Source organism: Erythrolamprus reginae, chromosome 9 (assembly GCF_031021105.1).
Source record: "Erythrolamprus reginae isolate rEryReg1 chromosome 9, rEryReg1.hap1, whole genome shotgun sequence".
Classification (NCBI taxonomy): domain Eukaryota; kingdom Metazoa; phylum Chordata; class Lepidosauria; order Squamata; family Dipsadidae; genus Erythrolamprus; species Erythrolamprus reginae.
The window spans coordinates 51,788,417-51,932,595 of record NC_091958.1 but is presented as its reverse complement, the minus strand read 5'-3'; the positions used below and the strand labels follow the sequence as shown (position 1 = coordinate 51,932,595).

The following is a 144,179-nucleotide window of genomic DNA, read 5'->3' as shown; positions in this document are numbered from 1 at the left end:
GCAAGCAGAACAATGGAAAAAACCCTGTTTGGAAAACATTCTTCGCAGAGAGTAACAATGAAAGAGCCTGCAAGGTAAGAGCTAGGAAGATCATTAGCAGATAGGTAGGACTGAAAAAAAAGGGGGGGGGAAGCTACACTCAGAGTATAAGACTCATCCAAATTATCAGCCTCTTTTAGGGAGGAAAAAAAGTGCATCTTATACAGTGGTACCTCGTGATACGAACCCCTCGTGGTACGAATATTTCGAGATACGAACCCAGGGTTCAGAAATTTTTTGCATCTTCTTACGAACTTTTTTCGACTTACGAACCCACCGCAGATCGCAAAAGGGTGCTTCCCTGGGCGCCGCTGCCTGGCTGACACCTTTTGAAACAGCCAGGGGGCTTCTCGGCGTTCTCCCGAACCCGAACTTTTGCCGAACTTTTTGGGTTCGGTTTTGGGTGGCCGCCGAGAAGCGCCGCCACCCGTCTGTCACCTTCTGAAACAGTCGCAGGGGCTTCTCGGCATTCTCCTGAACGCCGAACCCGGACGTTCGGCAAAAGTTCAGGTTCGGGTTCCGGAGGCCGCCGAGAAGCGCCCGGCTGTTTCAGAAGGTTACAGCTGGGCGGTGGCAGCCGGTGGAGTGCTGTTTTTGTGATCGGCGTCGTCGTTTTCGGCTGATCTGGAGGCTGAAACGGAGGTGGGGAATCCCAATAGGGAATTCCATGGGCGGAGCTTTGACGTCACGAAGATGTCCTTCCTGGTCGGAGACATTGTTTCATCTTACGAACTTTTTGCCTTACGAACCTCCTTCCGGAACCAATTATGTTCGTAAGACGAGGTATTACTGTACTGTGAAAAATACGGTGCAATAAAATACAAAAAAAATGCAAATAAAAGAACAGCAGGAGGGAAAGGAAAAGCAAAAACAAAAGTGAGGAAGGGTAGGAAGAGAAAAAGGAAAAGGAAACATTGATTTCTGATGCTCCCTACGACAGTAAGATTATGGGGCGGTGTAAAAAATAATAATAACAACTTTCCGTTTTACCCAAATTGTATGAACCAGTCATCTGTACGACAGTCCATCCGTCAAAATATCTTGCTGATTTTGCAGATTTTTGACCCACTCTGATATTCTCGTCCTCCCCCAAAAAAACCCGTCGTCGTGTCTGCCTTCACACATATCTGAGATCCCCGTTCCCACCCCGTTTTAAACTCAACTCCAGGTTTTCCCAGACTGGACAGATGTGGAATGCATCTGGTGGATTTTTCCAGGTCATGGAATTATCCCGTTTGAGATTCCTGGCACTCGGGCTTAAGGACCTTAAGCTCTGCACAGGAGGGACCGTTGCCATGAAGAATTACGATTTGGCAGGCGGGACCCACAGCAGATGCTCGGCTCTTCAATAACAAACCTGTAGCCCTGTCATAAACTATGCTCCCTGCTCTAGGGAGCTTGGCCTTATTAAAAGGTTTTATTTCCTCAAATTTGGTGGCGGAGTGTGTGTCTGTGTGTGTGTGTGAAGGCACTTGTTTTTTTAGAATAGAATAGAATTCTTTATTGGCCAAGTGTGATTGGAGACACAAGGAATTTGTCTTCGGTGCAGATGCTCTCAGTGTACATAAAAGAAAATATACATTTGTCAAGAATCAGGACGTACAACACTTAATGATTGTCATAGGGGTCGAATAAGCAGTGAAGAAACAATCAATCAATAAAAATCTTAGGATACAAGCAACAAGTTACAGTCATACAGTCCTAAGTGGGAGGAAAAGGGGGATAGGAATGATGAGAAAAAACTAGTAGAAATAGAAGTGCAGATTTAGTAGAAAGTTGACAGTGTTGAGGGAATTATTTGTTTAGCAGAGTGATGGGGAAAAACTGTTCTTGTGTCAAGTTGACTTGGTGTGCAGTGCTCTGTAGCGACGTTTTGAGGGTAGGAGTTGAAACAGTTTGTGTCCAGGGTGCAAGGGGTCAGTAAATATTTTCCCCACCCTCTTTTTGACTCGTGCAGTATGCAGGTCCTCAATGGAAGGCAGGTTGGCGGCCATTGTTTTGTTCTGCGGTTCTGATTCTCCTCTGACGTCTGTGTCGGTCTTGTTGGGTTGCAGAACCAAACCAGACAGTTATAGAGGTGCAGATGACAGACTCAGTGATTCCTCTTGTCTGTGAAGAACCAGGCTGGGTGTTTCTCTCTTTTTCCAATCCAGCTTAAAATAAGCTTATTGGTCAAATGTTTAGACCCGTGGCGGTGAATCTATGGCACGCATGTCACAGGTGGCGAATGGAGCCACATCTATCAGCAGGTGAGCCTAGCTCAGCTCCAGTGCGCATGTGTGTGCTCGCCAGCTGATTTTTGGCTCGCGTAGAGGCTCTGAGAGGGCATTTTCGGCCTTCGGAGGGTCTCCAGGAGAGGGCATGGGGAGGGCATTTTCGCCCTTCACAGGCTCCATGAAAGCCTCTGGGATTTGCACTGGGTGAAAAACAGGCCTACTGGGCCCACAGGAAGTTGGGAAATGGGCCATTTCCGGCCTCTGGAGAGCCTCCAGGCCAATTTTGGTTTCCCCAGGCAGTATCTGTAAGCGCACGAGCCGTTGCCCTAGCTCAGCTCCAGTGCACGTGCATGCTGGCTAGCTGATTTTCAGCTCATGCAGAGGCTCTGAGAAAGCATTTTCGGCCTCCAGAGGACCTTCAGGGGGCAGGGGAGGGCCTCTGGAGCCTGGGACGGGCAAAAATGGGCCTACCAGTGTTGTGGATATGGGGGAAAATAGGGAGTACTATGTACCTGCGCTGTCTTGAGTGACTTATAAAAGTAATAAAGCCAGGATTAAAAAAAAAGTCAAAGGAAGGAAAGAAAAAGAAAGGAAAGAAAGAAAAAAGAAAGGAAAAAAGAGAAAGAACAAAGCAAAGGAGGAAGGGAAGAAAGAAAGGAGAGAGGGAAGGAAAGAAAGAGAAAGAAAGAAAGAGAAAGAATTGAAGAAAGAAAGAAAGAAAGAGAAAGAAAGAAAGAGAAAGAAAGAAAGAGAGAAAGAGAAAGAAAGAAAGAGAGAAAGGAAGAAAGAAAGAAAGAGAGAAAGAAAGAGAGAAAGGAAGAAAGAAAGAAAGAGAGAAAGAAAGAAAGAAAGAAAACCTCTTTCTTTTACCCCATCTGAAAACTATAGGAGGGAGATTTATCTATGACGTAAAAAAATATGCAGCCAAATAGCTATAAGGTACAAGGGAAACCATGTGGCTGGGCCTTTCTCCCTTTGCCAGGCCTTGCTGTTGCCTCTGTGGCTTGAGACCCCTTCTGTGCCGTGCCTCATGGCCGGGAGCCCTCTGAGCCCAAAGGAGCCAAAACAGCCTCTCCGTCACCTTTCTCTCCGAGTTCCTTTACAACTGGAGACTGGTTTTCTTTCCTTTCCCTTTTTTTAAAAACAGCAGCCACCGAGTTGGAGGCTCCCTTTGTTTTGAACTTTTGCAAAGCACCTTGAGCTTAGATCACGGGACAAAAGCTGGAAAGAAAGAAAACAAGGAGGGAAGTGGTGGGGAAACGAAAGAGAGGCTCAATCAAACCCAACCCGGTTGGAGGAACCTCTAAGCTCCCGTCTTAAGGTCACTGTGCCTCCTCTCATTTCCCTCCAGCGAGCCTGAAGATGGTTAACCGAATGTGATGCATAAGGTTACTCCCTCTGCACATTTAATTGTCATTCTACCCCCCTCCTTCTGAGTTGCAGAAATAATTTTTTTAAAAAAAGATGCAATCTGGTGGCAAGGTTTGGAGGGCCTTTGGTGGACCTCTGGGTAGGCTAAGACACAAAAAGGATGATTTATATAGTCCAGTGATGGCGAACCGGTGGCATGTGCAGCCATATCTGCTGGCACACGAGCCATTGCCCTAGCTCAGCTCCAATGTGCATGTATGGGTCCCGTCAACTAAATAATGTCGTTTGGCGGGCCCCAGGGGAAGAGCCTTCTCTGTGGCGGCCCCGACTCTCTGGAACCAGCTCCCCCCAGAGATTAGAACTGCCCCCACCCTCCTTGCCTTTCATAAACTCCTCAAAACCCACCTTTGTCGTCAGGCATGGGGGAACTGAGATATCTCCCCCGGGCCTATACAATTTATGTATGGTATGTTTGTACGTATGTCTGCTTAATAATGGGTTTTTTAATATATTTTAAATTTTTTAATTATTAGATTTGTTATTAACTGTTTTATTGTGTTGTGAGCCGCCCCGAGTCTACGGAGAGTGGCGGCATACAAATCAAATAAATAAATGAATGAATGAATGAATGAATGAATGAATGAACCGGCCAGCTGGTTTTTGGCTTGCACAAGGCTCTGGGAGGGTGTTTTCGGCTTCCAGAGAGCCTCCGGGAGAATGGGGAAAGCCATTTTTACCCTCCCCAGCTCCAGGGAAGCCTTTGGAGCCTGGGGAAGGTGAAACACAAACCTACTGGGCCCACCAGAGGTTGGGAAACAGACTGTTTCCAGCCTCCAGCGGGACTCCTCTGGGGCAGGGGAAGCGGCCCGTGAATACATCCTTTGAAAGACCAAGGTGGACCTTCTCCCAAGGTTGCCTTTATACCAAGCAACGGCCTTGGAAGGAAGCTCTCCTGATGGAGAGGTTGGGAATGATTTTGAAGTTCACAGCTGGGCTCAGCCGTCCTCTGGCTTTCTTCTGCTCCCATTCTTCTGTGTCCGATCCTTTGGCTACAGTTAAGAGCAAGTCCCATTTATGGCCGGACATGTTTGGGTGGAAACACTTTCCAGAGTGCGAGGAGAGAGAGAAAGCTTCTCGCGCCTTTCCCTGCCCTCCTACCTACCTTGCAATATCGGTTACACATGGAGAGCTTCATCATGGTGGATTAGCACTTGGGCTCGGTGCCATGAATTTGATGGGAAGCATTCCAAGAGCGATAAATTGCAGATTGGGAAGAGAGAGAGAGAGTGAGACAGAGAGAGACAGAGAAAGAAACATAGAAACATAGAAGACTGACGGCAGAAAAAGACCTCATGGTCCATCTAGTCTGCCCTTACACTATTTCCTGTATTTTATCTTAGGATGGATATATGTTTATCCCAGGCATGTTTCAATTCAGTTACTGTGGATTTATCTAACACGTCTGCTGGAAGTTTGTTCCAAGGATCTACTACTCTTTCAGTAAAATAATATTTTCTCATGTTGCTTTTGATCTTTCCCCCAACTAACTTCAGATTGTGCCCCCTTGTTCTTGTGTTTACTTTCCTATTAAAAACACTTCCCTCCTGGACCTTATTTAACCCTTTAACATATTTAAATGTATCGATCATGTCCCCCCTTTTCCTTCTGTCCTCCAGACTATACAGATTGAGTTCATTAAGTCTTTCCTGATACGTTTTATGCTTAAGACCTTCCGCCATTCTTGTAGCCCGTCTTTGGACCCATTCAATTTTGAGAAAGAAGAAAAAGAGAGAGAGAGAAAGAAAGAGAGAGAGAGAGAACGAGAGGTACAGAGTGAGTGACACACAAAGAGAAAGAGACAAAGGAAGAGATACAGAGAGAGGCAGAGAGAAAGAAAAAAGAGAGAAAGAAGAGAGAGACAGAGAAAGAAAGAGAAAAGGAGAGAGAGAGAAAAAATAGATACAGAGTGAGTCACACACAAAGAGAAAGAGAGAAAGAGACAGACAGAGAGAGAGAGAGAAAGAAAAAGAGACAGATACAGAGGGAGAGACAGAGTGATACAGAGATACAGAGGTACAGAGTGAGTCAAACACAAAGAGAAAGAGAGAAAGAGACAGACAGAGAGAGTGAGAGAGAGAGAGAGAGAAAAGAGAGATAGAGATACAGAGAAAGAGAAACACACACAGAGAGAAAGAGATGGAGATAGATACAGAGAGAGAGAGAGAGAGAAAGAAAGAGGCAGATACACACAGAGAGAAAGAAACAGAGAGACAGAGAGAGGGGGAGAGAGAAAGAGAGAGACAGAAAGAGAGAAAAAGAAAAAGAGAGAGAGAGGGAGAGCAGGATGTAGGGAATTATTTATTTATTTATTTGTTTGTTTGTTTGTTTATTCCTTTTAAAAAAAAATGCCGCCCTTCTCCTTAGACTCAGGGCGGCTTACAACATTAACATTAAATTAAAATTAAAAAGGAAAGAGATAGGACAATGCCAAATCAGTCTACCCAGTCTAGAGAAAAAAAGGACCAGGGATGACATGATGGCAGCATTCCAGTATTTGAGGGTCTGCAAAAAGAAAAGGAGGTCAACTTGTTTCACAAAGCACCAGAAGGCAAGGCAAGAAGCAATGCATGGAAACTAATCCAAGAGAGAAGCAACCTGGAATTCAGGAGAAACTTCCTAATAGTGAACACAATTGACCAGTGGAACAGTTTGCCACCAGAAGTTGTGGATGTTCCATCACTGGAGGTTTTTAAGAAGGGACTAGACAGACACTTGTCTGAAATGGCATAAGATCTCCTGCCGATCAGTTTCCGGTCACAATTCCAAGTGTTGGCTATGACCTTTAAAGCCCTGCATGGCATTGGACCAGAGTACCTCCGGAACCGCCTGCTACTGCACGAATCCCAGCGACCGATAAGGTCCCACAGAGTTGGCCTTCTCCGGGTCCCGTCGACCAAACAATGCCGTTTGGCGGGCCCCAGGGGAAGAGCCTTCTCTGTGGCGGCCCCGGCCCTCTGGAATCAACTCAACTGCCCCCACACTCCTTGTCTTTCGTAAATTACTCAAGACCCATCTATACCGCCAGGCATGGGGGAGTTGAGACACGTTTCCCCCAGGCTTTTTTATATTTATGTTTGGGTATGTATATGTTGTTTGCTTTTTTAAATATGATAGGGTTTTATGTGCTTTTTAATATTAGATTTGTTTTCGATGGAATATTGTTTTTATTATTGTTGTGAGCCGCCCCGAGTCGTCAGAGAGGGGCAGCATACAAATCTAATAAATTGAATTGAATTGAATTGAATTTAGCAGGGGGTTGGATTAGAAGGCCCCCAAGGTCCCTTCCAGCTTTATTCTGAATTTGAAAAACATTTCCACATGTTCTTTGAGCTCTTCTATGTTTTCTGAACCATCTACGCATGGAAGTCCCTAAAGATAACCACTGGCTGCCTTTAAATTTGGGGTGCATCACCTTAGATTCCAAGATTCATAGGTCTCCTCTAACTTAAGTGTGACCTTCAAGAAGTCTCCTAGAATGGCGAACTCATAATGCTGCAGGAGGCAAAACGATTTAATACATGGGGAGCAGGAGTAATTGCCTTCATATTTAATCAGTTTCCATTGAATGTAAATTTAAATTAAATTAAACGAGCTGAACTTTAATCCCCAAACCTGTCATTCCTGGGCATATGCTCGCCCTTAGCCAAGTATTAAAATAGATAAGAATATTAATCTAACATTTATTGGAGAATAAGGGGAATAATACATGCTTTGTACATCACCAGATATAGATATATACAGTATATTTGGGTGTACAAATATACAGTTCTCAGGTACTCCAAAGTGATATTTGTGTAGTTTATAGCTATATAATTTGGGGCAGTTCCCTTGAGTAATGCAGGTAATAAATCTGGGTTTTTCTTGTCTCCAGTGAAGTATGAGGTCAGTTGGGTTTGTAAAAATTTACCTGGTGCTAGGTGTGTAGGAGTGATTATATCCTGTTTCAGATGATAAAATAAAGAAGGAAGGGTGGGTGGGTGGGAGGGAGGAATAAAGGGATGGGGGAGGGGAAAAGGAAGGAAAGGGAATAAAAAAGAAGAAATAAATAAAGGGATGAAGAGAAGGAAGGAAGGAAAAGGAAGGAAGGAAGGTCAAGAAGATGGAAAGGAAGGAAGGAAGGAAAGAAGGAAGTAATAAGAAAGGGAAGGAAGAAGAAAGAAAATAGAGGGATGGAGAGAGAGAAAGGGAAGGACAGAGGAAGGAAGGGAAGGAAGGAGGGAGAGGAAAGGGAAGAAAAGGAAATAAAAAAGAAGAAAGAAAATAAAGGGATGAAGAAAAGGAAGGAAAATGGAGGAAGGAGGGAAGGTCAAGAAGATGGAGAGAAAAGGAAGAAAGGAAGGAAAGAAGGAAGTAAGGAGAAAGGAAAGGAAGAAAAGAAGGAGAAAGAAAATAGAGGGATGGAGAGAAAAAAGGGAAGGACAGAGGAAGGAAGGGAAGGAGGGAGGGAGAAACGAAGGGAGGAAGGGGAAAGGGAAAGAAAGGAAATAAAAAATAAGAAAGAAAATAAAGCGATGAAGAGAAGGAGGAAAATGGAGGAAGGAGGGAAGGTCAAGAAGATGGAGAGAAAAGGAAAGAAGGAAGGAGAAAGGAAAGGAAGGAAAAGAAAGAAAATAGAGGGATGGAGAGAAGAAAGGGAAGGACAGAAGAAGGAAGGGAAGGACAGAGAAAGGAAGGGGAAAGTGAAGGAAAGGGAATAAAAAAGAAGAAAGAAAATAAAGGGATGAAGAAAAGGAAGGAAAGGGGGAAAAGGTAGGAAGGTCAAGAAGATGGAAAGAAAAGGAAAGAAGGAGGAAAGGAAGGAAAGAAGAAGAAAGAAAATAGAGGGATGGAGAGAAGAAAGGGAATGACAGAGGAAAGAAGGGAAGGAAAGAGGGAGGAAGGAAGGAAGGAAGGAAGGAAGGAAGGAAGGAAGGAAGGAAGGAAGGAAGGAAGGACTTTATCTTTCACGCTCCTCTTAACATTTAACTCAAGCCTGGGCCCATGTCGTGTACCAAGCCAATCTGTAAATCTCAAAACAAACATTGTCTGCGGAGACCAGCCAAGCCAGAGCCCACCTCGCTCGACTCTGTTTGAGGATAAATCTCTTGAAGAAATAAAGCGGGATTAATGATTAAACAGGAGAGATGAACACGATTTTCAAGGGGCTGTAAGCACCAGTCGGAAAACTGTTTCAAGCCACCTTTTATTTTTTTAATGGGGTGAAGAGGGGTGGGGTGGGGGGGCTTCCCAACCTCTCAGGAACCCAGCAGCCTTTGCAAATGATCCTTACATCCTAAGTCAACAAAAGGCCTCCTTAGATCAGATATCTCAGCTGGCCTCTGTTTCCCCCAGTTTCTAGCACTCGTCCCTAGTCAATTATTTCCTGTTGTGCCCTTAGATTTGACTTTTCAGAAGGCCTGGATTTACCCAGCCAGCCAGCCAGCCCCCACCCCTCTTTTTCGGAGGTGGATGTGAGACATTTGGTTTAGGTTTCTTCCCAGGGTCTCCCTAGCCACCTTATTCTGGGTTATTTTGATAACCCATCTGCGATCTGTCCCGGTGCATTTCCTAAAACCTGTTCTGTCACAGCGTCGAGACCCCCCCCCCCTCCAAAATAAGATGAATGAATTGGCTGACTGATTTTTATTATATATGGGGTTTTAGTAGTAATTTTTAATGAATTAGATTTGTTGTGTTGTTTTTGTGAGCTGCCCCAAGTCTTCCAGAGAAGGGTGGCAGGGAAAGGGGGACATGATCGAAACATTTAAATAGGATAAAAATGCTTATAGTAGGATAAAGTTAGATGTGCTATTTACTATATTATATTTTTTGAATAAGTATTTTATAAAGAAATTTAACATAAGAATATAGAGTTAAATTCAAGAAGTATCTAATATATATGTATGTTATTTCTGTATTGATGTGATCACAGTTAGGTTTTTGCTTTTTGTAGTAGTTAGACACCTACGATAAGTGGAGCAATGGCAGCTCCTTGAGTGTTTAATGTTGTATGTCTTTGTTTGTCTTTTTAAAGAAAAACAATTAAAAATATATTTTTTTAAAAAGGGTTAATTAAGGTTCAGGAGGGAAGTGTTTTTAATAGGAAAGTGAACACAAGAACAAGGGGGCACAATCTAAGGTCAGTTGGGGGAAAGATCAGAAGCAACGTGAGAAATATGATTTGACTGAAAGAGTAGCAAATGCTTGGAACAAACTTCCAGCAGACGTGGTTGGTAAATCCACAGTGAGTGAATTTAAACATGCCTGGGATAAACATATATCCATTGTAAGATAAAATACAGGAAATAGCATAAGGGCAGACTAGATGGACCATGAGGTCTTTTTCTGCCGTCAGTCTTCTATGTTTCTGTTCTGTCTGGGTTCCCCCAGACGCCAACACCAACTAAAAAGAGTAGCCAGACACGCTGGTAAAAAGCAAAGTCATTTTATATCTTTGAAAACAAACACAGATAACAAAAACTGTTCTTACAAACTGGAAGGCTGTGAAGCTTCACAGAAGAGTCACGACGGCCAGACAATACAACAGGCTTCTTGCTGGCACACACACCACTGTAGATAATAAAAACCCACGCCTCCCCCAAGTTTTCAGCCTTCGAGGCCACAAGCCAGAATCAGAGACGCCAAGGATCGAAGCAAGGTCACAGGACTCCCAAAAGATAACTCTCCACAATACAGGAAGGGCGGGCCTGCCTTTTCAACCTTTCTGAGGAGAACCACACCCAAACCCAGCTGTTGCCTATTAGGGATGGAAATACCTGGCTAATTGTCCCCTTCGTTGTGCTGCCCTTCTCTGCCTCATATCTATGATGGCTTGTGCGTTCTCATCTAATGACTCCAGGCTACTCGCTGGGGAGAGCTCCCCCCCGGGGGTCTCAGGCTGTTCTCCCTCCTCCTCGTCCTGACATTCCTCTTCCCCGTCTGCCTGGTCCTCGTCCTCCTCCTGTTCCTCGTCCTCCCCCTCTGAGCATGGAGCCGGCAGAGTTCCAGCCGTTCCCTGAGGAGCCTCAGACTGAATCACAACAGTTTCTATGTCTACGCTGCAGATCCAGTCCTGAGAGGTATTTTGGAGCGTCCGAATCCCCCAAACGGCTATCTTCAACATGTGTCCAGATACAGATTTTCCTTTTTTCCATGCCAAGCCGGTGGCCCCGAGCCAGGAAAACCTCCCTCCTTCACACATGCCAGCAAACAAAGGCCATAAAACCAAGGAGGAGGGGGAGCGAAGGGCTTCAGGGATGGCAGGGTGGAAATGTTGCATTTTAAAGATGTTTTGCAAAAGACAAAGCCACCCATTCTCTGGGTTTTCTCTGAAGTCAGGAAACGTCCACTGAGTCAACACTGAAAAAAGTGGGAGGGGAAGGGAAAAATTGCCCGCAAGAATAGCGTATTCACCATCGCCTCTTCGGAGTTGGAACTGACCTTCATAGTTACCATGTTCGGAGTTGTAGACGCCGCAACAAAGCTGCCAGCCCCCCCCCCCCAAACACCAAGGGAGCAAAGCTGAATGTGAATTAAGTTTGAATTAAGATGGGCATAACATAGAGCAGTGTTTCCCAACCTTGGCCACTTGAAGATATTTGGACTTCAACTCCCAGAATTCCCCAGCCAGCATTTGCGCAGTGATGGAAAAACGAGGATATACCTCCGAAAGACGCAATAATTAAAAAAATTAAATACTGTGTAGAGATGACGAAACTCACTATTCTAGTTAGAAATGAAACAATGTCCTCATTTAATAACTGTTGGGATCCTTTTTACAGTTGGTTAGGAAAAAAAAGAGAATACTACGCTACATGATTGAAATGATGATTTCAAACTCGACCAGATACAAATCCAGTATATAGCTTTCCCGTATTTTTTCTATAGTAATAAGAGACCTTAGATATCTACAGACAGAACACTTACTACTACTTTCTATAATCTCTATAATTAGATTAATTCAACGCTTGCATTTACCTATCTAGATGACTATCCTGAACCATGATAATAGAAACATAGAAACATAGAAACATAGAAACACAGAAGTCTGACGGCAGAAAAAGACCTCCTGGTCCATCTAGTCTGCCCTTATACTATTTTCTGTATTTTATCTTAGGATGGATATATGTTTATCCCAGGCATGTTTAAATTCAGTTACTGTGGATTTATCTACAACGTCTGCTGGAAGTTTGTTCCAAGGATCTACTACTCTTTCAGTAAAATAATATTTTCTCATGTTGCTTTTGATCTTTCCCCCAACTAACTTCAGATTGTGTCCCCTTGTTCTTGTGTTCACTTTCCTGAGCTAATAATTTAGGAATTGGTTCCCGTTTTCAATACAGCTCCCCCGGACATCCGCCAACCCCTTTATTTCATTTCATTCATTCATTTCATTTATTGGATTTATATGCCGCCCCTCTCTGAAAACTCGGGGCGGCTAACAACAGTCATGAACAATATACAGTAAAAATCCAATACTAAAAACTAACTTAAAACCCCTTAATATATAAAACCAGCATACGTACAAACATACCATACATACAGTTGTATGTTTATTCTTTCTATCTCTTCTATTTCCTCTATCCTTTCTACCTTTATCCCTTTTCTTTTCTATTCCCTTCTTTCTCTCTCTTCCTCCATTTCCTCTATCAGTTTTTATGTTCATAAACTGTTATATCATGCCAGGACTTAATTGTTTCCTGTTTTGATTAATCTTTTATATTTGTTAATAAAAAATAAATAAATAAATAAATAAATAAAAACAAATATCTTCAAGTGGCCAAGGTTGGGAAACACTGACATAGAGTTTGATATTGTTTATACTGATGTAATTTTTTAATGTAAAGTGGGAAAGAGATTGTTGGGGTTTTTTTTTTTTTTGAGGTTTTCTTCCTTTTGATAATTCGGTGGTCCCTCTACTTAAGAACTTAATTCGCTCTGTGACCAGGTTCTTAGGTAGAATAGATTGTACGTAGAAGCAATTTCTCCCATAGGAATCAATGCAAAAGCAAATAATGTGTGCAAACCCATTAGGGAAGAAATAAAAGCTCGAAATTTGGGTGGGAGGAGGAGGAGGAGGAAGAAGAGGAGGAGGACAGTCGCTGCCCAGAGCGAAGGGGTCACTACACTCTAGCTTCCGGACGATGAGTGTGATGTATGCTTGTTGTTGAATGTGAATGAATGATTTTTTTTTAATGTTCCAGGGTTTTTAGAGTAGTTAATTGTATTAATTGGATTTATTTATTTATAGCAACATAAAAGATTGGTGGCAGAAAAAGACCTCATGTTCCATCTAGTCTGGCCTTATACTATTTCCTGTATTTTATCTTAGGATGGATCTATGTTTATCCCAGGAATGTTTAAATTCAGTTACTGTGGATTTACCAACCACGTCTGCTGGAAGTTTGTTCCAAGGATCTACTGCTCTTTCAGTGAAATAATATTTTCTCACATTGCTTTTGATATTTCCCCCAACTAACTTCAGGTTGTGTCCCCTTGTTCTTGTGTTCACTTTCCCATTAGAAACACTTCCCTCCTGAACCTTATTTAACCCTTTAACATATTTAAATGTTTATATCATGTCCCCCCTTTCCCTTTTGTCCTCCCGAAGTTGGTGATAAATAACGTCTTTCCATGCTGTCTATAGAAGGCCTGATGTTGACCTACTTCAGTTACTGTTGGCCATAGGGAAATGGCTGTGGCTAGTTGACCATGGTGGGTTGGCTATGGTGAGTTGGCTGTGGGGAATTAACCATGGCTAGTTGACCATAGTGAGTTGGCCATGGATAATTTGCTGTGGCTAGTTTACCACGGTGGGTTGGCCATGGGAAATTGGCTGTGGGGAATTGGCCATGGCTAATTGACCATGTGGAGTTGGTCATGAAGAAACAGCTGTGGCTAGTTGACCATGGTGGTTTGGCTATGGTGAGTTGGCTGTGGGGAATGAATCATGGCTAGTTGACCATAGTGACTTGGCCATGGAGAATTGGCTGTGGGGAATTGGCCATGGCTAATTGACCATGTGGAGTTGGTCATGAGGAAATAGCTGTGGCTAGTTGACTATGGTGGGTTGGCTATGGTGAGTTGGCTGTTGGGAATTAACCATGGCTAGTTGACCCTAGTGAGTTGGCCATGGAGAATTGCCTGTGGCTAGTTGACAGCGGGGGGTTGGCCACGGAAAATTGGCTGTGGGGAATTGGCCATGGCTAATTGACTGGTCATGAGGAAATAGCTGTGGCTAGTTGACCATGGTGAGTTGGCTATGTTGAGTTGGCTGTGGGGAATTAACCGTGGCTAGTTTACCATAGTGAGTTGGCCATGGAGAATTGGTTGTGGCTAGTTGACCCCGGTGGGTTGGCCATGGGGAATTGGCTGTGGGGAATTGGCCATGGCTAGTTGACCATGGTAGGTTGGCTGTGGTGAGTTGGCTGTGGGGAATTAACCATGGCTAGTTGACCATAGTGAGTTGGCCATGGAGAATTGGCTGTGGCTAGTTGACCACGGTGGGTTGGCCATGGGGAATGGGCTCTGGAGAATTGGCCATGGTTAATTGACTATGGGGAGTTGGCTGTTGGGAATTGGCCGTGGCTAGTTGACCACGGTAGGTTGGCTGAGGTGAGTTGGCTGTTGGGAATTGGCCATGGCTAGTTGACCATGGGGAATTGGCTATGGCAAGTTGTCCCATTCAGCCCCCATTACAATAGCAGGCCAGCTTCCTCCCCCTTCCTTGATTTGTAGTTGGAGAAAGGGTTGAGGAGAAGGCATTTCCTGGTGATTTAATAGCCCACGGGGTGGAGTTGCCCCAGAGCGGTAACCCTGCCCTTTCACAGCCATTTCGGAAATGCCCAGCGGCTGAGCTGTTTTCGCTACACTCCGGTCTTGATGTCATCCCGAGAGGAATTCCTCCCTTTTCTTCTCTGGCTGTTCTGGTGGCTATTTCTGCTGCCTCCCCAAATAGAGCAAGTGAGCCAGCTCTCTTGCTTTGTTCTCCTTCCTCCCAAGGGAGTTGGCCTTCTCACAAGGAGTCCTGCCGACAAAGGTTGGAGAGGATGCAAAAAAGAGCGTTTGGGCCAGGCTGACCTCCTGGTTGGACAAGAAGGGGCCGAGTTGCAGATAGACTTCACAAACTACCTTCTGCTGAGTCAGAAGGTCTCGTAGGGTTGAGGGAAGGTCACTTGACTAAATCTGGTGAAACAGAGCTACTGTGGGCTTCTTAGGAAGCCTCTGGAAGAAAGAAACTCCAGGTGTCTTGACTTTTCAAGATCTGAGCTGGTATTTGAGGAAGGAACATGTGGTTTTCCAGAACTGCATCATTTATATTTCAGCGAAGAAATCACCCATCCTTCCCGTTGCTCGAACAGTAGGGCCTCTCCGAGCCGAACCAAGTTTCTTTCATCCCACAATTGTCCAACGGATTGTCGCCAACCAAGAATGGCATGAATGGCTTTGATGGACATCGCTCCAAGAAGGGGCTTTACTTTTGAAACCCAAATCCTGAGGCCCATTCAGGCGACTCTATTCAACGGGGGTAATGAATATCGCAGGCCAAAAACCAGGAGTGTGTTTTGCGAGCGGAGATCGAACTGAATGGGCTCCAAATTACGCTGGTGTAGAGTTTAAATGAAAACCAGCTGCTCTGTCTTTCAAAAACGCTTTTTTTTTTTTTAAAAAAAAGGGGTTTTCAAAACACCACATTGAGGTCGGGTTGATTCCTGGAGCATCTGCTGGAGTGATTAGAGTGTCGTGGTTCCCAAACTTGTAATTTCGATGGCTTGAGCTCCCGCCGCTGGTAGGAATCAAGCTAATAGTGGACTATGAGGAATAATGTCGGTCTCGTTCATTTCTGGTACATTATCCAGCACGTGAGCGAAAGGACTGAACATTTGCAAACTGAACGCAGTAGGGGTTTTTGTTGTTGTTCTTCATCTTCTTGGATTCGGTCCCGCCGCTGCAGCCAACAGCAATTTCCATTGGATTTGATGTGACTTGAAATTTGCTCCTGCTTGGCTCAAGCGTAGATAGAATTGGGCATTAAAAACACACACACACACAACTTATTTTCCATGGTAGGTTTAGTCAATTGTGCAGTAATAGAGAGAGAGAGAGACATGTGGTTTGGTGTTGAAAGCATTAGACCAGAACTGGAGAGAGACGCCGATTCAAGTCCACTCTTCACCACACAGAAGCTCCTTGGATGACCTTAGGAGGCACATATTCAAGTCTGCCCTCAATCCTACAGAAGCTTCTTGGATGATCTTAGGAGACACAGGTCCAAGTCCACCATCAGTCCTCCTTCAATGACTTGGAAGATGCAAATTCAAGTCCCATAGAAACTCCTTGGATGACCTTGGGAGGCACAGGTCCAAGTCCATCAGTTCTACTGATGCTCCTAGAATGGCTTTGGGAGATACAGGTCCAAGTCCACCCTCAGTCCCATAGAAACTCCTTGGATGGCATTGGGAGGCACAGGTTCAAGTCTCCCCTTAGTTCTACAGATGCTCCTTGAAAGACCTTGGAAGACACAGGTCCAAATCCACCCTCAGTTCCATAGATGCTCCTTGAATGACTTTGGGAGATACAGGTCCAAGTCCACTCTTAGTCCTACGGAAACTCCTTAGATGACCTGGGAGATGCAAATTCAAGTCCACCCACAGTCCTACAAAATCTCCTTGAATGACCTTGGGAGACACAGGTCCAAGCCCACTCTCAATCCTACAGAAGGTCTTGGAAGACCTTTGGAGATGCAGGGCCATGTCCTCCTTCAGCCACACTGAACCTTCTTGGACGTTGGATCAGAATGTCTTGCTCAGCCTAACCTACTTCAGAGGGTTGCATGGCGGTGGCCGGGGATGATGGCAGCAGGAACGATTATATCTCCCTTAAACTCCTGGAGTTATCTCTCCTAATCTCTTAGGAATAACTCCTTAGTTGGTTGAAAGGAGAAGTAAATAGCAGAAATATGCCCACATTCACTAATTATATCCATCTAAAAAAAAAAGGTTTCCTAGGGTAGAGAGCCTATTGTCACTCAGCTCCTCCATTACTCACTAGGTTTTTCTGGGGAAAAACAAACCCCGTTCCTCCTTCACTGATTTAAAACACTAATGACATATTTCAGTTGACTTCAGATTCTGGAAATGCTTTCTCAAGGCCAAACGCTAGCAAGCAGCCTGATCTTCAGAGAAGTTGACTTTGCATTATTCAGATTCCTGATGCCTTACAAATTTCAGAAGGAGATTTGACCTCGCAACAGCTCTTGGGCCAGAGGGGGGCTGGGAATCACTCCTCGGGGCTAATAAACGTTTGGTAGTCAAAGCAATAAATCTTCCCTGATCCCAGGAATTTCTAAAAACAGTTCTTCGGGAACTGTTGTTATTTCCACCGCTGGACTGAGCCAACCAGAGCTCCAGGAGCTGACCTAGAAAAAAACACTCTGCCTTAGCCACCGATTTGGGATTCGTAATCTTTCTCTGGCCCAATCTTCCTTTTTTTTAAAAAAAAAATCTTTTTATTAATTTTTCATAAAATGGACACACAGACATACGTACATTTAACATAAAAAGGTGGGGATGTATATTCCCCGCTTATCCGAAAGTATAAATTTAAATACAGAAAAAAGAGTATATAATTGAATATTAGAAAAAATGATTTGTTAAACTTTTCATTTAAAAAAGAATTCTTCTCATAATAATTATTAATATATAACCTAATTTCACTATATTTCTAAACCAAACTTAGTTTATCTAACACTACTATAACCAAAAGAAATCTTATCCTTACCAAAACAATTGCACATTTGTATCTTAATTTTCTATTATTTTTCTTATTTATCCATATATAAACTTTGTTCCACGTTTCATAAAATTTCGTGTCTTCTTGATCATTTAAGCGTCTTGTCATCATATCCATCTCAGCGCAATCTAATATTTTTGTGATGACTTCTTCTTCTTTGGGGATATTTTCCCCTTTCCAATTTTGCGCATATATAATCCTAGCCGCAGTTAAAATATGTATAATTAAATATAAAATTTCTTTCTTATAACTCTGGTTTGTAATTCCTAATAAATAGAATTCCGGGGTAATTTCTACATCTTGCTTTACTATTTCTTTTATTATTTTCTCTATCATCTTCCAATACATTCTAGCTTTACTACATGTCCACCATTGGTGATAGTAAGATCCTATCTCTTTTTTACATTTCCAACACATCGGGGAGGTTTGGGAAACATTTTTGCTATCCTATTTGGTGGAAGGTTCTCTGGCCCAATCTTTCAAGGTCATACTTTCATAACCAGACAGCAATCTCACAAGATCCCTAATGATTTGCAGGTGATACTGTGTGCATATAACAATATTGTCATAAGAATAGAATGGAAGGGAAGGGAAGGGAAGAGAAAATACAGTGTGTCCCTCTATTTCCGCGGGGGATGCGTTCCGAGACCGCCCGCGAAAGTCGAATTCCCGCAAAGTAGAGATGCGGAAGTAAAAACACCATTTTTGGCTATGGACAGTATCACAAGCCTTCCCTTAACACTTTAAACCCCTAAATTACCATTTCCCATTCCCTTAGCAACCATTTACTCACCATTATTACTGGTACTCACCATTGGATAAGACACTTAGTGATCCTGATATTTATAAACATAATCACTTATTAACAATAATAATTTTTTTGGTTATTTATTTGCAAAAATTATTAGTTTGGCGATGACGTATGACGCCATTGGGCGGGAAAAAACGTGGTGTAGAAAAAAAAACCGTGAAGTATTTTTTAATTAATATTTTTTGAAAAACTGTGGTATAGGCCAGTGGTCCCCAACGTTTTTTCCACCAGGGACCAGTTTCAGCAAGACAATTTTTCTATGGCCCAGTGGGGGCGGAAAGGGGCGTGGCTGGGGGCGGGATTAAGCATGGGGGTGCTGGTCCTCCCCGCCCCTCTTTCCCGCCATCGTCCTGTGGCCAGCAGAACCTGCCTGCCAAGCCCTCTTGCCCAGCGGGAGCTAAGCGCTGGAGAGAGGGGGTCAGGCTGGCCCTCCTGCCTCCCCCCAGCCAAAAACGCAAAAGCGCCCCGCTGCAGAAGCCAAAAGAGGCTTGAGCCTCTCGGTCCTTCCCGCCCCTCTGTCCCATCCATCGTCCTGTGGCCGGCAGAACCTGCCTCCCGAGGCCTCTTGCCCGGCGGGAGGCGAAGCGCTGGAGGGAGGGGGTGGCGGCATGAGGGCCGGCAGCTGCTGACTCCACGGACCGGTGCAACATGCCCCGCGGCCCGGTACTGGTCCGCAGCCCGGTGGTTGGGGACCCCTGGTATAGGCCATTCACGAAGTTCGAACCCGCGAAAATTGAGGGAACACTATAGTACAGGGTAGAGGAGAGGAGAAGAGAGGAGAGGAAGAGAGGAGAGGAGAGAGGAGAGGAGAAGAGAGGAGGGGAGAAGAGGAGAGGAGGGGAGAAGAGAAGAGAGGAGAGGAGAAGAGAGAAGAGAGGGGAGGAGAGAAGAGAGGAGAAGGGAGGGAAGGAGAGAGGAGAGGAGGGAAGAGGAGGAGAGGAGAGAGGAGAGGAGAGAAAAGAGGGGAGGAGAGGAGAGAGGAGAGGGGAGGAGAGGAGGGGAGGAGAGGAGGAGAGGAGAGAAGAGAAGGGATGAGGAGAGAAGAGAGGAGAAGAAAGGAGAAGAGAGGAGGGGAGGAGAGGAGAGGAGAAGAGAGGAGAGAAGAGAAGAGAGGGGAGGAGAGGAGAGAGGGAAGGGAAGGAGAGAGGAGGAGAGGAGAGGAGAGAGGAGAGGAGAGAGGAGAGGAGAGAACAGGAGAGAAGAGAGAAGAGAAGATAGTACATGGGAGGGGAGAGGGGGAGAGAGGAGGAAAGGAGAAGAGGCGAAGAGAAATAAGAATAGAGCAGTGCAGAGCAGAACAGAAGAGAAAATAGTACAGGGGAGGGGAGGAGAGGAGAAGAGAAGAAGAAAAATTAGAGCAGAGTAGAACAGAATAGAACATAGTACAGAGGAGGGGAGAAGAGTAGAGAAGATAGTACAGGGGAGAGGAGAGGAGAAGAGAGAATTCTTTATTGGCCAAGTGTGATTGGACACACAAGGAATTTGTCCCTGGGGCAGAAGCACTCAGCGTACATTCAAACAACAGAGTGATAGGTCATGCACCATAAATCCGAGTTACAATCATTAATCATAAGATACAAACGACAAGTGGTAAATCACAAGGTAGCAACAGGAGAAGAAAGTAGGAAAGATGAGAAGATGAGAAGGATAATAGCAACACACAGCCTGCTACACGGGTAGGCCTAAGACATTGCCGTGGAAATTTAGATGTTCAACCGAGTGATGGTACAAGAGCTTTGCGTCATGGTAGTACGAGTGCCTGATGCCACACGTAGGATACTCGAGATGATTTGAAATGCCTCGCTTAGGAATTTACAGCCCCATCTGAAGTCACATGCCACGTATTTTACAAGGCAATAAATATTTCAGATATGGTGTGTGTGCTTGCCTGCTTCTATGTTTCAGAGATTGGCTCACCAGGTAAGTAAGACTAACAATTTCAGTTTTGTCTGCAGCCTATAAATGAAATATGTTTATTAAGGGTGCAGAAGGAACCCAGATTCTTCTTACGAACTTTTCTTCTTAACAACCTGGTCATGGTCACTCCTCCACTCGAAACAGAATATCCTACGAAAATAGACTAACAATCCTGGGCCTAGAACTACGGCGCCTAAAACACGATTTGAGTATTGCCCACAAGATCATATGCTGCAACGTCCTACCGGTCAATGACTACTTCAGCTTCAACTGCAACAACACAAGAGCACGCAACAGATTCAAACTTAATACGAACCGCTCCAAACTTGTCTGTAAAAAATATGATTTCAACAATCGAGTTATCGAACCATAGAACTCATTGCCGGACTCAATTGTGTCAACCCCTAACCCCCAACATTTCTCCCTTAGACTCTCCACGATTGACCTCTCCAGGTTCCTAAGAGGCCAGTAAGGGGCGTACATAAGTGCACTGGTGTTCCTTTCGTCCCCTGTCCAATTGTCTTTCCTTTCTTTCACCTATCTTATATATTCTCTTCCTTTCATATATCCTCTCCTCTAAGTTCACTTTTACCCTCATATATATTACCACATGTCTATTTTTCTTCCTATGTGTTTGTGTATTGGACAAATGAATAAATAAATTAAATAAATAAATAAATAAGTTCGTAAGTAGAGGTATCACTGTACAGTATATCCATCCTAAGATAAAATACAGGAAATAGTATAAGGGCAGACTAGATGGACCAGGAGGCCTTTTTCTGCCATCAATCTTCTATATTTCTATGTTTCTATGTCTGACATAGCTACTCCTCATACGTAAGCAAAAAAACGTGTTTGTTTTGGTGATATGTACTTGATTCTTTTGGCCTTCTTTTCTAGGGCACAGCTTCTGTCCTTCAACGCAGGTCTGACAAAGAAGAATATGTAGAAGTCGGACGCCTGGGGCCATCTGATTATTTTGGTAAGCTCTGTGGAACAGAAGGGTTCAGAAACACCGATTAATATCAGCTTCAGCATTTACAGAAGAATTGGAGTTCTCCATGCTTGGCATTCTTGTAGGGAGGATTCCCAAATGCACTATCGGTGATTGCTGGAACTGTAGAATAGAATATACCTTGTTGGGCAGATCTACGTATGGGTCTTCAGAGCACTGGTTAGATGCAGAGAGCTTTCATCCATGTCATTATGGAGGTTGGAGGATAGAATGGAACGGAATGGAGTGGACTGGACTATACTAGACTAGATTAAAATATTAGAGTCATCTAGTTCAACCCCATAGAATAGAATAGAATAGAATAGAATTCTTTATTGGCCAAGTGTGATTGGACACACAAGGAATTTGTCTTTGGTGCACATGCTCTCAGTGTACATAAAAGAAAAGAGACATTTGTCAAGAATCTTCAGGTACAACACTTGATGATTGTCACAGGGGTCAAATAAGCAATCAAATCAGAATAGAATAGAATAGAATAGAATTCTTTATTGGCTAAGTGTGATTGGACACACAAGGAATTTGTCTTTGGTGCCTATGTTCTCAGTGTACATAAAAGAAAAGAGACATTTGTCAAGAATCATGAGATACAACACTTCATGATTGTTATAGGGTACAAATAACTAATGGATTTATCTATCATATAACCATAGCAGTTGGGAACTATGGAAAATGTTGACTTCCATATCTGCAGAACTCCATATTAGTGTTAGATGCCAAGGGCAAAATATGAGATAAAGGTTTTAGACAGCGTACAAGGTGATAAAGTGTTTTTTCTCCTAGGGGAGCAGTCTATCAGGGCAACCCAACCTGGTCTACCGAATTATGGGATGAGGCCACACTGCTTCCGCTTTTGTCTTTCAGTCCCAATCCAGAGGCCTTTGAAGGCAATCACTTTCGCGAGAAACTAGTTTTTGGGTTGAATTTATGCTTACCCCTTATGTCTTTGTTGGTAAACATAAACTCAGCATGATAGACATTCTTTGATCTCCTATGATGTCTTTTGGTCAGACCAGTGACGGGTTGTTGCCGCTTTGGACCGGTACTTTAGATATTTATCTATCTATCTATCTATCTATCTATCTATCTATCTATCTATCTATCTATCTATCTATCTATCTATCTATCTATCATCTATCTATCTATCTATCTATCTATCTATCTTTATCTATCTATCTATCTATCTATCATCTATCTATCTATCTATCTATCTATCTTATCTATCTATCTATCTATCTATCATCTATCTATCTATCTATCTATCATCTATCTATCTATCTATCATCTATCTATCTATCTATCTATCATCTATCTATCTATCTATCTATCTATCTATCTATCTATCTAAAGTTTCTATCTATCTATCTATCTATCTATCTATCTATCTATCTATCTATCTATCTATCTATCATCTATCATCTATCTATCTATCATCTATCTATCTATCTATCTATCTATCTATCTATCTATCTATCTATCTATCTTCGGGACCGCCTTCTGCCGCACGAATCCCAGCGACCAGTTAGGTCCCACAGAGTCGGCCTTCTTCGGGTCCCGTTGACTAAACAATGTTGTCTGGCGGGACCCAGGGGAAGAGCCTTCTCTGTGGTGGCTCCGACCCTCTGGAACCAGCTCCCTCCTGAGATTAGGATTGCCCCCACCCTCCTTGCCTTTCATAAACTCCTTAAAACCCACCTCTGCCGTCAGGCATGGGGGAAGTAAAACATCTCCCCCTTGCCCATGTTGTTTTGCTGTTTGATTGATTGTGTGCTTGTTTTTTATATATATTGGGATTGTTTTATGAATTTCTTAACTTAAAATTGTAATTGGATTGATGGGCATTGGATTTGTCACTATGTACTGTTTTTTGCTATTGTTGTGAGCCGCCCCCAGTTTGCGGAGAGGGGCGGCATATAAATCCAATAAATCTAATCTAATCTAATCTATTTATTGGATTTGTATGCCGCCCCTCTCCGTAGACTTGGGGCGGCTAACAACAATGATAAAAACAGCATGTGACAATCCAATAATAAAACAACTAAAAACCCTTATTATAAAGGAATATCTCAACTCCCCCATGCCTGGCCGTATAAATGAGTCTTGAGTAGTTTACGAAAGACAGGGAGGGTGGGGGCAATTCTAATCTCCAGGGGGAGTTGGTTCCAGAGGGCCGGGGCCACCACAGAGAAGGCTCTTCCCCTGGGGCCCGCCAAACGACATTGTTTAGTCGACGGGACGCGGAGAAGGCCAACTCTGTGGGACCTTATCGGCCGCTGGGATTCGTGCGGTAGCAGATATGATATGATATGCACCGAGGCCACCTTAGCTATGTTCTCCAGATGTATGATGGTGATGCTGTGTTTTCCTCCACATTTCCAGGGGAGATCGCCTTACTGCTCAACAGGCCCAGGGCCGCTACTGTGGTGGCCCGCGGGCCCTTGAAGTGTGTGAAGCTGGACCGCCCGCGCTTCGAACGAGTCCTTGGCCCTTGCTCCGAAATCCTCAAGAGGAACATCCAGAGATACAACAGTTTCATCTCTCTCACCGTCTGAAGTCTCTCTTGGTCTCGTCTTTCTATCTTTAAATCGATGCACTTAAAAAAGAAAAGAAAGCGATCTATGGTGTTTTCATAGCTTTACGAAAGGAGAGGCGCAATTTATTTCACGCAGATGTTTCTTCGGTGTTGACGTCCCGTGTATTAGATATTCAACCGCTTGTATTGTTAGGCGAGGACGGCAGGTAGCTTGGTTGTCGGTGATTTTACGGAATCTTAGATTTTATCCTTTTGCACTTTGAGTTCCATCCCAGATTTATGCGTCCCGGGTTTCTCGAAATCTCTCATCATGCAATGTAAGATTTCCAGATCTTTAAGTGTGCAACGGAGAACTAGCTTGCTGTGTGCCTCAACTTTTATTTCTGCCGGTTGTGCTGACAAAGCTACGTCCAACTCTCACTTCTCTAGAGCAATGTAGAGTACAGTGATACCTCGTCTTACAAACGCCTCGTCATACAAACTTTTCGAGATACAAACCCTGGGTTTAAGATTTTTTTGCCTCTTCTTACAAACTATTTTCACCTTACAAACCCACTGCTGCCACTGGGATGCCCCGCCACCGGACTTCCTTTGCCAGGGAAGCACCCGTTTTTACGCTGCTCGGATTCCCCTGAGGCTCCCCTCCATGGGAAACCCCACCTCCGGACTTCCATGTTTTTGTGATGCTGCAGGGGAATCCCAGCAGGGGATCTCAGCAGCACAAAAATGGGCGCTTCAGTGGCAACAGAAGTCTGGAGGTGGGATTTCCCAGAGAGGGGAGCCTCAGTGAAATCGCAGCATGGCAAAAACACAGAGGTCCGGAGGTGGGGTTTTGAGGTCTTCAGTGTTTTTGTGATGCTGAGATTCCCCAGCTGGGATTCCCCTGCAGCATCACAAAAACACAGAAGTCCAGAGGTGGGGTTTCCCATGGAGGGGAGCCTCGGGGGAATCCCAGCAGTGCAAAAATGGGCACTTTGGCTGGCAAAAGGGGTGAATTTTGGGCTTGCACGCATTAATCGCTTTTCCATTGATTCCCATGGGAAACATTGTTTCGTTTTACAAACTTTTCACCTTAAGAACCTCGTCCCGGAACCAATTAAGTTTGTAAGACAAGGTATCACTGTATATGCATTTTGAACATCTCATCTAGCGAGACTACATAACCCATATTATGACTGGGGATTGGTGGACACAGGGCCCCATGTAGCATTGCAGAATGAGCCCATTAAGACTTCTGAATGTTTATTTATTTATTTATTGGATTTGTATGCCGCCCTTCTCCGTAGACTCGGGGCGGCTAACAACAATTAAAAAAAAACAGCATGTAAATCCAGTACTAAAACAATTAAAAAACCCTTATTTTAAAACCAATCATACCTACAAACAAACATACCATGCATAAATTGTAAAGGCCTAGGGGGAAAGTAAATAGTCATTTTAAAGGTGACCTAAGATTTTTTTAAAAAATGACAAAATGCCCAAACTGGAAAGAGTAAAATGTCCCTATCAATTCAGTTGAGTTTGAACTCAAGAGAAAGTCCACAGGTTTTCTTGGATTCTTTGTGTCCAGGCATGCTGCTTACAGGCAATTTAATGTCTATTAAAAGCAAATGGTGAGCTTTGACCCGGAAGGAATTGTGACGCCCCATTGAGCATCAAGTCATCCGTCCTCCGTCTGGTTGACGATGAGTTGAACGAGCCATCTTGGCCCTGGAGATACTCAGCTAGCACCAAACCAGTGTGGAATTGGTGGCAAACGGTGTCCTTCCAACTTTTTAAGATGTGTAGGCTTCAATTTCATGCAGGCTGAGGGATTCTGGGAGTTGAAGTCCATGCATCTTAAAATGACCGAATTGAAGAACATTGGCGTACCTCAACCAATCAATCAATCAATCAATCAGTAAAACAATCAATTCACACACAAAATGTAAAGTAATGTTTCCTGTAAAATGTGTCAATATTCTATTCTCTCTGTATTTTTTAAAATAATGTATTTATTTGCTGCGAATGTTTATTTACTCCATTCATTTTGCTTAGCCTATTGTGACTGGAGAAATATGTAGTAAATCTTTGATCATGGCCATATGGTTGAGGGCCATTGGCCTCAGGGTCTACAGCAGAGGTCTCCAAACCTGGCAACTTTAAAACTTGTGGACTTCAACTCCCAGAATTCTCCAGCCAGCATAGAGAGGAATTGAGTGGAAAGCCACTTCCTAATCAAATATTACGAGGATCGCCCAGAAAGTAATGCACCACATTTTTTTTCTTCAACAATTATTTATTGAACGCAATGAAACTTACACACAAGAAAGAACGATGTTTCTTCTACACTCCGTATTTTTCCATGTAATCTCCATCCTGTTCTATAGCCTTCCTCCAGCGAGACACAAGGGCATGTATGCCCCGTGGGTACCATTCCTCATTCTGGTCACAAAGCCCCCCGAACGCTGCAAATCTTGGCCGCTGCCAAACTATGGCCTCAAGTTCTGTGCCCGGTGACTAACCATACTTCTGTCGACTGCAGATTCTCCATAAACTGTACACAAACGTTTGTGAATGTTCCCAACAGTTTCTTTCTCCGCAGTGAGAAATTCAATGACAACACGTTACTTGTAATGTACATCACTTACAGACGCCATTTCGAAACACTGCTGCAGCTACACTGTTGGACTGAAGAAATGCAACATTTACACACGCACTCCTGACAATTCAAATAATGTATATCTATAGTTTTACATTCGTACGATTACTGTAGGCTGAGAAAAAAAGGTGGTGCATTGCTTTTTGGGCGACCCTCGTAGAAGAAACTCCCTTCTAGTTGAAGAAGGCTACCCAGTTAAAGAGAGAAATAATGGGTTCTCCTTTGTTGGGTTTCAAATGGCTCTTTCTGGACCTCTCTGTACAGGTAGGACATTGTCTCTTGAGCATTTGGATGCAGCCTTGATTGGATGGTGCCGTATTATTTATTTCACTGTGTTCTGGGCCTGCCTAATCTTTGTGGGTTGCGTCTAATTTTTTTGTCCCCAATGACTTTGTAATCATCATGATAATTCTTGCAGTGGAGAAGAAGAAGCCATGGAAATGGAACAGCATTCTCTGGTCTTTTTAAGGTGAACTGAAATGGGGACATCAATAAAATCCCTGGAACTTCAAGAAAAGTGCTTGTGAGTTTGTTCAAATCAAGAAATGCCCCTTCAAGGGATTCACCAAGTTGGTGTTTTGTCTCTGCAAGCCAACGGCCCAAATTAAAAGTCTCTCACCCCCCCAAAGAATAATAGAAAAAAGATATATTGATTACAAAATAGAATAGAATAGAATTCTTTATTGGCCAAGTGTGATTGGACACACAAGGAATTTGTCTTGGTGCAGATGCTCTCAGTGTACATAAAAGAAAATATAGATTTGTCACGTTCAGGTGAAAAATGGTTAAAGGTTCCAACTCAAAATCAATCCATTCTGGCAATGTTTATTCTTATTTATTTACTTACTTACTTACTTACTTACTTACTTACTTACTTACTTACTTACTTACTTACTTTACTTACTTATTTATTTAGTAAAATACATGATGAAGGTTATAGGGGAGATACTCATAGTAAAATATATCTAAGAAAGAATAGAAGATATATAAAGTATATGCTCTCAACATATAAAAGCAATACAAAATCGTCCTCCAATTAATTTAAAAACAATTAATCTAAAACCCCAATAATATTAAAATCAGTCACTACCATTTACACAGTGAACCATACATATATTACATGGGGGAGGGTGTTTTTACCTTCCTTTGGCTCCAGGGAAGCCTTTGGAGCCTGGGGAGGGTGAAAAACGAGCCTACTGGGCCCACCAGAAGTTGGGAAACAGGCCGTTTCCAGCCTCCAGAGGGCTTCTGTGGGGCTGGAGAAGCTGTTTTTGCCCTCCCCAGGCATTGAATTATGGGTGTGGGCACTCGTGCAAGCACAATACAATGCACACACAATCTTTCGGCACCCAAGGGAAAAAAGATTCACCATCACTATTGTATTTGTATTGTATTTATTAGATTTGTATGCCGCCCCTCTCCGAAGACTTGGGGCGGCTAACAACAATAAAAAAGACAATGTGAACAAATCTAATATTAAAAACAATCTAAAAAAACCCAATTTAAAGAACCACTCATACATACAAGCATACCATGTATAAATTCTATAAGCCTAGGGGGAAGGGAAATTTCAATTCCCACATGCCTGACGACAGAGGTGGGTTTTAAGGAGCTTGCGAAAGGCAAGGAGGGTGGGGGCAACTCTGATATCTGGGGGGAGCTGGTTCCAGAGGGTCAGGGCCGCCATAGAGAAGGCTCTTCTCCTGGGTCCCGCCAAACGACATTGTTTAGTCGACAGGACCCGGAGAAGGCCAACTCTGTGGGACCTAACCGTTCGCTGGGATTCGTGCAGCAGAAGGCGGTCCCAGAGATATTCTGGTCCGATGCCATGAAGGGCTTTATAGGTCATAACCAACACTTTGAATTGTGACCGGAAATTGATCGGCAACCAATGCAGACTGCGGAGTGTTGGTGTAACATGGGCATACCTTGGGAAGCCCATGATTGCTCTCGCAGCTGCATTCTGCACGATCTGAAGTTTCCGAACACTTTTCAAAGGTAGCCCCATGTAGAGAGCATTACAGTAGTCGAGCCTCGAGGTGATGAGGGCATGAGTGACTGTGAGCAGTGAGTCCCGGTCCAGATAGGGCTGCAACTAGTGCACCAGGCGAACCTGGGCAAACGCCCCCCTCGGCACAGCTGAGTGTTTCTCTAATGTGAGCTGTGGATCGAGGAGGATGCACAAGTTGCAGACCCTCTCTGGGGGGGTCAATAATTCCCCCCCCCCCAGGGTTATGGATGGACAGATGGGATTGTCCTTGGGAGGCAGAACCCACAGCCACTCTGTCTTAGCCGGGTTGAGTTTGAGACTGTTGACACCCATCCAGACCCCAACAGCCTCCAGGCACCGGCACATCACTTCCACTGCTTCGTTGACTGTGCTAGAGAGTCAAGATGAGCTACTGTGGGCTTCTTAGGAAACCCCTGGAAGAAAGAAACTCCAGGTGTCTTGACTTTTCAAGATCTGAGCTGATATTTGAGGAAAGAACATGTGGTTTTCCAGAACCGCATCATTTATATTTTAGTGAAGAAATCACCCATCCTTCCTGTTGCTTGAACAGTGGGGCCTCTCCAAGCCGAACCAAGTTTCTTCCATCCCACAATTGTCCAATGGATTGCCACCAACCAAGAATGGCATGAATGGCTTTGGTGGACATTGCTCCAAGAAAGGGCTTTACTTTTGAAGCCCAAATCCTGAGGTCCATTCAAGAGACTCTACTCAACGGGGGTAATGAATATCACAGGCCGAAAAGTGCACATGTGTGTTCTTTCAGCACCCGAGGAGAAAAAGGTTCGCCATCCCTGACCTATAGAATCCTTCTCAAGGACTTGGAATTGGCAGATGTGGTGGTTTGATGGCTTTAAAATTGTCATCCGCAGGATGTAAGCTATTCCACGCAAAGCTGCCTTTTGCAATTGACTGATGGGGATTTTGTCAATGCCGATGGTTCTGGTTGTTGTTGTTGTTCGTCTTCTTCTTCTTCTTCTTCTTCTTCTTATTATTATTATTATTATTATTATTATTATTATGTCAATACAACAAAGCAAATGAGATCACTATGCTGGATTTTGTATTTCAGCACCAGTCGGGCACTTCCCAAGCACTTATTATTATTGTTGTTGTTGTTGTTATTATTATTATTATTATTATTATTATTATGTCAATGCAACAAAGCAAACGAGATCACTATGCTGGATTTCGTATTTCATCACCAGTCGGGGACTTCCCAAGCACTTATTATTGTTGTTGTTGTTGTTGTTATTATTATTATTATTATTATTATTATTATTATTATTATTATTATTACTACTACTATTATTATGTCAATACAACAAAGCAAACAAGATCACTATGCTGGATTTCGTATTTCATCACCAGTCGGGCGCTTCCCAAGCACCTAGGACTGCGTGATGTAGCGGCGAATTATGTTTGCCAATCCCAGTAAAGCGGCCTTTTGCAATTGACCGATGGAGATTTCGTCAATTCCGATGGTTTTCAAATGTCCCCTGAGATCCTTTGGCACTGCGCTCAGCGTGCCAAGTACCACTGGGATCACTTTCACTGGCTTATGCATTATTATTATTATTATTTTACAAAAAATAGATTGGTGGTTTTCCTCTGTTCTTAGGGAGCCTGGGAAATTTCAGATCAGTTTGGGTTGGCAGGGGTAGGCAAAGTTGGCTCTTCCATGACATGTGGACTTCAATTCCCAGAATCCCTGAGCTAGCAATGATTGGCTTAGGAATTCTGGGAGTTGAAGTCCACGAATCATAGAAGAGTCAACTTTGCCTACCCCTGGGTTGGGGAAACAGCAAATGGAATTCTGGTTGAGTTTGGCAACAGATCCAAGTGGTTTCTTCTCCAGAGCCCCGAGGAGACTGTTCTCTCAGTTGTTCAGCAGAGGGAAAGACAATGTCTTTGTTAGGAACACACTCAAGTTTGTGTTTCCTTATTTGGTTAAGCCTGAAAGAGTTGGTTCCGGGAACGGAGCCATTACATTGGGTGAGCAAAGACCCCTTTGAGAAACGAGGGATGGAGAATTGTGAAAAGGCCAATGTGTTATTTGGAGAAGGCACAAGGCCTGCACCTGCCAGCCTGTGAAATGTGGAATAATTACACTCGTGAGAAGAATGAAACACTACCCACCTTCCAACATTGGTGGCTTGGCTAGACAGCATAGAAACATAGAAGACTGACGGCAGAAAAAGACCTCCTGGTCCATCTAGTCTGCCCTTATACTATTTCCTGTATTTTATCTTAGGATGGATATATGTTTATCCCAGGCATGTTTAAATGCAGTGACTGTGCATTTACCAACCAGGTTGGCTGGGAGTTTGTTCCAAGCATCTACTACTCTTTCAGTAAAATCATATTTTCTCACGTTGCTTCTGATCTCTCCCCCAACTAACCTCAGATTGTGCCCCCTTGTTCTTGGGTTCACTTTCCTATTAAAAACACTTCCCTCCCGAACCTTATTGAACCCTTTAACCTATTTAAATGTTTCGATCGTGTTCCCCCTTTCCCTTCTGTCCTCCAGACTATACAGATTGAAAGATAAGTCTTTCCTGATAAGTTTTATGCTTAAGACCTTCCACCATTCTTGTAGCCCGTCTTTGGGCCCCTTCAATTTTATCCATATCTTTTTGTAGGTGAGGTCTTAGGAAGAAAAGATCCATTCATACACAAACTTTGATTCCTCAAGTGCAGGTGCCTCCAAACTTTGCAACTGTGAAGACTTGAAGACTTCAACTCCCAGGATTCCTCAGCCAGTTATGCTGGTTGGGGAAATACTGGATGTTGAAGTCCATAAGTCTTACGTTGCCAGGTTTGGAGACACCTGCTCAAGGAGAATGATACTTCTCTGGGGCACATCATAACCAGAGGTGGGTTTCAGCAGGTTCTGACCAGTTCTGGAGAAGAAGTAGTGGAAATTTTGACTAGTTTGGAGAACCAGTAAATCTATCTATCTATCTATCTATCTATCTATCTATCTATCTATCTATCTATCTATCTATCTATCTATCTATCTATCTATCTATCTATCTATCTATCTATCTATCTAACCTACCTACCTACCTATATCTCTCTCTCTCTCTCTATCTCTCTCTCTATCTCTCTACCTACCTACCTACCTACCTATCTCTCTATCTCTCTATCTCTCTACCTACCTATCTACCTACCTACCTACTTATTTATTTATTTATTTATTTATTTATTTATTTATTTATTTATTTATTTATTTATTTATTTATTTATTTATTTATTTATTTATTTATTTATTTATTTATTTATTTATTTATTTATTTATTTATTTATTTATTTATTTATTTATTACTTAGATTTGTATGCCGCCCCTCTCCGAAGACTTGGGGCGGCTCACAACACGTGGAAACAAATCATAAATAATCTGACAATTTAAAATATTAAAGATTTAAAAAAGACCCCATATACTAACAGACATGCACACAAGCATACCATACATAAATTAGACATGCCCAGGGGAAGATGTTTCAGTTCCCCCATGCCTGACGGCAAAGGTGGGTTTTAAGGAGTTTACGGAAGGCAGGAAGAGTAGGGGCAGTTCTAATCTCCGGGGGGAGTTGGTTCCAGAGGGCCGGTGCCGCCACAGAGAAGGCTCTTCCCCTGGGGCCCGCCAACCGGCATTGTTTAGTTGACGGGACCCGGAGAAGGCCCACTCTGTGGGACCTAATCGGTCGCTGGGATTCGTGCGACAGGAGGCGGTCTCAGAGATATACCTACCTACCTACCTACCTACCTATCTATCTACCTACATCTACCTACCTACCTACCTACCTACCTATCTATCTATCTATCTATCTATCTACCTGGAAACTTAAGAAGATGCTCCCTGTTTAATTTCTGTAATTTCAACCATAGTTCAAGACAATCCAGGTAGGAATAACCTCTTTGGCAGGTGGGTAACCAGAGTCTGAGAAAAAGATTTTCCTCTAGGGCTGACTGGGAAATAAAAGTGAATTTCAACCCTTCCGACGTCTTTAGGGAAGGAATGGCATGATTAAACAAGAAGTCAGCTCGTAAGCTTGCGGCTTGCCAAGGAGATTTATAATAAGATTAGCTGGATTTTCTGCATCACGAACTTGGTGGTATTGATTTTTTTTTTTGAGCATTAGCAACAGATTCTGCTTTTCTTCCTCTTTTGATATCAATAATTGCCCTCGGCTAAGAAGAAATTAATCCAGAGAACTGAGATTACTGGATATGGCAAAAAGTTTCGAGAAAGCAACTTTAGTTATATAGAAACATAGAAGATTGACGGCAGGAAAAGACCTCCTGGTCCATCTAGTCTGTCCTTATATTATTTCCTGTATTTTATCTAAGGATGGATCTATGTTTATCCCAGGCATGCTTAGATTCACTTGCTGTGGATTTACCAACCACGTCTGCTGGAAGTTTGTTCCAAGGATCTACTACTCTTTCAGTAAAGTAATATTTTCTCACCTTGCTTCTGATCTTTCCCCCAATTAACCTCATATTGTGCCCCCTTGTTCTTGTATTCGCTTTCCTATGAAAATCACTTCCCTTAAATGTTAAATGTTTCGATCATGTTCCCCTTTTCCCTTCTGTCCTCCAGACTAGACAGATGGAGTTCATGAAGTCTTTCCTAATCAGTTTGATGCTTAAGACCTTCCACCATTCTTGTAGCCCGTCTTTGGACCCGTTCAATTTGATCCATATCTTTTTGTAGGTGAGGTCTCCAAAACTGGACACAGTATTCCAAATATGGTCTCACCAGCGCTCTATATAGCGGGATCACAATCTCCCTCTTTCTGCTTGTGATACCTCTAGCTATGCAGTTAAGCATAGTATATACAGTGATACCTTGTCTTACAAACTTAATTGGTTCCGGGACGAGGTTCTTAAGGTGAAAAGTTTGTAAGACGAAACAATGTTTCCCATAGGAATCAATGGAAAAGCGATTAATGCGTGCAAGCCCAAAATTCACCCCTTTTGCCAGCCGAAGTGCCCATTTTGCGCTGCTGGGATTCCCCTGAGGTTCCCCTCCATAGGAAACCCCACCTCCAGACTTCTGTGTTTTTGCGACGCTGCAGGGGAATCCCAGCAGGGGAATCCCAGCATCGCAAAAACAAGTGCTTCGTTGGCAGCGGAAGTCCGGAGGTGGGGTTTCCCATGGAGGGGAGCCTCAGGGGAATCCCAGCAGTGCAAAAACGGGTGCTTCGCTGGCAACGGGATGCCAGAGGCGGGGCATCCCAGCGGCGGCGGTGGGTTTGTAAGGTTAAAAATAGTTTGTAAGAAGAGGCAAAAAAATCTTAAACCCCGGGTTTGTATCTCGGAAAGTTTGTATGACGAGGCGTTTGTAAGACGAGGTATCACTGTATACTGCTCAAAAAAAATAAAATAAAGGCAACACTCAAAGAACACATCATAGACCTTAATGAATGAAATATTGTCATTGAATACTTTGTTCTGTACAAAGTTGAATGCGCACAACAGCATGTGAAATTGATTGTCAATCAATGTTGCTTCCTAAGTGGACAGTTTAATTTCACAGAAGTTTGATTTACTTGGAGTTATATTGTGTTGTTTCAGTGTTCCCTTTATTTTTTTTGAGCCGTGAGTTGAAGTCTATAAGCCATAAAGCTGCCATAAGTTAGCCAGAAGCTCCTCCGACACCATTTCAGGAACCATAAAATGTTGGCCTTAAAAGCCTGGAAATAAATGCTTATCAAAAGAGGGAGTGATAAGGAAATTGTACTACAAGCTTCCACCCTGTTATCCATTTACTCGGGAGGGGCTCCGATTGAACAAGTCTCAGTCACTCTGGAGCAGCACAAATACATTCTCGGAACCCAATAAACCATTAAATTAAATTCCCCTCTGAAGTTTTAAAAAGTGGGGGACAGGCCCCCCCAAATCCTGTGTGATACCATCTGTTGACCTTGAAGTTTATTTTTCCTAAACATTTTCGAGCCTGAAGAGTGAGGGACAGGCCGCCCTCGGAGGAACGTGGTCACATGAGTTGGAAAACTGCTGCTGGAGGCTTTTACAAACCATGCTGTGCTGTTGTATCCTTGCAAATTGTGCCTTAGTGGTGTAGGTAGGTGTGTAGGTAGGTTGGAAGGAAGGAGAAAGAAGAATGAAAAAGAAAAAGAAGAAAAGGAAGGAAGGAAGGAAAGGAAGGAAGGAGAAGGGAGAATGAAGGGGGAGGAAAAAGAAGAAAAGGAAGGAAGAAGAATGAAGAGGAAAGGAAGAAGGAGGGAGGGAGGAAAGAAAGAAGGAAGGAAAGGAAGGAAGGAAGGAGAAAGAATGAAGGGGGGAGGAAAAAGAAGAAAAGGAAGGAAGAAGAATGAAGAGAAAAGGAAGAAGAAGGGAGGGAGGAAAGAAGGAAGGAAGGAAAGGAAGGAAGGAGAATGAAGAGGGAAGGAAACAGAAGGAAAGGGAGGGAGGAAAGAAGGAAGGAAGGAAGGAGAAAGAAGAATGAAAAAGAAAAAGAAGAAAAGGAAGGAAGGAAGGAAAGGAAGGAAGGAGAAGGGAGAATGAAGGGGGAGGAAAAAGAAGAAAAGGAAGGAAGAAGAATGAAGAGGAAAGGAAGAAGGGAGGGAGGAAAGAAAGAAGGAAAGAAAGGAAGGAGAAAGAATGAAGGGGGGAGGAAAAAGAAGAAAAGGAAGGAAAAAGAATGAAGAGGAAAGGAAGAAGAAGGGAGGGAGGAAAGAAGGAAGGAAGGAAAGGAAGGAAGGAGAATGAAGAGGGAAGGAAACAGAAGGAAAGGGAGGGAGGAAAGAAGGAAGGAAGGAAGGAGAAAGAAGAATGAAAAAGAAAAAGAAGAAAAGGAAGGAAGGAAAGGAAGGAAGGAGAAGGGAGAATGAAGGGGGAGGAAAAAGAAGAAAAGGAAGGAAGAAGAATGAAGAGGAAAGGAAGAAGAAGGGAGGGAGGAAAGAAAGAAGGAAAGAAAGGAAGGAGAAAGAATGAAGGGGGGAGGAAAAAGAAGAAAAGGAAGGAAGAAGAATGAAGAGGAAAGGAAGAAGAAGGGAGGGAGGAAAGAAGGAAGGAAAGGAAGGAAGGAGAATGAAGAGGGAAGGAAACAGAAGAAAAGGGAGGGAGGAAAGAAGGAAGGAAGGAAGGAAGGAAGGAAGGAGAAAGGAGAATGAAGAGGGAAGGAAAAGGAAGAAAAGGCAGAAAAGAGGGAAGGGAGGAAAGGAAGGAAGGAAGGAAGGAGAAAGGAGAATGAAGAGGGAAAGAAAAAGAAGAAAAGGAAGGGAGGGAAATGGAAATGAGGATGAGGATGAGGGAGGGAGATAAGAATGAGAAGAGAGAGGGAGGAAGAAAGTAAAAGGGAAAGGGAGGGAGGGAGGAAGAAAGGAAAGAAGGAAGGAGGAATGAAGAAAAGAAGGAAGGAGGGAGATGGGAATGAGAAGAGGGAGGAAGGAAGGGAAAGGGAAAAGAAAGAAAGGAGCTCCCACAACCTCCGCAGAGAGGCCATTCCACTGGTTGATTGCTCTCACCGTCAGGAAGTTCCTCCTTATTTCCAGGTTGAATCTCTCCTTGGTCAGCTTCCATCCATTATTCCTTTGTCTGGCCTTCTGGTGCTTTGGAAAACAGCCTGACCCCCCTCAAGTATTAGAAGACTGCTATCCTGTCTCCCCTGGACCTTCTCTTTGCTAGACTGACCATGCCCAGTTCCTGCAACCACTCTTCGTTCATATGTTGTAGTCTCCAGTCCCCTAATCATCCTGGTTGCTCTCTTCTGACCTTCCTCTAGAGTTTCAATGTCTTTTTTTGTAGTTTGGTGACCAAAACTGGGTGCGGCACCCTAGGTGCAGTGTAATTATTCCATCGTGTTTAAGATGAGGAGACTTCAGTTCCCAAAAGTCTTAAATAGACTAACAATCCTGGGCCTAGAAAGCCTAGAACTACGGCGCCTAAAACACGATTTGAGTATTGCCCACAAGATCATATGCTGCAACGTCCTACCGGTCAATGACTACTTCAGCTTCAACGCAACAACACAAGAGCACGCAACAGATTCAAACTTAATACGAACCGCTCCAAACTTGACTGTAAAAAATATGATTTCAACAATCGAGTTATCGAAGCGTGGAACTCATTGCCGGACTCAATTGTGTCAACCCCTAACCCCGAACATTTCTCCCTTAGACTCTCCACGATTGACCTCTCCAGGTTCCTAAGAGGCAGTAAGGGGCGTTCATAAGTGCACTGGTGTTCCTTTCATTCCCTGTCCAATTGTCTTTCCTTTCTCTCACTTATCATATATATTCTCTTCCTTTCATATATCCTCTCCTCTAAGTTCACTTTCACCCTTATATCTATTACCACATGTCTATTTTTCTTCCTATGTATTTGTGTATTGGACAAATGAATAAATAAATAAAATAAAATAAAAAGTCCCCAGGAAAGCTTGCTCCTTCCCTGACCAAAGGAAGGAGAACTGTTGAGTAAATGCAAAGGAGTCGAGGAGCCTTTCCCCATCATGATAAAACTTTCACAAAGGCGAGATGTGTCATAGAGGCCGGAGGAATCAACCGGAGTTTGCCAAAGGGAAGATAAATCACCTGGTCCAAAGACAAGAGGATGGCAAGAGGATAAGAGAGAAAGTTTTCTGACTTGGAAATCCTGAATCTCGCTGGAGAAGAGATCAAAACTGGGCCATTCTCCAGCCAACATAGGAGGAATGTTGGATTTATCACTCCGGCAAACTCCGAGAGTCAAAGCTGTAATGATTTTGTTTTCTCTTTCCACATCTGGTTCCTTTGAGAACGGGCCCGAAGAACCAACATCGAGTCCAGCATTCTGTGTCCCACAGTGGCCCACCAATTGTCCATGGGGATCTTGAGCAGAAAGAAAAGGCAAGACCCTCCCTTCTCTCGACCCCGAACAAATGGTACTCAAGGGAATCCTGCCTGCCTCAACCAACATAGAGGCGGCACTTGGACATCCGTTTCAATAACCACCAATACCCTTGACATCCATGAGTCCACCTAATCCTGCCTTGAAGCTCTCCAGGCTGACAGCTGTCACGGCTTCTTCTGGAAGGGAATCCCATAAACCAAGGACCCTCTGGGTGAAGAAATATTTCCCTTTATTTGTCCTCACTTTCTTACTTGTGAGCTTTAGGGAAGGCCCCCTCGTCCTAGTATTGTGTGATAGAGAAAATAATTCTTCTCCATCCACCTTTTCTATCCCATGCATGATTTTATACACTTCGATCAAGTCACCCCTTAAATGCCGTCTTTCAAGGCTGAAGAGACCAAGGCCTTGCAACCTGGTTTCATAAGGGAGGGGCTCCATTTCCTTGACCATTCTTGTTGCCCCTTTTTTGCACCTTTCCCAGTTCCATTCTATCCTCCTTGAGTTGCAAGGACCAGAACTGTACACAGGACTCCAAGTGTGGTCTCACCAATTTTTCCTCGGAGGAATAAATGTCTCTAATCACCCAGCGCTTATTCCCCCTCCCCTCTACGATAAGTGGTTTTTCAAATTCAATTTGGGCGCACGACGCGCAAACGTCAGATAAAAACATTCCTCAAATACACACTGGCGGAGGGAAATGCTATCTGGATGACACCTCAACAGAACAGTGTCTGTTCCAGAGCCTGCCTGCCACCCCCAATCTCTCTTTGCACCATGGAAACCCAAAACTGGCACTCCGATTTTACGTTGGGCAAATTTTCAACCCAGGCCTGCTCGGCGTAATTGAGCCAACCGGCCAAGGAGAGAAAGAGACGGAGATGGAGAGAGGAGGGGGGAGAACCTCTAGCTCAGGTTCGGTGAAGTTTGGAGACCCCCCCTCAAATCCTACTCCTGGAGCCCCCCCCCCCATCCTGCCCCTCTCTGGAGTCCCCATGCGGCCTGTTTTGGATGTAGGAATGGATTTATCTATCTATCTATCTATCTATCTATCTATCTATCTATCTATCTATCTATCTATCTATCTCCCTCTATCCATCCATCGATGTAATCTATCTATCTATCTATCTATCTATCTATCTATCTATCTATCTATCTATCTATCTATCTATCTATCTCCCTCTATCCATCCATCGATGTAATCTATCTATCTATCTATCTATCTATCTATCTATCTATCTATCTCCCACTCTCTATCCATCTATCCATCTATGTAATCTATCTATCTATCTATCTATCTATCTATCTATCTATCTATCTATCTATCTATCTATCTATCTATCTATCTCCCTCTCTCTATCCATCCATCTATGTAATCTATGTATCTCCCTCTCTCTATCCATCCATCCATCTATGTAATCTATCTATCTATCTATCTATCTATCTATCTATCTATCTATCTATCTATCTATCTATCTATCTCCCTCTCTCTATCTAACCATCTATGTAATCTATCTATCTGTCTGTCTGTCTGTCTGTCTCCCTCTCTCTATCCATCCATCTATGTAATCTATCTGTCTGTCTGTCTGTCTGTCTGTCTGTCTATCTATCTATCTATCTATCTATCTATCTATCTATCTATCTATCTATCTATCTCCCTCTCTCTATCCATCCATCTATGTAATCTATCTATCTCCCTCTCTATCCATCCATCTATGTTATCTATCTATCTATCTATCTATCTATCTATCTATCTATCTATCTATCTATCTATCTATCTATCTATCTAATTATTTTGTATGCCGCCCCTCTCCGTAGACTCGGGGCGGCTCACAACAGTAATAGAAAAAACAGTGTACAATACAAATCACTTTGTACGGAGAGGGGCGGCATACAAATTTAATAAATAAATAAATCTAATAATTAAAAACGGATGCCAGTTTTGGGTGCCCGTTTTTTAATAGGAAAGTGAACCCAAGAACAAGGGGAGCACAATCTGAAGTTAGTTGGGGGAAAGATCAGAAGCCATGTGAGAAAATATTATTTTACCGAAAGAGTCATAGATGCTTGGAACAAACTTCCAGCAGACGTGGTTGGTAAATGCACAGGAACTGAATGTAAACACGCCTGGGATAAACATAGATCCATCCTAAGATAAAATACAGGAAATAGTATAAGGGCAGACTAGATGGACCAGGAGGTCTTTTTCTGCCGTCAATCTATGTTTCTATGTAGCTAAGGGCAGGGCGTGCGCAGAGACTCAGGAGAAGGGGTGGGCTACTGCCCAGATGTGGGAGAACGCAGTGGGGTAGCGAAAATGGAGCTCCACCCCAGAGCACTCAATTTGCACTGAACAATGTTGAAAGAAAATGCAGGGCGTCCTGCATAAGCCACGCCCACAGTGTGGTAGTAAAAGTTTTGGTAGCCCTTCACTGCTCGGGAGGGTGAAAAATGGGCTTACCGGAAGTTCGGTAAGGCTGGAAACGGGCCTGTTTCTGTCCTCCAGAGGGCGTGAAACATCTGGAGGATCTTCCCCACTCAGCTACTGGAATTACAGGCAGTGGACTCTCCAGAGGACAATCCACATCCATCTCAAACTGGAAACCATGGGATGTTGGGAGATCCCTATCCATATTGTCGATTATTGACCCCCAAAGTCCCACCTAGATTGTGTTGCTGACCACCGACTTTGTTATCTCTAGAAAAGGGGTGGTGGCGAAATCCATTTTTTTTACTACCGGTTCTGTGGGCGTGGCTTGGTGGGCGTGGCCTGGGTTAGGATTCGCTCCCCAGTCTGGGGTTGTTGTGGTTAGCTCTGGCCCTGCTCCTGCCCCAAGGACTGTGGATGTGGGGGAGACATCCACATGCTGCAGGCCTGTTTTGCCCCCAGTGGAATCTGCTGATGAAGGCTCCTCTGACCAAGAAGACATGAGTGACAGGGAGGAGGAGAGTGGGACAGACAGCTCAGAAGGAGATCAATTATCTAGCTCCTCCTTGGATTCAGAACAAGAGTTAATGATACAGCCACGCATGAGGAGAGCGATGCATAGGCAGCAACAACTGAGAGATTATTATCAAAGAAAATGAGTCCACCTGTGGTTGGGTGGGGCTGTGGTCATTAGTGAGGCTGCTATAAAGAGCAGCCTGTGGGTTTGGCCATTGTGGAGGATTATCTGATCGTTGTGTTTCGTGCCTGCTTTGCTGACTTTGACCTTTTGTGTGCTGATTTTCCCCCGCTTTGAAACTAAACCAGAGCAAAGTGTGTTTCACTTTGTGAAAGAAGAAGGACTGTGAATTGCCTCACAGCTGCAAGCGAAGTATCTCAGAACTGATAAGGGACTTGTACAAATTACCGGTTTGTTTGGAGACGAGTGCTCTTGGCTATACCAAAAGAGGGCTTGGTTTAAGTGAATTTTCATTATAAAGAACATTGTTTTGAATTTTCAAATGTGTGTGTGTGTCTGAAATTTGTACCTGTCCATTTTTGGGAGGAGTCTACCAGAGAGCCCGACAGAACAGGGGTGAGCCAGTATTTGCTGGTTCCCCGAACTACTCAAAATTTCCACTACCGGTTCTCAAAATCCTGCTGGATTTCACTCCTGAAAAACAAGGCAGCTAAAATGATCCATCAGGTTGAATTCTGCTCTTGGAATCTCTTGCCCCCCCCCCCCCCCCCGATTTCAAACCATTAGTGAGATATATATATATATATATATATATATATATTTTCAACCCTCGTTTTGTTTCCAGCCAACATTTCCAGATAAGCTCTTGCCAACAGAGTTCACGTGGGAGAAAATAAACATGAGATGGTGATTAAAAGATTTTCGAGGCCTTCGGGGAACGGGGAGGGCTGTTTTTGTTATCACCATGGCAACCACGGAGGGACCCTGGAGAATGAATTTCGATCTGTCCAAAAGGGTTAGCATGATGATGGGTCGTCCGGTCATCCAGATGTTTAGACTGGGTTTGGCAATTTGGGCCACCTATCGCGTCCTTCCCCTGAGATAGGAAGATGTGGTTGTTTGAAGGTGTTAAAGGGAGAGCAATTTTGCAATTGACTGGTGATGATTGTGTCAATGCAGGTAGTGTTGGAGTGGTGCTCCAGGCAATAAAATACTATTATGATGGTTGGTTGCCTCATCAACTAGATGTTCAGACTGGATTTGGCATTTTTGCCCACCTATGAAATCCTTGTTCCTGTTTGATGGTATTAAAGGTAAATCTCCTTTTTGCAATTGACTGCTAGTGGTTGTGTCAATTGCAATGGCATTGAAGTTGTGCTCTGAACAATAAAAATGCTATTGCGATGTTTGGTGGTCTTATCAACCAGATGTGCAGATTGAATTTGACATTTTTGCCACCTATGAAATCCTTATTCCTGTTTGATGGTGTTAAAGCTTAATCTCCTTTTTGCAATTGACTGCTAGTGGTTGTGTCAATTGCAATGGCATTTAAGTTGTGCTCTGAACAATAAAAATGCTATTGCGATGGTTGGTTGTCTTATCAACCAGATGTTCAGACTGGATTTGACATTTTTGCCTACCTATAGACTCCTACATGGGGTAGGCAGATGGGCGTTAAAGATATTGATGTAGCATGTAAGCTGTTCTCAGGAAAGTTGCCTTCTACAATTGACTAGTGGTGATTTTGTCAACACAAATACCATTCAGGTGCTGCTCCAAGTATTTTGGGATTACACTGAGCGCACTGAGTCTGCGGAGAGGGGTGGCATACAAATCTAATAAATTATTATTATTGTGTCAGTACAACAGAGCAAACGAGATCACTATGCTGGATTTCGTATTTCATCACCAGTCGGGCGCTTCCCAAGCACCTAGGACTGTGTGATGTAGCGACAAATTATGTTTGCCGATCCCAGTAAAGCGGCCTTTTGCAATTGACAGATGGAGATTTTGTCAATTCCGATGGTTTTCAAATGTCCGCTGAGATCCTTTGGCCCTGCGCCCAGCGTGCCAAGTACCACTGGGACCACTTTCACTGGCTTATGCCAGAGTCATTGCAGCTCGATTTTTAGATCTTCGTATTTCACTAATTTCTCTAGCTGCTTCTCCTCAATTCTGCTGTCTCCTGGGATTGCGATGTCGATGATCCATACTTTCTTTTTCTCCATGATCACAATGTCTGGTGTGTTATGCTTCAGAATTCGGTCAGTCTGAAGTCGGAAGTCCCACAGTAGTTTTGCTTGCTCATTTTCGACCACTTTTTCGGGCTTATGATCCCACCAGTTCTTTGCCACTGGTAAATGGTAGTTCCGGCACAAGTTCCAGTGGATCATCTGTGCCACAGCATCGTGTCTATGCTTGTAGTCAGTCTGTGCGATCTTTTTGCAGCAGCTGAGTATGTGATCGATTGTTTCATCTGTTTCTTTACAGAGTCTGCACTTTGGATTATTATTATTATTATTATTATTATTATTATTGTTGTTGTTTGTTTGTTTTGTCAAGTGTGTATTAGTGGTATGCAAAGATATAACAATATTTATATACACAATGCTAGTAAAATAGAAACATTAGGACAGTGGACGGTACTTATGCACGCCCCTTATTGACCTCTTAGGGATCAGGAGAGGTCAACGGTGGACAGTCTAAAGGGTAAAGTTTTGGGGGTTTGAGGATGAAACTACAGAGTCTGGCAGTGAGTTCCATGCATCAACTACTCGGTTACTAAAGTCGTATTTCCTGCAGCCGAGTTTAGAGCGGCTTACTTCGAGTTTGTATCTGTTGTGTGCTCGTGTGTCGTTGTGGTTGAAGCTGAAGTAGTCGTTGACAGGAAGGACATTGTAGCAGATGACTTTATGGGCTATGCTTAGGTTGTAGGTGACGTAGTTCTAAGCTTTCTAAACCAAGGATTGTAAGTCTAGTTGCGTAGGGTATTCTGTTGCGAGAGGAAGAGTGGAGTAAAGTAGTAGTAAACTACTAATGCTAGTAGAGTATCTCTTGACATTTTCTAGACTTTTCTGGACTTATTGCGGTCCGTCTCACAAACCAGCCAGATGTTCCAACTGGATTTGGCCTTTTTGTCCCTGGGATAGGCCGAAGAGGGAGGTTTGACTGTATATATATTAATAAGAATTAATATGATTTGGGAAGCCGTATGATGTCATCGCCTAGCTCTGGACGCTGGCCTGGTGGGGAGATAACGAAGTGGTAACTGTTTGTCTGCTTGGCCGCTGTCCATTTCTAACCTCTTCTGTCTGGAGGGATGAGCGATTAAACATTTTAATCAGACAGCCCAAGAATCCCTCCCACGAATCTCCCCCTCCAAAAAGAATGTATTTTATCTCCTTTAGAAAAAAACAACAACCCAACAACAACCAACCACTCGCTATTATCATCATCTAAAAGTGAAGATTCTCTTCTTCTCCAGCTGGCTTAAAAACTGCAGGCAGCCTTGTTTCAACCACCAGCAAAATTTGCAGGCTTATTTTTCTGCTGGAATGGAGACAGACCTCGACTTATGGGTGCACAATTTCTGCCGCAGGAGTCCCAGCGACAGGTCAGGTCCCACAGAGTCGGCCTTCTCCGGGTCCCATCAACTAGACAATGTCGCTTGGCAGGGCCTAGGGGAAGAGCCTTCTCTGTGGTGGCCCCGGCCCTCTGGAATCAGCTCCCCACAGAGATTCGTACTGCCCCCGCCCTCCTCGCCTTTCGTAAGAATCATCTATGCCGCCAGGGTTGGGGCGATTAGATCTTGGCCTCCTGGCTGACAAATGTGTTGAAAGTAAGTCGATTGAATGGGAATGACTGTCTTTTTATGGGTTTTTTATTGGGGGGGGGGTTAGATCATAAATTTAAATTAATTGGATTCGGGACGTTATATCTTTGTTCCGTTATATGTTGTAAGCCGCCCTGAGTCCTCAGAGAGGGAGAGCATAAAACTCAAATAAATTCCTTGTGTGTCCAATCACACTTGGCCAGTAAAGAATTCAATTCTATTCTATTCTATTCTATTCTATTCTACTCTACTCTACTCTATATTCTATTTTAATATTCTATTCTAATATCCTATTCTATTCTATTCCATTCCATTCTATTCTAATATTCTACTCTACTCTACTCTACTGAAATCCACTCCACTCCACTCCTCTATTCTATTCTATTCTATTCTATTCTATATTCTATTTTAATATTCTATTCTAATATTCTATTCTATTCTATTCCATCCCATTCTATTCTAATATTCTACTCTACTCAAATCTACTCCATTCCTCTATTCTATTCTATTCTATTCTAGTCTAGTCTATTCTACTCTATATTCTATTTTAATATCCTATTCTATTGTATTCTGTTCTATTCTATTCCATCCCATTCTATTCTAATATTCTACTCTACTCAAATCTACTCCATTCCTGTATTCTATTCTATTCTATTCTATTCTAGTCTAGTCTATTCTACTCTATATTCTATTTTAATATTCTATTCTAATATTCTATTCTATTCCATTCCATCCCATTCTATTCTAATATTCTACTCTACTCAAATCCACTCCATTCCTCTATTCTATTCTATTCCATTCCATTCCATTCCATTCCATTCTATATTCTACGCCTGTATTTGCAGGCTTTTGCTGGCAGGAGAAAAAAAAAAGCTGTGGTTTCAAACCTAGGTTCACACACACAACTATCCACATCCCTGGGAGCTTGGCACGACCGAAGAATGGGATGGGTACATCGCTGCGAAGGTCCAATTCTAAATTAAGAGGTGTGGAGTTTGTAGCTGCCTGGCCTCACTTACTCTCTGCCCTTTCCACTGTCACTGCTCCAAAGCATTTCTGAGTGTGTACAACCCTTCTCCCTTAATGCCACAGAATTATGCCCATTTTACGGAGGAAAAACAGAGGAAGGAGAGTAACATTCGGAAAGGGATCAGTTTGGGGTTGAGTGGTTAAAGCAGTGGTTCTCAATCTGGGGGTCGGGACCCTTTTGCAGGTGTGTGTGTGTGTCGAATGACTGTTTCACAAAAGTCTCCTAAGACAAATTTCCCAGGGTGTTAGGAACTAAAGCTTCTATTCTGGCGCCTTGGAACATATTTTTACAATCCGACCAATCAGGCATTTACAGTAGGGACCTCCCTCTGACCTTCCTGCCAATCAGCTTCAAGCTCCATTGGGAGAATTGGCGCTAGACTTATGGTTGGGAGTCACCACAACATGAGGAACTGCATTAAGGGGTCACAGCATTAGAAAAGTTGGGAACCACTGGGTTAAACCATCAGACCAGAAACCAGGAAATTGTGAATTCTAGTTCTTTCTTAATCATGGAAGCCAGCTTGGGGGCCAGTCACCAAGAGAAGATGAGTTCTAGTTCCAGTTTAAGCTAGTTAGAGACATAGAAGATTGACAGCAGAAAAAGACCTCCTGGTCCATCTAGTCTGCCTTTCTTTCTTTCTTTCTTTCTTTCTTTCTTTCTTTCTTTCCTTCCTTCCTTCCTTCATTCCTTCATTTATTAGATTTGTATGTCGCCCCTCTCCGTAGACTCGGGGCGGCTCACAACATACAATAGAACAATTCACAACAAATCTAATAAATTTAAAAAGTATTAAGAAACCCCATTATTAAACCAGACATACACACAGACATACCATACATAAATTGTATAGGCTCAGGGGAAGGGGGAATGCCTCAATTCCCCCATGCCTGATGGCAGAGGTGAGTTTTAAGGAGTTTACGGAAGGCAAGGAGGGTGGGGGCAGTTCTAATCTCCGGGAGGGGGAGCTGGTTCCAGGGAGTCAGGGCCGCCACAGAGAAGGCTCTTCCTCTGGGACCCGCCAGACGACATTGTTTAGTCAACGGGACCTGGAGAAGGCCAACTCTGTGGGACCTAACCGGTCGCTGGGATTCATGCGGCAGAAGGCGGTCCCGGAGATAACCTGGCCCGGTGCCATGAAGGGCTTTATAGGTCATAACCAACACTTTGAATTGTGACCGGAACTTGATCAGCAACCAATGCTGGCAACCATTATATTATTTCCTGTATTTTATCTTAGGATGGTGCATCTCATACTCTGAAAAATACAACAAATACACAGTTGTATGCCAGGATTCCATCGCTCACCTGTGCAAAAACCAAAGACAGGTGAAATGCAAACGTAGCCAATCAATTAGCCTTGGGCTCTTTAATCAGGCCTCGAAAGACAAAAGAATCTCATGGGTTACCCGATAAAAATCCATTTAGGTGTACAAGGGAGAAAACCAAAATTAAATAAATAAGAACTGTGTCCTGAAAACCAAGATGCCGTGGATATTGGAGAAAGTATCCAAAGATTAATTTTTAACAAGGACCGCGGTAAGTTTTTGGCTCCTGAGACGGGGAAGGAGAGGCGCGAATCAATAGGAGGTGGGATTAATATGTAACTGAAGAATAAGGCAATTGACTGGATTTCGTTGGCCCAGATCCAATCGCCCCTAAGATAGATCGAAATCCAAGGAGCTCCAGGTGACGTCAGATCCCAAGCGGGAGAGAAATATTTCTCCTTTCCTGTCCTGTAGATGGATCCATTGCACGGATTTGGACCATGACTTATAACAGTTCGTTTAGTGACTTTTCAAAAGTTACGATGGCGCTTAACGTTGCCTCCTTCCTCCACAGAGGGATGGGGAGGAACACCCTTGAAAATGTCCAAAGATACTTCACCAGAAGAGCCCTTCACTCCTCCACTCGAAACAGAATATCCTACGAGACTAGACTTTCAATCCTGGGCCTAGAAAGCCTAGAACTAAGACGCCTTAAACAAGATCTAAGTATTGCCCACAAGATCATATGCTGCAACGTCCTGCCTGTCGGCGACTACTTCAGCTTCAACCACAACAACACAAGAGCACACAACAGATTTAAACTTAATATTAACCGCTCCAAACTTGACTGTAAGAAATATGACTTCAGTAACCGAGTTGTCGAAGCGTGGAACTCATTACCGGACTCCATAGTGTCATCCCCAAACCCCCAACACTTTACCCTTCGATTATCTACGGTTGACCTATCCCGATTCCTAAGAGGTCAGTAAGGGGCGAGTACAAGTACACTAGAGTGCCTTCCGTCCCCTGTCCTATTGCTCTCCTATATCTCCTATACTTTTCTTCTATTCCTATATCTCTTCTTCTATTCTTTCATTGATATGTTCTATGACTATATCTTCTATTCTTTCTTAGATATATTTTACTATGAGTATCTCCTCTATAACCTTCATCATGTATTTTACTATGTGTATATATATATATATATCCACTAAAACCCTCATTGTGTATTGGACTAACTAACTAACTAATTAACTAATTAACTAACTAACTAACTAACTAAATTAATTAATTAATTAATAATAAATTAAAAAAAGGAAGATGGGTGGAGGGAGGGATCCAGTTCAGGCAACCTGGGTTGTTGTTTTTTTTTTAAAGTCAAAACTTTCCGATCTTAGAAACGGACCGTTCCGACCTGTGAAGTTCGAAGATCCGAAGGGGGGGGGGATGGGGGACGTTTCGCTTCGAGATCAAAGCCCGTCGATTCTTCATCGCTGCTGTTCAGGTTTCTTTATTCTTTTTTTAAAGGAGCGAATAAAACAAACAAGTCCCAGAGACTGTTGACCTCCCCAAGACGTGGGGCTGTAGACTGGGGCAACCCCCCCACTGCAGGGCTCCAGAAACAGTTTGTGACACCTCCAGTTCTTTAGCCCAGTGTTACCCAACCTTGGGAACTTGAAGATATTTGGACTTCAACTCCCAGAATTCCGCAGCCAGCATTTACCGGCTGGGGAATTCTGGGAGTTGAAGTCCAAATATCTTCAAGTTGCCAAGGTTGGGAAACACTGCTATAGCCATGTGTTTCTCCTGCCCTTCAACGTTGCAAAGCCTCCTGTCCCTGTCTCTACCTAAAGAAGGCTATGGGGGATTTTAAAGTAGGAGTAGGAGAGGGAGAGGGAGAGGAAGAAAAATGACCTGGGGTGGCGCAGCAGGTAGAGTGCAGTACTGCAGGCCACTGAAGCTGACTGTAGATCTGTGGGTCAGCGGTTCAAATCTCATCATCTGCTCAAGGTTGACTCAGCCTTCCATCCTTTGGAGGTGGGTCAAATGAGGACCCGGATTGTGGGGGCAATAGGCTGGCTCTGTTTTTAAAAAGTGCTATTGCTGACATGTTGTAAGCTGCCCGGAGTCTAAGGAGAAGGGCAGCATAAAAATCGAATAGATGAATAAATGAATAGATGAATAAATGAAAAAGAAGGAGGAGGAGGAGAAGCAGAGGAAGAGGAAGAAGAGGAAGGAGAAGGAGGGGAAGAAAAAGAAGAAGCAGAAGAGGAGAAGGGGAAGAAAGAGGAGAAGAAGGAGAAGAAGAGAAGAAAAAGAAGGAGGAGGAGGAGAGGAAGAAGAAAAAGAGGAAGAGGAGAAGGGGAAGAAGGAGAAGAAGAGAAGAAAAAGGAGAAGGAGGAGAAGGAGAAGAAAAAGAAGAGAAGAAAATGAAAAAGAAGGAGGAGGAAGAAGAGAAGGAGGAGGAGGAGGAGAAGAAAAAGAAGAAGAGAAGAAAAATAAAAAGGAGAAGGAGAAGAAGAGAAGAAAAAGAAAAAGAAGAGAAGAAGAAGAATCTGAAGAAGAAGAAGAAGAAGAAGAGAAGAAAAAGGAGGAGGAGAGGAAGAGGAAGAAGAAGGAGGCGGCAGCGAGGGCGGCAACGGAGGGGGGAACCCAGAGGACATCTCCTCCTCTCCCCCCGCCCCCCCGCATCTTTCCAGCTCGATCCTTCCTCAATCCTGAAACCCGGCTGCCTTTCCTCCGCAGAATAGCTGCGCCCTGCGCCAGGTGTCCTCCGCAGCCCGGCGCGACCCACGCGTGGCCTGGAGAGCGCGGGTGAGAAAGCAGCCCTTCCTCCCACCCTCAACCCCCCCGTGGGAAAATAGAGTTCCTCCCCATTCGCCACCCACCCACCCACCCGAGTCTGCCCGCCAAGTGCCGCCTCCTCCGGGTAACCATGGCGTTTCCCTCCTCCGCCTAGATAAGCAGCAGGTGGGCTCTTTCGAAGGGGGCGCAGCCGGCCCAGCCCAGCCCACCTCCTCCCCCCGCGGAGAGGCGGCTGCTCCCTTTCGCCGCCGGGGCTGCGGAGGAACGCGGGACCAGGAGGAGGAGGAGGAGGAGAGAAATGGGTGGGTGGGTGGAGGAGGAACGCTAAGGGGGGGGGGGCGCCTCTCTCTCTCTCTGTTCCACCCCCGCCCCTTGACGCAGGGCACCCCAAAAGTAGTTCGGTCACTTGGCAAGGCGCGCGCCTTCCTCCCCACTCGCCCGCCCGCCCGCCCTTCCCCGGAGCTCTTCTCTTTTGGGGGGGGGGGGCTTTGCCTGCCACTTGGTGCAGCGCCCGGGGGCGTGTGTGTGTTTCTCTATCTCCATCCATCTCTATCTTTCTCTCTTTTTTAAAGTCCCTGCATCCTTCTCTCCCTCTCCCTCCCTCCCTCTCCCTCCTTTTCTCTCTCTGTCTCTCTTTCCTTTTAAATTCTCTGCATCCTTCTCTCTCTCCCTTTAAATTCCCTGCATCCTTCTCGCTCTCTTCCTCCCTCCCTCTCCCTCTCTCTCCCTTTAAATTCCCTGCATCCTTCTCGCTCTCTTCCTCCCTCCCTCTCCCTCTCTCTCCCTTTAAATTCCCGGCATCCTTCTCTCTCCCTTTAAATTCCCCGCATCCTTCTCTATCTCTCCCTTTAAATTCCCTGCATCCTTCTCCCACCCTCTGTGTATCTCTCTCCCTTTAAATTCCCTGCATCCTTCTCTCTCCCTCCCTCCCTCTCCCTCTGTCTCTCTCCCTTTAAATTCCCTGCATCCTTCTCTCTCTCTCTCCCTCCCTCTCCCTTTAAATTCCCTGCATCCTTCTCTCTCCCTTTAAATTCCCCGCATCCTTCCCTATCTCTCCCTCCCTCTCCCTCTCTCTCTCTCCCTTTAAATTCCCTGCATCCTTCTCTCTCCCTTTAAATTCCCTGCATCCTTCTCTCTCTCTCCCTCCCTCTCTCCCTTTAAATTCCCTGCATCCTTCTTTCTCCCTTTAAATTCCCCGCATCCTTCTCTCTCTCTCCCTTTAAATTCCCTGCATCCTTCTCTCTCCCTTTAAATTCCCTGCATCCTTCTCTCTCCCTCCCTCCCTCTCTCTCTCCCTTTAAATTCCCTGCATCCTTCTTTCTCCCTTTAAATTCCCCGCATCCTTCTCTATCTCTCCCTTTAAATTCCCTGCATCCTTCTCCCACCCTCTGTGTATCTCTCTCCCTTTAAATTCCCTGCATCCTTCTCTCCCTCTCCCTCCCTCTCCCTCTTTCCTTTTAAATTCTCTGCATCCTTCTCTCTCCCTCCCCCCCTCTTTTTTTGCTTTTCTTCCGTCTTCTTCGCCACAACCCGCGACGCCTGGCGCGCCGGGCTGCGTTTGCAGCAAACCCCACACGCCTCGCTCGCGCTGGGAGCCGAGCAGGGTGGAGCGTGCCCGGGGCGGAGGGAAGGAAGGAAAGAAGGAAGGAAGGAAGGAGGCGCCTCGCTTGGGACAGGAGGAGGGCGCCTCCCCCCTCTCACCACCCTATGGCGCCGCGCCTCCCCCCCCGGGGATTCTCTCCAGTGCATCTTCCTCCTTCTCCCCTTTCCCCTCCGCCCCGAAATCTCCTCCCCTCCCCGATGCCCTCCGCCTGCCCCCTCGCCCCCCATTCCCCAGAGGACCCACCCCTTGTTTGCGCGATCCCCCCCATCTCCCAAACCACCCCCCCCTAAAAAAAAAAACCCGTGCCAAGCCTTTGCAGCAGCAGCTAAAACGAAAGACTGGGTGGTGGTAATTGGGGGCGGGGGGAGGGAAAGGGAGTGAAAGTGAACCCGAGCCGCTTTCGCTTTCCGCAGCCTCCGCGTTCGAGCCCGGCCGCCCTTTGATCTCAAAGCCTCTCGGTTTCTGCAAAAAAAGAAAAATCTCTCTCTATATATACATAAAAATAAAAATATGTACAAAATATAAAACGCGGGTGCCAAGCGGAGAACCGCTGCTCTCTCTCCCCCCCTCCCACGCCGCCACCCTCTTCTCTCGCGCGGCCGCGCTGGGGAGGAAGAAGAAGAAGGTGATGAGGAGGAAGAGGAGGAGGAAGAGGAGGAAAGAAGGCTGGTAGATCACCTGATGGTCCTTTCTGGAAAAATAAAATTCCCTCGCCTAGGCCGGTGGGGGAGGGGGGGAAGGAAAAGGCTGCAGTGCGGCCTCTCGGCTTCTATTTCTCTCTCCCGCATCCCTTCTTCCTCCCCTCCTTTTGTGTGTGTGTGTGTGTGTTTTGGGGAGGGGGCGATTAATAACCCTACGAGCTTCTCCTCTTCCCCGGCTTCTCTTTCCCCTTCGCCGCTGCGCTTCGCCGCCTGCTGCTCCGAGTGGGTTGGGTGGGTCGGTGGGTTGGGTGTTTGGAAGGGGTGGGGAGAGAGAGAGAGAGGGAGGAGGGAGGGGTGGGTGGGGGGATCGGGAGGAGAGGAGGGACTGGGAACTCTTCGCCCGCCTGGGAAAGGGCGAGCGGCTCGCAGACAGGTGATGGACGCCGGGCAGGCTCGCGCCTCCTCCTCCTCTTCTCCTCGCCTTTCACTTCGTCGCCATCCGGGCCAAGATGTAGACCCTGCCCGCTTGCCCAGAAAATAAACCCCCGAAAAAGCAGCAACAGAAGAAGCGGAGGAAGCGCGCCGGTGGCACCTTGGGAAGGAAAAGGGGGTGAAAAAAAAAGGGAGAAACAGTCCCGGGCGCCCGGCTTCAACCTTTCCCTCCACCGCCCTCGATTTTTATTTTCCTGGCTTCGCAAAGCGGGGAGGGGGAGAAGGGCGCCTAGAGACCAACCCCGCCACCCCACCGCTCCCCGGCTTCTCCCCTCTGCAAGGAGGACCCCCCCCCCTCTCCGGAACCAGCCGCCGAGAGACCGTTCCGATGCCTTAAGGAATTAAGGAGGAGACCCCCATTGCCCGGAGCTCGTGCCGGAGGACAACTGCCCTCCCCCCTCCCGCGCCGTCCTCCTCCTCCTCCCCCCTCCGCCCAGCGCCGGTGGTGGCTCCCTCGCCCCCCCCCCCTGAGGGATGGTTGTTATTTTCCCAGCCCAAGGAGGCGGGGGGGTGCGCCTCCTCCGCTGCACCGTTGAGTCCTGTGGCCGGTTACAGTGATGAGCCCGCAATGAGGATCAGCGCAGCGTTTTGGGTTATAGCCTTTTGCTCCCTCGTGTTGGCGGAGGTAAGTGCACACCTGGGCAAACCTGGAGGACTTGGGGGGAAGGGAGAGAGTGGGGGGAAAAGGAAAGGGAAAGGAGAGGAAAGGAAAAGGGAAGGAAGGAAAGGGGAGGAAAGGAAAGAAAGGAAGGGAAGGAGAAAGGAAAGGAAAGAGGGTGGGAGGAAAAAGGAGGAAGGAAGAAAGAAAGGAAAAAAAGAGAGAAAGGAAAGGAGGGGAAAGGGAAAAGGGAAGGGGGAAGAAGGAAGGAAAGAAGGAAGGAAGGAAAGGCGGAAGACCCCCCTCTCCTTTTAAAATCTCCAACTGCTTCCAAAACCAAATATATACTGTATACATTTTGAATGTTTGGTATTCCTCCTCCTTTCCTTCCCCCTTCTCCCACTTCCTCTCTCGACCTGCTTCTACCGTTCACCTGCACCCCCAAACCCCGTGCGAGGGGGTTTGCCTTCACCTTGGACCCTCCGGGTGGAAAGAAGGGGAGGCTTCCTTCCCCCTTCCCCAGATTTTACCCCAACACCGGAGAGGTAGCGTGGGGCAAGGCAAACCCTCCCTCGCGCGGCTAAACTACCATTCCCACTCCCACCCATTCCCCCACAAAAACCCAGCGTGGTCTCTCTTCCGCGTCCGCTACTTCCCCCCCCCCCTCCGGACGTAGTAGCTACGACTCCCCAGCCCGTCCCTTCACCCTGCCTCGCGGTCCCCTCTCTGGCGCGCGTGCAGACGTGCAAAAGGAAGGGTGGTAGGGGTAGCCAAAAAGAGACTCTCGGGTCTGTGATTTTTGCGCGTGGGTTCCCCCCTCCTTTTCACAACGCCAGCCTGGCTAGGAGAGAGAGAGAGGTAGGGTGGGGAAGTCGAGGAAACAACAAACCACGAGTAGGCTGCTATAGTAAGCCAGCTTCCTGCTCCTTGGAGAAACTAACCACGAAATGGCTAAAATAGGAGGAGGGAGCCAGTTTCAGTCGCAGCGTTGCAACCGCGTGTTTAAACCGCCCCCCCCCTTCTCTGAAAATTCACTTTATAAGGTTATCCGCATGGAGTTGGGTGGTGTGTATGTAGGTCTGTCTGTGTAAAAAAAGACCCAACTCTGGTTCCCCAGCTTGACTCTGGCACGTTTTGCTTAAAAGTTGAAAGACTTTGGAAAGGGGCTTGTTTCCAACACCACCCGGGCTCCGCGTTCAGACGACTCGCTGACTCTCCAGAGGGGGTTTCCTCAACTAAAAAAAGGGATTCCGAGTTTGCCTCCTCCAGGAATTGGAGGGGGGCCACGGCGAAGGAGAATCCCAGTTAGTTTTTGCAGGACCTAACTGGGTTGAAGGTTGGGGGGGCAGCGCGCGGCCCGTGCGCTCTGGCGCCTTAATCTGGCGAGCTCTGTAACTCGGCGCGTTTGCAAACGGTAGAAACTGGGTTTAGTTTGTTTAGGAAGCTGGTTTGTGGGCCGCGTGGCCGCGAACGCAGCCCTTTTGGGGTCTAATCTCAGCTTTGTGTGTGGTGGGATTTCCCTCCCACCCATTGCTTCCTCTTCGCCTACCCACTCCCCAAATTGGAATAGAATAGAATTTTTATTGGCCAAGTGTGATTGGGACACACAAGGAATTTGTCTTGGTGCATATGCTCTCAGCGTACATAAAAGAAAATACAGATTTGTCAAGATACATGTGGTACAACACTCAATGATTGTCATAGGGGTCAAATAAGCTAAGAAGAAACATTAATACAAATCTTAGGATACAAGCAACAAGTTACAGTCATAAATGGGAGGAAAAGGATGATAGGAATGGTGAGAAAAACTAGTAGAATAGAAGTGCAGACTTAGTAAAAAGTCTGACAGTGTTGAGGAATTATTTGTTTAGTAGATGATGGCGTTCAGGAAAAAAACTGTTCTTGTGTCTAGTTGTCTTGGTGTGCAGGGCTCTGCACACCAAGACAAATAGGGAATTGGGAATTGTTTCTGGTAGCTGCCACGGAGCGTGGGAATTCCGGGGCCCAAAAGGAAGGGAGTGTATTTTGAAGCGGGCTGAGTTTGCTGGCTCTTAAGGAGGGGGCTGGGTAACATTAAACACGAGGTGGTTTGTGTGGTTTGTGTGTGTGTGTGTTGATTTTCAACCTGTAGGATCCGGGCCCTTCTAGAGCACGGCCCACCCACCTCTCTACTCAGGGAAAAATTTTGGAGAATAGTGTGAAGCCAGAGCCAGGATTTTAAAAAAAACTACAGTATTTGCAGGCTGAAACTTTTATTATTATTATTTTTTTGCACGTTTCCTGCTATTGAAAAAAAAATAGAAAAAAGAGAAGTTGCCTTGGGTCAAAGCTCTCCTAAGGCTGGGCAATTAAACAACAGCAACAATGGGACAACGGAGGGGGAGGGAGGAAAGTTCTGGGTTATTTTATCCCGGTTTGTGGAAAACGAGGCCTGTGAAGTCCAGGGATTTTTATTTTATTTTTAGATAAGCTGGAAAAGAGGGTTTGCTGCCTCTTTTTTGGAAGGGCGGGGGTGAGTGGGGAGTGAGAGGAGGAAACAACCTGTGGAATGGTGCTGTGGCATATTTCAACTTGATTTCTCTCTCTCTCTCCTTTCTTTCTCTTTCTCCTCTCTGTCTTTCTCCTCTCTCTCTTCTTTTCTCTCCTTTCTCTCTCTCTTTCTTTCTCTTTCTCCTCTCTGTCTCCTTCTCTCTCTCTCTCTCCTTTTCTCCTCTCTCTCTCTTTCTCTGTCTTTCTCCTTTTCTCTCCTCTTTCTCTTTCTGTCCTCTCTCTCTTTCTCCTCTCTCTGTCTTTCCTTTTCTCCTTTCTCTTTCTCCTCTCTCTCTCCCCTCTCTCTTTCTCCTTTCTCTCTCCTTTTCTCTCTCCTCTCTCTTTCTCTTACTCCTCTGACTTTCTCCTCTCTCTCTTTCTCCTCTTTCTCCTCTATCTCTTTCTCCTCCTCCCTTTCCTTTTCTCTCCTCTTCCTCTTTCTGTTCTCTCTCTCTTTCTCCTCTCTCTGTCTTTCCTTTTCTCCTTTCTCTTTCTCCTCTCTCCCCTCTCTCTTTCTCCTTTCTCTCTCCTTTTCTCTCCTCTCTCTTTCTCTTACTCCTCTGACTTTCTCCTCTCTCTCTTTCTCCTCTTTCTCCTCTATCTCTTTCTCCTCCTCCCTTTCCTTTTCTCTCCTCTTCCTCTCTCTTTCTCCTCTCTCTATCTCCTTCTCTTTCTCCCTTTCTCCTCTGTCCCTCCCTCTTCCCCTCTCTCTTCTTCCCTCCTTTCCTCTTTCCCCTCTCTCTCGCCCTCCCTGCCCCCCCTCTCATTCCCTCCCTGCTCCTATCCCCCTCCCTCTTTCTCTCTCTCTCTCAGTCCCTCTCTCTCATACTTCTAGGAAGGCAGATTTCAGATACTGAACTTCGGGAGATAGTTTTGTAATTGTAAGGGGCGTGTTCCCATACAGCCCCCTCCACCTGATATTATGGATGGTCTTAAAGCACTGCCTGCTCCATTTTTTTTCTTTAACACCCCCCCTTATCTCTAGCCTTTCCCAAAGATTTGAGCCAGCGTGCTAATCCCTCCTTCCCAGAGACCAGCCCCCAACAAACGATAAAGAGGGGGGGGGAAGAAATAAACGAAAAGGACAGAATTTTCTCATATCACAGTCTGGGGGGGAGGTGGAAGAGGAGGAGGAGGAACTAAGGTTAATGTTGGTTGACTACAGACTGTTGAAAAGCATTTTTTTTTTAAAAAACACACACAAAAAAACCCTGCAGTCCCTCCTTCCTCCATTGTTCCTGAGCACCTGGATGGGGGTGGAAGCTGGGGGCAGGTCCCACTTCAGAGGGGATCCAGATCTGCTCCAGATCCGCTCCAGAGGGGATTTGAAAAAAGGCTGGATGGAAATTTGAATGGCGAGAGATCAAGATCTGGTCCAGAGGGTGATCTGGAGAAAGACTCACTTGGAGATCTCCAGATTTTGATTGACTTGGGATCTGCTCTGGAGCTGATTTGGTGGCAGACTCAGTAGAGATCTGGTGATCTGAACTGACTAGAGAGACCAAGATCTGGTCCAGAGGGTGATCTGGAGAAAGAATCAGTAGAGATCTGGTAATTTGACTGGTTAGAGATCAAGATTTGGTCCAGAGGGTGATCTGGAGAAAGACTCACTAGAGATCTGGTGATTTAACTAGGTTAAGAAATCAATATCTAGTCCAGAGGGTGATCTGGAGAAAGACTCACTTGGAGATCTCCAGATTTTGGTTGACTTGGGATCTGCTCTGGAGCTGATTTGGTGGCAGACTCAGTAGAGATCTGGTGATCTGAACTGACTATAGAGATCAAGATCTGGTCCCGAGGGTGATTTGGAGAAAGAATCCCTAGAGATCTGGTGACTTAACTAGCTTAAGAAATCAAGATCTAGTCCAGAGGGTGATTTGGAGAAAGACTCCCTAGAGATCTGGTGATTTAACTAGGTTAAGAAATCAATATCTAGTCCAGAGGGTGATTTGGAGAAAGACTCCCTAGAGATCTGGTGACTTAACTAGCTTAAGAAATCAAGATCTAGTCCAGAGGGTGATTTGGAGAAAGAATCCCTAGAGATCTGGTGACTTAACTAGCTTAAGAAATCAAGATACAGCCCAGAGGGTGATTTGGAGAAAGACTCCCTAGAGATCCTACTTGACCAGGGACCTGCTACCGGGTGTGTGCGTGATCTCGGTGGGAAACTGACTAACCCGGGGGGCCTTCGCTCTCTTTCTCTTCTCTTTCCCAAGGAAGCAGAGATCCCCCAGGAGCTGATCGAAAGACTGGCGCACAGCGAGATCCACAGCATAAGGGATTTGCAGCGTCTCCTGGAAATTGATTCCGTAGGTAAATTATTCCCTTGCATTTCTTCCTATATCCCAACCAAAGCCCACCTGTTGCCATGTTGTGTGTGTGTGTGTGTGTGTTGGGGGTGGTTACCAAGGAAGGGGGTGGGCTCTCTTCTTGGCAAATGGTTTTGCAAAGAGCCAGTTTTAGAAATGCAAAAATGTCCAGGCCTGCCAGTTGGGGAGGGGCAGGGAGAAAGTCCACAATGGATTGGGGAAGGGGGGGAGAAAAGGGGGGTTTAGGAGGAGAGGCTGAGTTTGCCCCCCCCCCAACTTCCCAAGCCACCAGAAATTTATTTATTTACTTATTTATTAATTTTCTACGCCGCCTTTCTCCTGAGACTCAGGGCAGCTGACAACAAAACAAATGCATAATATGCAAGAAATCTAAACATTTAAAACTCTAAAAAGAAAAAAAATTAATTCTAAAAACATGTAATTGCATTGGCTGCCGACCAGTTTCCGGTCACAATTCAAAGTGTTGGTTATGACCTTTAAAGCCCTTCATGGCATCGGACCAGAATATCTCCGAGACCGCCTCCTGCCGCACGAATCCCAGCGACCGATTAGGTCCCACAGAGTGGGCCTTCTCCGGGTCCCGTCAACTAAACAATGCCGCTTGGCGGGACCCAGGGGAAGAGCCTTCTCTGTGGTGGCACCGGCCCTCTGGAACCAACTCCCCCCGGAGATTAGAACTGCCCCTACTCTTCCTGCCTTCCGTAAACTCCTTAAAACCCAACTTTGCCGTCAGGCATGGGGGAACTGAAACATCTCCCCCTGGGCATGTTTAATTTATACATGGTATGCTTGTGTGTGTGTCTGTTAGTATATGGGTTTTTTAAAATTTTCAAATAAAATTTTCAAATATTAGTTGGGGGAAAGATCAAAAGCAACATGAAAAAATATTATTTTACTGAAAGAGTAGTAGATCCTTGGAACAAACTTCCAGCAGACGTGGTAGATAAATCCACTGTAACTGAATTTAAACATGCCTGGGATAAACATAGATCCATCCTAAGATAAAATACAGAAAATAGTATAAGGGCAGACTAGATGGACCATGAGGTCTTTTTCTGCCGTCAGACTTCTATGTTTCTATGTTTCTATTTTAAATTTAGTCGGATTATTTATGATTTGTTTCACTTGTTGTGAGCTGCCCCGAGTCTTCAGAGAGGGGCGGCATACAAATCCAAATAATAATAAATAATAAATAATAAATAATAAATAATAAATAATAAATAATAAATAATAAATAATAAATAATAAATAATAAATAATAAATAATAAATAATAAATAATAAATAATAAATAATAAATAATAAATAATAAATAATAAATAATAAATAATAAATAATAAATAATAAATAATAAATAAATAAAAAGTCTAACTTAATTCATATTCTAAAATCCCAATTCATTTGGCTTGTTCCCTCCCCTCCACCCAGGACCCTTATTAACCCAGGGGTTCCAAAGCTTGACTCCAGAAATTGTGGGTGCTCCAACACTGGAGGTTTTAAAGAAGAGATTGAACAGCCGTTTGCCTGAAATTGGTATTGGGTTTCATGCTTGAGCCTGGGGTGGGGGGTTGGACTAGAAGACCTCCAAGGTCTCTGTTATGATTCTGCTTAGCGGTTCAGTGGGACCTGTTTCTGAGTAAACATGAGTAGAATTACACTGTTGGATTGTTTGGTGAATGCCAAGTGGCGGTGTCCAACCAACATTGCACTGAAATTGACATGCCCTGTTGAAATTGACTTGCCCTATTGAATTGACTTGCCCTGTTGAAATTGACTGCGTTATTGACACTGAGTTGCCATGTTGCATTGACTTGCCTTATTGAAATTGACTTGCCCTGTTGACACTGAGTTGCCCCATTGAATTGAATTCACCTATTGAAATTGACTTGCCCTGTTGGCACTGAGTTGCCCCATTGAATTGAATTCACCTATTGAAATTGACTTGCCCTGTTGACATTGACTTGCCCTGTTGACATTGACTTGCCCTATTGAATTGACTTGACCTATTGAAATTGACTTGCCCTGCTTACATTGACCTGACCTGTTTTCATTGAGTTGCCCTATTGAAATTGACTTGACCTGTTGACATTGACAGGCCTTTTGAGTTGCCCGATTGAAAATGAGTTGCCGTATTGAATTGAATTGACCTATTGAAATTGACTTACCCTGTTGACACTGAGTTCCCTATTGAATTAAATTGACCTGTTGAAATTGAGTTGCCCTGTTGACATTGAGTTGCCCTGTTGACATTGAGTTGCCCTGTTGACATTGAGTTGCCCTGTTGACATTGAGTTGCCCTATTGAATTGACTTGCCCTACTGAAATTGACTTGTCCTGTTGACATTGACTTGACCTGTTGACACTGACAGGCCTTTTGACACTGAATTGCCCTATTGAAATTGACTTGCCCTATTGAATTGACTTGCCCTGTTGGCATTGAGTTGCCCTGTTGAATTGAGTTGCTGTATTGAAATTGACTTGCCCTATTGACTTGTATTTTATGCTATGAGAAATCTAATCTACAGCTCTGCAAAATAGACGTGTCTTAAATTTGCTCTGGTCCTACAGTTTGGGGGAGAGAGGAAGTCATTAAGTGTCAGCACCATCTCCCCAGAATAGGTGATGTTTATTTGATGGGATGTGCCTCTTTCAATACAGGAGGGTGGCATTTATTGTTGCTGCTAATTCTGTTGTTGTTGTTGCTGCTGATGTTGTTGTTGTTGTTGTTGTTGTTCTTCTTCTTCTTCTTCTTCTTCTTCTTCTTCTTATTATTATTATATCAGAAACCCCTCCCCAGATTATATCTCCAGCCCCAAAACATTTTTATTTATTTATTTATTTAATTTTTATTTATTTATTTATTTATTCATTCATTCATTCATTCATTCATTTATTTATTCCAATATACAATACATACTGAGGAGAATAGACATGAAGTATTACATACAAAGAAAAGATATGAAAACAGAGAAGATATATGAAAGGGAGAAAAGATATATGATATATGGGATAAGGGGAGACAATTGGACAGGGGACGAAAGGCACACTCGTGCACTTATGTATGCCCCTTACTGACCTCTAAGGAACCTGGAGAGGTCAATCGTGGATAGTCTAAGGGAGAAATGTTGGGGGTTAGGGGTTGACACTACTGAGTCCTGTAATGAGTTCCACGCTTTGACAACTCGATTGCTAAAGTCATATTTTTTACAGTCAAGCTTGGAGCGGTTAATATTAAGTTTGAATTTGTTGCGTGCTCTTGTGTTGTTGCGGGTGAAGCTGAAGTAGTCATTGACAGGCAGGACGTTGCAGCATATGATTTTGTGGGCAATACTTAGATCACCAAGCTCTTGTAAATAAACCACTTTCTGCATGGGGCTATTCCAGACTCTGTTCATTTTTATTTATTTATTTGCTTGTTTGTTTTGTCTAGTACATAATGGAGGTATGTGACAATATAATAACATTTATATGCATGATACCAGTAAAAGAAAGAAAAAGATTAGAAAAACATTAGAAATAATAATATTCATATACATAATGCTAGTAAAAAATATAAAGAAACATTAGGAAGGCATGCTGGTGCACTTATGCACGACCCTCACTGACCTCTTAGGAATCGGGAGAGGTCAAGAGTAGACAAGCTAATGGTAAAATTTTGGGGGTTAGGAGATGATACTATAGAGTACGTCGTGAGTTCCATGCATCAACTACTCGGTTACTAAAGTTGTACTTCCTGCAGTTGAATTTGGAGTGGTTTACATTAAGTTTGAATCTGTTGTGTGCTCGTGTGTTGTTGAGGTTGAAGCTGAAGTATTTATTTATTTATTTAATTTATTTATTTATTGTTAGAGTTGAAAGGGACTATGCAAGTCATCAAGTCCAACCCCCTGCCTGAGCAGGAATCCTAAAGCACCCCAGCTAGGTGGCAGTCCAATCTCCTCTTGAAAGTGTCCAGAGTTGGGGAGTCCACCACCTCCGCAGGCAGGTTGTTCCACTGGTTGATCGCTCTGACCGTCAGGAAGTTCTTCCTTACTTCTACGTTGAATCTCTCCTTGGTCAGCTTCCAGCCGTTGTTCCTCGTCCGACCCTCTGGTGCTCTGGAGCAGTGTTTTTCAACCAGTGTGCCGAGGCACACTAGTGTGCCGTGAGACATGGTCAGGTGTGCCGCGAAGCTCAGAGAGAGAAAGAAAGCAAGAGAGAGAGAAAGAAAGAAAGAGAAAGAAAGCAAGAGAGAGAAAGAAAGCAAAAGAGAAAGAGCGACGAGAAAGAGAACGAGAGAGAGAAAGCAAGAGAGAGAGAAAGAACAAGAGAAAGAAAGCAAGAGAGAAAGAGAGAGAAAGAGAGAAAGAGAGGGAGGGAAGGAGAGAGAGAAAGACATAGAGGAAGGTAGGGAGAGAGAGAGAAAGAGAGCAAAAAAGAGAGGAAGAGAAAGAAAGAGGGATGGGGAGAGAAAAAGAAAGAGGAAGGGAGAGAAAGAGGGAGAGAGAAATAGAGTGAAAGGGAGGAAGAGAGAGAAAATTTTTTTGTCCAAACTTTTTTTAGCCCCACCCCACCCCGCTCAATGTGCCCCAGGGTTTCGTAAATGTAAAAAATGTGCCGCGGCTCAAAAAAGGTTGAAAATCACTGCTCTGGAGAATAGAGTGACCCCCTCCTCTCTGTGGCAACCCCTCATATACCTGTATACAGCTATCATGTCCCCTCTGGCCCTCCTTTTCTCTAGGCTATCCATGCCCGGTTCCCGCAATCTCTCTTCGTAAGTCTTGGTTTCAAGTCCCCTAATCATTTTGGTTGCTCTTTTTTGCACCTTCTCCAGAGTTTTTGAGGTGTGGTGACCAGAACTGGATGCAGTACTCCAGATGTGGTCTGACCAGGGCGTAGTAGATAATACTTGGAGTGTAACCCCCTGTTGATGCAGCTTAGGATGGTGTTGGCTTTTTTGGCCGCTGCTGCACATTGCTGGCTCATGTTTAGTTGATTATCCACCAAGACTCCAAGATCTCTTTCGCAGTCACTACTGCTGAGTTGAGGTTTCTCCCAGACTGTACATGTGTCTAGGTGTTGTTTTTTTTTTACCAAGGTAGTTGTTGACAGGAAGGGACATTGTAGCAGATGATTTTATGGGCTATGCTTAGACTGTGTTTAAGGCAACGTAGTTCTAAGCTTTCTAACCCTAGGATTGTAAGTCCAGTTTTGTAGGATATTCAGTTTAGGAACGAAATCCCGTCTAAACAAGACGGTATCTTTCATTTGCTGGTGTCTTTTGTTTGTTGCAAAGAGAAAAGCAAAAATATACAAATTCTCCCTTTCCTCTTGGACCCAAAAATAACAACAACCAAACCACCATCCCCTCCCAGTCAGCTCCCAAACAATCAGCGGGCCCATCTTGCTATTGCTTTTTAATAGCCCCAGGTTATTTTCTGAATCATTAGACTGATGAATGCTTCAAAGGGCAAAACCCGGGCAATTTCCTAACTCTACCTTCCTACAAACAGAACCAGCCTGTTATTAAAGGTGATCTCTGCAGATTTTGCCAGAATTGATTCAAAGCAAGGATCTGCAGCATTGGGGAAGGGTGGCATTGTTAAGTTGTTGTTGTTATCTCTTTTATTCATTAAACATGATATTCCGTCAACTGAACATTTTAAAAAGGGTCACAAATGTCACTGATGATTGATACGGGTTGCTGCCTGCGTCCTAGGTATCAACCAAGTGTCTTTTTAAAAGTTATGATGTTCTGAGTAGCGCAGGGGTTTTTTTGCACTTCCGCTGCTGTTGTTGCAGGAAGCTGCAATTTCTTGATGTGTTTTGTGAAATTCTTGGACATGGTAGCAAGTGCCCCATTGGTTGGCAATGGGTATCACTGTTACTACTACTACTACTACTACTACTACTACTACTACTACTACTACTACTTCTTCTTCTTCTTCTTCTTCTTCTTCTTCTCCTCCTCCTCCTCCTTCTTCCTCTTCTTCTTCCTCTCCTTCTTCTTTTTCTTCCACTTCTTCTCCTTCTCCATCTTCCTCCTCCTCCTCTTCCTCCTCCTCCTTTTCTTCTTCCTCTTCTTCCTCTTCCTCTTCTTCCTCTTGTTCTCCTCCTCCTCCTTCTTCCTCCTCTTCTTCTTCTTCCTCCTCCTCTTCTTCTTCCTCTCCTTCTCCTTCTTTTTCTTCCCCTTCTTCTCCTTCTCCATCTTCCTCCTCCTCTTCCTCTTCCTCCTCCTCCTTTTCTTCTTCCTCTTCTTCCTCTTTTTCTTCCTCTTCCTCCTCTTCCTCTTGTTCTCCTCCTCCTCCTTCTTCCTCCTCCTCCTCTTCTTCTTCTTCCTCCTCCTCCTCTTCTTCCTCCTCCTCCTCCTCCTCTTCTTCTTCTTCCTCTCCTTCTCCTTCTTTTTCTTCCCCTTCTCCATCTTCCTCCTCCTCCTCTTCCTTTCCCCCCTTCTCCTTTTCTTCTTCCTCTTCTTCTTCCTCTTCCTCCTCTTCCTTTTGTTCTCCTCCTCCTCCTCCTTCCTCCTCCTCCTCCTCCTCCTCCTCTTCTTCTTCTTCTTCCTCTCCTTCTTTTTCTTCCCCTTCTTCTCCTTCTCCATCTTCCTCCTCCTCCTCTTCCTCTTCCTCCTCCTCCTTTTCTTCTTCCTCTTCTTCTTCCTCCTCTTCCTCTTGTTCTTCTTCTCCTACTCCTCCTTCTTCCTCCTCCTCTTCCTCTTCCTCTTCTTCCTCCTCTTCCTCTTCTTTCTCTTCCTGTTTTTGTTGTTATTATTATTATTATTACTACTATTACTATTACTACTATTATTGCAAAAGTAAGAAAGAAACAACCGGGCTTTCCTTCCAACTCTTTTCTCCCCCCCTCTGTTTCTCTCTCTCCCGCTTTCTCCTTTTTCGTTGCTTTGTTGGGAAAAAAAACCACCCAAGGGAAGTCGTCCCATTCTCCTCTACTGAGCCAAGAATCCAGCAAGTCGTTGCTTGCGCTGCTCAAAAGCCGAGCCATTCCACCGAGAAACAAAGACGGCACAGTTGTTCTGCCTTGTTGTTGTTATTTATTTATTTCCTTTTTTTTTTTTGGAAAGGAGAAGAATTACAAGGAGCCTTTGAAAGTTTAAACTCTGGATTTCAGCAGGCTCGGCTTTGGCGGGTGGGGAGGTGGGAGTGACTTTGATTGGGCCTGCCGGAGGCTGAATCCATCCATGAGATTTTTGCACTGTGCTGTTTTTTGTATTTTTGTTGTGTGTTTCAACCCCCCCTTTTTTTTTCTTTTTGGTGGAATTGCACAAGGTGGTACAGACAGCAGGCGAAGGCTTCCCGTTTATTCCTTCATCACGAGAGGGAAGGCAACAGCCTGCTGACTGTGTACAGGGGGAGAACTCGAATTATTATTACAGTGGTACCTCTACTTACGAAGTTAATTTGTTCCGTGACCAGGTTCTTAACAAGAAAAGTTTGTAAGAAGAAGTCATTTTTCCCATAGGGATCAATGCAAAAGCGAATAAGGCGTGCAATTGGGGAAACAACAGGGAGGGTGTAGGCCCTGTTTCCTCCCAGGAGATTCCTAGAGAGGCCCCACGGAGGCTTCTCCCTGCCTTTTCCAGCCCTGTTTCCTCCCAGGAGATTCCTAGAGAGGCCCCACGGAGGCTTCTCCCTGCCTTTTCCAGCCCTGTTTCCTCCAAGGAGATTCCTAGAGAGGCCCCACGGAGGCTTCTCCCTGCCTTTTCCAGCCCTGTTTCCTCCCAGGAGATTCCTAGAGAGGCCCCACGGAGGCTTCTCCCTGCCTTTTCCAGCCCTGTTTCCTCCAAGGATATTCCTAGAGAGGCCCCACGGAGGCTTCTCCCTGCCTTTTCCAGCCCTGTTTCCTCCCAGGAGATTCCTAGAGAGGCCCCATGGAGGCTTCTCCTTGCCTTTTCTGGTTATGTTTCCTCCTGGGAGATTCCTAGAGAGGCTCCATGGAGGCTTCTCCCTGCCTTTTCCCACCATGTTTCCTCCCAGGAGATTCCTAGAGAGCCCCCACTGTGGCTTCTCTCCGCCTTTTCCCTCACTGTTTCCTCCCGGGAGATTCCTAGAGAGGCCCCACGGAGGCTTCTCCCCACCTTTTCCAGCCCTGTTTCCTCCCAGGTGATTCCTAGAGAGGCCCCATTGAGGCTTCTCCCTGCCTTTTCTGGTTATGTTTCCTCCCGGGAGATTCCTAGAGAGGCCCCACGGAGGCTTCTCCCTGCCTTTTCCAGCCCTGTTTCCTCCCAGGAGATTCCTAGAGAGGCCCCACGGAGGCTTCTCCCTGCCTTTTCCAGCCCTGTTTCCTCCCAGGAGATTCCTAGAGAGGCCCCACGGAGGCTTCTCCCTGCCTTTTCCAGCCCTGTTTCCTCCAAGGATATTCCTAGAGAGGCCCCACGGAGGCTTTTCCCTGCCTTTTCCAGCCCTGTTTCCTCCCAGGAGATTCCTAGAGAGGCCCCATGGAGGCTTCTCCTTGCCTTTTCTGGTTACGTTTCCTCCTGGGAGATTCCTAGAGAGGCTCCATGGAGGCTTCTCCCTGCCTTTTCCCACCATGTTTCCTCCCAGGAGATTCCTAGAGAGGCCCCACTGTGGCTTCTCCCCGCTTTTTCCAGTTACAATTTTGGAGGCTTGTGTTTGTAAGTGGAAAATGGTTCTTGAGAAGAGGCAAAGAGAATCTTGAACACCCTTATGTAGAAAAGTTCGTAAGTAGAGGCATTCTAAGGTAGAGATACCACTGTATGTTGAGTGGAGAAAAGGAGGAGGAGAAATGGGAGGAGGAGGACTATGGGACCCTTGGTGCCCTCTGAACTTGCTTTTCTTTTTAACAGACGTCTTATTACCCAACCAGGTAACACCATCTGTGCTAGTAAGGAGGAGGGAGAAGGACTAACAGGAGGACTGTGGGGGTTTTGGTGCCTTCTCAGCTTCCTTGTTGTCTTACAGATGCTTCATTACTCAAACTAAAAATGATTTAGCTTTACTAGATAAATGGTCAAAGCAATGGAAACTGCAGTTTAATGTTTCCAAATGTAAAATAATGCACTTGGGGAAAAGGAATCCTAAATCTGAGTATTGCATTGGCAATTCTGTGTTAGCAAAAACTTCAGAAGAGAAGGATTTAGGGGTAGTGATTTCTGACAGTCTCAAAATGGGTGAGCAGTGTGGTCGGGCGGTAGGAAAGGCAAGTAGGATGCTTGGCTGCATAGCTAGAGGTATAACAAGCAGGAAGAGGGAGATTGTGATCCCCTTATATAGAGCACTGGTGAGACCACATTTGGAATACTGTGTTCAGTTCTGGAGACCTCACCTACAAAAAGATATTGACAAAATTGAACGGGTCCAAAGACGGGCTACAAGAATGGTGGAAGGTCTTAAGCATAAAACGTATCAGGAAAGACTTAATGAACTCAATCTGTATAGTCTGGAAGAAAGAAGGAAAAGGGGGGACATGATCGAAACATTTAAATATGTTAAAGGGTTAAATAGGGTTCAGGAGGGAAGTGTTTTTAACAGGAAAGTGAACACAAGAACAAGGGGACACAATCTGAAGTTAGTTGGGGGAAAGATCAAAGGCAACATGAGAAAGTATTATTTTACTGAAAGAGTAGTAGATCCTTGGAACAAACTTCCAGCAGACGTGGTTGGTAAATCCACAGTAACTGAATTTAAACATGCCTGGGATAAACATATATCCATTGTAAGATAAAATACAGGAAATAGTAAAAGGGCAGACTAGATGGACCATGGGGTCTTTTTCTGCCGTCAGTCTTCTATGTTTCTATGTTTCTATGTTTCTAACTAGGTAACATCATTAGTGTTATAGTAAGGAGGGGGGTTGGTGGACAGGAGGAGGAGGAGGAATAATAGGAGGACTGTGGAGTCCTTGGCACTCTCTGAGTTTTCTTGTTTTCTTGCCGAGGTTTCATTACCCAAACCGGGTAACATCACCACCTAGCACTGATGATGTTACCTAGCTTGGGTAATGAAAAGTCTGGAAGAAAACAAAGAAGCTCAGAGCTCGCTTTTCATAATGCTAGCGTGTCGCGTTTAGATTTATTTTGTTTTCTTGTGTTTGCTTGCTTGCTTTTTTCCACGTAACTCACAGTCCTGGATGTCATACTTTGGCCAGGTTTTTTCAAGGTGGACTTTATGCTGGTCAGTGGGGGTTCCCTGGATTGCTGACCCAGGCTTCGTCCCCAGGGGCTTTCCAAGACAATTTTGGGTTTCAGCTCCTTCTAACTTTTGCAGAATGGACAGAGAGCTCTAATTCTCGGTGGGGGCTCATTCTTCCTGGCGAATTTTTGGCAAGCACCGTACGCCCGATCCTCTCTTCATATTGCCAGTTGAACGTGGGTCCTTCTCAGCCATGGGGTTGGCTTTGCAATGGGGTGTGGAGTCAGGCTTGGCCAATTGTTCCTGCAGTTTTTCTGCTCTCCTTCCTTCCAAAGGAAGACTCTAAGATATCCAGTCAACGAGGCAGTGGAAGTGATGTGCCGGTGTCTGGGGGCTGTTGGGGCCTGGATGGGTGTCAACAAACTCAAACTCAACCCAGACAAGACGGAGTGGCTGTGGGTCTTGGCTCCCAAGGACAATTCCATCTGTCCGTCCATTACCCTGGGGGGGGGGAACTACTGACCCCCTCAGAGAGGGTTCGCAATTTGGGCATCCTCCTGGATCCACAGCTAACATTGGAACACCATCTTTCGGCTGTGGCGAGGAGGGCGTTTGCCCAGGTCTGCCTGGTGCACCAGTTGCAGCCCTATTTGGACCGGGAGTCACTGCTCACAGTCACTCATGCCCTCCTCACCTCGAGGTTCGATTACTGCAACGCTCTCTACATGGGGCTACCTTTGAAAAGTGTTTGGAAACTTCAGATCGTGCAGAAAGCACCCGCGATTCGCCCATGTTTCTTCAACACTCCGTGGCTTGCATTGGCTGCCGATCAGTTTCCGGTCATAATTCAAAGTGTTGGTCATGACCTTTAAAGCCCTACATGGCATTGGACCAGATTACCTCTGGAACCACCTGCTACTACATGAATCCCAGCAACCGATAAGGTCCCACAGAGTTGGCCTTCTCCGGGTCCCGTCGACTAAACAATGTCGTTTGGCGGGACCCAGGGGAAGAGCCTTCTCTGTGGCGGCCCTGGCCCTCTGGAACCAACTCCCCCCGGAGATTAGAAGTGCCCCCACCCTCCCTGTCTTTCGTAAACTACTCAAGACTCACTTATGCCGCCAGGCATGGGAGAGTTGAGATATTCCTTCCCCCTAGGCCATTACAAGCTATGCATGGTATGTTTGTGTGTATGTTTGGTTTTATAATAGGGGTTTTTAGTTGTTTTATTATTGGATTGTTACATGCTGTTTTTTATCATTGTTGTTAGCCGCCTCGAATCTACGGAGAAGGGCGGCATACAAATCCAATAAATAAATGAATGAATGAATGAATGAATGAATAAATAAATATTCAATCCAGCTGAGCGTCAATAAGTTATTTATCTACAGAAAGAATGATAGGTTAGAACTTTCACAGTTGGTATTTCTGGTCTGAGAAGGGCTGGATGGGTTGAGTCAACAATTATAGAACTCAGGATAATTTATTTATTTATTTGTGTTGTCAAGTATGTATTGGTGGTATACAAAAATATAATATTTATATACATGATACAGTGGTACCTCTACCTAAGAACGCCTGTACTTATGAACCTTTCTAGATAAGAAACGGGGGTTCAAGATTTTTTTGCCTCTTCTCAGGAACCATTTTCCACTTATAAACCTGAGCCTCCAAAACTGTAACCAGAAGAGGCAGGGAGAAGCCTCCGTGGGGCCTCTCTAGGAATCTCCCAGAAGGAAATAGGGCTGGAAAAGGTGGGAAGAAGCCTCCGTGGGGCCTCTCTAGGAATCTCCTGGGAGAAAACAGGGCCTCCACCCTCCCTGTGGTTTCCCCAATCGAATGCATTATTTGCTTTTTGATTCCTATGGGGAAAATTGCTCCTTCTTACAAACTTTTCTACTTAAGAACCTGGTCACGGAATGACTTAAGTTCATAAGTAGAGGTACCACTGTACTAGTAAAAGAGAAACATTAGGACAGGGGATGGAAAGCACTCTGGTGCACTTATGCATGCCCCTTACTGACCTCTTAGGAATCAGGAGAGGTCAACACTGAATAATCTTAAGGATAAAATTTTTGGGGTTAGGTGATGATACTACAGAGTCAGGTAGTGAGTTCCATGTATCAACTACTCGGTTACTAAAGTTGTACTTCCTGCAGTTGAATTTAGAGCAGTTTACTTTAAATTTGTATTGCTGTGGTTGAAGCTGAAGTAGTCGTTGACAGGAAGGACGTTGTAGCAGATGATTTTATGGGCTATGCTCAGGTCGTGTTTAAGGTGACGTAGTTCTAAGCTTTCTAAACCTAGGATTGTCAGTCTAGTTGTGTAGGGTATTCTGTCGAGAGTGGAGGAGTGGAGGGCTCTTCTGGTAAAGTATCTCTGGACATTTTCTAGAATTCTGTTGATGGAAAGTGCTCTGATTGATGTACAGTGTGGCCTCCAGACTCATCTTCCTCATGGAGTAAAGACCACAGGTTGTATGGAAGAACGGGTCATAATCTGAATATCCACTAAAGATGACCTGGGGGCATCTCATACTTTATACTTTCTTGTAACTAGACAATGATGTTGGCTAAAGTTGGAATGATGGGGTGCTTATTGGATTATGCTCTGATGTTGCCATACTTTGCACAGTGCATCAGAGGGATGCTTGGGTGTGCCACAGGTCTGCTGATGTTTGCCCATCATTTTCAAAGAGGACATCTTGGGGAGCAACTTGGAACTAAGGAGAAATCTCCTGACAGTTAGAACAATTGACCGGTGGAACAGCTTGCCTCCAGAAGTTGTGAATGCGCCAATACTGGAAGTTTTTAAGAAAATGTTGGATAACCATCTGTCTGAAGTAGTGGAGGGTCTTATTATTACTATTATTATTATTATTATTATTATTATTATTATTATTATTATTATTATAAAGCCCTTCATGGCATCGGACCAGAATATCTCCGAGACCGCCTTCTGCCGCACGAATCCCAGCGACCGATTAGGTCCCACAGAGTGGGCCTTCTCCGGGTCCCGTCAACTAAACAATGTCGGTTGGCGGGCCCCAGGGGAAGAGCCTTCTCTGTGGCGGCCCCGGCTCTCTGGAACCAACTCCCCCCGGAGATTAGAACTGCCCCTACTCTCCCTGCCTTCCGTAAAGTTCTTAAAACCCACCTTTGTCGTCAGGCATGGGGGAACTGAAACACCTCCCCCGGCCACGTACAATTTATGTATGGTATGTTTGTGTGTGTGCTTGTTAATATAGTGGGGTTCTTTTTAAAACTATTTTAAATACTTAAATTTATTGAATCTATTTGGATTTGTACGATTGTTTATATTTTTGTTGTGAGCCGCCCCGAGTTCGCGGAGAGGGGCGGCATACAAATCTAAATAATAAATAAATAAATAAATAATAAATAAATAAATTATTATTATTATTTATTGGATTTGTATGCCGCCCCTCTCCGCAGACTCGGGGCGGCTAACAACAGAATAAAAACAGCATGTAAATCCAATACAAAACAGCTAAAAAACCCTTAATTCTAAAACCAATCATACCTACAAACAAACATACCATGCATAAATTGTAAAGGCCTAGGGGGAAAGAATATCTCAGTTCCCCCATGCCTGATGGCAGAAGTGGGTTTTTAGGAGCTTGCGAAAGGAGAGGAGGGTGGGGGCAATTCTAATTTCCGGGGGAGTTGGTTCCAGAGGGTCGGGGCCACCACAGAGAAGGCTCTTCCCCTGGCCCCCGCCAAACGACATTGTTTTGTTGACGGGACCCAGAGAAGGCCCACTCTGTGGGACCTAACCGGTCGCTGGGATTCGTGCGGCAGAAGGTGCTCTCCTGCCTAAGCAGGGGGTTGGACTAGAAGACCTCCAAGGTCCCTTCCAACTCTGTTGTTATTATTACAACTGACACACGAGACAATGAAGTTTTAAAGAACTCATGATTCATGGAATACAAACCTAACCGAGTTGGGGAAACTTCCTCCAGACTTTCAGAATGATCTGGAGATGATTTGGTCTATGGGGAGAAGGTCAATGCTTCAAACCCTCTTCTGTGAAGGTCTAACCCCTACAGAAGTTTGGCTGACACCTGCCCCCCCCCAACCCTCTTGGCTGTCTGATGGTTGACCAAATACACCCAGGAGGCCCCACCACCAACAGAGCTGATACCTTCTGGGCCAACGCATCACTCACCGTCATTGAAAAGGACCTCTGTGCAGGTTGGAGTTGATGTTGGCGAGGGCTGAGTGTTTTTCTCTGACTGCAGGGCTTCATCAGCCACGTCAAATCCTTTGCCTCTCTCGCTCACCCTCCAGAGGCAGTGAGTGATGACCTCATCTGTGTGGACTAGCTCCCTCCGTTGCTTTTTTTGACCTGGAGCTAAATAGATGGCTAAGACTGTCCTGGGCAATGGATACATTATCCTGTCTGGCAGAGTTTGAATGTTGGTATGTCAGAAAGCTGAAGTGTCTATTGATAGACACGTGCTTGTAATTTATTGGCCGGGTTCCTGCAACAGTCTAGGCCAGAAACTCCAAAGCACAGGACAGGTAATTCTTGACTTATAACCATGCATTCAGCAATTCTTTCTTTCTTTCTTTCTTTCTTTCTTTCTTTCTTTCTTTCATTCTTTCTTCCTTCCTTCCTTCCTTCCTTCCACCCTCCCTCCCTCCTTCCTTTCTCCCTGCCTTCTTCCTTCCTTCCTTCCTTCCTTCCTTCCTTCCTTCCTTCCTTCCTTCCTTCTTTTTTGCTTTTTTCTTTCTTTCTTTCTTTCTTTCCTTCCTCCCTCCCCCTTCCTTCCTTCCTTATTTTTTCTTTCTTTCTTTCTTTCTTTCTTTCTTTCTTCCCTCCCTCCCTCCCTCCCCCTTCCTTCCTTCCTTCTTTTTTCTTTCTTTCTTTCTTCCCTCCCTCCCTCCCCTTTCCTTCCTTCCTTCCTTCCTTCTTTTTTCTTTTTTCTTTTTTCTTTCTTTCCTTCGTTCCTTCATTCCTTCGTTCCTTCGTTCCTTCGTTCTTTCGTTCCTTCCTTCTTTTTTCTTTCTTTCTTTCTTCCTTCCCTCCCTCCCCCTTCCTTCCTTCTTTTTTTCTTTTTTCTTTCTTTCTTTCCTTCCTTTGTTCCTTCCTTCGTTCCTTTGTTCGTTCGTTCGTTCGTTCGTTCCTCCCTCCCTCCCTTCCTCTTTCTCTCCCCCTTTCCTCTCTTCCTTCCTCCCTCCCTTCCTCTTGCTTGCTTCCTTCCTCTCTCTCTTCCTTCCCTCCCTCTCTCCCTCCTTCCTTCCTCCCTCCCTCCCTCCCTTCCTCTTGCTTGCTTGCTTCCTCTCTCTCTTCCTTCCCTCCCTCTCTCCCGCCTCCCTCCCTCCCTCTCTCCCTCCCTCCTTCCTTCCCTCCTCCCTCACTTCCTTCCTTCCTCACTTCCTTCCTTCCTTCCTTTGTCTTTTGTTGTGGAACCATGCTGCTATTGGGAGTGGAACCTCACTGTTTTCAGATCTTTCCCCCGAAATCTTTTAAGCCATTGATCTAACCACATAGCTCTCCTTTGAAGGTCCAGCTTTGTACTTCCAATAGATGTGGGAGTCATTCTTGATGCCTCCCATCTCTGTTAATTTGCTACATCCTTAGGTTAAGGTCTTCTATTTCCTTCCACCTGTCCTTCAGAAGCTCAAGGTAGCAGGAGGGACAGGAGACTCATTCTTTAAATTATCCCCCCAAAAATTCCATTGATTAAGGTTGGTTTGAGAAGTTATGGCCAACCCAAAGCCATTTATCTGGCTTTGTGCTCCTGAGGGGCTTCCCAGGGTCCAGTGTTATGCCCCTCGCCGTTGTATCACACCAGCCTTCCAACATGTTGATACCGTCAGTATCTATTTATCCTTCATCTGCAGGGTTCAATAATATCATTGCCTCTTCTGTGTCGGTCAGTGTTTTTTTTTCTCTCTCTCTCCCTTGAAAGCCTCATTGTATGGATGGCCATCAATTGGCTGTTGTGAGAAAGACGTTGATGGTCACAGCGAACAAAGCTGTTCATGGTATTCTTTGGAGCTTAGATTCAATAGTGTAGACAAAGCTTGGGAAGGCTACTGCTGGTCTACTTCCATTTTCTCTTTCCGCTGTTTTGCTAGTGGCTAGCCTCTGTTTCCCTACCTCTGTGAGATCCTGATGGTCAAGCCAATGCTTCCCAGAAGGCTTTGGGTCAATGGTTCTCAACCTGGGGGTCGGGACCCCTTTGGGGGGTCAAATGACCATTTCACAGGGGTTGCCTAAGACCGTGAGAAAAGACAAATTTTCCACAGTGTTAGGAACTAAAGCTTCTATTCTGACACCTTGGAACCTATTTTAACAATCTTACCAATCAGGTGTTTACAGTAGGGGTGTCCCTCTGACCTTCAGTGTAGTCAGGCGGTAGGGAAAATGAGTAGGATGCTTGGCTGCATAGCTAGAGGTGTAACAAGCAGGAAAAAGGAGATTGTGATCCCGCTGTATAGAGCGCTGGTGAGACCACATTTGGAATACTGGAGGCCTCATCTACAAAAAGATCTTGATCAAATTGAACAGGTCCAAAGATGGGGTACAAAAAGGGTGGAAGGTCTTAAGCATAAAACATATCAGGAAAGACTTAATGAACTCAACCTGTATAGTCTGGAGGACAGAAGGGAAAGGGGGGACATGATCGAAACATTTAAATATGTCAAAGGGTTAAATAAGGTTCAGGAGGGAAGTGTTTTTAATAGGAAAGTGAACACAAGAACAAGGGGACACAATCTGAAGTTAATTGGGGGAAAGATCAAAAGCAACATGAGAAAATATTATTTTACTGAAAGAGTAGTAGATCCTTGGAACAAACTTCCAGCAGACATGGTTGGTAAATCCACAGTAACTGAATTTAAACATACTTGGGATAAACATAAATCCATCCTAAGATAAAATACAGGAAGTAGTATAAGGGCAGACAAGATGGACCATGAGGTCTTTTTTCTGCCGTCAACTTTAAATGTTTCTATGTTTCCAAGTATTCAATAAATAGTGCATAGACTTACTACCTCCACTGCATATCCCCCTTGTGGAGACAGCAGCCCATCACTGTGTGTACCTAAAGGATGATGGGTAAAATGAAGCTGTGTGGTCAGCATCTTTTTTTTCATTCCTGAAGGAAAGGAGTTCCTTCAAGATGTTAAAAAGGACACAGTCGAGCATGGAAAAAGCAGTCCCATCTCCGCAATGGAGGCGATAATTGTTGTTTTAAACTACAGGAGGAAACCACTGTGAACAGCAAGGAGAGTTGTTAAGGATGCATTTACAACTTCCGTTCTGGCCCATTGCCCAAAGGATGAAATTCTGGAGAGTTGACAAGTGTAAGCACAAGGCAAGATTCTGGCTCCTTGTTTGCTGAAGGACCACGGGGGAAAATTTATTTATTTATTTTATTTATTTATTCTTTGTCCAATATACAATACATATGGAAGAGAATAGACATTAAGTAATATATATAACGATCACATTCACCATCATCAGGCTTCCAAGCTTCGTACTGTTGTAAAATGGAATGTTTGCAACTGTCATTTCTTCCTAGTATATAGTGTGGGGGTGGAGATTTGGTTTGAATGTAGCAAATAGATTGGGTGATTATGTTTTAGTGATCTGATTGGTTGGTGTAATCATAATTATTAGAAGGATTGACATGGTCGCCTGAGAAGAAGGACAGAAACACCAGCCTGAAGATGACGAGTGAGACCTCGTCGAAACGTCGCCAGAAATTTCCAAATCCTACACGGGAAGAAACCCGAATATACCAAATCCGTCATACCTGTACCTGTGAAAATCTACGAAAACAAATATATATATATATATATATATATATATATATATATATATATATATATATAGATAGATAGATAGATAGATAGATAAGGAGAGAATATATATCATATATAAGGAAAGACAATTGGACAGGGGACGATAGGTACATCAATGCACTTATGTACGCCCCTTACTGGCCTCTTAGGAACCTGGAGAGGTCAATCGTGGAGAGTCTAAGGGAGAAGTGTTGGGGGTTGGGAGTTGACACTATTGAGTCCGGTAATGAGTTCCACGCTTCGACAACTCGATTGTTAAAGTCATATTTTTTACAGTCAAGTTCTCCCTTTTGCTCAAATTCTTCCATTTATATAAAAAAAATGGGTACTAGAAAACCAGGGTTCTAGATCTATTTGAGTTTGGGGTGGGGGAGGTAATTAAATTACTGCATTCAGTTTTGGTCATCACAAGGCAAAAAGGATCTGCACTTTTTCTAGCGTCTCAACATCTGTCCTCCAAACTAGACAGATGGAGTTCATGAAGTCTTTCCTGATAAGTTTAATGCTTAAGACCTTCCACCATTTTTGTAGCCCGTCTATGGACCTGTTCAATTTGATCCATATCTTTTTGTAGGTGAGGTCTCCAGAACTGGACACAGTACAGTGATACCTTGTCTTACAAACTTAATTGGTTCCAGGATGAGGTTCTTAAGGTGAAAAGTTTGTAAGACGAAACAATGTTTCCCATAGGAATCAATGGAAAAGCGATTAATGCGTGCAAGCCCAAAATTCACCCCTTTTGCCAGCTGAAGGCCCGTTTTTGCGCTGCTGGGATTCCCCTGATGTTCCCCTCCATAACAAACGTCTGTGTTTTTGCGATGCTGCAGGAGAATCCCTGCAGGGGAATCCCAGCATTGCAAAAATGAGTGCTTTGCTGACAACGGAAGTCCGTAGGTGGGGTTTCCCAGCGAAAGGAGCATCAGTGAAATCGCAGCATTCCAAAAACACCAAAGTCCTCGAAACCCACCTCCAGACCTCTGTTTTTGCGATGCTGCAATTTCACTGAGGCTCCCCTCACTGGGAAACCCCACCTCCGAACTTCCGTTGCCAGCGAAGCGCCCGTTTTTGCACTGCTGGGATTCCCCTGCTGGGATTTCCCTGCAGAATCACAAAAACACGGACGTCCAGAGGTGGGGTTTCCCATGGAAGGGAGCCTCAGGGGAATCCTAGCAGCGCAAAAACGGGCGCTTCGCTGGCAATAGAAGTCCGGAGGTGGGGCATGCCAGCAGCGGCGGTGGGTTTGTAAGGTGAAAATAGTTTGTAAGAAGAGGCAAAAAAATCTTAAATCCTGGGTTTGTATCTCGAAAAGTTTGTATGACGAGGGGTTTGTAAGACGAGGTATCACTGTATTCCAAATGTGGAATACTTACTCTCTCTTTCTTCTTTCTTCTAATCCTCTCTTCCCTTTCCCGTTTCCTTTGCATTTTTTCTGGGATGTTATTCCTAGTCCTAGAATTCTTCTGATGATGTCCTGTCCATGTTTGAACTAGTGTTTGTAGAATGAACCAATGTTTTGTCAGGATGCTTCAGCGGTGAAGAGTCAATTGTTATCGCATCTCCTCAAATGTTGCCTCTAGAGAGAGAAAGAGATGCAGGAATTGGGCTGTAGGGTGTGGGAATGACCTTGAAAAGCCTGGGCATAGAGCGGTTGTCTAGAGAATGGTCAGATAAGAGACTATCCACGTTTCTATGTTTCTTTTTTCTCTTATTTGCTCTCTTTCTCTCCATTTTTGTTTGTGTAAGATGTCTGTCTGAATTAGGACAATGTACAACACAAGTTTAATGTAAATAAATTTGAAACGGATTCCAAATACTATTGTACTCTCATTTTAAAATGTATATATTTTCAATAAAACTTTTTTTCAATACAGTGGTACCCCTACTTACGAATTTAATTCGTTCCGTGACCAGGTTCTTAAGTAGAAAAGTTTGTAAGAAGAAGCAATTTTTCCCATGGGAATCAATGTAAAAGCAAATTATGTGTGAGACTGGGGAAACCACAGGGAGGGTGGAGGCCCTGTTTCCTCCCAGGAGATTCCTAGAGAGGTCCCATGGAGGCTTCTCCCTGCATTTTCTGGCCCTGTTTCCTCCCAGGAGATTCCTAGAGAGGCCCCACGGAGGCTTCTCCCTGCCTTTTCTGGTTACAGTTTCGGAGGCTCGGGTTTATAAGTGGAAAATGTTTCTTGAGAAGATGCAAAAAAATCTTGAACACCCAGTTCTTATCTAGAAAAGTTCATAAATATAGGCATTCTTAGATAGAGGTACCACTGTAGCTTTACTATAAAGTACAATGAATCCATATAAGTTCTATTTTTTGTCTGGTCTACTTGATAAACCTGACAATTTTGTATTTGTCATTCCTATTATTTAAGCCCAAATGCCGTGATTCTACACGAATAGGTTTCCTCTTAGTTATTTTAATTGTTTTCATTCTTTGGAGTTGAGGGGTTTTGCAGAGATTTGAACTCAGAATTGGGAGAAAGAAAGATATAAGTCTATGAATTACTCTTTAAAGCCAGTCCAGAATTGTAAGTTGATGTGAGCAGATTGTGCATGTTGGAATCTCGGTGAAGGGTCTGTGGGTAGGGTTGGGTAGCATTGACTTCTTGTTTTAGGTTTGACTGGATTCCTCGAAGGTAGAAAAAGTCTGTTGAATTTCTTCACTCAAAAGCTTATGATGGTGTAATTCCGCTTAACATTATTTTGGAAATGGTTACTATAGGAATATAGGCTTGACCATGGTTCTGATGGACTTGAGAAAGTCCAAACCTCAACAAGAGTGAATCCAGTCTTTCCCTTGTCTTGAAAAGTTTTTCTGGCCTTGGTTTGCTTCCCAAATTTTTCTTGATTTCAAACAAAATTGAGTTTTTGAATTTTGAGTCTGCAACGAAAATCTGGATTTTGCAAGCCCGACAACGGTGGAGGAAAGGTTTGCTAAACATGACAGTTTGAAGGGCATCTAGGGACCTTGCAGGTCATCAAGTCCAAACCCCTGCTCAAGCAGGAAACCCTACACCACCCCAACCAGATGGCAGTCCAATTTTCTTTTGAATGTGTCAAGTGATGAGGCGTTCACCACCTCTGCTGTCAGGCTGCTTCACTGGTTGATCGCTCTCACTTTCGGAAAGTTCTTCCTTATTTCCAGGTTGAATCTCTCCTTGGTCAGTTTCCATCCGTTGCTTCTGGTCTGGCCCTCTGTTGCCCTGGAAAATAGTGTGACCCCCTCCTCTCTGTGGCAACCCCTCAAATACCTGTATACAGTGTTCGCTCGATTTCCATGGGGGATGCATTCCGAGACCGCCCGCAAAAGTCGAATTTCCGCGAAGTAGAGATGCGGAAGTATATACACCATTTTTGGCTATGGACAGTAGTATCACAAGCCTTCCCTTAACACTTTAAACCCCTAAATTACCATTTCCCATTCCCTTAACAACCATTTACTTACCATTATTACTGGTACTCACCATTGAATAAGACACTTAGTGATCCTGATATTTATAAACATAATTATTTATTAACAATAATTATTTTTTTTGTTATTTATTTGCAAAAATTATTAGCTTGGCGATGACATATGACGTCATCGGGTGGGAAAAACCGTGGTATAGGGAAAAAACTGCGAAGCATTTTTTAATTAATATTTTTTGAAAAACCGTGGTATAGGCTATTCGCGAAGTTCGAACCCGCGAAAATCAAGGGAACACTGTACTGCTATCATGTTCCCCTCTCGCCCTCCTTTTTGCTACACTATCCATGCCCAGTTCCAGCAACCTCTCTTCGTATGTCTTGGTTTCCAGTTCCTTTCTCATTTTAGTTGCTCTTTTCTGTACTTTATATAGAGTTTCAATGTCCTTTTTGTAGTGGGGTGACCAAAATTGAATACAGTACTCTAGGTGTAGTCTGACTTGGGCATTATAGAGTGGTATTAGTACCTCCTTAGTCTTGGAGTGTATCTCCCTGTTGATGCAGTTTAAGATCATGTTGGCATCCTTCAAAGGGTTCTTAAGGATCAACTACCATCAAAGAAGGATCTGTAGGGAAACATCTGTTGAGTTTGTGACCTCAAACTCAACCATGAATGAGAAGCAGCTACAAGATCCATGAGTCACTAGGGTATTAAACAGGAGTGTATAACCCACCCATCAGTGACCTCATGCTCCAAGGAGGAAATTATATGTAATCTAAGGAAGAAAGCACTTTTTAAAAAGGAAAACACAGCCCCTGTGGCAAAGTTGATCAATGACCAGTATCTCCAGAAGACAACTTGTGGAGGGTGTGTACAGTGGTTGGGGGGAAAGGCCCATCTAACAGTTTATACTAGGCAGTGGAGCATCAAGAGTGATAACACCACACTCTTCCCATGGAATGTACTTTGAGATCATGACCTCTGGGAGAAAGAGTTCAACCAAGGTGAGAGAAATGGTGCTACTAGAGCAATGTTCCTCAATGTTCCTTGGCAACGTTGAGATGGGTGGGCTTCAACTCCCAGAATTCCCCAGTCATCATGTGGGTTTCAATTGTTGGCTGGGGAATTCTAGGAGTTGAGGTCCACAAATCTTACTGTGGCCAAGGTTGAGATGACTGACCAAGGTTGAGTCAAGATTGAGAAACATAGTTCTAGAGGGTTTAGATATCAGCCACTATAAGTTGTTCCTTTTTCTGTGATTCTGATGGCGATAGTCCTTCTTCCCTGCATACAATGTAAGGAGGTATGTATGTGTGTATGTGTGTATGTGTGTATGTGTGTGTGTGTGTATGTATGTATGTATGTATGTATGTATGAAAGGAAGGAATGAAGGAAGGATGGATGGATGGATGAAAGGAAGGAATGAAGGATGGATGTATGGATGTATGGATGGATGGATGAAAGGAAGGAATGAAGGATGGATGGATGGATGAAAGGAATGAATGAATGAAGGATGGATGGATGGATGGATGGATGTTCCTAGATCCTACAGGCCTCCTGAAAATCTTCAATAATACCATAAAAAATCTCCAGAAGTGGTTGCCAATGTGAAATTATTTCATGACTCTCAACTGCTCAAAGACTGCAGGCTTTGAACCCCACAGAAATGTCATTAAAATGCCTAGATAAATAGAATCCCAATACAGTGGTACCTCTACTTACTCTAGATTCCTAGAGAGGCCCCACGGAGGAAGGAAGGGAGGAAGGAAGGAAGGAAAGAAAGAAAGAAAGACGATTTACCATCAGCAGTGCCACCAGTTTCTTCCAACTTTGCAAGTGGAAGGTGGAAGATAGGAAAAGTTTGAGAAAAGTTGGGCGTTTCTTGCTAGTCAGGAGAGAGACAGAAAAGGAGGGAGGAAGGAAAGAAGGGAAGGGAAGAAGGAAGGAAAGAAAAAAGGAAAGAAGGAAGGGAGGGAGGGAGGAAGGGCGGGAGGGAGGAAGGAAAGGAAAAGGGAGAAAGGAAGGAAGGAAGGGAGGGAGGCTTACCATCAGTGGTGCCACCAGCTTCTTCCAACACAGCAGTTGGAAGATAGAAGATAGGAAAAGATTGAGAAAAGTTGGGCTTTTCTTGCTAGCCTGGAGAGAGAGAGAAAAGGAGGGAGGAAGAAGGAAGGAAGGAAGGAAAGAAGCAAAGGAAAGAAGGGAAGAAGGAAGGAAAGAAGGAAAGCAAGAAGGAGAAGGAAGGGAGAGGAAGGGAGGGAAGGAGGGAGGAGGGAAGGAGGGAGGAAGGGATGGAGGGAGGGAGACGTGATTGTTTTATTGTTTTATTAAAGTTATATGTTACCCATCCCACTATGGAATTCTTGGCGCTCTGTGCTAGAAGGAAGTGGCAGACTCTTGTGTTACTGGGCAAACAAAAATCTATTGAACAGCTGAAGGATGGGTCATCTACAGCTGTGGGAATTGTGTAGCTGTTTCATTGTGTTTGGGTATGTTGTAAAGCTGTATTTGTTGCGGAGAAGAAGCTCAAAGGAAAACACACAGGGGAAACTCCCAATATCTTGTAAAAGCTTTGGACATATGGGCGAGCAAACCAAACCATGGCTTCTCTCCGACTAAAGACCCCGCGTTTACCTAGTTTTAAGCTTCACTTCAATGCCCTACAATTCAGTTTAAGCAGAAAATACCTAACTCTGGGTATCCTTACAGCAACTCCTAATGCAATGGGACTTGAGAGATGTTTGAATTGTGATGGGCGATACTTTAATTCGCACTCCAGGGATAACCAACAACAAACCCACCCACAACCATGTTCAAGCCCCAGCTACGAACAATCTCTTCTGTTGATATTTATTATTTATCCCACAAACTTTGCTCTGGGTTTCGCTTTGCTAAATGTTCCTCCACCCTTCTGCATGACAAAGCACTTTGTAAAATGATCTGTCTCTCCAGCAAAGGATCACTTCTGTGGATCGTTAGGCCAAAGCTGCAGGTCATTTGCAAAGTTTATTTGGGAGAATATCAATAAGAATAGAGTAGGGTAGAGTAGGGTAGAACAGAACAGGAATAGAGTAGAAAATGGAATAGAGTAGAATAAGAGTAGAATAGAATAAGAGTAGAGTAGAATAGAATAAGAGTAGAGTAAATATAAAATAGAATATAGTAGAATAAGAGTAAAATAAGAGTAGAGTACAGTAGAATAGAATAAGAGTAGAGTAGAATAGAATATAAAATAGAACAGAATAGAGTAGAATAAAAGTAGAATAGAATAAGAGTAGAATAGAATAAGAATAGAGTAGAGTAAAATATAAAATAGAATAGAATAGAATAGAGTAGAATAAGAGTACAGTAGAATAAGAGTAGAGTAGAATAGAATATAGAATAGAATGTAGTAGAGTAGAATAAGAGTAGAATAAGAGTAGAGTAAAATAAGATTAGAGTAGAATAAGAGTAGAATAGAATAAGAATAGAGTAGAGTAGAATATAAAATAGAATAGAGTAGAATAAGACTAGAGTAGAATAAGAGTAGAGTAGAATAAGAGTAGGGTAGAGTGGAATAAGAGTAGAGTAGAATATAAAATAGAATAGAGTGGGGTAGAATAAGAGCAGAATAGAATAGAAAATAGAATAGAGTAGAATAAGAGTAGAATAGAATAAGAGTAGAGTAGAATAAGAGTAGAATAGAATAAGAATAGAGTAGAGTAGAATATAAAATAGAATAGAGTAGAATAAGACTAGAGTAGAATAAGAGTAGAGTAAAATAAGAGTAGAGTAAGAGTAGGGTAGAGTGGAATAAGAGTAGAGTAGAATATAAAATAGAATAGAGTGGGGTAGAATAAGAGCAGAATAGAATACAAAATAGAATAGAGTAGAATAAGAGTAGAATAGAATAAGATTAGAGTAGAATAAGAGTAGAATAGAATAAGAATAGAGTAGAGTAGAATATAAAATAGAATAGAGTAGAATAAGACTAGAGTAGAATAAGAGTAGAATAAGACTAGAGTAGAATAAGAGTAGAATAAGAGTAGAGTAAAATAAGAGTAGAGTAAGAGTAGGGTAGAGTGGAATAAGAGCAGAATAGAATAGAAAATAGAATAGAGTAGAATAAGAGTAGAATAGAATAAGAGTAGAGTAGAATAAGAGTAGAATAGAATAAGAGTAGAGTAGAATAAGAGCAGAGTAGAACAGAATAGAAAATAGAATAGAAAATAAAATATAGAACAGAACAGAACAACAGAGTTGGAAGGGACCTTGGAGGTCTTTTAGTCCAGCCCCCACTTAGGCAGGAAGCCCTACACCACTCCAGATCCAATCTTTTGGGGTATTTAATGTTATTAGTGGCTCTACAGGGTAATGAGAAAGAGCCAACCTCCACAAATCATTTTAGCTGTGTTGCAAAGACACCGCGGAACAAATTGGCTGAGACATTCGGCGCGCTGTTGAAAATATTGATCGTGCCGTAGTGAATAAAAGATGTAAGAGATCCTCTCTCATTAGCTCGTTCCCGGGTGATTCATAGACCGACATTTCGATTCTTACGCTTTTCCGAGACTGCTAACTGGGGAAGGCATTGCTTCATGATGATTTGTCTTTTTGTCGGACGAATCAATGCGACGGATGGTGGTCTCAATAAATACGTGTGTATAATAGAAACACGACAGTGGAATTTCTTTCGCTTGTTATATTTCGGCGGTGGCTGATAAGGCATCCCCAGAAGGATTGGAAAGAAAGGCCCTTTTGAGTTGGGGTCTCCATCTCAGGCCCCTGGAGCCAAAAATGTAAAAAATAAATGAATTAATTAAAAAATGATGAAGCTGCAATTTGGTAGCAAATTGAATTGTTCCTGCTACCAGAGTTGTTTAATCCAAGATGCAGGGGAAAAATTAGGAATGAACGCATGCACCAATAATAAGGCCCTTCCTTCCTTCCTTCCTTCCTTCCTTCCTTCCTTCCTTCCTTCCTTCCTTCCTTCCTTCCTTCCTTCCTTCCTTTATCATTTCCTTCTTCATCCTTTCCTTTTTTCCTCCTTTCCTTCCTCTCATTCCTATTTCCACTTTTCCTTTCCTTCTTTCCTTCTTTCGTTCTTTCCTTCTTTCCTCACATTTCCATCTCTTTCCTTCTTTCCTCCCTCCCTTGTTTTCCCTCCCTCCCTCCCTTGCTCCTTCCTTCCTTCCTCACATTTCCATCTCTTTCCTTCTTTCCTTCCCTTCCCTCCCTCCCTCCTCCCTCCGTTCCTATCATTTCCTTCTTCCTCCTTTCCCTTTTTCCTCCTTTCCTTTCCTTCTTTCCTTCTTTCCTTCTTTCCTTCTTTCCTTCTTTCCTTCTTTCCTTCTTTCCTTCTTTCCTTCTTTCCTTCTTTCCTTCTTTCCTTCTTTCCTTCTTTCCTTCTTTCCTTCTTTCCTTCTTCCCTCCCTCCCTCCCTCACATTTCCATCTCTTTCCTTCTTTGCTTGTTTTCCCTCCCTCCCTCTTTCCTTCCTTCCTTCCTCTCATTTACTTCTTCTTTTCTTCTTTCCTTCCTTCCTCTCATTTCCCTCTCCTCCCTCCCTCCTTTCCTCGGCTGCCTATTTTCCCCCTCGATCTTGCACAGTGCTTTATAAATCACAATGATGAATATCATAATATTACAGTTGGAACTTGTTTATTTCGGTGGCTGTTTAAGCTTGTGTTAAACAATAGCGGAATTTTATGGTTCACGGTGCCCTGCTTGGGGCATCTAAATGGATTTAGATGGCGAGGAGGGCTGACAAACCAACCAATCATGGTTTCTTTCAAGTCAAATTGTTGTACAGCGATCCCAAAGAGGGTAGCCTGACATGTACTTCAGTTTTACAGACTTGGATTAAGAAAAAGCATTTTTATATATGTTTTTATGGTCGTAATCCATGAGCGTATAAAATCTTTTGGAGACTAATCATATCCACACATCCACAATTTTAGCCAGGGCTATTTAGAAGCCTAAAACTATAATCAAAGAACGATTGTCATTACAGTGGAATTTGGTCTGACTTCATTGTATATGCCAGATGCCTTCAAACTTCACCATAGCAAAAGAGCCATAGGTCAAGGCCACGACAGTTACAATTACTGGAATATTTCTCTCTGTATGACATTCTGACTCAAAAAGTGGGGAGAACGTATTGCTGGCCTCAAATCTTAAGCCACATTCCTGCAATGAAGTTTATTTCATTCCTGCTGGTTGGGGAATTCTGGGAGTTAAAGTCCAGGCATCTTCAAGTCGCCAAGGTTGAGAAACACTGGTGGATTTGATTTAGGTTTAATGTGTTTGGGTTTACTCAATGAACTGGCTTAAAAATATATATATATATCATGAGTTCAAACTCATTGGTAGACTCTCTTGCGCCATGGTGGTGCAGTGGTAGAGTGCAGTACTGCAGGCTACTTCTGCTGACTGCCGGCTGACTGCAAATTTGGCAGTTCGAATCTCACCGGGCTCAAGGTTGACTCAGCCTTCCATCCTTGCGAGGTGGGTCAAATGAGGACCCAGATTGTCAGGGGCAAGAGGCTGATTCTGTCAACCGCTTAGAGAGGGCTGTAAAAGCACTACGAAGGGGTATATAAGTCTACGCGCTGTTGCTATTGCTCTCCCAGGCTCAAAATTAAAGGCTGGCTGAGCCACAGTCACAACTGAGAAGTGATCATCAAACTGGCTTGTTTATTTTTGAGGCTGGAATGAGGCCGATGCCAAGAAATAGTGACCCAAGATCCACGAGGACAAAGTTCTACCATGTATTGCGCAATGTTATCAGTCACCTCAGTTCAAATATTTCATGAAGTTGTTGTATAGCTGAGAAGTGACTTTATACTTAGAAACATAGAAGACTGACGGCAGAAAAAGACCTCATGGTCCATCTAGTCTGCCCTTATACTATTTTCTGTATTTTATCTTAGGATGGATATATGTTTATCCCAGGCATGTTTAAATTCAGTTACTGTGGATTTATCTACCACTAAAATAATAATATTTTCTCATGTTGCTTTTGATCTTTCCCCCAATTAACTTCAGATTGTGTCCCCTTGTTCTTGTGTTCACTTTCCTATTAAACACTTCCCTCCTGGACCTTATTAAACCCTTTCACATATTTAAATGTTTCGATCATTCACAACTTTTGGAGGCAAGCTGTTCTACTTGTTAATTGTTCTAACTGACAGGAAATTACTCCTTAGTTCTAAGTTGCTTCTCTCCTTGTTTAGTTTCCACCCATTGCTTCTTGTTCTACCCTCAAGTGCTTTGGAGAACAGGTTGACTCCTTCATCTTTGTGGCAACCCCCGAGAGATTGGAAGACTGCTATCATGTCTTCCCTAGTCCATCTTTTCACTAGACTAGACATAATTGTTCTAGCTGTCAGGAAATTACTCCTTCGTTCTAGGTTACTTGTTTATTTTCCACCCATTGCTTCTTGTTCTACCCTCAGGGGTTTTGAAGAATAGCTTGACTCCTTCTTCTTTGTGGCATCCCCTGAGAGATTGGAAGACTGCTATCATGTCTCCCCGGGTCCTTCTTTTCACGAGACTAGATATACCCAATTCCTGCAACTGTCCTTTTTATGTTTAGCCTCCTAATCATCTTTGTGACTCCGCTCTATTCTATAATATAATTCTTTATGTAATAGAATAGTATTCTTTATTGTCCAAGTGAGTTTGGACACCCAAGGAATTGATCTCCGGTTTGCATAAGCCACAAGCAATAATTGTGATCATAAAATACAATCTTCATAATTCATAAAATACCGACACAGCATAAGATACTAAATAAAGGCAATCGACATAAATCATAAGCTACAAACAACAAAGTGAGAGTCATAAGAAGCTAAGGAAATAGGTAGTAAGAAAGATGAGAAGGCTAATCGTAATAAAGATCTACTACGTGATTAGATATCCTTAGGCATAAGACAATACTGTGGGAATTATGTCTATAGCAGAGCGATGGAACGGGGAAAATTGACATTATGTCTAGTTGTTCTGGCGCGCAATTTCTATATAGTATCGTCTTGAGAGAAGATGTTGAAATAGTTTATGTCCAGGAGGATGTGAAGGATCTGTAGATATTTTCACAGCCCTCTTCATGGCTCATGCAGTATATAGTAAGAGCCTCGGTGGTGCAATGGTTAGAGTGCAGTACTGCAATCTCTCTCTCTCTCTTTATTTATTTATTTTGTCCAATACACAATACATATTGAAGAGAATAGACATGAAGTATTATATATAAAGAGAAGATATAAAAATAGAGGAGAAGATATATGAAGGAAGAAAAAATATATGATATATGAGTTAAAGGAAAGACAATTGGACCGGGGACGAAAGGCACACTAGTGCACTTATGTACGCCCCTTACTGACCTCTTAGGAACCTGGAGAGATCAATCGTGGAGAGTCTAAGGGACAAATGTTGGGGGTTAGGGGTTGACACTACTGAGTCCGGTAATGAGTTCCACGCTTCGACAACTCGATTGCTAAAGTCATATTTTTTACAGTCAAGCTTGGAGCGATTAATAATAAGTTTGAATTTGATGCGTGCTCTTGTGTTGTTGCAGTTGAAGCTGAAGTAGTCATTGACCGGCAGGACGTTGCAGCATATGATTTTGTGGGCAATACTTAGATCTTGTTTTAGGCGTCGTAGTTCTAAGCTTTCTAGACCTAGGATTGATAGTCTGCTTTCGTAGGGTATTCTGTTTCGAGTGGAGGAGTGAAGGGCTCTTCTGGTGAAGTATCTTTGGACATTTTCTAGGGTGTTGGGTATTTTGGCTGATCACCGGCTGCCAGCAGTTTGGCAGATCGAATCTTAGTAGGCTCAAGGTTGACTCAGCCTTCCATCCTTCCAAGGTGATCTTAAGCATAAAACTGATCAGGAAAGACTTGATGAACTCAGTCAGTCTAGTCTGGAGGACAGAAGGGGAAAGGGGCACACGATCGAAACATTTAAATATGTGAAAGGGTTAAATAAGGTTCGGGAGGGAAGTATTTTTAATAGGAAAGTGAACCCAAGAACAAGGGGGCACAATCTGAGGTGAGTTGGGGGAAAGATCAGAAGCAACATGAGAAAATATTATTTTACCGAAAGAGTCATAGATGCTTGGAACAAACTTCCAGCAGACGTGGTTGGTAAATCCACAGTCACTGAATTTAAAACATGCCTGGGATAAACATATGTCCATCCTAAGATAAAATACAGGAAGTAGTATAAGGGCAGACTAGATGGACCATGGGGTCCTTTTCTGCAGTCAATCTTCTATGTTTCCGTGTGGTGTGACCTTGAACTACTTGTAAATCAAGTAGTGATTGAACGACTTGTAAGTCAAGGACAACCTGTAGCCCTATTCAGTCTTCTTCGTAGAGTAGATGCTTGCTGCCATAGCATCTCAGCACAGCTTGGGAAGCGTTCCAAAGTCCATACTACTTGATAGGTGTGGTACCACGGTGACCTCTGGATGGAATGATAAAATTGCCTGCTGTTTCCGGAGGTTGTTTTGATCTGCTCTGTAAAGGCTTGAAGCAGACGGTCCATTTATGGCCCGAGGCCCTCTTGAAAGTCCAAAGTTCACGGCTGATACTATAAAACACTGAACCAGGGGAATTTCTGCAATGGGTGAGATGAAAGCCGACTTTTCCTTCTGACCCAGAATGTGGGGGCAGCATTCATTAAACCGACTGGCGACCTCTTTTCAGGGTTATAGAAGGAACAGATCCAGACTGGGTCAAGCTTGGAAGGACAAGAAACTTTTTTTTTTGGTAGTTCACAGTGAGAAGAAAGAACAACAGGGTATGGTTGCAGGAACTGGGTATGTCTAATGAAACATTTAAATGTGTTAAAGGGTTAAATAAGGTCCAGGAGGGAAGTGTTTTTAATAGGAAAGTGAACACAAGAACAAGGGGACACAATCTGAGTTTAGTTGGGGGAAAGATCAAAAGCAACATGAGAAAATATTATTTCACTGAAAGAGTAGTAGATCCTTGCAACAAACTTCCAGCAGACGTGGTGGGTAAATCCACAGTAACTGAATTTAAACATGCCTGGGATAAACATATATCCATCCTAAGATAAAATACAGGAAATAGTATAAGGGCAGACTAGATGGACCATGAGGTCTTTTTCTGCCGTCGATCTTCTATGTTTCTATGTTTCTATGAAAGGAAGGACTAGAGGAAGATAGAAGCCTTCCAATATCTCAGGGGCTGCTAGGAAGAAGAGAGGGTGTCAAGCTATTTTCCAAAGCGCCTGAGGGCAGGACAAGAAGCAATGGGTGGAAATTAATCAAGGAGAGAAGCAACATGGAAATACTGTAATGTCAGTTCCAGCACACATGTGTCTGCTGCTCAGCTGATTTTTGGCATTCCAGAAGGTGGGTGAGAGGCTGTTTTTAGCGTTGAGAATTAAGACTTATGTACCGCTACATAGTGCTATACAGGTAGTCCCCGACTTACGACGTCGATCCATTCCTACGGGACGTCGTAAGCCGAATTTCTTTCTTTTTTTTCAAAGAATTGTTTTATTTTTTTTCTCTCCATTCACAGTACAGTTAAAATAATAATAATAACAACAACAACAACAACAACAATAATAATATAAATAACAATATAAATAACAATAACAATAACAACAAAACAACAACAGCAACAGCAACAACAACAACAATAATAATAATAATAATAATCATTATTATTATTATTATTATTATTATTATTATTATTATTATTATTATTATTATTAATTAGATTTGTATGCCGCCCCTCTCTGAAGATTCGGGGCGGCTCACAACATAACAATAATACAATACATTACAAATCTAATAATAAAATTAAAAAGTCAATTAAAAAACATTAATAAACATAACCAGTGCTTTAAAATCACCAACTACACAATCGTACATGTTCAACCCAGTTCATCATACAACAGAGGTCAGAAAACACAACGAAGGGGGGAGGTATTCATCCCCACGCCTGGCGACAAAGATGAGTCTTCAGCATTTTATGGAAGGCGAGGAGGGTGGAGGCTGTTCGAATCTCTGGAGGGAGTTGATTCCAGAGGGCTGGGGCCACCACAGAGAAGGCTCTTCCCCTAAGGCCCTTCCAAGCGACATTGTTTAGTCGACAGGACCTGGAGAAGGCCAACTCTGTGGGACCTAATTGGCCCCTGGGATTCATGCGGCAGAAGGCGGTCTCGTAGGTATTCTGGTCCGATGCCAAGGATGTACGAGGAGTAAGTGCAGATCACTTTTTTGTAAGGGCCTAATTTTGGACAGTTGCTAAATGAATGGTTTTAAGTCTGGGATTACCTTCAACGGGGCTGCAGGTCAGAAAAAACGACAACGACAAAGTGAAAGATGTCGTTACCTGTCCGTCCAAGGTGAACACCTTTGGAATCCCCTTACTTACTAGGCATAAACAAACAGAAATATAAGAAAGATATTTTACATTTAGTTATTTATATAACGACAACGGCCAGGATAGTATATGCGCAAAATTGGAAGGGGGAAGATATTCCCAAAGAGGAGGAGGTTATTAAGAAAATATTAGACTGCGCTGAAATGGATATGATGACAAGACGGTTAAATAACCAAGAAGAATCTGAATTTTATGTGATTTGGAATAAAGTGTATACATGGATAGACAAAAAGAAGAATTAAAAATGCATATTAGTAGTATGGTTAGGATTTAATTTTTGTGTTTGTACTTTGCTTAGATATGAAGTTTATGTTTTGTTTCGTTTTTTTCACAATAAGGTAATATGAAATTTCTTCTTTTCACTTAAAGTGATAGGTTGACTTAACATATTAATAATGTATTCTTTTTTCTGTAATGCAATTTGACTTCCTGAACAAGCGGGGTATCTGCAACCCCAATTTTATGTTAAATGTGTGTTTGTATGTTTGTCAATTTTAAGAAAATCAATAAGGTTTATTAAAAAAAAAACCAATTTGGAAATCGAGCCCAAACCCCATTGGAGAACGACAACTTCTGATACCCTCCATTGTGTCTGGTTTTCTATCTGGTCCTCGTGGTTCTTTGATCGACGTGGTTGTTTCAGGTGCCATTCTTTGAAAGCTCTGGAAAGGGTTTGTTCTGCAAGCGAGAGGCGGCCAAGACAATGCCGACAGGTTGCGGCGCGTTCTGATTTTGTTCCCAGCTTTTGAAAAAAAAAGAAAGAAGGAAAGAGAAACTTATGAATAGAGGCTGCATTGTCATGGTGGTGATGGAAAGGTGCAATCATCGGGTATATTTTTAAAGTCTTTTTTCAAGAAGATAGCATGTATTAAATGGCGGTAATTAAACATCGTAAGTCTAGGCCCTGAGGCTGTGGATATCTCCACATGTTTTGAAGGGAGATTTTACTGGCTTTGAAAGACGGCTTTCTTATTTATTGCTGCCACTGATCAGAGCACATTCCGTCCAAGGTGGTGCATGTGACTTGTCCTCTTGCTGTTTTATGTTCACGGCTATAAATAGCAGCCTGTGGGTTTGGCCATTGTGGAGGATTATCTGATCGTTGTGTTTCATGACTGCTTTACTGACTTTGACCTTTTGTGTGCTGATTTTTCCCCTCTTGGAAACTAAACCAGAGCAAAGGGTGTTTCACTTTGTGAAGGAAGAAGGACTGTGAATTGCCTCACAGCTGCAAGCTAAGTATCACAGGACTGATAAGGGACTTGTACCAATTACCAGTTTGTTTGGAGACGAGTGCTCTTTGCTATACCAAAAGAGGGCTTAGTTTATGTGAATTTTCATTATAAAGAACATAGTTTTGAATTTTCAAACGTGTGTGTGTCTGAAATTTGTACCTGTGAATTTTTGGGAGGAGTCTACCAGAGAGCCCGACAGAACAGTTAGTATCAACACTAGCTAAAGTAGGTTCTCTTGAGTTTTAGGTGGGTGTTTCTCCAGACTAATGATGGTCAGGATTTGAAATTGGCCACATTGAAAGTAGAAGCTGTATTATGGAGCTTTGGACTCCCCGGGCCTATATTTTGATTCATTCGCTAAAACAACTGGGATGGTCTCCAGATGTATCAACCTCAACTCTCAAAGTTTTGGAACCTACAGATCCAAAGTCAATTGCTTTGGAGTGCAAGATGAGGATCTTGGGGTGATGGGGGGGGTCTCATAGGGCACTTATAGTATAGCCGCCCCAAGTCTGCGGAGAGGGGCGGCATACAAATCTAATAAATAATAATAATAATAATAATAATAATAATAATAATAATAATAATAATAGTAGGGAGAGGGATCTTGGAGTCCTAGTGGACCACCATTTAAATAGGAGCCAGCCGTGTGCAGCGGCTGCCAAAAAAGCCAACACAGTTCTAGGCTGCATTAACAGAGGGATAGAATCAAGATCATGTGAGGTGTTAATATCACTTTATAATGCCTTGGTAGAGCCACACTTGGAATACTGCATTCAGTTTTGGTCACTACAATGTAAAAAAAAAGATGTGGAGATGTTAGAAAGAGTGCAGCTAAGAGCATCAAAGAGGATTAGGGGACTGGAGGCTAAAATATATGAAGAATGGTTGCAGGAACTGGGCATGGCTAGTTTAATGAAGAGAAGGACCAGGGGAGACAGGATAGCAGTCTTCCAATATCTCAGGGGTTGCCACAAAGAAGAAGGAGTCAACCTGTTCTCCAAAGCACCTGAGTGTAGAACAAGAAGCAATGGGTAAAAGCTGAACAAGTAGAGAAGCAACTTAGAACTAAGGAGAAATTTATTGACAGTGAGAACAATTAATCAGTGGAACAGCTTGCCTCCAGAAGTTGTGGATGCTCCAACACTGGGAGTTTTAAAGAAGATGTTGGATGACCATTTGTCTAGTGCAGGGTTTCCTTCCTAAGCAGGCAGTTGGACTAGAAGACCTCCAAGGTCCTTTCCAATTCTGTTATTCTGACCTCATGCAAATGTTTTTTTTTACACCAGGAGACAATCAGCTGTAGTTCACCAAAGGCCATAATATCACTTGTGTCCTGGGGGTTGTTCTGTCGGGCTCTCTGGTAGACTCCTGCCAAAAATTCACAGGTACAAATTTCAGACACACACACATTTGAAAATTCAAAACAATGTTCTTTATAATGAAAATTCACTTAAACCAAGCCCTCTTTTGGGATAGCAAAGAGCACTCATCTCCAAACAAACTGGTAATTTGTACAAGTCCCTTATCAGTTCTGAGATACTTAGCTTGCAGCTGTGAAGCAATTCACAGTCCTTCTTCTTCCACAAAGTGAAACACACTTTGCTCTGGTTTAGTTTCAAAGCAGGGAAAAATCAGCACACAAAAGGTCAAAGTCAGTAAAGCAGTCATGAAACACAACGATCAGATAATCCTCCACAATGGCCAAACCCACAGGCTGCTCTTTATAGCAGCCTTACTAATTACCACAACCCCACCCAACCACAGGTGGCCTCATTTTCTTTGATAATAATCTCTCAGTTGTTGCTGCCTATGCATCGCTCTCCATATGAGTGGCTGTATCATTAACTCTTGTTCTGAATCCAAGGAGGAGCTAGAGAATTGATCTCCTTCTGAGCTGTCTGCCCCACTCTCCTCCTCCCTGTCACTCATGTCTTCTTGGTCAGAGGAGCCTTCATCAGCAGATTCCACCGAGGGCAAAACAGGCCTGCAGCATGTGGATGTCTCCCCCACATCCGCAGTCCTTTGGGCAGGAGCTGGGCCAGAGCTAACCACAACAGGGGTACACATCAACTGTGGTCTATCTGACACTACCAAAGAACTAGTGATTTAGCTTCAGGTTATGAAGAGCCCGTGGCTAGTTCCTTGGCTGAAACACTTTCCTTCACTCCACCATCCGGCTGTTCCTTCTGCCACCCTGGAAGTTCAACCCTGGAGGTTCAACCAAACAACCGGATCAATGCAAACCAAAACAACCCCAAATTTAGCATAACCTGCTTTTGAGGAATTCAGGGTAGAACGTTGTGGCGACTGGGAATGTGCAACCAGCCTCATCTACCTTATAAAAAAAGGACTTCTTGGAAGAACATGAAAGGCAGAAACCGTGCCAACTATTATCATATCATAAAAGTTAACTTCTTGTGCTTAGGCTCTGCAATAGTCACGTCCTACTAAACAGGCAGGAGGTCCAGAGTTATTTGAGGACACGTTTCTTTCTTTCACGTTCTCACAAATATTCTCTTTTAAAAGCCTGTAATTGGCCCAGACCAGGGGTAGGCAAAGTTGGCTCTTCTATGACTTGTGGACTTCAACTCCAAGAATTCCTTCAATTCCCAGAGTCCTCCTTGATCCACAGCTCACATTGGAGAAACATCTTTCAGCTGTGGCGAGGGGGGCGTTTGCCCAGGTTCGTCTGGTGCACCAGTTGCGGCCCTATTTGGACCGGGACTCACTGCTCACAGTCACTCATGCCCTCATCACCTCAAGGTTCGACTACTGTAACGCTCTCTACATGGGGCTACCTTTGAAAAGTGTTCGGAAATGTCAGATCGTGCAGAATGCAGCTGCGAGAGCTATCATGGGCTTCCCAAGGTATGCCCATGTTACACCAACACTCCGCAGTCTGCATTGGTTGCCAATCAGTTTCCGGTCAGAATTCAAAGTGTTGGTTATGACCTATAAAGCCCTTCATGGCACCGGACCAGGATATCTGCGAGACCGCCTTCTGCCGCACGAATCCCAGCGACCAGTTAGGTCCCACAGAGTTGGCCTTCTCCAGGTCCCGTCAACTAAACAATGTCGTTTGGCGGGACCCAGGGGAAGAGCCTTCTCTGTGGCGGCCCCGACCCTTTGGAACCAACTCCCCCCAGATATCAGATTTGCCCCAACCCTCCTTGCCTTTCGTAAGCTCCTTAAGACCCACCTCTGTCGTCAGGCATGGGGGAATTGAGACTTTCCCTCGCCCTAGGCGTATAAAATTTATGCATGGTATGTTAGTATGTATGATTGGTTTCTAAATTGGGGTTTTTAAATTAACTTAAATATTAGATTTGTTTACATTGTATTATTATTGCTGTGAGCCGCCCCGAGTCTGCGGAGAGGGGCGGCATACAAATCTGATTAATAAATAAATAAATAAATGAATAAATTCCTGAGCTAGCATGATTGGCTCAGGAATTCCGGGAGTTGAAGTCCACAAGTCATAAAAGAGCCCAGACCAAGGAAACGATGACCAAGTTTGGGAGGGTGTAAAGGTTCCACGTTCACCCTCCTCCATCCAGGGGTGGGCTTCAAAAATTTTAGCAAGGGATTTTCTGCCTGGTTGCTGGGTGGGCATGGCCGTGGTGGGTGTGGCAGGCCATGGTTGGGATTTGGGGGTTCTCCGAATTGCACAGAATCTTAGCTAACCCCCAGCAGCCCATCTCTGCCTCCGTGCCCACAAACCCCACTTCTATTCCAGCATGTTCTCTAGTTGGGGAATGAAACATCTACATAAGAATACAAGCCAGCTCTGTGGTGAACGTATAACTGATAAAATGAGAAACTGTGGATCGGAATTTTTTTTTTAAAAAAAGTTCTTTGCAATTCTTTCTTTTAGAATTCTCCGTTGAGGCTGGAGAATTCTTGAATGTGAGCTGTCCAAGGTTTTAACCTCTAGTTGAAGAGAACCTGAAGTTGTGATTGTTCCTTTCTCTTATAGCCAACATCTCTGATTTCCATTGGTCAGTTGGGTGACTTTGAGCCAATTATTAGGAGACTGTGAGTTCTAGGCATGAAAGCCCAGCTGGTGAGATGGCGAGTTGTAGTTCTGCCTTAGGTATAAAAGCTGATTGGGTGAACCTTGGGCCAATCACCAGGAGTTGGTGAGTTGTAGTTCTGCCTTTGGTATGAAAGCCAGATGGATTTCACCAGGAGGATGGTGAGTTGTAGTTCCGCCTTCGGTATGAAAACTGATTGGGTGAACTTTGGGCCAATCACCAGGAGATGGTGAGTTGTAGTTCTGCCTTAGATATGAAAGCTGACTGGGTGAACTTTTGGCCAATCACCAGGAGATGGTGAGTTGTAGTTCCGCCTTCGGTATGAAAACTGATTGGGTGAACTTTGGGCCAATCACCAGGAGATGGTGAGTTGTAGTTCCGCCTTAGATATGAAAGCTGATTGGGTGAACTTTGGGCCAATCACCAGGAGATGGTGAGTTGTAGTTCTGCCTTAGATATGAAAGCTCACTGGATGAACTTTGGGCCAATCACCAGGAGATGGTGAGTTGTAGTTCCGCCTTAGGCATGAAAACTCACTGGATGAACTTTGGGCCAATCACCAGGAGATGGTGAGTTGTAGTTCCGCCTTAGGCATGAAAGCTGATTGGGTGAACTTTGGGCCAATCACCAGGAGATGGCGAGTTGTAGTTCTGCCTTAGACATGAAAGCTGATTGGGTGAGATATGGAATAAAGTGTATATATGGATAAATAAGAAGAAAAACTAAAAGTAAAAAGAATAAGAGAATGGTATAAGTAGGGATATGACTTAAAAGTTATGTTAGAAGTAGTTTATATATGAAGACTTACTATATAAGGTAAAACAAATTTCTTCTTTTCATTTAAAGCAATGAGTTGATTTAAAGGGTTCTTAATGTATTCTTTTTTCTGTATTGAAATTTTACTCCTAGAATAAGCGGGGAAGATACAACCCCATTTCTATGTTAAATGTATGTTTGTCAGTTTTGTCTATTTTATGAAAATTAATAAAATTTATTGAAAAAAAGAAAAGAAAGCTGATTGGGTGAACTTTGGGCCAATCACCAGGAGATGGTGAGTTGTAGTTCCGCCTTAGGCATTAAAACTGACTGGGTGAACTTTGGGCCAATCACCAGGAGACAGTGAGTTCTAGTCCCACTTTGGGCATGAAAGCTGATTGGATGCTTTGGAGCCAGTCACGCCTTTTCAGCCCAATTTAGAAATCAAAATAACGAGCCAACAAAATGAGAACGATTCTCACTATTGCATGATAAGGACAGAAAATTTGCCTCTTTAGTAAATCCAACATCACCTTCCTATGTGTGTGTGTGTGTGTGTGTGTGTGTGTGTGTGTGAGTGAGTGTGAGCGAGGGACGGAGACCAAGATCCTAATCTCACTTAAATATAGTCTGCAACAAGGCCAAAAAGGGATAAAACAAAAATCCGACATCTCTGATAAAATACATAAAACGCGATAAAAGTGCTGAAACGATTTCATACAATGCCACCAAATTCAGCTGCACCGAGACGTGAACGCAAATACTTTTGTCGAAAAATTCCTGTCTAAACAAGTCTGATTGTTACTTGACTCCCAAACATTTGCAGACTGGTTTCTCTTGGGAGGCAGCTTCAAAGTCTCCCCTCTTGCAGATACCACTTGTGCGCGGAGAAATCTGTAAGCCACGATTTGCACAAGACCCCACCTCTTAAATAGTCTTCGAAAACGTGCTGCCAAATGTTTTTTTAACATCAGGGGAATGTTGTGGACTGTGGAATTGAAGAGTAAACTGCATCATAGAAACATAGAAGATTGACGGCAGAAAAAGACCTCATGGTCCATCTAGTCTGCCCTTATACTATCTATCTATCTATCTATCTATCTATCTATCTATCTATCTATCTATCTATCTATCTATCTATCTATCTATCTATCTCTATCCTATCTATCTCTATCTATCTATCTATCTATCTATCTATCTATCTATCTATCTATCTATCTATCAATATCTCTCTCTCTCTCTCTCTCTCTCTCTATCTATCTATCTATCTCTATCCTATCTATCTATCTATCTATCTATCTATCTCTATCCTATCTATCTATCTATCTATCTATCTATCTATCTATCAATCTCTCTCTCTCTCTCTCTCTATCTATCTATCTATCTATCTATCTCTATCCTATCTATCTCTATCTATCTATCTATCTATCTATCTATCTATCTATCTATCTATCTATCTATCTATCTATCTATCTCTATCCTATCTCTATCTATCTATCTATCTATCTATCTATCTATCTATCTATCTATCTATCTATCTATCTATCTATCTATCAATATCTCTCTCTCTCTCTCTCTCTCTCTCTATCTATCTATCTATCTATCTATCTCTATCCTATCTATCTATCTATCTATCTATCTATCTATCTCTATCCTATCTCTCTCTCTCTCTCTCTCTCTCTCTCTCTTTATTGGATTTGTATGCCGCCCCTCTCCGTAGACTCGCATTGGCAGCTAACAACAGTGGTAAAAACAACACGCGACAATCCAATACTAAAACAGCTAACAACCCTTATTTTAAAACCAATCATACATACAAACATACCATACATAAATTGTAGAAGCCTAGGGGGAAAGAATATCTCAGTTCCCCCATGCCTGATGGCAGAGGTGGGTTTTAAGAAGCTTACGAAAGGCAAGAAGGGTGGGGGCTATTCTAATCTCTGGGGGGAGTTGGTTCCAGAGGGCCGGGGCCGCCACAGAGAAGGCTCTTCCCCTGGGTCCCGCCAAATGGCATTGTTTCGTTGACGGGACCCGGAGAAGGCCCACTCTGTGGGACCTAACTGGTTGCTGGGATTCGTGCGGCAGAAAGCGGTCCCTGAGATATTTCCTGTATTTTATCTTAGGATGAATATATGTTTATCCCAGGCATGTTTAAATTCAGTTCCTGTGGATTTACCAACCACGTCTGCTGGAAGTTTGTTCCAAGGATCTACTACTCTTTCAGTCAAATAATATTTTCTCACGTCGCTTTTGATATTTCCCACAAATAACTTCAGATTGTGCCCCCTTGTTCTTGTGTTCACTTTCCTATTCAAAACACTTCCCTCCTGAACCTTATTTAACCTTTTAACATTTTTTAATGTTTTGATCATGTCCCCCCTTTCCCTTTTGTCCTGCTGTCAATTCCAGACAAGGCTGTCACTGCTGCTATTGGTGTGCTTCCCATGCATCGGCATGCACTGGTGTGTGTTGGCATGAGATTTGGCTCCTGCACATGTGCCAGAAGACAGATCTCATGTGAGAAAGTGCGCATGAGCAAGATTTTTGGAATACTGTGTCCAGTTCTGGAGACCTCACCTACAAAAAGATATTGACAAAATTGAACGGGTCCAAAGACGGGCTACAAGAATGGTGGAAGGTCTTAAGCACAAAACGTATCAGGAAAGACTGAATGAACTCAATCTCTTTAGTCTGGAGGACAGAAGGAAAAGGGGGGACATGACCGAAACATTTCAATATGTTAAAGGGTTAAATAAGGTCCAGGAGGGAAGTGTTTTTAATAGGAAAGTGAACCCAAGAACAAGGGGACACAATCTGAAGTTAGTTGGGGGAAAGATCAAAAGCAACGTGAGAAAATATTATTTCACTGAAAGAGTAGTAGATCCTTGGAACAAACTTCCAGCAGAGGTGGTAGATAAATCCACAGTAACTGAATTAAAAAATGCCTGGGATAAACATATATCCATCCTAAGATAAAATACAGAAAATAGTATAAGGGCAGACTAGACGGACCATGAGGTCTTTTTCTGCGGTCAGTCTTCTATGTTTCTATGTTTCTATTTTGGTGATTTTTGCCATTATTGTTATTTATTTATTTATTGGATTTATATGCCGCCTCTCTCTGAGGACTCGAGGCGGCTAGTTAGAATAATACTTATCCTTCTCTTTTTAATTTTAAGACACATTTGCTTCTTCACCTTTCTTAATCTTTTAATTTATCATTCATCTCCACCCCCCCCCTTTGTCTTATCCTAACCATTTCTCATATTCTCAATGACCTTTTCTCCTCTGCCAATTGTCCTCTTTTGGATTTATTTATTACTTAGATTTGTATGCCGCCCCTCTCCGAAGACTCGGGGCGGCTCACAACACGTGGAAACAAATCATAAATAATCTGACAATTTAAAATATTTAAAGATTTAAGAAAGACCCCATATACTAACAGACATACACACAAGCATACCATATATAAATTAAACATGCCCAGGGGGAGATGTTTCAGTTCCCCCATGCCATTGATTGTGGGAAGGGGAAAAGTCGAGTTGTGGATGCTCCAACACTGAACGTATTTAAGAAGATGTTGGATAACCATTTGTCTGGAGTAATGTTAGGGTTTCCCACCTGTTGTGGTTAGCTCTGGCCCAGCTCTTGCCCCAAGGACTGTGGATGTGGGGGAGACATCCACATGCTGCCGGCCTGTTTTGCCCCCGGTGGAATCTGATGATGAAGGCTCCTCTGACCAAGAAGACATGAGTGACAGGGAGGAGGAGAGTGTGGCAGACAGCTCAGAAGGAGATCAATTCTCTAGCTCCTCCTTGGATTCAGAACAAGAGTTAATGATACAGCCACGCATGCGGAGAGCGATGCATAGACAGCAACAAGTGAGGGATTATTATCAAAGAAAATGAGGCCACCTGTGGTTGGGTGGGGTTGTGGTCATTAGTGAGGCTGCTATAAATAGCAGCCTGTGGGTTTGGCCATTGTGGAGGATTATCTGATCGTTGTGTTTCCTGACTGCTTTACTGACTTTGACCTTTTGTGTGCTGATTTTTGCCCGCTTTGAAACTAAACCAGAGCAAAGTGTGTTTCACTTTGTGAAAGAAGAAGGACTGTGAATTGCCTCACAGCTGCAAGCTAAGTATCACAGAACTGATAAGGGACTTGTACCAATTACCAGTTTGTTTGGAGACGAGTGCTCTTTGCTATACCAAAAGAGGGCTTAGTTTAAGTGAATTTTCATTATAAAGAACATTGTTTTGAATTTTCAAATGTGTGTGTGTCTGTAATTTGTACCTGTGAATTTTTGGGAGGAGTCTACCAGAGAGCCCAACAGAACACTGGGCCTATGGGATGTATCGTCTTAGCTTTGCTTGGAAAACGTTGCTGCTTTTTGTGTTGCTACGAAACGCTTGGCATTGTAAACAATAATACATAATTTTTGAACGGCCTATTTGAATAATTTATGGAATAATTATTACTACAAAAAAAAAAAGAGTTCCTGATGTTGGGTTTCAATCACCATTCATAGTCCTGGAAAAAAGGACCAGGAAGTCAAAATGTTGGGGAGAAAGAAGCTGGCTAAAGAATGGAATGTTGGTTAAATAAATGTCACCTATTTTTTTGAATGCCCAAAGAAAGTAATCCATCATCTGAAATCCTGAACATTTGACGTCTGATTTTTGTGTGTGTTTTGTGTGTGTATTTTAGGTTATGATGATGCATCAGAAACAAACCTGATCTCCCACCCCATTCACTCAGCCAAGCTGTTGCAAGAAAGCCACCCTAGAACTATTCGCAGAAAACGAAGTGTTGGTAAGAATTTTATTTTATTTTTTAAATGCACATTTACATCCATAAATGTATGGGGAATAATCTTTGGAAGGACTTTGTGGCTGGTGTAGAATTTAATTTTTTTAAAAATGTTAAGACAGGAAAATATACTGCTTAAAAAAAAATAAAGGGAGCACTTAAACAACACAATATAACTCCAAGTAAATCAAACTTCTGTGAAATCAAACTATCCACTTAGGAAGCAACACTGATTGACAATCAATTTCACCTGCTGTTGTGCACGTTCAACTTTGTACAGAACAAAAGTATTCAAGGAGAATATTTCATTCATTCAGATCTAGGATGTGTTCTTTGTTTCCCCCCCCCCCAATAAATTTTATTAATTTTCATAAAATAGACAAAACTGACAAACATACATTTAACATAGAAATGGGGTTGTATCTTCCCCGCTTATTCTAGAAGTAAAATTTCAATACAGAAAAAAGAATACATTAAGAACCCTTTAAATCAACTCATTGCTTTAAATGAAAAGAAGAAATTTGTTTTACCTTATATAGTAAATCTTCATATATAAACTACTTCTAACATAACTTTTAAGTCATATCCCTACTTATACAATTCTCTTATTCTTTTTACTTTTAGTTTTTCTTCTTATTTATCCATATAGACACTTTGTTCCATATCTCATAAAATTCTGTTTCCTCTTGGTCTTTTAACTGTCTTGTCATCATATCCATTTCAGTGCAGTCTAATATTTTCTTAATAACCTCCTCTTCTTTGGGAACGTTTTCCCCTTTCCAATTTTGCGCATACACTATCCTGGCCACTGTCAAAATATGAATGACTAGATGCATAGTTCTCTCTAAGCTGAGCAGTGAGCAATCGCTCACTTAAAAATCATCATCAACTCAGAGTTTTCCAAACCTGCCCAGAAGCCGAGAGGGAAAGAGTGAGAGGGAAGGAGAGAGAGAGGAAGAGAGAGAAACAGATAGAAAAAAGAGAGGAAGGAAAAGAGAAAGAAAAAGAATGGGAGTAAGGAAGAGAGAAAGAAAATCAAAATCTAGTTTGAAACTAGCTCAACTATTTAAGTGGCATTTTGATATTGATAGAGTTGCCCTATTATGAGCTCACTGTTATAGACACACAGTACAGTATTTTATTTTGAAATTCTCTGAGGCAAAACAGGGTGGGTTTTTTGTTTGTTTGTTTGTTTGTTTATTATTTATTTATTTATTTATTTCTGTGCCGCCCAGTCCTGAAGGGACTGCCGCTCAGACACTATACCTTTCGGCCCCCCCCCCCCCAAAATTAGAGGGAACACTGACTAGATGTAGAATTTCTTTCTTATATTTCTGATTAGTTATGCCCACTAAATAAAATTTCGGGGTTTTTTCTATCTCCTGTCTTACTATTTCTTTTATTATTCTTTCTATCATTTTCCAATAAAGCTTAACTTTACTACACATCCATTGATGATAATAGGAACCTATTTCTTTCTTACATTTCCAACATAGTGGAGAAGTCTTAGGGAACATTTGCGCTATCCTGTTCGGTGGGAGGTGCCACCGGTAAAACATCTTAATTTGATTTTCTTTTAGCGAGACCGATTTTGTCATTTTCCAATTTGAAGTCCAGACATTTTCCCATGTGTCTATATCAATTTCTTTACCAATATTTTTGCACCAACTTATCATGTTATCCTTTAAGGTCAAATCTATGTTTTTGTGGCCAATCATATATTTAAATTACCTTGGGGAGAATAGGATGTGTTCTTTGAGTGCTCTCTTTATTATTCTGAGCAGTGTATTTTGCAAACGAGTAGAAAAGAGAGTGCGTGCTATTGCTTTAATTTTTTTCTTCTTCAGTAGTTCGGTCATCTTCCAGGGTTATAATATCCTGAAAAAATGCCTGACATTCAATTTTCGTGTTGCTGCACGCTTCTGGTGAAATCTGAGCGAGGGAATGCGGTGCTTTTAGTTCTTTGAGTTCATTGATTTGCAGCTAAATGGGGGGGGGGGGGGTCTTCAAAAACTGAATGAACTAACGAGAATTCCCTCTTGGAAAAGAGGTTGTCTGCTGACCCTTGGTGTGACTCATCGCTCGCCTTCTTCTCCATTGGGAAAAGGCAAATTTTCAGCTTTTTTGAGTTCTGTTACCAAGATCTAAATGATCTAAATGAGTATTGCATTGGCAGTTCTGTGTTAGCAAAAACTTCAGAAGAGAAGGATTTAAGGGTAGTGATTTCTGACAGTCTCAAAATGGGTGAGCAGTGTGGTCGGGCGGTAGGAAAAGCAAGTAGGATGCTTGGCTGCATAGCTAGAGGTATAACAAGCAGGAAGAGGGAGATTGTGATCCCCTTATATAGAGCGCTGGTGAGACCACATTTGGAAGACTGTGTTCAGTTCTGGAGACCTCACCTACAAAAAGATATTGACAAAATTGAACGGGTCCAAAGACAGGCTACAAGAATGGTGGAAGGTATTAAGCATAAAACGTATCAGGAAAGACTTCATGAACTCCATCTGTAGAGTCTGGAGGACAGAAGGAAAAGGGGGGACATGATCGAAACATTTAAATATGTTAAAGGGTTAAATAAGGTTCAGGAGGGAAGTGTTTTTAATAGGAAAGTGAACACAAGAACAAGGGGGCACAGTCTGAAGTTAGTTGGGGGAAAGATCAGAAGCAACGTGAGAAAATATTATTTCACTGAAAGAGTAGTAGATCCTTGGAACAAACTTCCAGCAGACGTGGTTGGTAAATCCACAGTAACTGAATTTAAACATGCCTGGGATAAACATAGATCCATTGTAAGATAAAATACAGGAAATAGTATAAGGGCAGACTAGATGGACCAGGAGGTCTTTTTCTGCCGTCAGTCTTCTATGTTTCTATGTTTCAAAGGATGGAACTGTGTTCCATGATTCTCCACTTCTTGGGGACTCCCCAGTGATGGTTGTCACTTACCTGTCAGGGTTCCAAATACCACCTGAAATTAAATCAGAGTTCAAGGAGAGAAGCAAGGAGAGATTTCATGAGAGGGAGAACAATCAACCAGTAGATTAGCTTTCCTCCAGAAGTTGGGGTGCTCCAATACTGTTTTTTAAAAAACACTGACCAACCCATTTGTCTGAAATGATACATAGTAGGGAGGGTGAACCTTATTTTTACTGATTGCCGAAAAAGTGTGCGCACGCACTATTGCACATATGTGAGTGCCCACACCCATAATTCATTGCCGGGGCAGGGCAAAAAACCAGCTTCCCCTGCCCCCTGGAGGCCCCCTGGAGGCCAGAAAAGGCCTGTTTCCCAACTTCTGGTGGCCCCAGTAGGTTCATGTTTCACCCTCCCCAGGCTCCAAAGGCTTCCCTGGAGCTGAGGAGGATAAAAACACCCTCCCCAGAAGAACATAAGAAGAACCATGCTGAATCAGGCCAAAGTCCATTGAGTCCAGCATTCTGTGCCACACAGTGGCCCACCCATTGTCCTTGGGGATCTTGAGCAGAAAGAGAAGGCAAGACCCTCCCTTTCCCTTGAACCCCCAACAAATGATCCCCAAGGGAATCCTCCCAGCCTCAACCAACATAGAGGTGGCACATGGACATCTCTTTCAATAACGACCAATACTCTTGGCATCCATTAATCTGTCTAATCCTGCCTTGAGGCAATCAAGGCTGACAGCTGTCATGACCTCTTCTGGAAGTGAATCCCATAAATCAAGACTCTCTGGGTGAAGAAATATTTCCCTTTATTTGTCCTCGCTTTCTTACCTATGAGCTTTAGGGAGGGCCCCCTTGTCCTAGTATTGTGTGATAGAGAAAAGAAATTTTTCTCTATCCACATTTTCTATCCCCTGCATGATTTTTTACACGTCGATCAAGTCACCCCTTCAATGCCGTCTTTCAAGGTTGAAGAGACCAAGGGGTTGCAACCATCATCCCCAGAGGCTCCCTGGAAGCCAAAAACGCCCTCCCAGAGCCTCTGTGTGAGCCAAAAATCAGTTGGCCTGCACATACATGGATGTTGAAGGCCCTTCTTGTAGGTCCCACCAAGTGACATTGCCTAGTTGACGGGGCCTGGAGAAGGCTGACTCTGTGGGACCGAACTGGTCTCCAGGATTCATGTGGAACATTGTGGGGGGCAAGAGGCTGAGTCTGTAAAGTGCTGTAAAAGCACTGTGAAGTGGTTTACAGTGGTACCTCTACCTAAGACCGACTCTACTTACGGACTTTTCTAGATAAGAACTGGGTGTTCAAGATTTTTTTGCCTCTTTACAAGAGCCATTTTCCACTTACAAACCCGAGCCTCCGAAACTGTAACTGGAAAAGGCAGGGAGAAGCCTCCCTGGGGCCTCTCTAGGAATCTACTGGGAGGAAACAGGGCCGGAAAAGGCAGGGAGAAGCCTCTGTGGGGCCTCTCTAGGAATCTCCTGGGAGGATACAGGGCTGGAAAAGGCAGGGAGAAGCCTCTGTGGGGCCTCTCTAGGAATCTCCTGGGAGGATACAGGGCTGGAAAAAGCAGGGAGAAGCCTCCGTGGGGCCTCTCTAGGAATCTTCTGGGAGGAAACAGGACTGAAAAAGGCAGGGAGAAGCCTCCGTGGGGCCTCTCTAGGAATCTCCTGGGAGGAAACAGGGCCGGAAAATGTGGGGAGAAGCCTCCGTGGGGCCTCTATAGGAATCTCCTGGGAGGAAACAGGGCTGGAAAATGCAGGGAGAAGCCTCCATGGAGCCTCTCTAGGAATCTCTGGGGAGGAAACAGGGCCGGAAATGGTGGGGTGAAGCCTCCAGAGTGTGGGGCCTCTCTAGGAATCTCCTGGGAGGAAACAGGGCCGGAAAAGGCAGGGAGAAGACTCCGTGGGGCCTCTCTAGAAATCTCCGTGGAGGAAACAGAGGCTCCACCCTCCCTGTGGTTTCCCAATCGCACACATCATTTGCTTTTACATTGAGTCTTATAGAAAACATTGCTTTTTCTTACAAACATTTTCTACTTCATAACCTGGTCACGGAACGAATGAAGTTCGTAAGTGGAAATACCACTGTGTAAGTCTCAGGGCTATTGCTATTCTTGAGTCCCAAACTCCACCTCACGCTTCCCGTTTCGCCTTTCTACAGAGGAAGCCATTCCTGCTGTCTGCAAGACGCGGACTGTGATCTACGAGATCCCTCGGAGTCAAATTGATCCGACTTCTGCCAACTTTCTCATATGGCCTCCCTGCGTGGAAGTGAAACGGTGCACTGGATGTTGCAACACCAGCAGTGTGAAGTGCCAACCGTCGCGGATACACCACAGAAATGTCAAGGTGAGGGAAAGACGGATGCGGTCTGATCGGGGCTGGGTATCAGTAATGGGCTGTTGGCTACATGGTCCGGCGCGCAATCCCAGTAAGAAATTCCTGGGTGTTCACACATCTGCGAGTCCCCATTGTGCCCACATGCAAAATTTGGCTTTTGCGCATGACATCTTCGCGCAAGTGAAATTTTGGCAATGTTTGCCGATTTTTTGTTGCCGCGCATGTCGGAAGCAAAATTATCGGCAAAAATCGCCGAAATCTCACCCGCGTGCACATCCTCACACAAAATTTTGCTTGTTGTGCATGCGCAGAAGCCAAATCTCACACCGACGGGCAAGCACGCACCCGCTATAGCCTCGGAGGGCTCGCCAGTAGCACCGAAGATGAGCAACCCTCTACTGCTGTCATTGATCTCCTTTGAAAATAATATCGAGAGTACCAACCGTTCACATTTTCAACTTGGGCAGCTGACGGGAAATTATTTAATATGTACATGAAACCGCTGGTTGAGATCATCCAAGGGCATGGGGTGAGGTATCATCAATATGCAGATGATACCCAGCTTTACATCTCCACCCCTTGTCCAGTCAGTGAAGCAATGGAAGTGATGTGCCAGTGTCTGGAGGCTGTTGGGATCTGGATGGGTGTCAACAGACTCAAACTCAACCCGGATAAGACGGAGTGGCTGTGGGTTCTGCCTCCCAAGGACAATTCCATCTGTCCGTCCATAACCCTGGGGGGGGGGAATTATTGACCCCCTCAGAGAGGGTCCGCAACTTGGGCGTCCTCCTCGATCCATAGCTTACATTAGAGAACCATCTTTCAGCTGTGGCAAGGGGGACGTTTGCCCAGGTTTGCCTGGTGCACCAGTTGTGACCCTACCTGGACCAGGACTCACTGCTCACAGTCCCTCATGCCCTCATCACCTTGAGGCTCAACTACTGTAACGCTGTCTACATGGGGCTACCTTTGAAAAGTGTTCAGAAACTTCAGATCGTGCAGAATGCAGCTGCGAGAGCTATCATGGGCTTTCCTACAACACTCCGCAGTCTACATTGGTTGCTGATCGGTTTCTGGTCACAATTCAAAGTGTTGGTTATGACCTATAAAGCCCTTCATGGCATCGGACCAGAATATCTCCGGGACCGCCTTCTGCCGCACGAATCCCAGCGACCAGTTAGGTCCCACAGAGTTGGCCTTCTCCGGGTCCCGTCGACTAAACAATGTCGTTTGGCGGGACCCAGGGGAAGAGCCTTCTCTGTGGCAGCCCCGACCCTCTGGAACCAACTCTCCCTGGATATCAGAGTTGCCCCCATCCTCCTTGCCTTTCATAAGCTCCTCAAATCCCACCTCTGTCGTCAGGCATGGGGGAATTGAAATTTTCCCTTCCCCCTAGGCTTATAGAATTTATACATGGTATGTTTGTATGTATGATTGGTTCTTTAAATTGGGGTTTTTTAGATTATTTTTAATATTAGATTTGTTTACATTGTCTTTTTATTGTTGTTAGCTGCCCTGAGTCTGCGGAGAGGGGCGGCATACAAATCTGATTAATAAATAAATAAAAATAAATAAATAAATTCCCAACTAGGCAAGAAGGAGGCGTCAAGCAGGGAACTAGCTTTGAATCGTTGCACAGCCGTAAGAGGTGTAAACCTGAAAATCCCCTCCACGTTTTCATGAAACCTTATCTTGTTGTTCCCAGAGAAGACAAGTGCCATGTGTTGGCATGCAAGACCATTAATTAATTAATTGAGTTCCCTAAAACTCCATGGGGTAAATTAGAAAAAAACCCGGCACTCCCATCGAATCCCTGCAAAACTGCAGTTTTTTATTTTGCAAATGCAATTGTTCTATCTAATGTGCTCAAAAAAAAATTAAAGGCAATTGGGAGGCAACTTTTTGCCGGCCCATGGAACATAAGAAGAGCCCTGCTGAATCGGACCAAAGGCCATCGAGTCCAGCATTCTGGGTCCCACAGTGGCCCACCAATTGTCCATGGGGATCTTGAGCAGAAAGAGAAGACAAGACCCTCCCTTTCCCTTGACCCCCAGCAAATGGTACCCAAGGGAACCCTGCCTGCCTCAACCAACATAGAGGCGGCACTTGGACATCCGTTTCAATACCACCAATACCCTTGGCATCCATGAATCTGTCTAATCCTGCCTTGAAGCTATCAAGGCTGACAGCTGTCACGAGCTCTTCTGGAAGGGAATCCCATAAACCAAGGACCCTCTGGGTGAATAAATATTTCCCTTGATTTGTCCTCACTTTCTTACATATGTCCTAGTATTGAGTGATAGAGAAAAGAATTCTTCTCTATCCACCTTTTCTATCCCATGCATGATTTTATACACTTCGATCAAGTCACCCCTTAAATGCCATCTTTCAGGGCTGAATTGACCTAAATGTTGCAACCTGGTTTCATAAGAGAGATGCTCCATTTCCTTGATCATTCCTGTTGCCCTTTTTTTGTACCTTTTCCAGTTCCATTATATCCTTCTTGAGGTCCGGTGACCAGAATTGTATACAGTAACCCAAATGTGGTCTCACCATCAATTATGGAGTGTACCATAATCTTTTTTTCGGGGGTGTGTGTCACCCTTAGCCCTGATTTCTGGGTGTCACGGCTTCATAATCTGTGTGCTTTCATCTTTTTTCCTGCGCCGGCGCTTTTGTGATGTGCGAGTTACAATCAGGAGGGCTAAACAAGGAAACACCTTAAACACACAACCGGGGAGAGAGATAAGGCAGCTATTGTGTGCTCAAGCGGCCAGTCCCGATTCCCTTGAGGTCAACCACATTTTGAATTCTTTTTAAGACTCTTTTTTCCTTTCTTGGTGGTTCCTATTCGTTGGGAACCAGCTGCCGCTGTCATTTTTGCTGGGTGGTGTTCTGTCGGGCTCTCTGGTAGACTCCTCCCCAAAATTCACAGGTTTAAATTTCAGACACACACACACACGTTTGAAAATTCAAAACAATGTTCTTTATAATGAAAATTCACTTAAACCAAGCCCTCTTTTGGTATAGCACACAGCACTGGTCTCCAAACAAACTGGTAATTTGTACAAGTCCCTTATCAGTTCTGTGATACCTAGCTTGCAGCTGGGAGGCAATTCACAGTCCTTCTTCTTTCACAAAGTGAAACACACTTTGCGCTGGTTTAGTTTCAAAGCGGGGAGAAATCAGCACACAAAAGATCAAAGTCAATAAAGCAGTCACGAAACACAACGATCAGATAATCCTCCACAATGGCCAAACCCACAGGCTGCTCTTTATAGCAGCCTCACTAATGACCACAGCCCCACCCAACCACAGGTGGCCGCATTTTCTTTGATAATAATCTCTCAGTGGTTGCTGCCTATGCATCGCTCTCCGCATGCGTGGCTGTATCATTAACTCTTGTTCTGAATCCAAGGAGGAGCTAGAGAATTGATCTCCTTCTGAGCTGTCTGCCCCACTCTCCTCCTCCCTGTCACTCATGTCTTCTTGGTCAGAGGAGCCTTCATCAGCAGATTCCACCAGGGGCAAAACAGGCCTGCAGCATGAGGATGTCTCCCCCACATCCACAGTCCTTGGGGCAGGAGCTGGGCCAGAGCTAATCACAACAGGTGGAATTCAAATAAACGTGTTTGGTGGAAGGCAGATGGAAAGAACCCGTTCGGATGCTTGTTTCTGGGAATAAGTGAAGAAGGAGGTTGTGCAGATTAATTGTGCATGGATGTGTGTGTGTGTTTTTGTGTGTGTTACGTATCTGAGGTGGTGTTTTGCACCTCCTGGAGTTAGTTATAACCCTGGATGCGTAGGAAGACTAAACAGCAGGAGAAGAAACACCTGATTAAGTCCTTCTTACAGACTCCCACAAACCTTGCTGTGAAAAAATAACATGACTCAGGGGATATCTTGAATGCTTTTTTAAAAAAATCCCTACTTTGCCAGCTGTCCTTAATTAAATATTATCTAGGCTAAATTGGGCTTTGGATCGGGGAAACCATGGGCGTGAGGATCAGGGTAAACGTTGCCGATATACAGTGATAGTCTTACAAACTTAATTGGTTCCAGGACGAGGTTCTTAAGGTGAAAAGTTGGTAAGATGAAACAATGTTTCCCATAGGAATCAATGGAAAAGCGATTAATGCGTGCAAGCCCAAAATTCACCCCTTTTGCCAGCTGAAGCGCCCGTTTTTGCACTGCTGGGATTCCCCTGAGCTCCCCTCCATGGGAAACCGTGTTTTTCCGCTGCTGGGATTTCGCTGAGGTTCCCCTCGCTGGGAAACCCCACCTCCGGACTTCCATTGCCAGCGAAGTGCCCATTTTTGCAATGCTGGGATTCCCCTGCAGCATCACAATAACACGGAAGTCCGGAGGTGGGGTTTCCCATAGAGGGGAGCCTTAGGGGAATCCCAGCAGCGCAAAAACGGGCACTTCTCTGGCAACGGAAATCTGGAGATGGGATTTCCCAGTGAGGGGAGCCTTCAGCTGGCAACAGAAGTCCGGAGGTGGGGCATCCCAGCGGCGGCGGCTCAGGTTCGTAGGGTGAAAATAGTTCGGAAGAAGAGGCAAAAAAATCTTAAACCCTGGGTTCGTATCTTGAAAAGTTCGTATGACGAGGGGTTCGTAAGACGAGGTATCACTGTACCAGGGAAAGGTAAAGAGGAAGAAAGAGGAAGTAGAAAAGGGAAGGGATTGGAGAGGAGAAAGAGTGGAGAGAAGTAGGAGGAGTAGAGAAGGAGTAAGAAGGTAGAAGGAGGAGATGGAGAGAGAGGAAGGGGAATGAAGGAAAACAGACTGATGAATAGGAGTGGAAAATAGGCGCCAAAGAAGACAATCATCTTTGACTGATTGAACCAAAATGTATAAATATTTAAGACTCATTTATGCCGCCAGTCTTGGGGCCATGAGATCCTTGCCCTCTGGATGATGAATGTGTGAATGAAAGTTGATCGAATGAGAATGACTGTTTTTTATGGTTTTGGTTTTTTTAATAGATTTTTTAGATTTTATATTTAATTAACTGGATTTAGGATGTCATGCATTGTTTTATTATATGTTATGAGCCGCCCCGAGTCCTTGGAGAGGGGCAGCATAAAAGTCCAAATAATAATAATAATAATAATAATAATAATAATAATAATAATAATAATTTATTAGATTTGTATTCCGCGACTCGGGGTGGCTCACAACAATAATAAACAGTATACAGTAAACAAATCTAATATTTTAAAAAGAGATGTCTAAAAACCCATTATATAAAACCATACAACAAGCATACCCTACATAAAATTATATAAGCCTGGGGGAAATGTTTCAATTCCCCCATGCCTGGCAGTATAGGTGGGTCTTAAGCAATTTACGAAAGACAAGGAGGGTGGGGGCAGTTCTAATCTCTGGGGGGAGTTGATTCCAGAGGGCTGGGGCCGCCACAGAGAAGGCTCTTCCCCTGGGGCCCGCCAGACAACATTGTTTAGTCAACAGGGCATGGAGAAGACCAACTCTGTGGGACCTTATCGGCCGCTGGGATTCGTGTGGCAGAAGACTGTCCTGGAGGTATTCTGGTCCGAAGCCATGTAGGGCTTTATAGGTAATTACCAATACTTTGAATTGTGACCGGAAACATATAATAATAATAATAATAATAATAATAATAATAATAATAATAATAATAATAATAATAATGCAACGACTCTGGCATAAGCCAGTGAAAGTGGTCCCAGTGGTACTTGGCACGCTGGGCGCAGTACCAAAGGATCTCAGCGGACATTTGAAAACCATCGGAATTGACAAAATCTCCATCTGTCAATTGCAAAAGGCCGCTTTACTGGGATCGGCAAACATAATTCGCCGCTACATCACGCAGTCCTAGGTGCTTGGGAAGCGCCCGACTGGTGATGAAATATGAAATCCAGCATAGTGATCTCGTTTGCTGTGTTGTACTGACATAATAATAATAATAATAATAATAATAATAATAATAATAATAATAATAATAATAATAATAGAGAAGCATTGACTTAAGGCGTCCAGTCGGGATAGCAGATGCCAAAGAGAGCCACCGCATGAATTAACTCATCGGCAGCTGTCTTCGTCTGTCCCAAGAATTCCCAGACAATTTCTGGCTTAATAGCTGTAAAATGGGAAAGGCAGTTTTTAACCAAGCTAGTTGAAGCCCTTGAGAACATCCAATGGAATTTAGATGTTTTCCCCTGAAGTCTCCTTTTGAGCAGAAGGCTGCTTTGATGTTGAAGCAATGGTGGGACATTTTTGGAGGACCTTTGCTCTATGGTTGCAAATAGCTCTTTAGAAAATAGCTTGGGGTCAGGGAGCTGAGTGCATGTTTTGCAGGCAAAGGATTCCACGGTCCATCTTGAGGTCTTCAGAGACGGTTGGGAGATGTGTCTGAAACCCTCAAGAATGTCTGCTATTCATGGTTGATCAGGCCGGACCAGATAAACCTATAGTTAGCTTGTTGCAAAGCATCTTCTTGTGTTCTTTGCTTGTCTGTCTCTCGTCTGGTTGTCTGTGGGTAAGAACATAAGAAGAGCCCTGCTGAATCGGGCCAAAGACCATCGAGTCCAGCATTCTGTGTCCCACAGTGGCCCACCAATTGTCCATGGGGATCTTGAGCAGAAAGAGAAGGCAAAACCCTCCCTTTCCCTTGACCCCCAACAAATGGTACTGAAAGGAATCCTGCCTACCTCCACCAACATAGGGGTGGCACTTGGACATCCGTTTCAATAACCAACTTGGCATCCTTGAATCTGTCTAATCCTGCCTTGAAGCTATCAAGGCTGACAGCTGTCACGGCCTCTTCTGGAAGTGAAATCCATCCACCAAGGACCCTCTGGGTGAAGAAATATTTCCGTTGATTTGACCTCACTTTCTTACCTATGAGCTTTAGGGAGGGCCCCCTCGTCCTGGTATTGTGTGATAAAGAATTTTTCTCTATCCACCTTTTCTATCCCATGCATGATTTTATACACTTCGATCAAGTCACCCCTTCAACGCCATCTTTCAAGGCTGAAGAGACCAAGGCGTTGGAACCTGGTTTCATAAGAGAGATGCTCCATTTCCTTGATCATCCTTGTTGCCCGTTTTTACACCTTTTCTGGCCAGGACTGGCTACAGCAGAGGCAGATGGGAGATTTCTGTTCATCATGAGAGGGGAAGCGATATTTTTCTAAGAAAAGATTCCTTGGTGGTTCTCTTCAGCGCTATGTTTTTGGAAGCAAACTTCTGAAAAGTGACACCGGTTTGCTCTAAGTCACGCCTGAAAAATAATAACAATAGCATGCTTCAAAGGTCTTGAGAAAAATCCTCCCATGGCTTAATGTTAATTAAAAAAGGAGAAGTTAAATGACAGTGGTGTGTTCTTCGTCACGAGTTGTGACCTTTCTGTGACACCAGTGGCTTCCCGAAGAAAATCCATGTTTCTTCCTTGGGTGACTTCAACGCTCTTTCTCCTCATTCTTTGATATAATTAATTGTTTCACATGCTCTTTGGAATTCCAGCGTTGGGGAGGATGAATGGGGTCTCTGTCCCATAATCCTGAAGATTCTCTTTTGTGGTTCATGCAGAAAGTGGTCAAGAGGTCTTCTTTTTGCTTCTTCTCAGAAGACAGTGAAAAGCTTGCCTTGTTCTATTTCCACCGTGTCAAGTTTAAGTTGAAACCCTTAATTCTTATTTAATTTTATATCCGGAAGTGGAAGGCTCTCTGTTTCTTTGTTTGGTTTTATTGACAAGATGGGGGCGGGGGAGACAATTGGTCAGTCCTCAGTGGACTTCCAGAGAGTTAGGAAGCCTTTAAGTTGAGAAGAAAAGCTGTGAGGCCAAAGGAAGAGATAGAAATCTTCAGGCTTGACATCCAAAGCAAAGTTTCTAATACCTGTATTCCATCAGATGAGGGGAGGAGGAGGAGGAGAAGAAGAAGAAGAAGAAGAAGAAGAAGTAGTTGGAGGAGGAGGAGGAGAAGAAGAAGAAGAAGAAGAAGTTGGAGGAGAAGGAGGAGGAAAAGATGAAGGAGAAGTTGAAGTTGTTGGAGGAGGAGGAGGAGGAGTTGTTGGAGGAGGAGGAGAAGAAGAAGAAGAAGAAGAAGAAGAAGAAGAAGAAGAAGAAGTTGGAGAAGAAGGAGGAGGAGAAGAAGAAGAAGGTGAAGTTGAAGTTGTTGGCGGAGGAGGAGGAAAAAAAGAAGGAGAAGAAGTTGAAGTTGTTGGAGGAGGAGGAGGAGGAGTTGTTGGAAGAGGAGAAGGAGGAGGAGGAGAAGAAGAAGTTGGAGAAGAAGGAGGAGGAGGAGAAGAAGGAGAAGTTGAAGTTGTTGGCGGAGGAGGAGGAAAAGAAGAAGGAGAAGAAGAAGTTGAAGTTGTTGGAGGAGGAGGAGGAGTTGTTGGATGAGGAGGAGAAGAAGAAGAAGAACAAGAAGTTGGAGAAGAAGGAGGAGGAGGAGGAGGAGTTGAAGTTGTTGGCGGAGGAGGAGGAAAAGAAGGAGAAGAAGTTGAAGTTGTTGAAGGAGAAGGAAGAGAAGAATAAAGAAGAGGAGAAGGAGGAGAAGGAGAAGTTGAAGTTGTTGATGGAAGGGGAGGAGGGAGTCAGTGCTCTCTGAGCTTGGTTCTTTTGTTCTAAACCTTTTATGACCTAACTAGGCTACATCATCCGTGCTAGAAAGGATTGGGATTTGAGGAGAGGAAGAGGAGGAGGAGAAGACAAAGAAGGAGGAAGAAGAGCAATAGGAAGAGAAAGAGAAAAGGGAAGAACATTCTTTTTTTCCTTCTTTTTCTCTCTGGGACCACAAAAATGACGAGTAGGGGAAGGTTGAGAAATACAGATTTAGGCAATTTTGAGACCCAGACTCATAGGTGTGAAAATCCAATCTAGATTGAAAAATAGAATTCACGCAATCCTCCCAAACATACACAGAGTCATCTCTTGTCTAAATCAATGCAGCCTTTTTTTTGGTGTGTGTGTGTGTGTGTGTGACTTGGACCAGCCGAATGGAAATGCTTTTATTCTCTTAAGATTTTAAGTGGGCAATTTGTGGCTGTGGCTTTTGGTGTTATTTTGAGGAACTTGTTATTCGTTGGTTTTGTTGCTTGTGCTTTGAGCCTCTGCCCTGCTTTCATCTGGAACTTCTGAACCAACGCTAGACGAAGTGATTCATCTCAAGAATCCTTTTTAAGGTCTCTTCACCTTTCCAGGGACGCCAGATGGTTTACATTTTAACCTCCCCTGGAATAACACTTGTAGGACTGTTGACTCTTGTCCAGCTAAGGACGTTGAACAGCATTAATTCAAGGACAGGGGATGTAAAGGTGATATTGCCCCACAAACCCAAGAGATGGAGAATGGTGGCAACCACGTTTGATGGGATCATAGAATCATGGGGTTTAAAGAGATCCTGGAGGTCTTCCAAGGCAGGAGTCCTTATGCCATCCTGGACAACTGGTTGTCTACTCTTTTCTAGAAAACCTTCCAGGATGGAGCATCCACAACTCCAGGGTGGAAGCTGTTCCATTGATTAAGCATTCTCACTGTTTGGGAATTCCTTCCTGTTTTCACAGTTTGCATGTCTCTCTAATGAGTTTCCACCTATTCTTATCCTGCCCTTGGGGCTATGGAGGATAACTCAGTTTATTTGTTAATGGAGTAGTCACCACCTCCTCCTTCTCCTTCTCTTCCTCCCTTCCTCCTCCTCCTCCTTGTTAAGGTTTAGAGAGATGCCCTGATTAAATATATCTTGAGCCAAGTTTCAGAAAGCAGACTAGAAATGCTTTTATAAGTTGACCCTCCCCTCCTCCTCCGTGGTGCAGTGGTTAGAGTGGAGTACTGCAAACTACTTCTGCAGATCGAATCTCAGTAGGCTCCAGGTTGACTCAGCCTTCCATCCTTCCAAGGTCGGTAAAATGAGGACCCAGATTGTTGGGGGAAATAGGCCGACTCTCTGTAAACTGCTTAGAGAGGACTGTAAAGCACTGGGAAGCGGTGTCTAAATAATATTCTCCTTTCCTCCTTTCCTCCTTCATCCTTCATCTCCTCCTCCTCCTCCCTTCTTCCTCCTCCTCCTCCTTCTCCTCTTCTTAGAAACATAGAAACATAGAAGACTCATGGTCCATCTAGTCTGCCCTTATACTATTTCCTGTATTTTATCTTACAATGGATCTATGTTTATCCCAGGCATGTTTAAATTCAGTTACTGTGGATTTACCAACCACGTCTGCTGGAAGTTTGTTCCAAGGATCTACTACTCTTTCAGTAAAATAATATTTTCTCATGTTGCCTTTGATCTTTTCCCCAACTAACTTCAGATTGTGTCCCCTTGTTCTTGGGTTCACTTTCCTATTAAAAACACTTCCCTCCTGAACCTTATTTAACCCTTTAACATATTTAAATGTTTCGATCATGTCCCCCCTTTCCCTTCTGTCCTCCAGACTATAACAGATTGAGTTCATGAAGTCTTTCCTGATACATTTTATACTTAAGACCTTCCACCATTCTTCCTCCTCTTCCTCCTCTATCTGATATACGCCTAGATCTCCTAGTTCTCCATTAAGCATTCCTTGGCAATAAAGATCTTAGCAGCTAAATGAATGACTACTCTCTATTTATCCAACGGTCTTTGAGTAACAGGATCCCTCTTACCATTTCTCCCATCCAGCACAGGATTCCAACGCTCTCTTTGGCCCTGCTTTTTTGAGAGGAGGGACGAATGCTGCAAATCCCTCTGCTTCTCCAAACATCTCCATCAGTCCATGCCTTTCTCCCCAAAATGTAACCCAAGCGTCCTTTCTCGAGATGCATTGGGCAAACAAGCCGGGCTGCTCAGCTGTTCCTTTTGTGGCTCTCTGGCTTTGTGTTGTCTATTTAAACCCCAACAGAATGCCAAAACTTTGTCCCTCTGACCCCTGCCAACCTTTCGGAATAGCTGAGTTCATTGGACTCTCATTCCCATCGTGCTGTGGTTAATCCGCTCTAGCAAGAAAATACCTTTGCAAAGGAGGGCAGGCCAATTCTAAAAGGTCCTGGCTTAGTAAGTAGGGGGAGATCTAGTTTCTTGGGAAGAAGGCCACATTTCAACATCCAAAGCCCCCCCCCCCCCCAGCTATGGAACTTCTCCGGAAGGATTGCACAGCCAAGGAAAAGATTAAGGGACCCTAATACGCAGCATCCCAAGAAAAAGACCTCACCTACAAAAAGAGATTGATAAAATAGAACAGGTCCAAAGACGGGCTGCAAAAATGGTGGAAGGTCTTAAGTATCAAACTTATCAGGAAAGACTTAATGAACTCAATCTGTATAGTCTGGAGGACAGAAGGGAAAGGGGGACATGATCGAAACATTTAAATATGTTAAAGGGTTAAATAAGGTCTATTCTGTCGGGCTCTCTGGTAGAATCCTCCCCAAAATTTCCAGCTACAAATTTCAGACACACACACGTTTGAAAATTCAAAACAATGTTCTTTATAATGAAAATTCACTTAAACCAAGCCCTCTTTTGGTATAGCAAAGAGCCCTCGTCTCCAAACAAACTGGTAATTTGTGCAAGTCCTTTATCAGTTCTGTGATACTTAGCTTACAGCTGTGAGGCAATTCACAGTCCTTCTTTTTTCACAAAGTGAAACACACTTTGCTCTGGTTTAGTTTCAAAGTGGGGAAAAATCAGCACACAAAAGGTCAAAGTCAGCAAGGCAGTCACGAAACACAACGATCAGATAATCCTCCACAGTGGCCAAACCCACAGGCTGCTATTTATAGCAGCCTCACTAATCACCACAGCCCCACCCAACCACAGGTGGCCTCATTTTCTTTGCTAATAATCTCTCAGTTGTTGTTGCCTATGCATCGCTTTCCACATGTGTGGTTGTATCATTAACTCTTGTTCTGAATCCAAGGAGGAGTAGATAATTGATCTCCTTCTGAGCTGTCTGCCCTACTCTCCTCCTCCCTGTCACTCATATCATCTTGGTCAGAGGAGCCTTCATCAGCAGATTCCACCAGGGGCAAAACAGGCCTGCAGCATGTGGATGTCTCCCCCATATCCACAGTCCTTGGGGCAGGAGCTGGGCCAGAGCTAACCACAACAAGGTCCAGGAGGGAAATGTTTTTAATAGGAAAGTGAACACAAGAACAAGGGGACACAATCTGAAGTTAGTTGGGGGAAAGATCAGAAGCAACGTGAGAAAATATTAATTTACTGAAAGAGGAGTAGATGCTTGGAACAAACTCCCACCAGACGTGGGTAAATCCCCAGTCACTGAATTTAAACATGCCTGGGATAAACATAGATCCATCCTAAGATAAAATACAGGAAATAGCAGGTGCCACAGGTGGTACGTGGAGCCATATATGCTGGCACGCGAGCTGTTGCCCTAGCTCAGATCCAAGATGTACTTGCAGACTGAATATATATAACATACTCTTTGCCGCTTGTTTTCTGGGCCGCCATTCAAGCATGTTTCCCTATATAATACATTTGGAATACTGTTATGGTGGTTATTGAAATGGATGTCCATGTGCCACCTCTATGTTGGTTGAGGCAGGCAGGGTTCCCTTGGTTACCATTGGTTGGGGGTCAAGGGAAAGGAAGGATTTTGCCTTCTCTTTCTGCTCAAGATCCCCATGGACTATTGGGGGGGGCGCTATGTGACACAGAATGCTGGACTCGATGGGCTTTGGCCTGATTCAGCAGGGCTCTTCTTATGTTCTTATGTTCCTTCCTTCCTTCCTTCCTTCCTTCCTTCCTTCCTTCCTTCTTTCCTTCCTTCCTTCCCTCCCTGCCTCCCTCATTGAAACGGATGTCCAAGTGCCACCTCTATGTTGGTTGAGGCAGGCAGGGTTCCCTTGGGTACCATTGGTTGGGGGTCAAGGGAAAGGAAGGATTTTGCCTTCTCTTTCTGCTCAAGATCCCCATGGACTATTGGGGGGGGCGCTATGTGACACAGAATGCTGGACTTGATGGGCTTTTGCCTGATTCAGCAGGGCTCCTCTTATGTTCTTATGTTCCTTCCTTCCTTCCTTCCTTCCTTCCTTCCTTCTTTCCTTCCTTCCTTCCCTCCCTGCCTCCCTCATTGAAACGGATGTCCAAGTGCCACCTCTATGTTGGTTGAGGCAGGCAGGGTTCCCTTGGGTACCACTGGTTGGGGGTCGAGGGAAAGGGAGGGACTTGCCTTCTCTTTCTGCTCAAGATCCCCATGGATAATTGGGGGGGGGTCGCTATGTGACACAGAATGCTGGACTCGATGGGCTTTGGCCCAATTAGGGAAGGCATGGCTCCTCTTATGTTCTTATCTTCCTTCCTTCCTTCCTTCCTTCCTTCCTTCCCTCCCTGCCTCCCTCATTGAAATGGATGTCCAAGTGCCACCTCTATGTTGGTTGAGGCAGGTAGGATTCCCTTGGGTACCATTTGTTGGGGGTTGAGGGAAAGGGAGGGTCTTGCCTTCTCTTTCTGCTCAAGATCCCCATGGATAATTGGTGGGCCACTGTGGGTCACAGAATGCTGGACTGGATGGGTTTTGGCCTAATTCAGCAGGGCTCTTCTTATGTTCTTATGAGAGTTGGTCAATCTTGCAAAGAAACAAAATTGTGGGCATTGGATTGCAATTTTTTTTTAGTGTGGCCTCCTTCCAGGTGGATTGACTGCCTCACTGAACCTGTGATGATGGAGTGAATGTGTTCCATTTTGCATCAGACGAAGTGTTTTATTATCTCTGGGGTTCTGTCTGGATCTTGGTTGGCCAAAGTCTTGGTCTGTGTTTTTTTGTTGTAAATGAGACAACTTAGTCATCCTTTGATGTCGGATGACTCAGAGTGGCACTAGACTCTGACAGGGAAAATAGGTGAAATGGCGTCAAAGCTTGACTGACAGGTCAGTCATTCTAACCAAATCAGTCTGCCCCAAAATTACCAGTTTGGATAGGGATGCAAATAGCAATAGGATTATTTATTTATTTGTTTGTTTTTTCAAGTACATATTGGTGGAATACAATGATATAATAATATTCATATACGTGATACTAGTTAAAAAGAAACATTAGGACGGGGGATGGAAGGCACACTGGTGCACTTATGCACCCCCCATACTGACCTCTTAGGAATCGGAGAGGTCAACAGTGGATAGAGAGGTCAACAGTTAGACTTATATACCACTTCACAGTCCTTTGCAGCCATCTCTAAGTGGTTTACGAAATCAGCATATCACCCCCAACAATCTAACTGTGAGAGGCATCTTGGAGTCCTAGTGGACGATCATTTAAATATTAGCCAGCTGTGTGCAGCAGCTGCCGAAAAACCCAACACAGTTCTAGGCTGCATTAACAGAGGGATAGAATCCAAGATCATGTGAAGTGTTAATACCACTTCATAAGGCCTTGGTAAGGCCACATTACTGCATTTGGTTTTGGTCACCATGATGTTGAGATGTTGAGACTCTAGAAAGAGTGCAGAGAAGAGCAACAAAGAGGGTTGGGGGACATATGAAGAACGGTTGCAGGAACTGGGCATAGCTATTTTGATGAAAAGAAGGACCAGGGGAGACATGATAGCAGTGTTCCAATATCTCAGGGCTTGCCACAAAGAAGAGGGAGTCAAGCTATTCTCCTAAGCACCTGAGGGTAGAACAAGAAGCTTAACAAGGAGAGAAGCAACTTAGAACTAAGGAGAAATTTCCTGATAGAACAATTAATCAGTGGAACAGCTTGCCTCCAGAAGCTGCGAATGTTCCAACATTGGAGGTTTTTAAGAAGATGTTGGACAACCACTTGTCTGAAGTGGTGTAGGGTTTCCTGCATAAGCAGGAGGGTAGACTAGAAGACCTCCAAGGTCCTTTCCAATTCTGTTGTTGTTTTTGGTTTTTTTAAAAAAATTAATTTAAATATTAGATTTGTTTTTACATTGTATTGTTGTTGCTGTGAGCCGCCCCGAGTCTGCGGAGAGGGGCGGCATACAAATCTGATTAAAGTAAAGTAAGTAAAGTAAAGATGATGATTGTTGTTGTTGTTGTTGTTGTTGTTATTTTACTGACTTCAAAGGGGTGCTGAGCCAACGTTCAGCCGGTCAGAATTCAACTATTGGCAGTTTGGAAATTCTGCAATTCTGCATTTTAATCATTGCACCACTATGGAACTCTTTTGTGTTCTTGGTGGTCAACAGGGCAAGCTCTTATGCCCTTAGAGAAGTTGGTTTCTCAACAGTTGCAAAACATCTGGATGAACTTCCAGTTTGAGTTCTCTAGGGAAACGACTTCTCTTTGAGATGGCTAGAATGGGTGACTTTTAATTACTTCTCCAATCTGTCTTTTGAGGCTGCCACGGTTGGTTAATCATCTCAAGCTTCTGTCTGCAAGGCCAATTATGAGACAAATATTGCCACAACAGAGTGGGCGTCATCCTGGCCTTCGGTATTGTGTAATTCTATAAGGACGTACAAAGATGGAAAGGAATAGAATGGTTTGCAGGAATGACCTTGAGAGGAGGAAGTATCACAGACCAGACAATTATTGGATAAGAGGCAGCTAAGATCACGGAAGGAATTGGGCTCTTCAAAATATACTGCTCAAAAAAATAAATAAAGGGAACACTCAAATAGCACCTTCTAGATCTGAATGAATGATCTAGCAGTGTTCCAATGTCTCAGGGGTTGCCACAATATCTCAGGGGTTATTAAAGGTGGGCAGGGGGGAAGGAATTTTCAGACTTGCAAAAATCTGTACCTGTCACCTTATAATAAAACTAGAGTTGATACTTACAAGTGTGCTTCCTGCATGTAGGACTACCTTGCAAGACTGGCAAACAGTGCGTGCACATTACGAGATGTAATGTGTGGTTGTGAATGAATTGGCTGATTGATTTTAATATATATGGGATTTTAGTAGCGATTTTTAATTAATTAATTTATTTATTTATTTATTCTTTGTCCAATATACAATACATATGGAATAGAACAGACATTAAGTAATATATATAACGATAGAAAGTAAAAAGAAGAGAAGTAGATGGGAGGGAGAGAATATATATGATATAAGAGATAAGGAGAGAATATATATGATATATATATATATATATATATATATATATAGATAGATAGATAGATAGATAGATAGATAGATATAGATATAGATATAGATAGATAGATAGATAGATAGATAGATAGATAGATAGATATAGATAAGGAGAGAATATATATGATAAATGAGATAAGGAAAGACAATTGGACAGGGGACGATAGGCACATCAGTGCACTTATATACTTATATATTTGTTGTGTTGTTTTTGTATCCTGTGAGGCTCCCCGAGTCTTCAGAGAAGGGTGGCATACACATCTAATAGATAATAATAATAATCTGTGTCAATGAATTCACAACCAATTTAAATCATGGTTTAAATCACTAGTGAAAAGGCTTGATTGAAATCAACTCGGTTTAAAACCTAACTCTTAAAGAGCAGCTGCCATCTCTGCTGTGAAATTGTGTGGATGCATCAATGAGATCATCCAGGGGCATGGGGTGAGGTATCATCAGTATGCGGATGATACCCAGTTATACATCTCCACCCCATGTCCAGTCAATGAAGCAGCGGAAGTGATGTGCCGGTGCCTGGAGGCTGTTGGGGTCTGGATGGGTGTCAACAGACTCAAACTCAGCCCGGATAAGACGGAGTGGCTGTGGGTTCTGCCTCCCAAGGACAATTCCATCTGTCCGTCCATAACCCTGGGGGGGGGGGAATTACTGACCCCCTCAGAGAGGGTCCGCAACTTGGGCATCCTCCTCGACCCACAGCTCACATTAGAGAAATATCTTTCAGCTGTGGCGAGGGGGGCGTTTGCCCAGGTTCGCTTGGTGCACCAGTTGCGGCCCTATCTGGACCGGGACTCACTGCTCACAGTCACTCATGCCCTCATCACCTCGAGGTTCGACTACTGTAATGCTCTCTACATGGGGCTATCTTTGAAAAGTATTCGGAAACTTCAGATCGTGCAGATATCAGAGTTGCCCCCACCCTCCTTGCCTTTCGCAAGCTCCTTAAAACCCACCTCTGTCGTCAGGCATGGGGGAACTGAAATCTTCCCTTCCCCCTAGGCTTATAGAATTTATACATGGTATGCTTGTGTGTATGATTGGTCTCTTAAATTGGGGTTTTTAAGATTATTTTTTAATATTAGATTTGTTACATTGTCTTCTTTATTGTTGTTAGCCGCCCCGAGTCTTCGGAGAGGGGCGGCATACAAATCTAATAAAATAAATAAATAAAATAAATAAAATATTGATGTTATCTCAGCTTGCAAAGCTTGGATTCGTTGAACAAGTTTACCGAAAATGTAAATATTGCACAATATACACAGCGTCATGCTACATAGCTAAGCTCCATTTCAGGCTGAATAAACTAAATTATGAATGAATTTTACATAGAAAACTCTCTTTAGATAGATTTTTATTCCAAAAGCATTTTACTGAAATAAATTTGGTAAAAAAAAACTTTTTAAAAATCCGATTCAAAATTTAAAAATCTGATTAAATTTTTTTTAAAAAATGATTTAAATAAAAGGAAATCGGATTTTTTGATAATATTTTTTAAACCTATCGATTTCTATCTACTCTGAACCTTAAGATCTAGAGCAGTTAGCTGAAAGTGTTTTAGGGTATATTTTGCAACATCAAATGTGACTTTGGATCGATTCAAGCATGTCAGGTGCCTACAAAACCATATCTAAGAAGGAAACTTCTTCTTGGCATAAGGAGAAAATAGATCTTAATCCCCCCAAAAAGAAAGATTGAAACCCATGACTTGTGTGACAGTTAACCTGTTATGAATTCTTTGATTTTCAAAATACATCCTCCCAAGGCTAGTAAACCGTCTGTCACACAAGTCCACCTTTTAAGATAATAAATGTCATTTAAAAAAAAAAAATCTTTTTTTCAAGTGTATCTTGCCTGCCAAAATACTTCCAGCTGCAAAGAACACTTTAAAAGCAACTTCATTTGAACCAGGAAAGTTGTGCTAAGCTACAAAGTCAAACCTGAGCAACCATTGGCTAAATGCCACCCACTTTATAAATGCCCGCCAAGTTATCTTGGACAATATCCGGTTGATGAATGATCCCTTCCTTTTCCAGAACTTGATGCCAACAGGCTCTTTGTAACAGAAGGGTGAGGGAGAGTTTGGGGGTAAAACAGAGGCTTTGCAAGATCCTAAGTCCAAGTTGGAAAGAATTCCACTTCAAACCCAAGCCATAGTTCTCTTTTCCTTGCTTTGAATCTCAAATATCAAAGAAGTTGTTCTTGGGAGCAGCTTCCTCATCGCAGATTATTTTATCGCCGATTTGGAAAGGAAATAATGAGGGTAAATTATTTTGTTTGCTTCCCGGCGAGTTTAGGCAGGCGCCCTGCAAATCATGAACGATACAAACCAGAAATTTCTTCCTGCTCCAAATCTTGTTCTTGGCTACTGTTTGACTTCACAGGTTCCTGAATATTATTATTAATATTATTATTATTTTTGTCAAACCGCAGGTTGCCAAAGTGGAATATGTTAGAAGAAAACCCAAATTAAAGGAAGTCCTGGTGAAGTTAGAAGAGCATATGGAATGCACTTGTACAATGTCAAATTCCAATCCAGATTTTCGAGAAGAAACCGGTAGGTTGGAGTAGATTAAGAGATTGAAGTTGACGGTGTTGGATGGGACAAGTGTTTTCTTTTTGATGTTCTTCAAAGGTCTTGAGCATTAAACATCTGGAAATGAGAAACATGTTTGTGATACTACGGCAATGCTCTCTACATGAGGATACCTCTGAAGAGCGTTTGGAAACTGCAAATTGTGCAGAATGTAGCCGCGCAAGCAATTATGGACCTCCAAAGGCATGCCCATGTTTCTCCAGCACTCCGCGGACTGCATTGGCTGTCAATTGGTTTCCAGATGCAATTCAAAGTGTTGGTTATGACCTATAAAGCCCTATATGGCATAGGACCAGATTACCTACAGGATCGCTTCCTGCTGCATGAATCCCAGCGACCAGTTAGATCCCACAGAGTCGGCCTTTTCCAGGTCCCGTCAACTAGACAATGCCAGTAGGCAGGGCCTAGGGGAAGAGCCTTCTCTGTGGAGGCCCCGGCCCTCTGTAATCAGCTTCCCCCTGGAGATCCACACTGCCCCCACCTTCCTTGCCTTCCACAAGAGTCTCAAGACTCACTTATGTCACCAGGCCTGGGGCCATTAGATTCTTGTCCCCTGGCTGATGAATGGACTGAGAGAAACTGATTGAATGAGAATGACTGGGTTTTTCTTTTAGGGTTTTTAGTTTTAGATTATATATTTAATTAATTGGGCCCAAAATGTTATGTATTGTTTTATTATATGCTGTGAGTCACCCTGAGTCCTTGGAGAGGGACGGCATAAAAGTCCAATCGATTGATCGATCGATCAATCAATCAATCAATAACCACAGTGATGTAAAAATAGTTCATACCGCTTAAATTGACATGTTATGGATCTTAGCATGGGGGATGTTTATTTATTGGATTTGTATGTCGCCCCTCTCCGAGGACTTAGGGAGGTTCACAACATATCCAAACAATATACAATATACATATCTAAAAAAAATCCAATTAATATAGCTAAAAAACTTTAAAACTCTAATAACATTTAAAACCGATATGTATTTTTCAAGGCTAAAAAGTTTTGTACTCAACTCTAGGCCTTTTGAGAAGGATTTAGACAAACTAGAAATGACACCAAAAAATAGATAGATGGGTGAAAATAAACTTTTCAAGGAAAAGTGAAAGAATTGGGACATGAGAATGTAGAATTAGTTGTGTCCCATAAATTTGAGGAATGGGGAAGAGCTGGTATTTAATTATTTTTATATATTGATTGATATTAAAAACAGTGGAAGGTGGGTTGTGTTCACCTTCATTTTCTCCTGCACTTCCCTTTATATTGTTCTGTTATGATTATTAGTATTATTATTTCTCATGTGCTTTATAAAATTTATAGTGTTTTTGGCACATTACAAAGATCCTGATAAAACTGATTCCCAATTTTGGGTTTCGGGAGTACAATCAAAGCCAACTGAGATAGGTCAGATAAAATCATTTTAAGTTCATTTATTTGCATTTGAGGAGGATTAAAATTAACCCCTGGGGTTATCTGATATTAACTGCAGATAACCATGGGTACATATTTCATTCCATGCTTAGGATTGCACACCCTGAATCTTAGCATGGCGGATACGTCTTTAAGGTTTTTAAGTCTTGTGCTCAATTCTGGACCCTTTGAGAAGGATTTAGACAAAGTTGAATGGACTGAGCCTGAAAATCTGGATAGGAATGGGGAAATCAAGGAAAGATGAAGGTATTGGCATGCGAAGGTAGACTTTTTTCTTCTTTCTTGTATTTGTCATTAAATGTAGACAAAACAATGATCAATTATAATAATGTAATGATTGAGAAAACGTCTGTTTTTAAAATGCATATACAGTGATCCCTCGATTTTCGCGATCTCGATCTTCGCGAAACGCTATATCGCGATTTTTCCCACCCGATGACGTCACTCTCTTCCTTTCTCATCTTTCTTTCTCTCTCTCTTTCTCTATCTTGCTTCTTCCTCTCTCACACTCTCTTCCTCCCTCTCTCATCTCTTTCTTTCCTTCTCTCTCTTTCTCTATCTCTCCCCCTCTTGCTCTCGAGCGGTGGGCGGCGGGCGGGCGGGCGAGCGGCGGGCGGGCAGCAGCGAGGAGCCGAAGATTGGGGTTTCCCCTTTGCGTGGGCGGCGGGGAAGACCCAGGGAAGGTTTCTTCGGCCGCCCAGCAGCTGATCTGCTCGGCAGCGCCGCAGCAGCGAGGAGCCGAAGATCGGGGTTTCCCCTTTGCGTGGGCGGCGGGGAAACCCCGATCTTCGGCTCCTCGCTGCTGCGGCGCTGCCGAGCAGATCAGCTGCTGGGCGGCCAAAGAAACCTTCCCTGGGTCTTCCCTGCTGCCCACGCAAACTCCACCATCTGCGCATGCGCGGCCATGGAAAAAGGGTGCGCATGCGCAGATGGTGTTTTTACTTCCGCACCACTATATCGCGAAAAATCGAGTATCGCGAGGGGTCTTGGAATGTAACCCTCGCGATACTCGAGGGATCACTGTAAACCAAATACAGTGGTACCTCATCTTACGAACGCCTCTTCTAACGAACGTTTCAAGATACGAACCCGGTGTTTAAGATTTTTTTGCCTCTTCTTCCGAACTATTATCACCTTACAAACCCAAGCAGCTGCTGCTGGGATGAAAGGGTTTCTTTCCCCCCCTTTTTTTGAAGAAAGAAAAGGGAGGGGTGGCTTGGAGGAGGAATTTTTTTTGCAGAGAACAAGGTGCTTGCAAAGGCACTGAAAGGGTGTCTTTTGAAGAAAGAAAAGGGAGGGGCGGCTTGGAGGAGGAAAGATTTTGCAGAGAACAGCTTGCTTGCAGAGGCACTGAAACGGTGTCTTTTTAAGAAAGAAAGGGGAGGGGCAGCTTGGAGGAGTAAAGATTTTGCATGCTTGCAAAAGCACTGAAACGGTGTCTTTTTAAGAAAGAAAAGGGAGGGGCAGCTTGGAGGAGTAAAGATTTTGCATGCTTGCAAAGGCACTGAAAGGGTGTCTTTTGAAAAAAGAAAAGGGAGGGGCGCCCCCCTTGCCTTTCTTCCTTCCCACTCACCCTTTAGCCTAGCCTTGCTTCTTCCACCCGCCCCCTTTAGCTGCTCCTCCCTGCCTTCTGTTCGCCTCCCTTCTAAAGTTTGGGATTTTCCTGAAGGATTTGCAGGCATTATTTGCTTTTACATTGATTCCTATGGGAAACATTGTTTCATCTTACAAACTTTTCACCTTACGAACCTCCTCCTGGAACCAATTAAGTTCGTATGATGAGGTACCACTGTAATATATTTTTTTTAAAAAAAGAAAGAGAAGGCAGAGTTTGGATTTGATGTCTTCTCAATGGTGTCCCATCGAAGAAGACCATGTTTGGCATGGTCCTCAAAAGTGAACATGGAATGTTGGCCGTAAGAATTCCTGAAATTCCATCTGGAAGTTAGGAAAGTCCTTCTAATAGCCAGAACAGACCAACAGGGAACCACATTGAATAATTTGAATTTTGGCAGTAAGCAAGTAGCTAAAGGAGCTCTTTAACTCTTTCTAACTCTGTGGTTCTGATCAGCATGTCCTTCTGTTAAAAAAACCCTTCAATTTGTTGCAATGGTTCTTCTCCGAGAACAGTTTCTTTTATTCCTTTGCTGCCATAAATGCATGCCCTTTGTGGCTTTATTTATTAAATATACCATATGCCGCCATTATGTCAACAGGCAGACGTAGGGAAAAAAGTAAAAAACGACGGAAATTGTTAAAAACCTCCTTAAAATGGAGCCCTCAACCAGGTACGAGCCCTATATGGAAACTGCCTTTAAGATCACAACCAATAGGAAAATAATTCAAAAAAATCAGGCTATTTCTCTTCCTGCATTTGATCATTATTTAAGATTTCGGGCGTTGGCTGTTGATCCAGCAATCAACTGTGATTGGTTAAACTCAAATCTTTTCTCTTTAATAAAGCTACCTCTACAGATGCTCCATTCTGAGGTTGCTATCCTCGTTGCTTTAAAAATGATTGGTTTGGAGGCTAATCAATGCTGATACGTAATTATTGTTGATTTCAAAGAATCAGGTTGTTCTTGAGAGCTCTATGGATGGATGTCCAGTTTTTCTTTTGTTGGGAAACTTTTTCCAGTGGCTAGATTTTTAAGTTAGTTCTTTTAACCAACAGAAAGCTAGGTAGGAAACTGACATGCTATAGAATAAAGCCACAGTCTAATCCAGTGAAGGTGAACCTATGGCATGGATGCCATAGGTGGCACGCGGAGCCATATCTGCTGGCGCACGAGCCGTTGCCCTAGCTCAGCTCCAACATGCATGTGTGTGCTGGCCAATTGATTTTTGGCTTGCAGAGAGGCTCTGGGAGGGCGTTTTCATTTTTTACCCTCCCCTTGGAGCCCGGGAGGGTGAAACACGAGCCTACTGGCCCCACCAGAAGTTGGAAAACAGTCCGGTTCTGGCCTCCAGAGGGCCTCCAGGGGGTGGGAGAAACTGTTTTTTGCCCTCCCCAGGCATTGAATTATGGCTGTGGGCACTCACGCATGTGCGCGCCCACACTCTTTCAGCACCCAAAAAAAAAAAAGGTTCGCCATTACTGGTCTAATCGTTTATAAAAATGGGCCCCACCAATTCTTCCCCCAACTCAAAAAATAAAGATGGCTAGTGAGTGTTACTCAATGGAGACCGATTTCCATAAAATATGGGCATAATTTCAAATAGGAGTTGTTGAAGGTCTCTTAGAAAACTCGGTGGGGTGTTAGGTAGCCTTCCGATTTGGGAACATTTTGGCCTTCATGATGGGAAGTTCATGAGATGCCCTCAAAATTACAAATCCATCCCACCCTCTGTCTCATCCTCTGGACCTCCAATCTTAGGACAGTCTTCAGATTTTAATTCTCAAGTCAGCTGAAGGAAATTGCCAGCTTTGTAAGCAACTTATACACTGCTCAAAAATAATAATAAAGGGAACACTGAAACAACACAAAATAACTCCAAGTAAACCAAACTACTGTGAAACCAAACCACTTAGGAAGCAACACTGATTGACAATCAATTTCACCTGCTGTTGTGCACATTCAACTTTGTACAGAACAAAGTATTCAATGAGAATATTTCATTCAATCAGATCTAGGATGTGTTCTTTGAGTGCCCCCTTTATTTATTTTTTGAGCAGTATATTTAGAGCATGGAAAAAGGGGGGACAGACCCAGAATTGATGGATAGGAAAATCTCTTTTTTCCCGCTAGAGATTTGAGACCCATTTGGATATAGTAATACCTCGTCTTACAAACGCCTCGTCATACAAACTTTTCAAGATACAAACCCGGGGTTTAAGATTTTTTTGCCTCTTCTTACAAACTATTTTCACCTTACAAACCCACTGCCGCTGCTGGGATGCCCTGCCTCTGGACTTCCGTTGCCAGCGAAGCACCCATTTTTGTGCTGCTGGGATTCCCCTGAGGCTTCCCTCCATGGGAAACCCCACCTCCGGACTTCCATGTTTTTGTGATGCTGCAGGGGAATCTCAGCATGGGAATACCAGCAATGCGAAAATGGGCACTTCGCTGGCAACGGAAGTCCGGAGGTGGGGTTTCCCTACGAGGGGAGCCTCAGTGAAATCGCAGCATCGCAAAAACACAGAAGTCCAGAGGTGGGGTTTCGAGGACTTCTGTGTTTTTGCAATGCTGCAATTTCACTGATGCTCCCTTCGCTGGGAAACCCCACCTCCAGACTTCCATTGCCAGCAAAGCGCTCATTTTTGCGATGCTGGGATTCCCCTGCTGGGATTTCCCTGCAGCATCACAAAAGCACGGAAGTCTGGAGGTGAGGTTTCCCATGGAGGGGAGCCTCAGGGGAATCCCAGCAGCACAAAAATGGGCGCTTCTGCTGGCAAAAGGGGTGAATTTTGGGCTTGCACGCATTAATTGCTTTTCCATTGATTCCTATGGGAAACATTGTTTCGTCTTACAAACTTTTCACCTTAAGCACCTCGTCCCGGAACCAATTAAGTTTGTAAGACAAGGTATCACTGTATATTCTATATTTTAGGCTGGTGGTTTTTAGCCTGATTTATGATCTTCAGCAAATAATGATTTGATTTGACGATTCTTTAATTCTTTTTCTTTCTTTCTTTGTTTTCTTTTACAGATGTCAGGTGAAAATAAGCTAGAAAAGATTTGTTTCCGGGACTCGAATGTACAGGATCTGTTACATTCCTGAACCTACGCTGTATGGTGCTTTCTGGATAAATACTTCACTCATCTTCCTATCCGGGGGGGAGGGGGGAAATCTGGTAGAAAGAGAATGAGAGAGAGAGAGAATGAGAGAAGGAGAGAATGAGAGAGAGAATGAGAGAGGGAGAAAATGAGAGAGAGAGAAAGAGAGAGAAAGAGGGGGGAGGGAAAGAGAAAAACACAACCACACACACCGACATATACACACACTTCGCCAGAACACAAGGGACAAATGTATAGTTGTTTAAATATGACATCGCAGGAAGTATTGTAGCAGTCTGCAACATCATGTGACGCTTCCCTATCCATAAAAATCGAGAAACGGTGACGTGAATGAAACGAGGAGACGATGAGGCCGAACAACAAACACTATGTGGACAGCAGACTTCCTTTTTAAAAAACAAAAACTGTCAATGGTGCTTTTATTTTATTCCCCTCTTGTCCATTTTATTTTTCTCGAGAACGTGCCTGGAGGCCAAAATGCTGACGGATGGATTCAGATGGCATTTGGAGGCACACAAACACACACAAACATACACGCAAACAACAACAACAACAACGGCAACAACGATGACAACCATCAAGAACAGGAAATATATCAAATGCCAGAGAGGAATCTAGAGTGGGTCTTTTTAATTTTATTTTAAATTTTAATTTTAAATTTTTTTTTTTTGGCTTGGCGGTGATTTAAAACTCTATTAAAAACAATCCATCTGGGGCGCCTTAAGTGTTTTTATTTTGAGGTTGTTTTATTTTATTTTTTACACCATCAAGTTATTGAGCTTTTCTTTTTATTCTTTTGCCTAGCATTTTATTATCTCTCTTTTTTTTGTGGGGAGGGAGGGAAACTACATTTACCAATTATCCGATATAAGAGACTGGTGTAGCAGCAACAAAATGGGATCATGGAAGACTATGGTGTTTTTAATTTCTCCTAGCGGGGGTGGGGCGGGGCGCAGACTAATGAAATGTATTAAAATAAAAATGGTATACCTATGCATAATTTTCTAAATGCTTCTTGGTTTGTCTACCCTTTTTTCCCTTTCTTCCCCGGCCTTTTCCTTTTTTCACAATGCAGTGGTACCTCTACTTACGAACTTAATTCATTCCGTGACCAGGTTCTAAAGTAGAAAAGTTGTAGGAAGAAGCAATTTTTCCCATAGGAATCAATGTAAAAGCAAATAATGTGTACGATTGGGGAAACCAGAGGGAGGGTGGAGGCCCTGTTTCCTCCCAGGAGATTCCTAGAGAGGCCCCACGGAGGCTTCTCCCCACCTTTTCCGGCCCTGTTTTCTCCCAGGAGATTCCTAGAGAGGCCTCACAGAGGCTTCTCCCTGCCTTTTCCGGCCCTATTTCTTCCCAGGAGATTCCTAGAGAGGCCCCCATAGAGGCTTCTCCCTGCATTTCCAGCCCTGTTTCCTCCCAGGAGATTCCTAGAGAGGCCCCATGGAGGCTTCTCCCCAACTTTTCCGGTTACAGTTTCGGAGGCTCGGGTTTGTAAGTGGAAAATGGTTCTTGAGCAGAGGCAAAATAATCTTGAACACACAGTTCTTATCTAGAAAAGTTTGTAAGTAGAGGCATTCTTAGGTAGAGGTACCACTGTACATTATTTAAAACAGGTGTTTTTTGGTGGGGGAGGGTTCCCTTCCCTACCCCTTCAAAGAGTTGCCGAAGAATTAGCAATATGGCGGTTAAGATTTCATTGGATGGTCTCATGGCCACCATCTTGGAGAGGGACGAAACAATTAAGTTAGAACAATTAATCAGCAGGGAGTTGTGGAGCCTTCCAATACTGCAGATTTTTAAAGAAGAGATTGAAATAGTATAAGGCAGTGATGGCGAACCTATGGCATGGGTGCCACAGGTGGCACATGGAGCCATATCTGCTGGCATGCGAGCTGTTGCCCTAGATCAGCTCCATTGTGCATGGGTGTGCCGGCCAATTGATTTTTGGCTCACACAGAGGCCTGGGAGGGCATTTTTGGGGGGATGGCAGAGGGTGTTTTTATCCTCCCCTGGCTCCAAGGAAGCCTTTGGAGCCTGGGGAGGGTGAAACATGAACCTACTGGGCCATTTCAAGCCTCCAGAGGGCCTCCAGGGGTTGGGAGAAGCTGTTTTCGCCCTCCCCAGGCATTGAATTATGGGTGTGGGCACTCGCGCATGCACTATAGTGCTCACACATGCTTTTTCAGCACCCAAGGGAAAAATAAGGTTCGCCATCACTGGTATAAGTTTCCTGCTTGGGTGGTGGATTGGACTAGAAGACCCCCAAGGTTATATTGTCTTAACTGGAAGAAGAAAATGGTTGGCGATCATGTCCTGTAGATTCTATATACTTAAATTTCATGGCTCACGAACAGGATTGGATGCTGATTCTTCCCCTCTGGAGAATGCAAAAAAGAGGTCTTCGAGCAAAGACCCTTAATTCCTCAACCCTTAATTCTCAACGGGGTGCAGAGGTTCCATAAATTCCTCGGTTTTCTTGAAGATGCCGAGTTGGAGAATACTTTTTAAGATTGTTGACCATTGGTGTAGGTTAGCGAGGTTTTAGGTTATATGCAAGTCGAACCAAACCAAACCTTTTTTTTTTAAAAAAAAGAAATTTAAAAATGTATTTGAGTCGTCCGCAAATACTATCGTGGAAAACCAACTCATTTTGCAGATTTCATCTTGTTTCAGTGGAGTGAGATGTAGAAAATCCTTCTTGTTACTCATACTGTATTGATATCGCTGTGGCCTGGAACAACCTTGCTGGAAAAATATAAAATTCTTTATTTTTGGTATTAAACAAAGAGAAAAAAATGTTTTATGTGTATTAAAAAAAATAAGTGTTTTCTTTTTTGGAAGGGGGGGGATTAAAGGTGATGTTTGTATTTTTTAAATATAAAATTAATGGTTTTCTATACCCAAGAAATCCTGTTTTGTTTTCTTGAGTCAGAATATTAAAAAAAAAAAAAGTGAATGAGATTGGGATATGCATTTATGGACCTATTTTTCTAGCAGTGAAAGCTTATCTCATTTAAACTATATTTATTTTCATTAGGAAAAGGAGAAAGGTGTTAAGTAAGGTGTCCTGTATTTCCAAAGGAGAAATGGGTTGGTTGTACATGAGGACATTTGATCTGATGGTGGTGGATCTTCTTTGGCCTACTTTCCACCATCACTGGTAGAGATTTTTCCATCAAAGACAGAAATGGGATCAAGTCTTAGTTCAGTTCAATGGGCCTTGGGGTTCCTTTCTTGTTGATTTTGGCTTAGATAGCTCAAAGTCAATTTCCTCTGAAAATATAGGATCAAATAATATACACTGGTCAAAAAAATAAAAGGAACATTCAAAGAACACATCCTAGAACTGAATGAATGAAATATTCTTGTTGAATACTTTGTTCTGTACTAGGTTGAATGTGCACAACAGCATGTGAAATAGATTGTCAATCAGTGTTGCTTCCTAAGTGGACAGTTTGATTTCACGGATGTTTGATTTACTTGGAGTTATATTGTGTTGTTTAAGTGTTCCCTTTAGTTTTTTGAGCAGTATAGTTTATGATAGCCCAACTTGCCAGCGTCTTTTTAATTTGCTGGATGACCTTGGGTTATTGTGTATGGCACTGTACAGAGGAAGCTATTATGGGGGTTCTTTTGTTAGACCAGGGGTAGGCAAAGTTGGCTCTTCTATGACATGTGGACTTCAACTCCCAGAATTCCTAGCATGATTGGCTCAGGAATTCTGGGAGTTGAAGTCCACAAGTCATAGAAGAGCCAACTTGTCCTACCCCTGAGTTAGACCTTTTCACCTAAAACAGCTTCAGAATTTGATCAGGTTGAGCCAAAGGATTGTTGATGAACGTTGCAGTGATGGAGAGGGAAGGAGAAAGAGAGGGGTTTTTTGACCAGGAATTCCTGACAGAACAAGACCTCTGCAAAGAACCTTTCTCTTGGTAGCTACCACCATAGTTGTGCAGATGAGAGAAATCGCACATGGTCTATGACAGGGATAGGCCAAGTTGGCTTTTCTATATCACTTGTGGACTTCAACTCCCAGAATTCCGGAGACAATCATGCTAGCCTAGGAATTCTGGGAGTTGAAGTCCCAAAGACATAGAAGAGCCAACTTTGCCTACCCCTAGTCTATGATATCATGTTTCTGGGAATTAACCATAGGGGACTTTGGACCATTCCAGGATGCAGGAATAATAATAATTTAAAAAGATGTTTAATTGCAGACTCCCTGAGGAATAAGACCTACATTGTACAGTAAATGTTGACACAACCATTGTAGACTTAACTTCCCTGTTTCCTTTTCCATATTGGAAAAGGTTGAGAAATAAGAAGAACCAGTATAGGATGGTGCTTAACGGAACAAAGTCCCCCACCATCCATGAAACTCTGAATCTGGCTACGATCCTATCTTTCTCTCTCTCTCAACCCTGCTCTTCCATAACTTTCTTATCATTGTTTTGGTTGTACGAAATCTTACCAAAACAGTTCCAAAGAAACCGTTGACATGTCCCATCATCTACAGCAGAGGTCTTCAAACTTGGCAAGTTTAAGACTTGTGGACTTCGACTCCCATAGCTGGCTGGAGAATTCTGGGGGTCAAACTCCACAAGTCTTAAACTTGCCAAGTTTGAGGACCCTTGATCTACAATATGTTTGAATGGAGCGAGATATGTTTTGCCAATAATGTTTCTGTTTCCTATTTGTTCATTTGGACGTGGATGTGTTTTTATGTGTCCATTGTTAAACGAACTCCCATGTCCCTCCGTGGATGGCAATATGACTGACATGACCTTGATTTTAATTCTTGATCAACGTTGGATTTGGTTGCTGGTTTTAGCTATTTCCCCCCCCTTTCTCTGTGTTAAAAATGGATCAAACAACCCCGTGTTTATTAAAGTCATTGGAATGAAAAGGAAGTTTTCCCTTTGACGATGGCTTTAGACCTCAAAGTCCCATTCATTCAAAATCTGGACGTATTGAGAGAGAGGAAAATACCTTACTAAAAATATGTCTGGTTTTTTTTCCTATGAGTGTAACTGTTCGGTGTTCTGTATGTGCTATGTGAACAAGGAAAAACTGTATAAAAGTGAATTTATATATTTATGGTTGGAGAATGGTGATGTTGCTTTGAACTCGATTTCGCTGCCCTTGAAACGTAACGAAACAAAATCTTAACATTCCGCACATTCATTCATTTAAAAAATAAAACACAGGAGGCCAAAGGTTTAGAAAGATATCATTTTCTCTCAGGTGAAACTTGAAATCAGATTGAAATTGCCCATAATTTTATCGGAGTAAAGTCCATTGATTTTGGTTGGGGGGGGGGGAGGAAAGAAGGAAGGAAGAGAAAAAAGAAGGAAGGAAAGAGCAAAAGAAGGGGAGAAGGAAGGAAGGAGACAAGGAAGGAAGCAGAGAAGGAAGAAAGGAAGGAAAAAACGGGAGAAGGGAGGGAGGGAGAATGGAATGGAATATAATAAATTAGAATAGAATACAATATTTTGGTTCCTCTGCTCTGATTTGGGGCTTGATCCTCAGGTATGACTCCTCTCTCTCTCTCTCTTTCCCTCCCTCTCCCCTCCCTCCCTCCCTATCATCTATCTGTCTGTCTGTCTATCTATTTATCTTCTATCTATCTATCTATCTATCTATCTATCTATCTATCTATCTATCTATCTATCTATCATCTATCCACCCACCCACCCACCCACCCACCTACCTACCTACCTACCTACCTACCTACCTATCTATTGGATTTATGGGATTTATATGCCACCCTTCTCTGAGGATTTGGGGCGGATTACAACATATAAAAGGAAACAGTGAAATACAATAATCCAATTAGTTAAAACTCGATAAACTAATCTAAAATCCTCAATTTTGTTAAAAAACAATCATACCAAATTCAGACAGCAATCACACAACATTCGTTGGCTAGGGGGCTAAGATCTAATTGCCCCAAGCCTGGCGGCATAGATGGGTCTTAAGGCTTTTGTAGAAGGCAAGGAGGGTGGGGGCAGTGCGAATCTCCTGATTCCAGAGGGCCGGGGCCACCACAGAGAAGGCTCTTCCCCTAGGCCCCACCAAGCAACATTGTCTAGTGGACGGGACCTGGAGAAGGCCAACTATGTGGGACATAACCGGTCGCTGGAATTCATGCTGCAGGAGGCGGTCCTGGAGGTAATCTGGCCCGATGCCATGTAGGGCTTTATAGGTCATAACTAACACTTTGAATTGTGTCCGGAAACCAATCGGCAGCCAATGCAGACCGTGGAGTGTTATAGAAACATGGGCATATCTAGGAAGACCCATGATTGCTCGTGCGGCTGCATTCTGCACAATTTGTAGTTTCCAAACACTCTTCAAAGGTAGCCCCATGTAGAGAGCATTGTAGTAGTCAAATCTCGAGGTGATAACAGCACGGGCGACGTTTCGCCGAAGAACCCAACTCAAAACACTGAATGAAACCAAACCGATGCCCCGTTTAGCACAAGAAGACTTTCCTCAATAAAATAAACCGAAGTCTTTTGTTATGGGTCCTTTTGCCCAATTAGCTGGGAGTCCCAGTTATGCCTATTGCTTTGTTTGGTTTCGCGGGCTGGAGCGAAAGTCTATCCTCGTACATCTGGCATGGTTTGTGTGAAAGAAGAATTCGGTTCCCAGGAGCCTGGCTGGACCAGGCCCAGAGGTCTCATATTACGAAGCATTCTACAAATTTTGGCCAGCTCTGCACTGTTTCTTGATAATTTCATGCAATGCTCGGGGGGATTGAGGGGATTCGTGCATTCGGCGATAGAGAGGTTCTCACAGTGGGGATGGCTGCCTGGGATCCTGTCCCTCTTGCGCCCACTTCCCCGTCAACCCCTCCGCTCCCAAATTGGAGTGGGCAGCGTTTGACCTGCCACTGGATTTCTCACTGCGATGCTGTTGAGTAGAGAAGACGTGTTCAACAAAAATCAGTTTTTAAATTTGGAATTTGGGGATGCCCTAGAAATATGCGACGTGGCCATGCTCATGGACCCCCCCCAAACAAAACCTGAGATTGTCGGTGTCCAGATGTCATCAGAAGGTTAGATTAGATTAGATTTATTGGATTTATATGCCGCCCCTCTCCGTAGACTCGGGGCGGCTCACAACAATGGTAAAAAACAATACATAAATCTAATATTTAGCAATCTAAATTACAGTTTAAGGTTAAAAAATCAAAAAGAAACCCCAATATATAAAAAACAAACACACAGTCGAATCATACACAGAAACTACATGGGCAAGAGGGAGATGTTTCAATTCCCCCATACCTGATGGCAGAGGTGGATTTTAAGGAGTTTCCGAAAGGCAATCCTAATCTCTGGGGGGAGCTGGTTCCAGAGGGTCGGAGCCACCACAGAAAAGGCTCTTCCCCTGGGTCCCGCCAGATGACATTGTTTAGTCGACAGTACCCGGAGAAGGCCCACTCTGTGGGACCTAACTGGTCGCTGGGATTCGTGCGGCAGAAGGTGGGGATTCCTCTTTGCCGGCACTCCTGGAGTGCTTTCGGTGACCGGCGTGAGTGTACACACATCCGGAGGGCGGGCACCACTAATGGGCAGCCAAAATTTTTACTTCCACACTGTGGGTGTGGTTTATTTTGTGGGTGTGGCTTAATGGCCATGTGACTGCGTAGGAATGGCTTGCCGGCCATGTGACCAGGTGGGAGTGGCTTGAACAATCATCATCGTTCAAGTGAACTGTGAAGTCCTCGACTTCCAACCTTACCAGTGTCGCTCACTGGGGTGACAATTTGCTTCGCGTTTCCCACGCTCTCCTTCCTGGGTCGCCCCCCCCTTGGCTCAGGCTGGGTAGCTAGGTGAACGGGTGTTGCCAGAAGCATAAATGCTGCCAGCGCCGCTTCCACCCACGTCTTCTGCTTGCACCTCAGGTGGGAGGTGGCCATGTGAGGCTGGAGGGGAGCTGGGCAGGAGAGAGGGAAGCTCATCCGAGGCCAGGAAGGAGGAAAGAGGAAAAAAGCAAGGAGCGCAGATGCAGCAGCAGCAGCAGAGAAAAAAAGGAGAGCCCACCCGAGATCAGTAATCCAGGAAGTGACAGCCGCCGATCAGCTGGAGCTGCGCACACATCTTCATTTCCGCCGGTGGAACTGTGTTCCACCCCATCCTGCCTGCTGCCCACCTCTGGTTATTTCCTATTGACTATATTTTCATTTATTTTATTTATTTATTCGATTTTTTAATGCCTTAGACTCCCATAATCCGGGTCCTCATGGGTGAACAGTGCAGTCAGGCGGTAGGGAAAGCAAGTAGGATGCTTGGCTCCGTAGCTAGAGGTATAACAAGCAGGAAGAGGGAGATTATGATCCCGCTGTACAGAGCGCTGGTGAGATTCCACATTTGGAATAATACTGTGTTCAGTTCTGGAGACCTCACCTACAAAAAGATGTGGATAAAATTGAACGGGTCCAAAGACGGGCTACAAGAATGGTGGAAGGTCTTAAGCATAAAACGTATCAGGAAAGACTTCATGAACTCAATCTGTATAGTCTGGAGGACAGAAGGGAAAGGGGGGACATGATCGAAACATTTAAATATGTTAACAGGTTAAATAAGGTTCAGGAGAGAAGTATTTTTAATAGGAAAGTGAACACAAGAACAAGGGGACACAATCTGAAGTTAGTTGGGGGAAAGATCAAAAGCAACGTGAGAAAATATTATTTTACTGAAAGAGTAGTAGATCCTTGGAACAAACTTCCAGCAGACGTGATTGGTAAATCCACAGTAACTGAATTTAAACATGCCTGGGATAAACATATATCCATCCTAAGATAAAAATACAGGAAATAATATAAGGGCAGACTCGATGGATCATGAGGTCTTTTTCTGCTGTCAGTCTTCTATGTTTCTATGTTTACCCACCTCAGAATGATGGAAGGCTGAGTCAACCTTGAGCCGGTGGTGAGATTTGAACCGCTGACCTGCAGATCTAGCAGTCAGCTTTTGTGGCCTGCAGTAGTCCACTCTACCCGCTGTGCCACCTCTCAGATGGTAATGCTGGTAAAAATATATATATATATGCATGCAGGGCTGTCCGGACTGCATGTGGATTTAATAAATATCAAGATGGCCTCTACAGCTGTAAACATGAAAAAATGTTTCTTGTTACAAACCTTTCTACTTAAGAACCTGGTCACGGAACGAATTAAGTTTGTAAGTAGTGGTACCACTGTACACTCAAGGTTTAGCTGCTGCCTAATTCATATACAGCTGCATTTTAGGCAACAATATACAATCTGAACTTCAAATACGAACTGAATAATCTAATTATCACAGATAATCCCCATTCCATTAAAGACCTCGGTATACTAACAACAAAAGATTTAAGTGCCAAAGCCCACTGCAACAACATAGCCAAGAAGGCTTCAAGAGTTGTAAACCTAATCCTACGTAGCTTCTGCTCTGGCAATCTCACACTACTTACTAGAGCTTACAAAACATTTGCCAGACCCATCCTCAAATACAGCTCATCTGTTTGGAACCCATATTGCATCTCAGACATCAACACCCTTGAAAATGTCCCAAGATACTTCACCAGAAGAGCCCTTCACTCCTCCACTCAAAATAGAATACCCTACGAGACTAGACTTTCAATCCTGGGCCTAGAAAGCCTAGAACTAAGATGCCTTAAACAAGATCTAAGTATTGCCCACAAGATCATATGCTGCAACGTCCTGCCTGTTGGCAACTACTTCAGCTTCAACCACAACAACATAAGAGCACACAACAAATTTAAACTTAATATTAACCACTCCAAACTTGACTGTAAAAAATATGACTTCAGTAACCGAGTTGTCGAAGTGTGGAATTCACTACTGGACTCCGTAGTGTCATCCCCAAACCCCCAATACTTTACCCTTAGATTATCCACGGTTGACCTATCCAGATTCCTAAGAGGTCAGTAAGGGGCGAGTACAAGAGCACTAGAGTGCCTTCCGTCCCCTGTCCTATTGCTCTCCTATATCTCCTATACCTTTCTTCTATTCCTATATCTCTTCTTCTATTCTTTCATTGATATGTTCTATTACTATATCTTCTTTTCTATTCTTTCATAGATATATTTTACCCTGAGTATCTCCTCTATAACCTTCATCATGTATTTTACTATGTGTATACCCACTAAAACCCTCACTGTGTATTGGACAAAATAAATAAATAAATAACATAAATAAACAACAAAACCAACAATAATACTAACGCTAGAATTATGATCTCTAGGACGTCTAAAAGCTGATATCTCAAATCCTCAGCCGAGTTATTTTGTTCCAGTTCTTCACCCAGGGCAGGTTTTTTTAAAAAAAAAGAAAGTTGAATGAACTTTCCAAATGATTAAGCTGGCTGCCAGTAAAAGAAATTACATTCTTTTGCAAATATGGGCAGCATGAGATGGAATGGGGAAAAAAAAATAGAAATGCTTTATCAGAACTTGCAGCTGTCTTCAGGTAATTAGAATTTCATGGTCTCAGCAACGAATATGTTCCATCGGGATTCCATAGTTTTGTATTCTTGTGTCTGTGAAAAGAAGGCTTTGTACACAAGTATGTGTCTTTCCATATATGGATGGTCCATCTGTCTGTCTGTCTGTCTGATCTCTCTCTCTCTCTCTCTCTCTCTCTCTATCTATCTATCTATCTATCTATCTATCTATCTATCTATCTCTTAGATCATCATGTATCTTTTTTAAACAGAATGTTTATTAAATATTGACATTAAAAAAAGAAAACATAAGAAACATAAGAGGAAAAATTGTATGATACATAATATAATGTTATTAATAGTAATATATGATATCGAGTATATATGAGCTAGATACAATATCAGATATGGAAATTATAAAGTATAATTATAAAGTAAAAGTATGGTACATATTTTGAAATCATACTAGTGATATATAATCTCAAGTATATATGTGCAAAATGCAATATCAAATGTGGGAAATATAAGGTAAATGAATAGGAGGAAGAAAATATATATATTTTTATTTTATTTTATTCATTTGTCCAATACACATAGGAAGAAAAATAGACATGTAGTAATATATATGAGGGTGAAAGTTAACTTAGAGGAGAGGATATATGAAAGGAAGAAAATATATAAGATAGATGAAAGAAAGGAACGACAATTGGACAGGGGACGAAAGGCACACCAGTGCACTTATGTACGCCCCTTACTGGCCTCTTAGGAACCTGGAGAGGTCGATCGTGGAGAGTCTAAGGGAGAAGTGTTGGGGGTTAGGGGTTGACACAATTGAGTCCGGTAATGAGTTCCACGCTTCGATAACTCGATAGTTGAAATCATATTTTTTACAGTCAAGTTTGGAGCGGTTAATATTAAGTTTAAATCTGTTTTATTTATTTATTATTTAGATTTGGATGCCGCCCCTCTCCGCGGACTCGTTTTTTCCCGAACGCCATCACTCTACTAAACAAATACTTCCCTCAACACTGTCAGACTTTCTACTAAATCTGCACTTCTATTCTACTACGTTTTTCTCATCATTCCTATCACCCATTTCCTCCCATGTTGACTGTATGACTGTAACTTGTTGCTTATATCCTAAGATTTTATTAATATTGCTTCATTGCTTATTTGACCCCTATGACAATCATTAAGTGTCGTACCACATGATTCTTGACAAATGTATATTTTATTTTATGTACGCTGAGAGCATATGCACCAAGACAAATTCCTTGTATGTCCAATCACACTTGGCCAATAAAAATTCTATTCTATTCTATTTCTATTCTAAATCTGCACTTCTATTCTACTAGTTTTTCTCATCATTCCTATCACCCATTTCCTCCCATGTTGACTGTATGACTGTAACTTGTTGCTTATATCCCAAGATTTTTATTAATATTGCTTCTTCATTGCTTATTTGACCCCTATGACAATCATTGTGTTGTACCACATGATTCTTGACAAATATATATTTTATTTTATGTACGCTGAGAGCATATGCACCAAGACAAATTCCTTGTGTGTCCAATCACACTTGGCCAATAAAATTCTATTCTATTCTATTTTTCACCCACAAAGCAAATCTTAACTCTCAACTTTACGGTCAAGATTTGGCTTCCTTGTTATATATCTCTGAAATAGCTTCTCCGGGCATCTGTTTTCATCCCCCTCCCATCTGTTTTATCTTGCAACTTAACTGCTCCTTTGAGTACATGGGTGGTTTCCATGGCTGTCAAACACCCATATTTTTTGTGGGTGCTGCTGTTGTTTAACAGCAGGATTCGCAGCGCGCCTAAAAGGAAAATATTGCAAGCCTTCCGAGGCAAGAAATATCTGGGGTAGAGCCATAATATCGCAGCATGCGGAAACACCCCCACAACACCCACCCCCTGTTAAAACATAGCACAAAAAACTGAAGATTTGAAAAACCATGGAGGTGTCCTGACAGCCATGGGAGAACGTCTCTCCTTTTTCTTGAAGTCACCAATCAAAATTCCCTCTCCTGGAGTTGCCCCACACGTAAAGGGTTTCCCACGCCTGCGATTAATTTTGGACAGCGAAGAATAGTAGCCTATTATTAGAACCCCAGCTCTAATTGAAAGGGTGGAGTGAAATTTTGGACGGTGGTTGCATTTGCAAAAAAGTTCCATCTGAAGTTGTAGGGAAAACGACACCCTGGAATTCAGTTTTGGTCACCGCGCTGCAAAAAGGATGTTGAAACTCTAGAAAGGGTGTGGAGAAGAGCGACAAAGACGATTTATTTATTCATTCATTTATTCATTCATTCATTCATTCATTCATTCGTTTGTTTGTTTGTTCGTCCGTCCGTCCGTCCGTCCGTCCATTTATTTATTTATTTATTTATTTATTTATTTATTTATTTATTTATTTATTTATTTATTTATTTATTTATTTATTTATTTATTTATTTATTTATTTATTTATTTATTTATTTATTTATTTATTTATTTATTTATTTATTTATTTATTTATTTATTTATTTATTTATTTATTTATTGGATTTGTATGCCGCCCCTCTCTGTAGACTTGGGGCGGCTGACAACAATAATAAGACAATATAAACAAATCTAATATTTAAGTTAATTTAAAAACCCTAATTTAATAAACCAATCATACATACAGACATGCCATGCATAAATATTTTTTTTGTAAGCCTAGGGGGAGGAGAATATCTCAGTTCCCCCATGCCTGATGACAGAGGTGGGTTTTAAGGAGCTTACGGTGAGGGGA

The 144,179-nt window shown here is 43.4% G+C and overlaps 2 protein-coding genes across 4 annotated transcripts in view; both read left to right on the top strand.

Moving 5' to 3' along the window:
* Positions 1–23,946, top strand: part of LOC139172687 (cAMP-dependent protein kinase type I-beta regulatory subunit) — a 95,244-nt gene extending 71,298 nt beyond the window's left edge. The window contains exons 10-11 of the mRNA XM_070761925.1: positions 21,085–21,166; positions 23,576–23,946. Coding sequence (XP_070618026.1) covers positions 21,085–21,166; positions 23,576–23,748 — 255 coding nt within the window. The 3' untranslated portion in view covers positions 23,749–23,946. The remainder of the gene's footprint in view (positions 1–21,084; positions 21,167–23,575) is intronic.
* A 27,459-nt stretch (positions 23,947–51,405) lies between these two features.
* LOC139172294 (platelet-derived growth factor subunit A-like) lies at positions 51,406–131,929 on the top strand. Of its 3 annotated transcripts, none has more exons than XM_070761258.1 (7): positions 51,406–52,439; positions 57,158–57,254; positions 100,737–100,841; positions 105,929–106,116; positions 124,599–124,722; positions 126,283–126,436; positions 130,841–131,929. In XM_070761258.1, the coding sequence occupies exons 1-6, from the start codon at positions 52,383–52,385 to the stop codon at positions 126,432–126,434; spliced, it is 723 nt and encodes a 240-aa protein (XP_070617359.1). In that variant the 5' UTR covers positions 51,406–52,382; the 3' UTR covers positions 126,435–126,436; positions 130,841–131,929. The 3 variants fall into 3 exon arrangements, with proteins under 3 accessions (XP_070617359.1, XP_070617358.1, XP_070617360.1); XM_070761257.1 differs by having other exon boundaries at positions 126,283–126,452; XM_070761259.1 differs by lacking the exon at positions 126,283–126,436.
* The last annotated feature ends 12,250 nt before the right edge of the window (positions 131,930–144,179 follow it).

Bases quoted from the DNA above. Each gene is read 5' to 3' on its own strand.
- LOC139172294 (XM_070761258.1), top strand. From the start codon at position 52,383: ATGAGGATCAGCGCAGCGTTTTGGGTTATAGCCTTTTGCTCCCTCGTG. The intron at 100,842-105,928 runs GTAAGAATTTTA...GCCTTTCTACAG, and splicing joins TCGCAGAAAACGAAGTGTTG to AGGAAGCCATTCCTGCTGTC. The intron at 106,117-124,598 runs GTGAGGGAAAGA...GTCAAACCGCAG, and splicing joins TACACCACAGAAATGTCAAG to GTTGCCAAAGTGGAATATGT.